The sequence below is a fragment of the Leopardus geoffroyi genome, chromosome C1, assembly GCF_018350155.1.
Source record: "Leopardus geoffroyi isolate Oge1 chromosome C1, O.geoffroyi_Oge1_pat1.0, whole genome shotgun sequence".
NCBI classification, from domain to species: Eukaryota; Metazoa; Chordata; class Mammalia; order Carnivora; family Felidae; genus Leopardus; species Leopardus geoffroyi.
Genome location: NC_059328.1, coordinates 94,867,799 through 94,995,817, shown reverse-complemented (window position 1 = coordinate 94,995,817; position 128,019 = coordinate 94,867,799). Strand labels below are relative to the sequence as shown.

At 42.1% G+C, this 128,019-nt stretch overlaps 3 protein-coding genes across 15 annotated transcripts; 2 read left to right on the top strand and 1 right to left on the bottom strand.

Moving 5' to 3' along the window:
- The first annotated feature begins 35,617 nt into the window (after positions 1 to 35,617).
- On the top strand, positions 35,618 to 54,932 carry DENND2D (DENN domain containing 2D). 6 transcript variants are annotated; one of them, XM_045478626.1, is made up of 12 exons: positions 35,618 to 35,929; positions 40,536 to 40,711; positions 41,546 to 41,658; positions 42,363 to 42,432; positions 43,154 to 43,231; positions 44,293 to 44,433; positions 45,446 to 45,594; positions 49,495 to 49,672; positions 52,937 to 52,978; positions 53,368 to 53,452; positions 53,758 to 53,997; positions 54,421 to 54,932. In XM_045478626.1, the coding sequence occupies exons 1-12, from the start codon at positions 35,872 to 35,874 to the stop codon at positions 54,495 to 54,497; spliced, it is 1,407 nt and encodes a 468-aa protein (XP_045334582.1). In that variant the 5' UTR covers positions 35,618 to 35,871; the 3' UTR covers positions 54,498 to 54,932. The 6 variants fall into 6 exon arrangements, with proteins under 6 accessions (XP_045334582.1, XP_045334581.1, XP_045334583.1 ...); XM_045478625.1 differs by having other exon boundaries at positions 35,620 to 35,929; positions 53,755 to 53,997; XM_045478623.1 differs by lacking the exon at positions 35,618 to 35,929 and adding an exon at positions 37,790 to 39,933.
- A 2,519-nt stretch (positions 54,933 to 57,451) lies between these two features.
- On the bottom strand, positions 57,452 to 94,387 carry CEPT1 (choline/ethanolamine phosphotransferase 1). Of its 3 annotated transcripts, none has more exons than XM_045478613.1 (9): positions 94,293 to 94,387; positions 87,324 to 87,733; positions 82,307 to 82,454; positions 80,185 to 80,326; positions 67,035 to 67,119; positions 60,131 to 60,262; positions 59,504 to 59,662; positions 58,826 to 58,951; positions 57,452 to 58,230 (listed from the first exon to the last, which is right to left on the bottom strand). In XM_045478613.1, exons 2-9 carry the CDS (start codon positions 87,660 to 87,662, stop codon positions 58,111 to 58,113), a joined length of 1,251 nt encoding a protein of 416 aa, XP_045334569.1. In that variant the 5' UTR covers positions 87,663 to 87,733; positions 94,293 to 94,387; the 3' UTR covers positions 57,452 to 58,110. The 3 variants fall into 3 exon arrangements, with proteins under 3 accessions (XP_045334569.1, XP_045334570.1, XP_045334568.1); XM_045478614.1 differs by lacking the exon at positions 67,035 to 67,119 and adding an exon at positions 73,932 to 74,016 and having other exon boundaries at positions 94,258 to 94,378; XM_045478612.1 differs by having other exon boundaries at positions 94,258 to 94,377.
- A 33-nt stretch (positions 94,388 to 94,420) lies between these two features.
- Positions 94,421 to 121,082, top strand: DRAM2 (DNA damage regulated autophagy modulator 2). Of its 6 annotated transcripts, XM_045478618.1 has the most exons (13): positions 94,421 to 94,534; positions 95,601 to 95,728; positions 96,873 to 96,940; positions 100,998 to 101,139; positions 104,924 to 104,991; positions 106,240 to 106,379; positions 113,458 to 113,635; positions 114,137 to 114,219; positions 115,922 to 116,014; positions 116,544 to 117,189; positions 117,696 to 118,260; positions 118,990 to 119,057; positions 119,982 to 121,082. In XM_045478618.1, the coding sequence occupies exons 4-10, from the start codon at positions 101,009 to 101,011 to the stop codon at positions 116,649 to 116,651; spliced, it is 801 nt and encodes a 266-aa protein (XP_045334574.1). In that variant the 5' UTR covers positions 94,421 to 94,534; positions 95,601 to 95,728; positions 96,873 to 96,940; positions 100,998 to 101,008; the 3' UTR covers positions 116,652 to 117,189; positions 117,696 to 118,260; positions 118,990 to 119,057; positions 119,982 to 121,082. The 6 variants fall into 6 exon arrangements, with proteins under 6 accessions (XP_045334574.1, XP_045334573.1, XP_045334576.1 ...); XM_045478617.1 differs by having other exon boundaries at positions 116,544 to 118,260; XM_045478620.1 differs by lacking the exons at positions 116,544 to 117,189; positions 117,696 to 118,260.
- The last annotated feature ends 6,937 nt before the right edge of the window (positions 121,083 to 128,019 follow it).

Genomic DNA, 128,019 nt, shown 5'->3' with positions numbered 1-128,019 from the left:
ATCTGCATGAGAACCTTGTGTATTGCAGCAAACCCATAATTAGCAGGCAATTCAGGAAGATAGCTCTTAGAGGTAGCTCTGTCCCTCCAAGAGAATTAATGAACCTTAAAAATCAGAGCCTTAAGCCGGAAATGAAAGCTTATAGCTAGTAAACTTTGATTTAAATGTATTCTAGCTTCTTCCACATCCTAAAAATAGCAATTTCTAATGCTTACTCAGCACCTGTTATATACCAAGTGCTACTCTGAGTAATTTACTTAAATTCACTCATTAATCCTCACCAAAACCCTATCAGGTAAGTCCTATTATTACTTCCATTTTATTCATTTGGAAACTGAAACACAGGATAGTGGTAGAAGTCTGTTTAGCAATTAAAGCTGTTGCCCTGAGTAATAATTTCACCTAGGGAGAAATGAACCATCCACTAGCAGTCAGGAGTTCTGGTTTCTAGTTTAGATTATGCCACGAACTCTCTGTATCTCTAGGACAAGTCATATGACTAATCTCTATCTTAGTTAACTGGTCTGTGAGACAGGGTATTAATGCCTTTCCTGTCCACTTCTCAGAAAAGAGTTGTTTCAAAGACTCAGTAAGATGACAGGCTTGAAAATGCTTCAACAGAGCCAAAGATACCATGTGCATCGCTTCACCATACTATTTTTTATCATTAACATTCATTTTTAAGGCCACTATCAGTTGGTTTCAGCTTTTGGATTCTCAGGTCAATGATCCCAGTCCTGAAAATGTGATTAGGTAATTTCAAACTCTCTAAAAAATGAATTGCTATTCTTTCTTTGAAGTAGAAAGACAAATGCTGAATATCCAAATTATGAAGACAAAAAGGAACAATATGGTGGCCCATCCCAAGGATGCATACCTATCTCAGCTGTAAGCACAAGAAGCAGATCTTAAAGAAACATAATAATGAACTAGAGGAAGAGCAGCCTTTGTAAACTAGTGCTTTACTTGTAGTAGGAAACTTTTCCTGTTTTACTCTGAGTCTTTTTAATACTGTCTGTAGTCTCCCAACCTACTGAGGCTGATAAAATCTCAAGGTTTCTCCTGGAAACTCACTCCCCTTTGCTTCTACTCACAAGACCATTAAGGTGCCGTAACCTTGAGACTTGTGAAGGGGAGTGGGGGGTGGGGAGGAGACAGCAGTGCAGTGGGAGGCCTATCACTTGGGAAGGGACTCTGTCCCTGTACTTTTGCCAAAGGCTATCATCTCACGCAATTTGTTTAAAGGTTTTTAAAGGGGTAAAAAAAACAAGAGGGAGAGAGTGGCTCATAGGCACAGAGCTGTGGTGGTTCTTGCCAGGGAGGAGGGTGAGGTTGGCCATCTTGCCTTAGTGGTAGAGACTACCTCATCTAACTTGCCTTTTAGACTCTCCTTCTCCTCTCCCAAGACTTAACAGATTCTTCTTTACTGTGATTGCCCCTAAAGTAAATGTTGATCTTGGTAGTGTTCACAAAGCTCAAACCCATTTAAGAACCCATTATTGGCTTGGAAACCACTACTATCTTGATTTTGCTTTATGAGAAAAGATTGGGCTCAAGCCCAGGAACCATACCAGTAAGCTCCATTATGGGGTGGCTTACATAATTCAAAATGGTTTATTTACAGTGGACTATAGTCTGTTTGGATAGTGAAGCAACTAATTGACTATTTCACACTTTCTTTGACAGGCAGAAGCATTGGCTAAATTTACATTCATTCATTGTTTGCAGTCATCCATTCATTCATTGTAAGAAAGGTCCCTCCTTAAGCAAAGGGATAGAGGGGAGTAGCTTACTCTGTCTTTTTGCCCCAAAATCTCCTTTCCTCCTATTTATTTGCCTGTTCCTGTTTTTTCCTACTTCATCCTAGACTTCTATTGCTGAAGCGGCCCTAGCTTGGTTCCTTTTTGCTCAGGCTCCATCCCACAGCCTTGGCTGCCCCCAGCATAACATACCTGGCCACCAGACCCTGAGTTTGAGAGGTGACCCTTCCCAGGTGGTTATTTTCCCCTAGGCCAACACTCTTCCTGTTGCCCACATTTTGTAAATGGTTCCAAATTTCTCCTGGTCACTGAAGCTCTCCCCATAGGAGTCTTTTTGACTTATCCTTTTCCTCTACTCTCCACAACCCATTGGTCACTGAGATATAGTGCTCTTCTCCTTGGTGCCAGAATGCCATCTTCTCAGGATGCTCTATTCCACTCTCTACCACCACTGCTCTTAGAGCTTATCATCTGTGGCAGTGTAGTGTGGACTCCCATTTCCTCATTTCCTTTTAAATCTAGTCTATATATGGCCCCAAGTCCCTAGAGGTGGTGGTGGTGGTGGTGGTAGGGACTTTAATGGCTCCCCATTGCCACATAGGGTGAGTCCTTTCTCCTTTATCAGACTCTCCACAATCTAGCCTCAATGTACCTTTCCTGCCTTGCCGCCTGCTATCTTTTCAGTATAAATCTTGCATATTAAATTATACCATTCTACATGACCCAAACCATTCTCGTCTCTATGCTCTTGCTGGAGCCATTCCCTCTGTCTAGAAAATAGCATATATTCCTTCTGTACCCAAGTCCCACCACCATCTCCCAAATGCTTTCCACCATGACACCTTTCCCAATCATCACCTCTGGAAGTGATTGTCTTCTTCATCTCTGAATCTCTGGCATTTTGTTTTACCACTCAGATAACTCACTGCTTATTCTAATGGACCATTTGTAGGGAAGAAGTGTGGAATGAGTGGAAGGGCCATACACGTTGAGGTTCAAAGCCTATTTACTACTTCTTGGGTGTGAGAAATTGGGGAAGTTTCTTAATCTCAGCTTCTTAATTTGTAAAAGGGGTATACAAATGTCTACTTTTCAAGGCAGTTCTTAAGCCTTGAACTAAATATATATAAAGAAATAAAGTACATAATAAGCAACCTAAAATGATAACTATAATTATAGAATAGTGCATATGTGCGTTATCTCCCCTCTGCTTATGAACACTAATCAAACCAATGTTGACTCTCCTATCATACCTAAGTTCTATTTCCTGTGCAAAATCGGCCCCCAAATAAACATTGAACATCAAATGAATTAATTTTAGTAGGAGTAACCATTGTGAGTATTTTATCTACAAGAGCAGGCTGGTACAAGGGCATCTTTTGGAGCAGGAATATTCTGCCCCAAGTCATACCTTGTAGAAAACTGTCTAGACGCGATCTTAGTGCAACCATTAGGAATTGCTGGATGAATTTCAGTTGAGTTTTGTAGTCTGAGAAAGGCTGCTATAAAACTTGTAGCCATAAAAGTGAGGCACTGATGGGGCACCTGGGTGGCTCAGTCAGTTAAGCGTCCGACTTCAGCTCAGGTCATGATCTCACGGTTTGTGAGTTCGAGCCCCGCATCGAGCTCTGTGCTGGCAGCTCAGAGCCTGGAGCCTGCTTTGGATTCTGTGTCTCCCTCTCTCTCTGGCCCTCCCCTGCTCATGCTCTGTCTCCCTCTGTCTCAAAAATAAATAAAAAACATTAAAAAAAAAAGTGAGGCACTGAGGCAGTGTGCACATCAGGTACACCCGGAGGAAAGGTAAGTGTGGTTTTTCTTACATTGTGCTCCAGCCCTCCCAGCTCCCCATTGTTCTGTCCTGTGTTTCTCTAGCTGTGTTTCAGAATGTTCCAAGTGTTCCTGTCCCTTACAAATAAAATGAGTGAGCTAGGGAGCACTAGCAGTATAGCATATGCAGAGCTCTGCTGGTGCCTGTGGATGTGGACTCAGCCCTACCTCTGATTTGTTTTTAGTTTCCAATCTGTCGAATGGCATTGAGGTCCTGACCCTCCCAGATCTTAGGGCTCTCAGAGGAGTTCAAGGAAATTCACAATCGTGAACTTTGTGATAGTTTAGTAGTGGAGCTGCTTTCTTTGAAAGTTTTCTCCTCCTGTGTGGGCTCCTGGAAAGCCCTAGGGGGCTATTAGTATTCCTTTGTTCTGGGCTGTCTTTCAATGGTAAAGGCAGAACCCAGCCTATAATTCCAGGGCAGTACTGTTCATACCCCTCAAAGGACTTTAAGAACCAAGATCACAGCAGTAGTAAGGGCAGGGCGAGGGAGGGGGGCAAGAGGCGGATATACCCTTTAACCCAAGTACAATGTTCAATGGATGAGAAAGTGTCCTCGACTTGGCAGTCAGGACATGTCTAGTGTGATCTCTGCCATTAACATGCTGAAGGCTTTAGGTAAAGTCACTTAATCTCTTTGGCCTCCTATCTCATGTATTTGTAACAAATGATTTCAATGGTACCTTCTAGAAACAGATTAACATACTCTCACTCTGTCTCTCTTTCCCATGTGCCGTTATATCAGATGCTAGAATACCTAAACCTTTTAAGGAGAATACAGGGGCGCCTGGGTGGTTCAGTCAGTTAGGCGTCCGACATCAGCTCAGGTCATGATCTCACGGTTCATGGGTTCGAGCCCCACATCGGGCTCTGTGATGACAGCTCAGGGCCTGGAGCCTGCTTCAGATTCTGTGTTTCCCCCTCTCTCTGCTCCTCCCCCATTCATGCTCTGTCTCTCAAATATAAATAAACGTTAAAAAAAATTAAAAAATAGAATACATGGGGAGATTCTAAAATTCCCTATGTATTCTTCACTAGAATTTATTTGCCTCCAAACTAGTTTGCAATCTGAAGATTTTCCTTCCTTGCTTTCCTTTTCACAGTTGCTATTCTTTCCAAAGAGGAGAAAAAACAGAATGTAAAATGTGGGTCAAAAAGGATTGTAGATTTAGTTCTTTCTCTTCAGTGAGGCAGTCAGTCAGCAGAGGTAGAGATGTAGATCTTTGTAAGACCCTGATGGGCAAGACCACACCCTTGAGGTTGAGGAGTGTCATCATCAGGAATGTCAAAGCCAAAATTCAAGACAGGGAAGGCTTCCCACTTAACCAGTGGCATCTGGTTTTTGTGAGTAAACAGTTGGAGAGTGGCCACACTCAGACTGCAACATCCAGAAAAAAATCCACCCTGAACTCAGTGTTTCTCCTGTCAAGTGGCATTATTGAACCTTCCCTCTACCAGCTTTCCCAGAAATACAACTTCAACAAGATGAAATGTCCCAAGTACTTTCCTTGCCTGTACCCCCACACTGTCAAATGTTACAAGCCACACCAACAACTTGTACCCACAAGGGTGACCTCCCGCACGAGCTCCATGGCCCTGGGGCCAAAAAAAAAAAAAAAGGGGGAGGGAGGATTGTAGATTTAAGCCTAAACATACCAGTAATTACAACGAATGTAAATAAACTAAATACGTATAAATCAAAGATTGATCATCTATTTTCTTATTTTAAAAATGCTTAAGTAATGCTGCTTTTAAGAAGCATACCACAAAGATATGGCAAGGTTAAAATAGAAGGATGGAAAAAATATACCATGCAAACATTAACCAAACAAAGTTGATATAGCATACTGCTGTCAGACAAAGCAGACTTTAAGATAAGAAGCATCCTAGAAATAAAGAAGGACATATCATAACAATAAGTTGATCCAACAAGAATATATAGAAATTTGTAACCTTTATGATATATAAATTGACAGAACTGAAAGTTGACTATGATAGTGGGAGATTTTAAAGAACCTCTCATAGTAATAGAACAAAGCAGAAAGTTAAGTGTCTAGATCTGAGCACATGATTAATTTTAATTGACATCCATAAAACACTGTATCCAAAGTTGCACAATCACATTCTTTTCAAGTGCACATGAGGGCATGAAGGGGATCAGAGAGAGCTCTCATCACAGAAAGCACATGCGAAGAAGAAATAGCCTAATGAAGAGACAGATTTTGGCAGGTGGGACACATAGGTGTGTGCAGACAGAATGCTGAGAGTGTTACCAAAGGAATTCACATATGGGGAACCATGTAAGAGGTATTAAAAAAAAAAAAGGCATTCTTCCAGTAAAGGTGAGTCACAAATTAGAAGGAAGAAATGAAGGAGGAGCAGTTCCCATCTTCTGTAACCTGGTGGTTACATACTCTACTCACAATAAATGCCATGGGAATACACCTGCATCAAACCTGTCATTCAATAATGTTCATTCACGTATTTAATAATGATTTAATGGTTGCTTACCTTGTATCAGGTACCATGTGGGTGCTGAGCTATATGAATAAACAAGACACAGGGCTCACTGTCATCAGTGCAGACAGAAACATAAGTGGAAAACTATGACCTGGTGAATTAAGTGCTAACAGACAAATTAGTCCAGAGTAACTATTAGAGCCAAATAAAAAGGAGTCCAGCTTGAGGAGTGGGAAGCTATGCATCTGGATATAAGGATCCCCCCCCCCACCTCAAAAATGATCGGAGGTAGGTGAAGAGTCAAGAAAACATTTTTAGAGAACACCGTTTTTAGAATATCCATCATTTGGTATAGAGATACAGTAAAGACAGGGAGAGACGGGGGCAAGGGAAGCCCAACAGAGGTGATAATGCAAAAATTCACCACTGGAAAGAATAAAGCAGCTTTGTGATGCTGATCAGATGGAGAGGTGTCTGGGAAAGAGGATGCTCCTTTACATATATAGCATGAGAGACAGATAATAATGGACTATTCTGGAAAATGGGACTATGGGCAAGTGTGGAGCATTGTAAAAATGGCCACAGTGCTTTTGAGCTCTTTGCACCAGGAAGTAGAGATGCTCACCCCACCCTTTGAATGGGAGCTGGCCTTGTTACTCGCTTCCATTAACCGAATGCGGCTGGAGTGACACTGGTGCATTCTGGGCCCAGTCCTGAACAGGCCATGAAACTTTGGCTCTCACAGTCTCAGAATGCCGAGACTGCTACGTGAGTGGGGCCTGCCTGAGGGAAGATGAGGAACATATGGCCAGTCATGCTAACGGCCCTAGCTGACAGCTGGGCAACTCCCGGAAGCCCATCTAGTTGACTGCCAGCCGACCACAGATGTGTGAGTGAGGCCAGCCAAGACCAGTAGAAAAAGTACGCAGCTCAACCTAGCCCAAACTGCTGACCCACAGAGTTGTGAACGAAATTAATGACTGCTGGCCTTTTAAAATTTAAGTTTTAGGGGCGCCTGGGTGGCGCAGTCGGTTAAGCGTCCGACTTCAGCCAGGTCACGATCTCGCCGTCTGTGAGTTCGAGCCCCGCGTCGGGCTCTGGGCTGATGGCTCAGAGCCTGGAGCCTGTTTCCGATTCTGTGTCTCCCTCTCTCTCTGCCCCTCCCCCGTTCATGCTCTGTCTCTCTCTGTCCCAAAAATAAAATAAATGTTGGAAAAAAAATAAATAAATAAAAAATAAAATTTAAGTTTTATTTTTTTTAAGTTGTGGTAGAAAACCTAAAATTTACCCTCTTAATCATTTTTAAGTGTTTGGTTCAGTAGCATTTACTATAATCACATTGTCATTTAACAGATCTCTAGAACTTTTTCATCTTGCCCAACTGAAACTCTATACTACCCACTGAACAATTTCCCATCCCCCCCTTCCCACAGCCCTTGGCAACCACCATTCCGCTCTCTGGTCCATGCTTTTGACCACTCTAGATATCTCATGTAAGTGGAATCATACAGTATTCATATTGCTGTAACCAGCTTATTTCACCCAGCATAATGTCCCCAAGGTTCACCCATGTTGTAGCATGTGAAATTGTGTCTGTCTTAAGGCACTATATTTTGGGGTGGTTAATGATGCAGCCAGAGTTAACCAATATAAAAAGGGTGGTCTCAAAGCTGAGTCATTAAGTCTGGGGTAAGGACTTTCAATCAGGTGAAAATATTGGTTTAGATATTATCTGGAATAGCAAGAGGAAAGACTTCAGAGCCAAACCACAAGCCATACAGGGAGGCTTAGGGGCCAGGGTAAAAGCCCATGAGCTCAATCCTCCTGGCCAGTGTTCCCTAAACTGCCTTTCAGAATGACATCAACAGGTGTTGTGTTCATGATAAAAAGGGTTCTTTGGTTGGTTATGTTGAAGAAATGCTACTTATGAGAAGCACTCTTAGAAAATCACTTATCATTAAGAGTCCTAAGAAACCCTCTATGCTTAATCTGGCATTGTCCAATCATGTCAATTCGTGGAATTTTTCTCCCAGGTTTGTTACATTACCATCCTACAGAACACACCAAGAAGGGGCTAACTATAGACAGTGTTTCCCAAGTCGTTAAACTTATGGCATCTTTTCATCATGTATATTTATTGATATCTTAGAGTACATAGTTTAATAAACATTGCATCTCTCTTCAGTAGAAATATACTGGGAGCCACATATGTAACACTGAATTTTTTTTAAAATTTTTTTGGGGGAGTGTTTATTTATTTTTGAGAGAAAGAGAGACAGAGACAGAGACAGAGCATGAGTGGGGAGGGGCAGAGAGAGGGGGAGACACAGAATCTGAAGCAGGCTCCAGGCTCTGAGCTGTCAGCACAGAGCCCGATGCGGGACTCGAACCCAGGAGCTGTAAGATCATGACCTGAGCCGAAGTCGGACGCTCAACTAACTGAGCCACCCAGGCGCCCCATAACTCTGAATTTTTTAATAGCCACCTTTAGAAAAGTAAAAAGAAACTGGTAAAATTAATTCAATATGTTTTACTGAATCTAATTTATCTGTAATATTATTTCATCATGGACTGCTCTACTCATTTACATAATTTATATCTAAGTTATTGAGATGTTTTACTTGTTTTTTTTTTCCCTTAGTTTTCAAAATCTGGGGTGTATTTCACACTTAAACACACATCTCAGTTTGGAGTAGCCATGTTTCAAGTGCTGGGACTAGCGGCTACCGTATTGGACAGCCCAGCTTTGAAGAGACCAGCAGAGAGCTCAGATCTGGTTTTTCCAGGCTTCCTGTAGGTTTGCTTGGATTGGTCGTAGTTTGGACTTAGGCCCGCCCTTTCTTCTGAGGGATGCTATAAAGAGCATCCATATATAAAAGAGGCCTGGTGTTTATTGTAAGGATGTTCATCGTAACATTATAAGGTGTTCTCTTTGTAAATATCCTGGGGGAAGTAGATTTCTTTTCTTGGAATCTAACATAGTGGTGTTTTTATTTTTAATCGTCTTGTTGGTTTTTTTTTCCTTTATGCTTTTCTGGACATTATAAATTGTGTAACTCATTTCCTATTTTTCATTGGCTACCATAAATACAGACTGGCCACATATAGCATTTCCCAAAATGTGTTTAATCTATTACTAGCTTGCAAAACGCTAGTGTTATTTAGAACACATTTTGCGAAATGCTTCAGCTGATGGAGGAGCCAACTGTCAGATCCAAATGATAACTGTTAGGGATGTAAAAAGAAAAACAGAGTGAAGGAGTGAGGAAATAGAGACAGCAGAACAAGAAGGGAGCAAGTGGCAGTGGGGTGGGCACCCTGTCCCACAGACTTGCCTGCCTCGCATCTGGGCACTTGGAACTTTTGGCCAGGAGATTTTAAAAACCCAGGGCCCCACTTGCCCTTTGTTGCTGGGGATGGTGGTAACTGCCCCTGGTTGCACCGTGGTGGCCCACATGGGCTGGCGGGAAGGGAACCCCAAGAGCTAGGCCAAGTGGCCTTGAGCGTCTTCAGACACCTGGACATCCGGCATCCCAAAGAGGGTATGGGCACTTCACTCGTTTTCCGAGCAGGACCTGACACTCCCTCCAGCCTGCTGGAGGTGCAGTATTTCCCTTGGATTCTGGCCAGCATTTGTCTTGCTTGACAGCTCAATCCACCTTAGGGTTGTTGGATACGCCTACAGAGGATTTGAGACACTCTTGACAACCTGTAGCAATAGATCACCCACCAGTGGGTGGATGAAGGGCGCAGGTAGCTGCGAGAATTGTGAAGTGCAAGAGGTGTTGGTCACGGACACCTCCAGAGCACCGAGTGTCACTTTACCTTTAATTTCCTCTTTCCGGGGACAGAGATGGGGATTTCATCACTGTGCCCTCCCCACACTGTCGCGCGTTCTGTCCCATTCCGCCTTGCCGGCAGGCCAGCTTCCTGCCGCCACTTCAGCTCTGTAAGCGGAGGTTTCGACGCCAAGGCCATCCCCTCAGCCCAGCGCTCCTCCACTCGGACATCCCTCGAGCGTGTGTGGGGTGGCGGGACCCCATCACCAGCGGGAGAAAAGGGATGGTGGGGGCCGGGCCGGGACGGGAGGGGGAGGGAGCGCAGGGTGCCAGCAAGTGCGCTCTCCCGGAGCGCCGCTAGGGGCGCTCTGGCTGGGCTCCAGTCCTGCGGGGGACAGAGGGTAGGGGTCGGGGAAGATCGCTGTCGCGGCCCCGCTCAGGGCGGAACATTCTGCGCAGGCGGGAAGGGTGCGGAGGGCTGGCTGCGCGCGGGATGGCACCGAGCGGAGTCGCCACTCGAGGGCGACTCTCGATTCTCCCCGCGCCGCCTGCGAGGTCCGTGCCACGCGGAAAGGGCGACCGGTCAGGAGCAGCATGATGGCTCCAGGTTCTGGGTGGGGTGTACTGAAGTCGGAGGAGGGGGTCCTAAATCACAGGGTGGTTCCACCAGACCTACTCCACTCGGCTTTCCCCTCAGTTCTAAGATCCAGAGACCGGAGCCTGGGCTGGGAATGAGGGGTGGTCTGGGGTATAGTCGGGCCAAAGGAAGGCACAGAGTGTGGGGCAAGGTCAGGCACTCCCTGGCCACCCTGCCAGCTTTAAAATGCCTTTTCCTGCTGAATGACTTTAGGCAAGGCTCTCGGCCTCTCTGCGCCACTTTCCTCTCTGTAAAACGCTGGTCATCACCGTAACTACTTCAGCGGGTCCTTACGAAGATTCAAGGAGTTGATGTTTATTGAGTGCTGTGAGCACAGGGCCTGCTTATAGGGTGCCGTGTACGTGTTGGTTAAATAAATAAAGCAGAAGGAAGGGACTTGGAGCTGAGGACTGGGGAATACCAGGGTGATTTCCTTCCTGGCCTAGCCAGGGCAATGAGATAAGGGGTGTGTGGACTCTCAAGATGAGGAGAGTAATCCAAACACATGGACAGATGGCTAAAGTGCAAGCCGCAGGGATCGCAGGGGAATCTGGGGAAACCCTGGGCCAGAGATGCTGGGCTGTGCAATATTTTCAAGTTTTCTTTTTATAACTCACTTACAAAATAGCTGGGTCAGCACTTGGTGCAAATCTGGGGTCTTCTATTTTGCCGACCTAAGAGAACATTCAGTGTATAATGGAATGTCTGGCCAACAATTCTGAATCCCTTCACATAATTCATCATCCACACCCAGACACATCCAAACCCGGACACTTCCAAATCCAGAAATATTTAGTTTTGATTGTTTTGCTATACGAATAAACTTATCAACTATTTCCATTAACACTATTTTCAAAAATACGTTTTTCTAAAAAATAATATGTATCTGCACAGTAAATCAAAATTTAAAGACCTGAGTAATTATTCTAGCTATATATTGCAGCCACTGTGGAAAACAGTATGGAGGTTCCTCAAAAAACTAAAAATAGAACTATCCTATGAGCCAGTAATCACACTACTGGGTATTTACCCCCAAAATACTAAAACACTAATTCAAAGGGATATATGCACCCCTATTTTATTGCAGCATTATTTGCAATAGCCAAATTATGGAAGGAACCCAAGTGTCCATCAATCAATAGATGATAAAGAAGATATGGTGTGTGTGTGTGTGTGTGTGTGTGTGTGTGTGTGTATTATTTGGAATGGAATCCATTATTGGATTATTGTATGAAATATTATTTGGCAATCAATAAGAATGAAATCTTGCCATTTGCAACAACGTGGATGGATCTAGAGTGTATTATACTAAGTGAAATAAGTCAGAGAAAGACAAATATCATATGCTTTCACACATATGTGCAATTTAAAAAACAAAACAAAATAGCAAAGGTAAAGAAAAGAGGGAGAGAGAGACAAACCAAGAAATAGACTGTTAACTATGGAGAACAAACTGATGGTTACCAGAGGGGAGGTTGATGGGGGGTTGGGTGAAATAGGGGATGGGAATTAAAGAGTACACCTATTGTGATGAAAATAAAATAAAATAAAATGATTAAAAAACAAACAACAGGGGTGCCTGGGTGGCTCAGTTGGTTGAGCGTCCAACTTCGGCTCAGGGCGTGATCTCGCAGTTTGTGAGTTCAAGCCCCGCGTTGGGCTCTGTGCTGACAGCTCAGAGCCTGGAGCCTGCTTCAGATTCTGTGTCTCTCCCCCTCCCTCTGTCCCTCCCCCACTCACACTCTGTCTCTCTCTCCAAAAATAAATAAACATTAAAAATTTTCTTTTTAATTAAAAAAAAAACAAAAACAAAAATCTGAGTAATTATTCTTGTGACATATTGACAAACTTCAATCAGTTTCTTATCCATAGTTTTAGTATGGCATCACAGGCATTTTTCTGAAGAATGGAGCTTTCAATATTGTGCTATTGTTTTTATTTTTTTTTTCATAATATTTCCTGAAATCTTTTTTGAAGTTGCTCTTCATAGTTAATTATTTTAAAATACTGATACCATTTGTGTTAGTTTGGTAGGGCTGCCATAACGATATACCACAGATATGGCTTAAACAACAGAATTTTATCGTCCACAGTTCTGGAGGCTAAAAGTCCAAGGTCAAGGTGACTGCCAGATTGGTTTCTTCTGAGGCCTCACCTTGGCTTGTAGACAGCTGCCTTTTCCCTGTGTCTTCACATGGTCTTCCCTGTTTGTGTGTCTCAGTCCTGATCTTCTCCTCTTATAAGGACACCAGTCATACTGGACTGGGGTGCACCCCAATCATCTCATGCTACCAGTCACCTCTTTAAAGGCCCCATCTCCAAATAGTCCCATCCTGAGGCACTTCAACATATGAATTTTAGAGGGACACAATTCAGCCCACAACACAGCTTCTACTGATTTTTGTTTGTAGGCCAGAAAATTTTTAATTGGGAACAACTCTCTCCAGATGTTCAGAGGAAAGTCTGCTCAATGGGGGGTATTTTCAATTGTAATTTTTTTTCTATTCAAGTGTTTAAATATTTCAACTCAAATATTTTCACAGATGCTATTTTCTTTTTACCTCCATCCAGGGAAACTTTTTTGAAACAAATATATATCGTTTCAAGTTTATTTATTTATTTTGAGAGAGAGAATGTATGCGCTTAGCCGAGGAGGGAGAGAGAGAGAGAGAGAGAGAAGCCCAAGCAGGCTCTGCATCATCAGTGCATCAGTACATTAGTACATAGCACATAGCCGGATGTGAGGTTCAAATGCAAGAACCACGAGATCGTGACATGAGCCAAAATCAAGAGTTCGACACTTTACAGACTAAGCCACCAGGTGCCTCTAAGCAAATAACTCTTAAGTTATCTCTATGACTCGTTTGAACAATTCCCCAAATTTAGATGCTGCAAGATGATAGGCCTTTTCATTCAGTTCCTTAATAATCTAATATAGTAATAAATGTATCTAATTAAAAATAGTGGCTAAAAAATAGTAGCTCCATCAAAAGATTGAAATATTTCAATTTTTAGAATTTCACAATTGTACGTTGTATAGCATTTGAGTATCTATTTGAGTTGTTCAATGCCTTTTTCAGGGGGGAAAATCTTTTTTTTCAAATCACCTTACTAAAACCTCAGAAGCTCAAGTGTTTTGGAACCTCACCCATTGAATACTCTGACAAAATATTTATAACTGATTTGGAATAAAACGCAACCAAAATTTAGAGGATTTGTGTTTTTTTTTTTTTTAAGTTCAGCATCACTGTGGAACACTTCAAAGTCACTGAGAAGTAATTCTTCAATGGTCCAAACATTTCTAAAATCCAAGAGACAAAAGGCAGCAAAGAGAGAAAGCAAGTATTGCCACCCTGATGGACATTTTCTTGTATTTCAACATCAGTGTTGTAAAAAAAAAAAAAAAAAAAAAAAAAAAAAAACAGCCGTAGATCAAATAAAAATGTTTGAAAATTTGACAACTTTTATTTTGCATGATAGGATATCATGGGTTTTTTTGGACACATCAATGAGTGATTTGTGGCCTACGCCCAATCCCCAGGGCCTTTCTGTTTTGTATGTTTTTTTTTTAATTTAGAAAGAATATTGTTTTTACATCATGTTGTGCTCCATTAATACTTGACTTTATTATTATCACAAAAAAAATTTAATTTTCTTTCTTTTTTTTTAACATTTATCTATGTTTGAGAGATAGAGTGTGAGCAGGGGAGGGGCAGAGAGAGAAGGAGACACAGAATTAGAAGCAGGCTCCAGGTTCTGAGCTGTCAGCACAGAGCCTGACACAGGGCTGGAACCCACGAACCATGAGATCATGACCTGAGCCGAAGTCAGATGCTCAATCAACTGAGCCACCCAGCTGCCCCAAAAAACATTCATTTTCAATGTTGAGCTTTTAAACTGAATTTACAATAGCCTTTACAATAATGTCAGATGATTTATCTTTGACAAAATGAACCCTCAAAAGCTTTACTTTTATTTCATGAACTGGGTGAAAAAAATTCAACCATTATTACAAGTAACTTACGTGATTTTTTATTTGAAGCATCTGATGACTTTGATATGAATTTGACATTATTTAATAACTTGTGGGTTTGTTCTGCAAATAGAACTCCTCTTTTACACATGTATAAACAAAAAACATGGAATAGAAAAAAAGAGAAATTAATTTGGCACATCTATCATTAGACCTACCTAAATGAAAATTTATGCTTTATGGGGTAATACAAAAAAACACCTTTGACAATTACCTTTATTAAGTCATGGTCTTGAGGTCAAATCCTCTTAAAGTAACCATCACTTTTGGGGGCTCCTGGGTGGCTGGTTGGTTAAGCGTCTAACTTTGGCTCAGGTCATGATCTCGCGATTCACGAGTTCGAGCAGGGCATCAGGCTCTGTGCTAACAGCTCAGAGCCTGGAGCCTGCTTCAGATTCTGTATCTCCCTCTCTGCTCCTCCCCCACTTGCGCTCACGCTCTTTCTTTTTCTCTCTCTCACTCTCTCTCTCAAAAAATAAACATTGAAAAAATTTTTTTTAAAAATTAGTACTTTTCAGGTAGATGCCGATCCTTGTTCAGCAGATTGGTGTCTTTTGGGTCTTATGCAATATCAAACAGCACCAGGGGGGAGAGCAAATGTCAGCTAACATCTTACGCAAGTTATACATTTGTCTGGACTTTCTTGGAAAATGGAAATCGAGTACTCAGTTTGTCCTTATATAGGCACTTTAAATTTATTTTTCTTAGCTCATTGCGGACAAAAGCATTTACTTACAAAATAAAAAAGTGTTATCCAATGATAAAATAACTAAGTGGCTGTGGATTTATGCCACACCATAACTGACAAAGCCCGTAGCAAGAGCTTTCAGACTACTTGACAAGCTCAGTGGTAAGACTGCTTGGCTTCTGTCTCCCTATTCATATCCCACACACTCTTAACCTACAATTTCCCACATTTGCCACTGATCCCTCCACTGGCGGGGCCACCGAGGACCGTGTACATCTCTCGGGCTGTGTATGGTTCAGGCCATGGCACAAGTGGCTGGTCACCAGGACTTCCACAACCAATCCTGGAGACCAGACAGCTGTCTCTAGCCACTTCCACCTAAGCAACTGCCAATTTACCAGCAAACATCCTGCCAGCGGTCATGGCAAGAGGCTATCATTAAGCTTTGTCAGAAAGGGCCAAGAAAGGAAAACTTGCTTATCGCTAGTGAGCATTTAGATGTAACCATGTGTTCAAGTGCCTGCAGTCTGTCCGGGTTTTGTCAAAAGAGCATAACAGCAGAACCCTCCACCCCATGTCCATGGGAGCTGGTTAGTGGGGAAGCACTTCCTCTCTAGTGAGCTGCATTCTTCCTCAGCTTCTTCAGCTTGGTAACCAGCTTGAGGACAGGTAGTGGCCATGCTGTCCCCAGGACGCTGGGAGCAAGACCTCGCACCCTTGCTGTAATGTGCCTTTTCTTTTAACTTTCTTGGTGCCTTCCCCAAGGGAACTGCAGGCTACATTTGGGTGTGGTGTGACAATAAAGACAGTAATGAGGTAATTTTTTTTTAAGTGAGCTAATTTTGGAATCAGTGCTGACGGTCTTTGTTCCCGTGGAGTGCTCAGACTATCCTGATATTGCACTCGGTCCTCAAATAACCAGTATGGCTCGTGTGGGGTTGTTGAGCCCTGGAATTGAGACATGAGTAAACTTGCTGATGGAAGAGTTCCTGAAGGAACCTCCTGGGGGGCTGTTCCACACCTTGGTGGTTCCTTCCAGGAAGGAGCAGAGCCGGGGGAGGCACAGGAGGAACAGTCCTGACTCAGATGTTCCCTGCTCTGCTTGGGCCACCTTTCCCTCGTCCCTCCCCTTTTTTTCTCCACACCCCACCAATCCTGCTGGAAGTAAGAGTTCATGGTTCCAGTTTCACCCCCAGCTCCCCTGCTTTACTCCAGTCTGGTTGCACAGTGAAGAGGTCACTGGCAGGACACTGTGATTTCATTTGACCTTTACGTGATATTCACAGAAGTTAAGTCATTTGTCTAAGATCACCTAGCTGGTAAGGTGAAAAAGCCAGGATTCAAACCAAACTTCTCTTTTCCATGATGTCTTCCAGCAGGCACCCAGGTCCTGAGAGCTTGACCTTAAAATCTGCCCACTGGATTCCCAACTGGACCAAAGGGTCAATTAACCCATCCAATAAGCTGATCAGGCATTCCTGGGTTCTGCCGCTTACTAGTCTGTGGGCTAGGGAAGGCATTTAGCTTCTCTCTGGTTCAGTTTCCTCCACTTTAAAATGTTTTTTTTTGTTTTTTGTTTTTTTTTTTAACTGCAGTGTTCTTAACTTCATAGTGTTTGTTGTGAGGGTTACATAAATAACAAGTGAAAAGCATCTGGCATAATGCTTGGCACACAGTTGTCACCCAGTAAATATGCTAAGCATTTAACTGGCACAAGATCCATTTTAGGTTAAATTGGTGGCTAGCTCATAGGATGGTGTGAGGCAAACTCCTGGGGACAGTGTCCACGATGAATCCCTCGTGGATGGCACCTCCCGGGACACGTAGAATACAGTGCTGAGGATCCGGTAAGAAAATGATGCAGCAAAAAATGACAGCAACTGCCTGTCCTGGGAAGAATGAGGCTAATAGCTCATCAGAATCAGCTGATAGCTGATAAATACTCTTATTATCCCCATTTTGCTGATGAGAACAGTGGGGCACAGAGAAGGTAGATAGCTTGCCCCAGGTTGCACAGCCAGGAAGTCAGTGGCAAAGCCAAGAGGTGAACCCAGGCCGTCTGATTCCAGATTGTGCTCTTCTGCTTCTTGAGAACGTGATGATGACCAGAAGAATGAAAACACTGAACCAGTTAGAAAATCAGAGAGGTGCCCCGGTAACGTCTACCTTGTGGCAAGAAAATCTGAGCACTGGGGCAGTGTTTAGGGGTGTCTGGGCACTAAGTTCCCCCACCCCAGCAATGCTTGTCACCCTGTTCCTCAGTATGCACATCTGGTGTTTTCTCAGTCATAAGGGAATATTCAAAGTCCCTTAGAAAGAAATCCCCTAGCATCCAGCTCTCACTCCCCTTTGGATCACATGGCCATCACCAAGCCTCTCCTCCACAGAAATTCTGCTGCTGCCACCACTTAGAAACATGACCTTAGGTTCCCTGTGTCCCCGTTAGCTCCTTCTGCAAATTAGGCCTGTGTGACCGCCTTCGGGCGCTGCGAGGATTAAATCGGTTTGTGAAAGTGTTGTTCAGAGTTTAGGTTAAAAATCATTTTCCTCAAAAACAAGAACAAAAGCAAATCATTTTTCTAGAAAGAAAGGATTAGAAGTGAGGGAATCAGGGGGAAATTTATGGTGAAATTAAGGTGTCTGAACCCAGAAGGAGCCTTAGACCCAAAGAGCCTTAGTCCCTGCTTTGGGCACCGTGCTTTAGAGGAAGAATTGCAAAGTTTTCTATAAAGGGCCAGATATTTTAGGCTTTGCAGGCCATACTCTCTGTCTGTGGTAACTTCCCAACCCCCAACTTCCCCACCACTAAGGAAGGAAAGCAGCCATAGGCAATATGTAAACAAATTGGGAGTAGCTGTGTTCCAAAAAAATTGTAATTACAAAAACAGGCAGTGGGCTGGATTTGACCTGGGGGGCCATAGCTGCCTACTCCTCTGCTTTTGGTGGGTCCACTCTGGTCCTCCAGCAGCTGTACCCCCACCATGAAACGAAGACTCCTCTAAGGGCAGGCACATCCACCTGGAATTCACATCTCTCCTCTTCTACACCGTGACCCAGATACTCAGGATTCGTGCCCAAATAGCCTGGTTCCCACTTTCAGGGTCTGAATAGGCCTTTTCCTTGGTCCCATCATCCTGAGTGTGGACTCCAAAGCTGGCATACACATGTCTGGCCCAGAGGATATCTTGTGTGTGTGTGTGTGTGTGTTGGGGGTGGGCGTGGGGTACAGACGAAGCATGGGTGCAAAGACTGAGGTGCCCCCAAGTGTGTGTGTGAAGCCTCTGCTCTGTGAGAGGCTGAAAGGGAGAAGTGGGGCATGGCCTGTGGGCTGAGAGCCGAGGACACATGCTGCCCCAAGCTGGTGCAGAATTCTCAGGAGCCTGAGAATCCTGAATTCAAGCCTGATCTTCTAGGTTGTTGTGAAATCCTGTTTGCTAATGTAGGAGTATAAATCAGATTTTTAACAGTTAGCACTTTTAAATATTTAAACACACGATACACAAGCCTCCATTTGTACCCCAGCTCTGGGCCCCACAAATAGTAGGGACAGGACAGCCTTACACCACAGGGTCAAGATTGCACAAATGAGGCCACACTTGCTGGAACAAAATGATTTTTTTCTTCCTCGTGCCTCAGGGAACGAGCCAGCAGCTACAGGAGAGCAAAGCCAGGCCCAGTCCAAGGTCTGAGAGGAAGTGAAGGGAAGGCCTAGAGAGGGAGATTTGGAGGGCCCCGTGTAGCCTCCAAGAATCCTACACAAGAATTCCTGGAGAAGGAGCATGTGGTAAGGTCACCCTGCCTACTGTGGTATAAGTTAAGTCTGGAAACAAAAAGATATTTCAAAGCCCAAGTTAGCAACGTAAGGCCTGAATGGAGTCACTAAACCGTAGATGCTCAGAGCTGGAAGGCAGCTGCCCAGCGGTCTAGTCTAGGAGATCTCAAACTACTCTGGGCTTCAGTCCTCTCCAGCCCTCTGCTTCTCTGCTCTGACCATCTCGGCTTGGCTGGCAGGTCAGCAACAGCTCCTACCTACACAAGAGGCCATAGGACCCCCGGAACCCAGGGGTGACAAGGGCATCCAAACCACCTGCCTCTAGGGCAATAGGTAGACTTGATATGCAGGAGCATATCAACAATGACCATGGGAACTCCCGAATGTCTGGACTAAAGTAAGATCAGCTGTGGTTGGAGGGACAGAGCATCAGTAATGATTGAGATTGCATTCCTCATCAGTCCAGCAAGTTAAGGGCATAGGATCAGATTTATTCTGATTCAGAAAATTAAAACAGACTGATGTATTTTTAAGGAAATATTGTGGTGGAGTCAGTGTTTGCTACACATGTAAAGAAAGCCCTTGACGGAGCGCCTGGGTGGCTCAGTCGGTTAAGCGGCCAACTTCGGCTCAGGTCATGATCTCACAGTCCGTGAGTTCGAGCCCCACGTCGGGCTCTGTGCTGACAGCCCAGAGCCTGGAGCTTGTTTCAGATTCTGTGTCTCCCTCTCTCTGAACCTCCCCTGTTCATGCTCTGTCTCTCCCTGTCTCAAAAACAAATAAAAAGAAAGCCCTTGACTCAGACTGTGCTCAACAAATGGTAATCAAAATGACTACAGTTATTATTTCAAAAGTCTGTGGGAAACCCATCAAGAGGACAGAACCAGCGTAATCGATAAGAAAACAAGGCAGCAGGTGGCAAAGGAACATAAGAATGGGAAAGTCCAAATATGTGAAGACAGTCAGTCTCCCTCAGTCTCTTGTGTCCTGCTCTTCCTAGCTCACTGCCCACTTCCAGCCCATCCTGGATTCTGTTACCTTCAGGGTCATGATAATTGTTTGCAGAACTTCTTCTTTTTTATTTTTTAAGTTATTTATCTTGAGAGAGAGGGAGAGCACAAGCAGGAGAGGGCAGAGAGAAAGAAAGAGAGAGAATCCCAAACAGGCTGTGTACCATCAACCGTAAGCCCAGTCCCATGAACCCTGAGATCATAACCTGAGCCGAAATCAAGAGTCAGATGCCCAACTGACAGAGCCACCCAGGCACTCCTGCAGACTTCCTTCTGAAACAAGTCTCATTCTCGTTCCGAGGTGTGGATTCTATCCCAAGGCAGGTCTTCTACTCCGTTGTTACATTGTCCATTCTGACTCAAACCCTGAATTGGAGACATTCCTTACTAGACTTTCGCTCTTTCCCAATCACACAGATATTAGTATGTTCTAAACTCAAAGCCCCACCAAGGAAGAGGAAGAGAATATGGTGGAGGGGTTGGGGTCTAGAAAGGAAGTGAGACTTTCAATGACTCAGTACCCAACAAGTACTGCAAACTTCATGGAAAATCTACACTTTGCAGCGAACTGCTAGGAGCTTATAAGGGATGCCTCTGATCTGCCTCGAGGAACTTGCACTCTACTTACGGAGGCAAATATATAAATACAACAAAATATAATACTATAGGGAATGAAAGGCTAAATAGAGCATCAACCTTTAAAATGTGTAAAAGAAACTCAATTCAAAATATATGAATGGAGTATTTATGCCAGCCACTTCATAAATATAAATATGATTTTGTTCCAGCTTTCTAATACCTTATGTCCTCAGACATACCTTACGTCCTTATGTCCTCAGAACAATAAACAAATTGTTCCTTTTTGCCCCATACTGGAAATAAGGAAAAAAAATATAATTGTAGCAAACGTGCATTGCCACCAAACCCTAAAGGATATGAAAGTATATAAAGCAAAAAATGAAAGTGACTACTCATTCTCTAAAGAAACCACTGTTAATGGTTTAGCATATAGCATTCCTAGTTTTCTTCCTTCTCTCTGCCTCTGTATACACATGCACACGCACACACACACACACACACACACACACAATTTAAGATAAACCATCGTACGTGTCATCAGTTTAGATATATCGGTTTATATGCCCTTTTAAGTGGCTACACTCTCCCACTGCTTTTAGTTGGCTCTACATTTCACAGTAACAGACAATAATGCCACGAGATGAGCTGGTATAAAAGAACAGACACAGTATATTTCTATACTACTCTTCAAAATGAGCTTCAGTTTTATATTCCCTCCCACAGTGTATGGAGTATGCCTGTTTCCCTCATTCTGACAAAAGTGGGTGTTATCAGTGTTTTATATCTTTTATATTAAACAACAGTGCCTTCTTATTTGAACTTCTATTAAAAGGGAAGGTTGAGCAATTATTTGTTCGTATATTTATTGACCAAAGTATTGCTTCTCCCAGTTCCCTGCCCATCCCTATGGGGTTGTCCTTCTCTCTGCATTACGTAAATTGATCTTTCCTCTCTCATATTTATTTTAAAATTTACTCATTTTTTCTTCATGTTTTGTTTATATTGTCTTTGTGCAATTACAAATGTTTTCATGGAGTTCAATCTGTCAATCTTTGTTTTGTGATTTTTTTTTTTTTTTTTTTTTTTTTTTTTTTTGGAGAGGGAGCAAGGGGGTGAGCAAGGGAGGAGCAGAGAGAGAGGGAGAGAGAGAATCTCAAGCAGGCTTCACGCTCAGCGTGGAGCCCAAAGCAGGGATTGATCCCACAGACCATGAGATCATGACCTGAGCCAAAATCGAGTCAGGCACTTAACCGACTGAGCCACCCAGGTACCCCTCTGTCAATCTTCATTTATGGCTTCCGATGTAACCCCAGGAAGGAGGACATGGGCAGGAGCTATGGAAGATGTAGGAGGAGGGAGCAAAGGATTGAATCCGAGCAGCACAGCAGTATTAATGGTGAATGGAATGGGGCGGGGTGGGGTTCTGGAAGGGATCAGGCCGGCTTCCTCTGGACAGTGAGTTTTGACAAGCGAAATATGTCAGTCAAAGACAGATACCACATGATTTCACTTATATGTGGAATTTAAGAAACAAAACAAAAGAGCAAGGGGAAAGAGAGAGAGAGAGAGAGAGAGAGAGGAAAACCAAAACACAGACTCTTAACTATGAGAAACAAACTGATGGTTACCAGAAGGGAGGGGGTGGGGGGGGGTGGGTTACTTACGAGGTGGGGATTAAGGAGGGCACTTGTGAGGAGCACAGGGTGATGCATGGAAGTGTTGAATCACTATATTGCACACCTGCAACCAATATTACACTGTTAACTAAGCGGAATTTAAATTAAAACTTTCAAAAAAGAGAGAAAGTGAGTTTTGAGATAGGCTTAGAAAGAGGGTCTGGGCATTGACAAGGTGCAGAAGGAAAGTCAGAAACGTACACTGTAGCCAGTCCTCAGTGAAGTTTCGGGGGCAGAAATGGTCACCCTGGGTACTCATGGGGAACAAGAGTGACTGATGGACCTTTAGGGGCATCATAGCAACTAAGAATCGCCACATGGGTGGAGATGTGAGGACACCCATTTTTGGTTAATAAGGGCGGATTTAAATGCCAGTCCTGGGTCACCTTGATTTACAGGGGACTGGGAAGGCAAGATCTAGCTCTGTTTTAAACCCAAGGGGAGACCTGAATCCCTAAAGGTGGGGAAAACTATACTTATTAACCCAAGATTTGGTCAGAAACCATATGCTTTAGTGATTTGTCTGAGGTCAAAATTCAGAAGACCATTCTGCTAAAGGAGGAAATAAAAATGAAATATGTAACGGAGGCACTGCCACTGTCCAGACAGTGGGTCGAGGCCTGTGCCGTGCCTCAGAAGTACCCCCTGCCTGGACTAGGGGAGAGCCTGCACCGCAGGAGGCCAGGGGGAGCAGCGCCCTCTGGTGGTGGTTGGCGGCAGGCTCAACACCTGGTGGACTCCTGGGAGGGTGCTGTCTTCCCCTTCCTCAGTCTTTTCTTGGGATAAGGATTGTCTCAGGAAAGTTGGGTGGATGGGTAGGGAGAGAGGAATGAATCTATGACCTAGCTCAGTGCGGAAATAGGTATGGACCCCAAAGCAGGAGAACACCAGGGAAAGTCAAATGGAAACAGGCAGAAAAAGGTGGAAGAAACACTCTAAGTATGGCCAGATAGATTTTCCTTGCTTGTCCCCACACGCATGCATTCCTAAGGCCTGGCACCTCCCCCGCTTGCTTTGTGGGACCCGGTTCAGGCCTTAACTTGGTTTAAGAGAAAGGGGCTCTTTGTTCACGTGCCTCTAGGCAGAGGAAGGGATGGGCTTTTTCAGCCTATGTCAGCCTGGGAACACATAGGAGGCCTGCGAAGAAAGGCCCATCTACAAGGGAAGAGAGGCCCATCTACAAGGAAAGAGAGGAGACAGCAGGTTCACAGAGACATATTTGCTCCTTGGTGGGAAGAGTACACCAGCAAGGCACCCAAAGAGCTTAAATGGAAAGACCCAGCCCAAAACGAACTAGGGAGGAACCAACAGAAAGAGATGCCCAGATGCACACCTCGTCCAAGAACCCCTTCTGCATGAGAAGTCACTCTCCAACCTGAACTAAAAGTCTCTTGTACATCCTTCTGGACTTTGTGTGTGAGACTGGACTCTTTAGTAAAGTAGTTGCAAAATGGACTCTAACCCTCCCCCCTTCCTTTGGAATGCAAGGTCTAGACTACTTCTGGCTCCCACCATGTCATCAGGACGTGTGCTTCAGACAAAATAGGATCTCAGTAAATGATTGTCAAGTAAGCAAGTGCATGAATAAATGAATAGGTGGTCCATCTGTGTTCTTCCAGCCAGCCCCTGTACCCAGTAGGTCCATCGCTGGTAGTTCATTGTTGATAAATGGATGAATGAATGAGTGACCTCTTGGAAGCCCAGATTTGGTGGTTACTAGACTGGTGGTAGGCTGCAAGATGTTGCATATAGGCTTGCCGGGGCTGAACCACCTGTGAGAAATTTGCTCAGATACAGGATGTGGGCTGAGAGTTCTTATGTTCCTACTTTCAAGGGTGGGTTTTGGGCACCGAAAGTGCCTCTGCTTTGCTAGTGGGGCCAGTGCAGGGGCTGCCAGAGCTGCAGAACTGAGAGCTGGGGGAGGAAGGAGGAAAGGGAGGATGTAAGCACCAGCCAGAGATGAGAAGGAAGCCACGGTCAGGGGCTCATGCCGTAGAAAATGGGGCCAGGACCCTGGAGAGAGCCTGAGATAGTCATTCATCACCTACCCATGGACCTGCCCCAACTCTTTGCAGACAGAGGCTAGAAAAGGTCTTTAAAGAGTGGGAATAATAGGGTTACCTTTCCTATGGGATCGTTTGTGGAGATTAAATGTGACTGTGTGTGTGAAGCATAGTGTCTGGCTCAGAATGTACGCTCGATAAATTTCCAGTATTATTTCCCAATACATTCTGGATGCTCACTTCAATTTTCTATCACACCGATAAAGAAGGGAGGTGGAAAGTTGTGAGGAGCCCAAACCTGTCATATCGGGGGTGACCATCCTATGGAATGAGCAACCACTGCCTAACTTTGAGGCCCTGGCTGCAGGGAACCTGGGCTGGATGGCCCCAGTGGTGGTTCCCTGAGTCACAGGTTGGCTTCGGAACAGAGGTGGAGCCAGAACGTGAGTGCAGATCATTCACCAGGAATCGTCACCTGCAAAAGCCCGGGGAGGAGGCAGGACCAGGCAGGGGGGAAGCAGAGTCCTGAGGCAACCCTGACAAAGCTTTGGCCAGCCTGGCCGGGAGCTCCAGAACAAGTGCTGTCTGCCAGAGCTGGCCTGCCTCATTCAGACTAAAATGCCTGGGCGTTTATACTCCCACCTCATTCAGTCACCTCGTAAGGGCATGACCTTGGGAAAAAGCACTATCTTCATGGGAACAGACCCTGGGAACCCCAGCAGCAGGAGCCTGTCTGCCAAGGCCCCCCTGCAAGTCCCTGGAATGAGTACTTGTGGAGCAAAGAGGCCTTTTGTGACCCTCAGCCCCTTGTCGCCTGACACACTCAGAAGCAGATGTTTTCTACCTCAGTTATTCTTGGATGAATCCCATTTGCCTAAGTGTTGCTGTTCACAACACAGTTTCGCCAGACGTGGTCTCATCCTGTTGCAGGCTGGCGAGAGGGGCCTTTGGGGGAAATCTGAAGCAGAAATCAAAGTGGGTGGTGGGGAGAACCAGAAAGCTCATCCCTCTGGCTTGTGATGGAGTGGGTCTCAGTCCTTCTAAATGGTCTGAACCACTGGGGCGTGAAAGACATTTCCCAGCTTGTCTGGGGGAGGGTATTAGAGAGGGTGCTGGCTGAAGAAGTCTGTATTCTAAGGAACTGAGGGGGAGGGAGTGTTCAGAGGCGCTAAGCTGGGGAAAGGTGATACAGCTTGAGCGTGAAGATCAGCCTAAGAGCCCCAAACTCCTGGGCATTATCCTAGCTCCAGCCACAGCTTTGTTTTAGGCAAGTTATTTCGCCACTCTGAGGTTCAATTCCTCGGCCACATGTCAATGGACTCACACTCAACTTGGTGTCCTGAGAACTGACACGGAGGCCGAAATGCACTACACATTGAAGAAGCGTTTACGGCCACTTCCAGGTACGACTGAGTAACCCTCATGCCATAAACTAGAAATCTAGCTTAAATATATGGAACCACGTTTTCAGGCAGTGGGCAACACAGAGTGCGGGACGGTGAACCTTGAGGGAAGGAAAACAAGTGAGGGGAGGCCCCCTGCTACCCCAGACTTCTGCCTCGGGGCAACTCCAGACCACAACGCGAAGCAGGGGAACCTGTAAAGAGGGTGGATCATCTCACTGAGCTGAGAAGGCGAAGACAGGAGTTGGAAGAGGCTGTTTGAAATTGTGCCAGAGAAGACCAGAGCTAAGGGAGCGATGCAGGAACAGAGCTTCGGAAACCTGTATGGGGTTCCCTTAGATCTTCCGCTGAATGCAAAGCTGTCCCTACACAGCGTGAAACTCCAGAAGAATAGACAAAGAGCAGTTACAAAAACAGACAGACAGACAAACAGGACCACCACCAGAGAGCTGGATACTGAACAAACACCAGAGCTCGCAAAGGGCTGGGAGGTACTTGATATAAGACTGGCCAGGGTGGAAAGTGTTTGTTGAGCAGCTAGGAAATTAAGTTGGGATCTCAGAAGGTTCACTGCTCAGTAAAGGGCACATTGGGCCTCAAAGACATCTCTAGACCTTCCCGGACAAAGCTTAAACACAAACTCCAAAATGCTCAAGTCAATGTGTAAGTAAATGCCCTGCCCACAAAATCTAGACATTCAACAACATAACAGTTACAATGTTCCGTGTCCAGTGATAATTATTAGATATGCCCCAAAACAAGCAGAAAATGTGACACAGGAGGGGCGGGGGTGGGGGTGGGGGGAATCTGTCAATGGAAACAGACCAGAAAATGACAGAGATTAACAAACAAGGGCCTTGGGGCAGCTATTGTAACTATGCTCAAGGATGTAAAGGGAAACATGAATACAATGAAGAGAGAAACCAAGAACAAAAGGAAACTCAAGAGCCACAAAGTGAAATGTTCAAAATGAAAAAGGCACTGGGTGGGCATAAAAGTAGATTCGATTTTGAGGAGGAAAGTATCAATAAACTTCAAAGCAGAGTGATGGAAACCATACAAAATAACAACAAAGCGGGAGCTGAGTCACGCAGGCACCCTGTAGGTCACTTTAAGGATTTTGGCTTCTACTCTGGGTACCTTAGACACCACTGGAGAGTTTTGATGGCAGAGGGATACCATCTGGTGTACCTGTCAGTGGAAGCTCTCTGGTCGCTGTATTGAGAATAAGCCACAGAGGGGAAAGCCTAGACACAGGTGGTCTGTTCAGTGAATGCTGCTATATTCTGAGTGAGAGATGATGGTGCTTAATCCAGGTTAATATCAGGACAATGAGAAATGGTTGAAATCTGAGATATCTATATCTATATGTAGATATATATATAGGTATATAGATACATAGATATAGATATATAGATATATATTTTTTAATGTAAGCTTTAAGCCCCATATGGAGCTTGAGCTCATGACCCCAAGATTAAGTATCGCCTGCTTTCCCAACTGAGCCAGTCAGATACCCCTGAGATATATTTTGATCGTAGAGCAGATATGGTTTTTTCATGCACTAGATTTAGAATGAAGAGTGATATCAAGTTGTATACACTGAGCCATTACCCATTTCTTGAGAGCAAGAACTATGTATCAGTTAGGATTGCATTTAGGTATGTGTAACCAAAGGCCCAACGACCTAAACAAATGGAGGCTTATTTGTTTCACATGACTGGTGGGACCAAGGTTGGTCAGCTACTTGAGGTTACCATCAGTATCCCAGGCTCTTGCTATCTTTCTGTTAAGCCGTACTTTAACAGATTTTATCTTTGCCCTCTTCTTCTGCCTCATGGTCCCAAGGTGGCTGCTGTACTTCCAGGCATATTATCAGTATTCCAGGAAAGAAAAAATAACAAAGGTACAAAAAAGACCCTGCCAGCTGAGTTTGTCCTTTTTTAACCCAAGAAAGCAAAAGCTTTCCTGGAAGCCACATCCAGGAAACTTCCCCTAATATTTCATTGGGTCACATCGCCAACCTTAGGAGAATGAGATTACTATGTATGGTCTAGGCAAATTGCAGTTCATTCTTTATGGCCAGAGGAGGAGGCCTTCTCTCCCTACAGTCAAAAGATTTCTGCTATTAGCTGAACAAATGAGGTTCTATTAGCAGAGTGGATGGGGCATACTTCAGGAAGAATGTTAGAAGAGTGATGGCCGATTTCTACCATTGATTGATTGGTTTTTGTAATTTTGTTTAAAAAAACAACCCTCCCCCAACCCCGTGTTTGGCAGGTATATGTAATAAACATTCCCTGCTACCATGTTGGCATGATGGCATAGTGGTTTTGAAAGACTTCATAAATAAGCTCCTGAAAGAAAGACTGGAGAGACGTGGAGGGGGAAAGGGTGGGCATGATCGGTCTTAGATTGTTTAAAAAATGGCCTGTGAGGGGAGCAGTGCACTGGAGATTCACGAAGTCTGCGAAGCAGGTAGGCCAGTCCGGCTGTGGGTTTGGCCATCTCATTCATTGTAGGTTGTGTTGAAATAAAATGGAAGTGCAGAGGGAAGAACCAGTGGAGCCATGAAGGGAAAGAAATGCATGTTATATTAAAGCTGGGGGCAGAATTCCTTTTAGAGGACTTTTGTTGTTATTGTCAGCAAAAACACTCGCCTGGCACTCAATTCTGAAAAGCTGGGTCCCAGGATCTGGTTCAGAGAGCAAACCATGACACAAAGAAAGCAAAATTCCTTTTTGAGTTTGGGCTGGTTGCACAAGAGGAGGGGTAAAGGGATCCCGGGGATCTGAAAGGAAAGGGGAAAATTAAGATGGATGGGACAGAAAGTTCCATAACCGTCAGCCAGTGGACATTATACCCTGTCCTTGTTTTACAGGGAAGGAGTCCCATAGCTTTCAAATGAAAGAGCCAGGATTTAAACACAGAAATTCAAAAGCCTGAAAAAAAGAAAACAACAAAAAAAAAACCCAGAACCAAACAAAAGCCTGGTGCTCCCTCTCTCCACCTGCAGCCCCACCCCAGGCAGCATGGAGGCAGTTAGTTGGTCATTCACAAACCCTCTGATCTCCATCTATGGAAAGACTTTGCGGTGAAGGCCACCTCAGTTGTGAACTCAGATGCCGGGTGCTCTGGCAGGAAGCTCTACTAACTATGACCTTGGGGAACAGGCAGTTTCCTCTGGTTAGTGCTGTGGGTGATGGTTCCACCTCCTTCCCCAAGCAAGCTGGTAAACAGCCTTAGCCCCACCTTCCACCCCCAGGTCCCCAGCAGCCCGGCTTCTGTTACTCGGGCAACTGATAAGCAGGGGGCTGGTGTCTGGGCCCCTATAGAATAAGTACCAATCTGAATATGGTTTCCTTTGGGTTTTGTTCTTCCTTGAATGTTACCAAAAGAAAAAATAATGAGGAAAGCGAAAGCAAAACAAAGCGGTTTTTAATTTCACGGCCCCATTCGCCCTGGGAACCTGATGCTCATGATTTCCCACGTATTCACACCTTGGTTGCTGCTCAGACCTCCCACCTCTCATGTGGTCTATCGGGTGCTGAGTATTATACCTTCGGCTTCCTCTCAGCAGCAAGCACACTAGGGAGTTCTGTTGCGTGCACCACTGTATATGTGATGTAATATTAGTTCACACACTCCACTTATTCAGAGCATTTTCACAACTGGTCTCCCCTGGTCTTCGCAAGAAGCCTCCAGGTTACGTTGGGTGTGGAAAGTCCTCTGAGAGCTGAGATGGCGCCTCCTTCGATCGGAGTTCAGGTTTGCATGGCTTAACCTGCAGCACCCAGCAACATGTCTGGGACTCAGGAGACGCTCAGCAAAGGACAGCTGCAGAAGAGGGGTTAGAGTGACAGGTAAAGCAAGCTGAGAAGAGAAGAAGTAATGAAGTAGGCTGTGGCCCTTCTCAGCTCTTCATCAGGTCCGGAGAGGGCACCCGCTGAGGCTGAGGCTAACCCTTACCCTTGAGACGGTATCTGATTTCAAGGGTGCAGGCTCCCTCAGGGCACCCACTTTGAATGGCTCTGTTCGGTAGAGTCCGGTTTTGGAACAGGTGTCAATTTGTTACATATAGTTAAACAGACCCATGAGCTCCTGTATGAGTGTTTGTGTGCGTCCATACACACATCTATGTACATCATCTCTTTAAGTATGATCAAGACTTAAGATGGAATGATTTTCTCTGCAGGAGCCAAAAGGAAGAGAAGAGAGCCATCTCTGAGACCCAGATGGGAGCCCGTGGTTGTGAGGGTAATGCTAGTCCTGCCCCCAGGCTCTCTACCCAATCACCTTTCTCTCTTCCTTCCAGGTCCCTTCCCACTGTGACCTTCCCCCACTCTTCCTCCCTTTCTTCACATGCTTGTCTTTCAAAGCCTTTCATCATTTCCTCACGATGGCCATGACCACAGTTGTTCAACTCCTTCCTGGGCTGGGCAGGGACAGCGGGGGTTGAAACACGGGGTCACGGAAGCCATACCTTGCTGGGCTTTGTTATTTGGGTGAATGTGGTCAGGACAGCTGGGTGTTGGTGTCATTAATCAGTCAGTGAACAAATATTTATCATTTCCATGTTCTAGGGCTGTGCTGAGTACTCACTGTTCTCTGTTGTCTCTGCTCATTAAGTGAATAAAGGGGAAACAATAGAAGATGGTTCTTCATCAGATCCCTTCATCGGGCTGAAGACAGGGGTTTGGACAGAGCCATCTAGGGCTCTGATCCTGAGCCACTAACTAGTTGTGACAAGACTTCACCACCACCCCGACACACCCCTACACCCCACCCCTGCCCCTGCCAGGGAGGCCAGGGACTGGAAGGCTCTCATTCTCAAGGTGGGGATTTTCCACTGTGCCAGCAAAGGTGCCAGAGCCTGACAGGGACAGCCTGGGGCATAGGAATGCCTCGGATACAGTCTTTTCCAACTTGACCTTCTATAATTCTAAGTTATTTCTGTCAATAAGTGGCCAGAATATGGTGGTTAATAAGACAAATGGAATTCAAGCAGGCAATAAAAATATTTCACTGCAATTCAGGCAAGGAGAAGAGAGTTTTGATTCAAATTAGTCAATTAAAATTCATGTGGGAGAGGCTTGGCTGGCTCAGTTGGTGGAACATCTGATTCTTGATCTTGGGGTTGTGAGTTCAAGCCCCACGCTGGGTGTAGAGATTACTGACAAATAAAAAAATCTAAAAAAAATAAAATTCATGTGGACGGTACCTTGGTAAAAGATAGAGGTTACCATTCAAAAAATCAAAACAGTGATAGAAGATGCACAATATTCTGAGAAAGGTATAGGACTAAGAAGACCGATTGAGCCACCCATCAACCGATCAATCAACCGATTGAGCCACCCAGGTGCCCCTAGAAAGGTTTTGTAAAAAGTAAGTAGACATTGTTAAGTGAAAGAAGTCAATCTTAAAAGTCTACCTACTGCATGATTTCCATTCTATGGAATTCTGGAAAAGGCAAAACTATGAACACAATAAAAGGATCAGGGGTTTCCAGGGGTTTCACGGGAGGGAAGGAGGGATGAGTAAGTAGGTGGAGCATAGGCTTGGGAGTGGGGTTTAGGGCAGTGAAACCAGTGCATATGACACTGTAATGATGAGTACGTGTTACTGTACATTTGCCCAAACCCACAGAAAGTATGGGACAAAGAGTGAACACTGATATAAGCCATAGACCTCACTTAAAAATAGTGTATCAATATTGCCTTATCAATTCTAACAAATGTACCACACAAATACAAGATGTTAATAATAGGGAAAACTGTGAGGGTGAAAGTGAGGGAATATTCTCTGCACTGTACTTTCCTTTCGATTTTCGTATACCTGACATTGCTCTAAAACTTAGTGTATTATATTTTTTTTTTAATAATTTTTTTTCCAACGTTTATTTATTTTTGGGACAGAGAGAGACAGAGCATGAACAGGGGAGGGGCAGAGAGAGAGAGGGAGACACAGAATCGGAAACAGGCTCCAGACTCTGAGCCATCAGCCCAGAGCCTGACGCGGGGCTCGAACTCACGGACCGCGAGATCGTGACCTGGCTGAAGTCGGACGCTTAACCGACTGCGCCACCCAGGCGCCCCTAGTGTATTATATTTTTTAAGCAAATAGAATTTTCCAAATTCATTTTATCTCCCAGTCCTAGTTCCTGGAGATTATGAGACTTTATTTTACCAGCCAAAATGCAAGTTTCTCCTTCATGTTTCTAGACTGCTATGTGTTTCTATTCATCCCAGTACCTCTGCATTATATTTTCCCCAGAGGAATGTAAACTCTGTGAGGGCAGGGACCATGCCTAAGTCAGCTTTGGGAGATCCTGTCAGTTTTCTGCTCAGACCTCCCAATGGCTCCCCATTCCAACTGCTTTACATATATTAACTCATTTAATCCTTAGAACAACAATCCTTAGGAAGTAGGTGCCCTTCTTACCCACCAGATAATAAGAAAACAGAATCAGGGAGGCTAAGAAGCTTGGGCAATTGAACAAAGCTGGTAACTGGCAGATCTGGGATACCAACCCAAGGTAGTCGGACTTCAGAGTTTGCAGAAAAAGTACCAGAAAACTCCCAATTTTTTTATGCTGTAGGTCACACACATTTTTGGGTTTGTGTAATGATTTTAGGGTGCCTCAATTATGTCTTTTTAAAAATGTTTACTTTTTTGAGAGAGAGAGAGAGAGAGAGAGCACAAGGAGGGGAGGGGCAGAGAGAGAGGGGGACAGAGGATCTGAAGTGGGCTTTGCCCTGACAGAAGAGAGCCCGATGTGGGGCTCAAGCCCACACACCATGATATCATGATCTGAGCTGAAGTCGGACGCTTAACTGAGTCACCCAGGCGCCCCTCAGTTATGTCTTTTTAAAAATGCAGCAATAGAATGGAAGAAAAAAGGAGAACTATCTTGCAAAGAGTAGGAGTGGTATTGTCCTGTGAAACTTCTGTAGTTTTTGTATATTACATGCATGTGTATTTGTGTTGGAAGCCATGTAAAATGTATTTAGAAAGCTCACTGCCTTAATCTGTCAAGAGAGCCATTACCTCAGGTAGCAAGAGGTGCTCCCGGCTCCTGCCAGCCACACCGGGCTCCTGCCTCCTTACTCTGAGAGCACGTTGGCTTTGTTCTGTGCATGTGCTGGCTTTGCCTCCGCAGCTCTTGCCCTCCTCAAACCCAGTGATGACCAGAGACAGAAAAACACCATCCCTTCTAGGGAAACCCATACCAGACATCCCCAGCAGATCACTCCTCGACTAGAACAGATAATGTCCTTACCAGCCAGAGCTGGGTCACATGCCCACTGTAAACGAGGCTCAAGAAAGGAGACTGGGGCTACGATGCTCAGATTCCACCCATGTGATACAACTCTGGCCAAAGGCTGCCAGCAAAGTAAAAGGCAGAATGGATGTTAAGCAACCTCAGTAGAACCCAGGGGAACAAAACGTTTCAAGTGATTTTCTGTCTCCGTAGAGATGGAAGTTTAGGGCAGACTACCCTTCGACTCATTCATTCATTTATTCACTCAAGTATTTCCTGATTACCTCGTGTGTGCCTACACTGTTACCAGGCCCTGGGGACACAGAGTTAGGCAAAAGAGACACAGCTGATGCCTCTTGGGGAAAACTCTAGAAAAGGAAAGTGTAGTTGAGTAGTCTCAAGGTTATCCAAATATAGAGCACAAACTCCTGTCTAAAAGGGAGAGATTTGAGACCTTCGGCTCCAGGAGCTCTTTGTTGTAATATAAAAGGTCATCTTTGTTTCCATTATTCAGATGTTTAACCCACTGCTTCAAACCCATATGTCCCTCTATGCCACAATTAACTTTCCTACAGTTATCTGTACCTTCTCATTCTCAACTGGCTTATACCTCCATTTATGTCACCCTACGGTCCTGATGAGTATTTTTTAAAGTCTCTTAAAATTAAACTCCGAGCACATGGGTGGCTCAGTCATTGAGCATCTGACTTCAGCTCAGGTCATGATCTCAGAGTTCGTGAGTTCGAGCCCCACGTCGGGTGAGCTTGAGCCCCGAATCAGGTGAACACGAGCCCCCTTTCAGGTAAAAACACAAGTCCCACTTCGGGTGAGCCCCAAATTCTATCTATCTCTTTCTGCCCTTCACTCACTTGTGCCCTCTCTCTCTCTCTCTAAGAAAAATGAAACATATAGAAACATATAGAAAAATGCATAAAACTGGACAATACAAAGAATGATCACACACTGAACACATTTATGTATCTGCCGCTATGTTAAGAATGAGGACATTCCAGCACCCAGAAACCCTATGGTATCCTTCTGGTCATTATTTCCTCCTTCCTCCATAAATCTGCCATCATCCTGGCTTTTCATACTATATATATTAGTTTTGCTTGTTTTTAACTTTATATATTGATGGAACCTTACATTATGTGCTCTTTCATGTCTGGTTCTTTGGCCCAACGTCACATTTGTGTGACTAGCCATGTTGTGTGCCACAGTGGTTTATTGATGTCTTTCACTGCTGCATAGTACTCCATTGTAAGAATATGCCACAGTCCATCCATTTCACTGTTTATGGACACTTGAGATTATTTCCAGTGCGAGGCTATTTCAGGTAGGCTTTCCATGAATATTTGTGTATGCCTTTTTAGTTGTACACGTGCACATATTTCTTTGCCTGTTTTTAAAGGGAGGAAGTGATTTGGTCTGGACCGCCATAAAATAGGTTGAGAAAATTAAGGCACGACAATATTCAACCGACTGGACACGTTGATCATGAACAACTGTTGTACTTACACAGAGATGCATAAGACACCAGCCAAGAGGAGATACTTGGGGAGGAGGTGTCCTTGCGTGTGGGAACACACAGAGAATAGGGAACAGAAACAGACTGTGTAATTAAGTACAAAATTGCATATGCCCAGAGTAGAGGCCAACTTTTAGAACCTCCTGGCAAAGACTAGACAGTTTAATACCAGGGCTGGATTCTCCACTCCTGCTCACCCACCCTGTCTGTGACAGGAGAGGTACCTGGAGGCCATGCGTGGGTGACAGAAAGGAGGTGTAGGTCTGAGGGTCCTTTCTATAGAGCCCAGACATATTTCTGCCAGTGTCTTCTGCCTTGTGCCTCTCACAAGTGAAACTGAGGCTAAAACCTCTGTGAATGCAGAAACTTCAGATAGACTCTGCACACGCCCCACCCTTCCCAGCCTACAGGTGCAGGTCTGGGAGGAAGAGGAGAGCCAGGCAGGTGGCCCAGAAGCAAGTGGGGCTTATCAGATGCAAATTTTCATGTCTGACAACTAAAGCTTGAAGTCTCTGCGTGTTCATTCGGATTTCAATGAGTAGGAGAAGGGCGGAGGAGGAGCTGAAAGGCTCTATGGGGATTTCGGATTAGACCAGGAGTGTGGATAGCTGCAGCTGACATCACCATCACCACCATCATCATCACCATCACCATCACCATCCCTTACATTTGTATCACATGATAGTCTACAAAGAGCTTTCTGTTCCTTAGCGTTCACATGTCTGTGGGCTGGCGGGGCAGGGTTTACTCCCACTTTGCTGAGCTACCCAAGCACACTCTGGACGCAAGTCAGGGTCAGATCCCTAAGGGTTCCTCCAGTCCCTCCTCGGGAGCCCGAAGGGCTGTCGTTGGCTCGTTGGTTCTTAGGGAAGTGAAATAGGGAAAAGAGCGAGGGACACGTGCCCTATGGGGGCAAGGACACAGAAAGCATAGGACACAGAAGGAAATAGCCAGAGGCTACAGCAGTTGCGGGGTGGGGAGAGATGGAAGGGTGGAAGGTGTGCCGACTCTGAGATAAGTGGAGCCACCTGGAAAGGGCCCCGGTGCCCACAGGGCACTCCCAGCCGGTGCTGAGAAGGTAGGGCGTGACCGCGTCGCACCCGCGCGTTTGGGGACTGCGGGCTCGGGCAAGTCGAGCTTCCCGGGGCGCCCCACGGAGGGTGGGAGCGTGGTGGCACCGCCCCCTCCCGGACGCGCGTCGAGCGCCCTCTGTCACCCCACGCCGCTCCGCCGGGGGCGCGGGGGGGGGGGGTGCCCAGGGCAGAGGCGGCCCGCCCAGGTGCGCCGGGGTTTGGCCCGCCGTCCGGAAGGTGCGCCGCCCGGTCCCGGGCCTGTGCCTTTGGCCTCCCCCCCCAACCCCCCCGCGTAAAAGCGAAAGTGCCGGGTCCGCGAAGGGCGAGCTCCGGGGGCGGGGCCGGCGCGGACCCGGGACGGGCGCCGGGCACTCGCCGGGCCATGGATGGGCTCGGCCACCGCCTCCGAGCCAGCCTGAGACTGAAGCGCCGCCGCGGGGGTTAGTGCGGGGCCGGGGCGCGGGGGCGGGGAAGCCGGGGGCCGGGCCTCGAGGCTGGCGGGGCGGGGGCCGGGGGAGAGGGTGGGGGGGGGAGGCTGAAGGGGGGGGCGACTGAGGGCCACTAGGAGCGCAGGCCCGGCGCCAGGTGAGCCGGAGAGGGGGCGCAGGTGGAGGGGACGTGGCGAGGTGGCGCCGGGGTCGCAGATCGGAGGGGCGCCCAGGCCCGCGGGGGCGAGGGGGAGGCGGCGGGCCGAAGGAAGCCGTTGTGGGGCCCCGGGGCCACGTGTCCTCCCAGCCAGGAAGCTTGTGGTGCAACCGCAGTGTGCTTGAGGCGCCCTCCTGGAACCCCAGCCCCGCCCCGCCCCGCCCGCTCTGCGTTCCTCGGAAACTCAGCTCCCCCGACGTGACCGCCCCCACCTGCGGGCGGCGGGGCCCCGGAGAGTGTGGCCCCCGGCAGACCTGGGAGAGCGCCTGCTCTGCGGGGCCTTAGAGCCTGCGAACCAGACAGGGCACGCCTGCCCTGGCCGCTGACACCCCCACCCCCAGGTGAGGGAGAAAGAATTCCTCCCGTCCAGGGTTGTGGGGACTCCAGTAGAAGTCACTTCCTTTCTTCCTAGCAGGGGCGCTGGGCTTTGCAAGAACACAATTGGGAATTCATTCATGTTTTCATTCATTCAACAAACATTTATTTCGGCTTGCCGGTAGCCAGTCCTGAAGTGTCCTTTAGATACTTTGCCCAGAGGTCGCACCTTCTGAGCAGAAAGGAGTCCGTTGGAAGGTAAATCGGGTCACTCCCAGACAGCCTTCTAACATTGGCAGTTGAAAAGTCCCCTTCCTACGCCAGGCCCCCGAATTGGGCAGATCTGGGGTGAGACACAGGTGCTCCTTCTGCCCTCCCTCCTGCCACCCCCCCCACCCCCCTCACTCCCAGACTATTTCAGAGACAGGAATGGGGGCAGGGCTCTGGACAGCAAGGGTTGGCACGGAGTTCGGCCATTCTGACCTCGCTGGTGTCCTCCTTTCTCTGGAGAGTACTGGCCTGGGCTTTCCTGGACTCCCTCAACCCTCAGAAGGCTGTGTGAATGGCAGAGTTCTGCTTTTGGCAGCCCAGAGGAGACATTCCAATTGTTCCCACCCCAGCCCCCAAAGTGGGCTGATCATGGTGTCTGGGCATCGAGGAGGAGCTGTGAGGTGAGCAGCCGGTGTTCGCTGTCCTGAGCTTGGCCACCTGTCAGGCCAGGAGAGTGTGCTCTCTTCGTCTTCCATACCATCCTTCACCTTTCTGGGCAGTTCCCGCATCTTCTTTTCCCTTTTGCCCTCAGGGCAGCTGTGTGGTAAGAGGTGTGTGTGTGCGTGTGTTTATGTGTGTGCACGTACACGCATGTGTAAATCATCCTGGTGGGAAGAAGTGGCAGTGGTAGTGGTCCTGAGTGGAGAGCAGCTGAGCTAGAAAAGGAAGAGCCAGCCTTCTACATCAAAGTGCTAAAAAGTCCCCTTACCTATAGTCTAGCTGGTTTTGTGACTTTAGTCAGGTGGCCGTGGGAGGGGCTTCCTGGTGGAGGAACAAGTGTAACCAGACTCTCGACTTCCCTAGAAGGGGTGGCTCCCTCCTCAACTAAAAAACTCAGGACTGTGATTGCACTCCAGGGCACCAGGGATTAAATGAGATGACCTATATTAATAGGATGAATGTTTTCTTTCTTTTTTTTTTTTTAATTTTTTTACATTTATTTATTTATTTTTGAGAGACAGAGAGAGACAGGGTGTAAGCAGGGGAGGGGCAGAGAGAGAGGGAGACACAGAATCCGAAGCAGGCTCCAGGCTCTGAGCTGTCAGCACAGAGCCCGACGCAGGGCTCAAACTCACAGACCTCGAGATCATGACCCGAGCCGAAGTCGGACACTCAACCAACTGAGCCACCCAGCCGCCCCTAGGATGAATGTTTTCTGTTCAGCTTTTCTCTTCTGTTGATAAACCTCTTTGAAAGGGAGAAGAAAGCAATCCTTTTCTGGATTTCTTGGGCTTCAGCCCAAAAGTCTGGTAATCTCTTTTGTTTGATTTTGTGAGTTTTGCTGTTCTCCTGGCTCTGCTGATAAAGCAGGAGGAAATGGGCTGAAAATGCAACCCAAAGGGTTCAGGGAAAGGCATAATTTCCTGAGGTTCTGGAATGGTCAGTGAAAAGATTTGGGTTCTCAAAGACCTTTGCAAACAGGAGGCAGCCCACATTTGTGGAATGGTTGGTGAGTACTATATCTAAAAGGCAGGAGCATAGACATGGGACTCTCATAATTCCTACCCACCCCCCCCCCATTCTGTTAATAGTCCCTGAATAGCCCCTGACTTGTTCTGTGACTCAGTTTCCCCATCTGTATGAGGAAGATGCTTGTTCCTCAGGTGGTGAGGGCTGTGCAACAAGTCTGTGCAGGTTGTAAGGCGTGGTGACAGTTCTGAGTATTCTGGGTCATTGTCCTCACCATGACAGAATCTGTCACATCCTTCCTTGTGGGTTCTCCCCACGAGTCGTGTCTGGGGCCCCTGAGTCTTGGCTTTTACTAGTCCCACGAAAGCCAATCTGGAGCTCTTAAGAAGAAGGCAGCCATCTCCCCCTTTCAAGCAACCCACTTTCCTCCAGTGGGCTGCTAATTCTTTGCTGGAGTGGCAAACACTGTTACCAAACCCTTTTGCTTCCTGGCCCCTTTTAGAGTCAGCTTTCTGACAAAGTCCTCTCTGACCCCGGGCATTTACTCATTCCTAGGTGACTTATTGTTATTTTTCTCTCTTCCCCAGCCTCCTGGCTCTAGATACCACTAGAGCCCAAGGGGCCACCTGCTCTGCTTTTAGCTTGGGCAGAACTATTGACCTGGCTCAACGGGGAAAAAAGCCTGAGCAGGAGTGGGGGTAGGGCAGAGATCACCCAGTTGCTTTCTATTGTCACCGAATGCCCCTCAAGCTGCTGAGGCTACTGGTCCGTCCCCTACTGTAGGCCAGGGAGACTGTCCTGAGTCAGTGCTTCCTATTTGGGAAGTGGGATCCTTTGCTGGAGCCCTGGAACGGTTCCCGTGAGAGAAGTCAGACTTTGGATATATTGCAGGGGTGAAGGGGGGGGGGGGGAGTGCGGTAAGAGATGCATCGCTGTAGATCATCCTGAAGTATCAGGAACTCTCCAGCTCAGAGATGGATTTGTTGTCTATTTTACCTCCAGGAGAGGAGGCTTTTACGTTCGTATCAATTTCCAGAACTCTCTCATGCTAGAACGGTTTTTTTCCATTTAGAGAATTAATGGACTGGGTCTATTTATCTTAATCAAGGGAGGCAGTGGTATGCTGGCTGTGGGGAATATTTGGTCCTATCCTCTTGCTTGCAGTCCTGAAGTCCTGGAAACTCCTGAATGCAGCATGGGGCCTTGCAGGGGTTTGGGGCGGTAGTGGACCAAGTTGAGATGTGAAAGGTCAGGAGTCAAAGTTACGGGGATATAAGATCCCTGTCATGGGGCTGGTGAAGTTCCAGTGCCCACAGTCTGATGCTCTTAGGCATTCTTCACTGTCCCGAAGTTGTAAATAAACCCGTTGCACAATCCGCAACCCAGAATTCACAGCCCTTAGCCCAGAAAGCAGCTGGGCCTTGGAGGTGTTTGCTCACGACCTTTTCTCTCGCCACACCCTGGGGCTCTTGGGAGGAGCTGAGGTCTGAGCTGCAGTGCCAGGATGCTGCCTCTGTTGGTGCGGGCCTTCTGCTGCCTTCTTGGGTCCCGTCACATCCTTCTTGCTCAGCCATTGGGTGCTCAGCATGGAAACTGCCGTCCCCTGTTTGGAAGGCAGCACATGGCTTGGCTTCACGGAGTTGTGGTTGGAGACTGAAGCGGCCCCTCTCTCAGACTCTCTGTAGCCGGTCTGTAGGAGGAAAGGGAAGGACTCCAATGCCCTGCAGGTTCGAGAAGATGGAAGGACAAGTGGTAGGCACGATGCTCAGGCTGTTCCGCAACCGGCTGCCCCGACTCCGAGCAGGTCTGGACTGGATTACCCACTTCCTGTTTTCTAGGGTGACCCTCTTGGATGGGGCTGTTTCTTCCTTGAAATGCTTCTTCCTTTTCTTACATGTAGAATCTTTATAGTTTGACCTCCATCTGGTCCCCCGTGTGCCTAGACCAGAATACTTCCCCTACTGGATTTTAGAGCAGGTCATGCCCCACCATGGGGGGGTTTGTGTGGTCACAGGCACGTGGCTCTGGGACCTGTTCTGCTTTGGATACATGTCGGCTCAGGGCTTACTCTTTCAGGTACTGCCCTGGGCACCTGTGGGTGGGCACAGTCTCTGCCTCTGGGGCATAGGGCCTCCCAAGCGGCTCCCCAGTCCCTTTCCTTGGCGTCCAAATCAGTGGCTTCTGTCCCCCTCTTGGCTCCCTGGGTTTTCAAATCTCCCAGGGCAGGCACGGAAACTGCCCAGTTGGTTCTGACCCTGTTGCAGGCCCTGAGGAGCGGGGAAGGCTCCGGGGACCTTCGCGTTGGCCTGGCGGCCCCGAGGTGCACAACTTGCCGGGAGCCACACAGGCTCCACCTGGGGCATGGGCTGCGGAGATACCAAGTGGGGTCTGGTGTCTTGGTTTCAGGAAGTCGCCAGGACAACCTGAGGGAAGCTGCGAAGGAACCAGAAAGGGCCCCGGAGCACTGTCTGTCCACCTTTGCTGGAGGGCAGCACTTCTTTGAATACCTCTTCGTGGTTTCCCTCAAAAAAAAGAGTTCAGGGCATGACTATGAGCCCACCATCACCTACCAGTTTCCCAAGGTAAGGACTGAAGGAGGGGGCAGGGGGAGCCCGGGTTTGGGTGTTTGAGAGGGGGGCGGTGCCAGGGCTCAGGTCTAGAGCCGCCTTGCGCTCCTCCGCTCCTGTTTCCTTCAGGCCCAGCCCTGTTTCCTGTTATCACCCACAGAATCTAGGTCTGGCTTCTTTGTGAGGACCTGACCTGGGCTCCCTGGCCGGGAGACCAGGCTGGTTCTTCTGCCCCTTTTGGGGCCTCCTAGTTCTTCCAAATTCCATCCTTAGTCATCCTTCTCTGTAGAGAAGCTTACCTTCTGCCAGACCTCCTTGCAGGCATCCCCTCCCTGGGGTGGGTGGGAAGGAGAGGGTGGGGCGGGCACACAGCTGGTGGGCAGGCTCAGCCTGTGGCCACAGCCCAAACACCAGGCTCCTTCATGTCTGCTCCCGCACTGCGGTCAGGGGCGGGCGTAGGGCATCCTCATTGACCCTGCCGGCCCGGCAGCTGAGCTGGCCACCTGTCCTCTCTAATGTGGTGGCTCTCTCACGTGGCCCCTCCAGGAGGCCAGGCAGCCTCTGGGCCTTTCTATACCAAGTGAGGCCCTGGCCCCCTTCCTGCCTATGTGGGTCCTTAGGATACTGATGTCTAACTCAGGCTCGTGTAGACTCAGCCGTGGGGCTGGTCGGACCCTGAATGAAGTCCCTGTGCAGAGTGACAGGCAGAGGCACGTTGAGCCCCCATGCCAGCAGGAAAGCTTATTCTCAAACTGCTTTAGAGCCTCAAGAGCAGCCTGCCAGCCCTCAAGCCCTCTCCTCCTGCCCCTGCCCCCACAATTCACTGGGCTTTTCCCCTGTTTCCTATAGCGAGAGAACCTGCTTCGGGGCCAGCAGGAGGAGGAGGAACGGCTGCTCAGTGCCATCCCCTTGTTCTGCTTCCCAGATGGGAATGAGTGGGCACCACTCACTGAGTACCCCAGGTAATTGCCCGGGCCTGGGACAGAGGAACCTGGGACTGGGGGAGAAGGGACAAGTGTGAGCCGTGTGGGTCCTGTGGCTCCCTCACTTGGTGTGGATGCCAGTTCTCACCAGCTTCTCTCCTGATGGGGAGGGGCTGTAGTCAATCCATTTATAAACGTCTCTCCTGGAGTCCCCCAAGGCCAGGGATCTTAGCCAACTCGGTCAACCGGCCTGTCACCTCTGTCCAGAGAAGGGCGAGGTTCTCTCACCTGTCCTGGGAATGACAGTCGCCATGTTTTGGCTGCTTCTGGAAGAAGCTGGACTCAGCAGAAGGCCTTTGGCTTCAATGAAGGCAATGTGGCAAAGTCCCTTTCAGCATCAGCCCTGGTTTTTGGCTGCCCGAGTTCGCATTTTGGCTTTACCACTTTTGAGTCGAATGACCTTGGATAAGAACCACCTTTGCGGCCTCAGTTCCTTTGTCTTTCAAGTGGGGATCGTAATTGAACCTACCTCAAAGGGTTGTTTCGACAATGAAACGAGGTGGTGCGTTTAGAGCTGGGAGCCAATAAGCACGTAATAAATTACTGGTGTTATTATTACTCTCAGGATTAACCAGCAGCTCCCCTCTGCCCCCCTGACCCTGCTCAGCATCTCTCTGAGGCTGCCGCCTTCCTGTTTTAGGGTCTAGTGGGCAAATGCAAACCATGTGTGTGCTCTTCTTCAGGGAGACCTTTTCCTTCGTTCTGACCAACGTGGATGGGAGCAGGAAGATTGGATACTGCAGGCGCCTCTTGGTCTGTGCTGCTCAGAACCGCCCCCTCCTCTCTGCAGCCCACTTGGCTCCACAGCTGGGCTTGCTCAAGCTTCAGCTGCAAAAGCCAAGGCTCCTTGGCAGTGGTGGTTGCGGGGAGCGCACGGCCCAGCACCTGCTGCCATGTTAGTGCCCTCTGCAACCCTGCAGGAATGGGGACACTTGCCTCTCCTTGCCCACCCAGGGGACCTTTGCTGGCCATGCTTTGGTCTCTTCTCTCACCAAGCTTCTGACATCTCCCTGTGTGGGAGGCTCCTGCCTAATCCCCTCTCCACCTTCTGTACCCAGGCCTGGCCGCCTTGGCCCCCAGAGCCTCCCAGAGCATAGACTGGGGCTGGACAATGATTCTTGGGTCTCAAGAGGATTCTCCAAGTCACTTTTACAGTGCCGTCCTCCCTCGCCATTCCCTCATCTCTACAACACACTTGCTCCCTTTCTCTGCGGGCCCCACCTGGTGCTGGTGCTGACGGTGGCAGGGCTTGGTCCCCTCAAGGCCATCTTCTTTTGACTGTGGTGGCTGTTCTGGCCTCCCTGCTGCCTGCGCCACGAACAGAAGCTCTGCACAGCCAGGGGCTTCTCCGTCTGGCCTGCCTTTCCCCATGAGTCCCCTAGTCCCAGCCACCAGCCCTGTGCCCCGTCAGCCCCAGTTGGGAGAAGCCCTGGGGAGGCTGCGGCACTGAAGGAGCCTGTCTGTCCCTCCCCAGCCCGCCGGCCGTGGCCCTCGCCTTCCCAAGGTTTACTGCATCATCAGCTGCATCGGCTGCTTTGGCCTGTTCTCCAAGGTAGAGGTGGAGCGGGATTCCTTGGGGCCTGTTTGGCCTGTTCAGCCTCCAGGTCGGCCTGGCCGCCTGACCTGTCTGTGCTCCCTGGGCCCTCAGTGGACTTCTTTTCTCACAGCCGGGGTCGATCCTAGGCACACTTGGGGAAATTGAGGCAGAGAGGAGCTTGGGCTCGAGAAAACTGGGACTTTCTCCCTCGCAGAGAGCCCACGCTCCCCCTCTGGTCAGGTAAGAAAGCAGCTGGAGCACGACAGCAGGGAAAATCCCAGGTTAGGGGGCGGGAGTTTCCCGTTTCCTCATCCGTCAAGGGCGTGCAGTGATGGCTCACCTCCCTGGCTTAGGGCCTGGCACGAGGCTCGAATGAAGCGACATGAGAAATGCAGAACACTGAACAAGTGTGAAGACGGCTGCTCTACAGGGGGGCCCCGAGACTCCCCGTGAGCCCTCTGAGGGGGGAGGTCCCTAGGACTTCTGGAGCTAACTGCAGGGCCTGTGCACCCGAGTCAGGCCTCAGAATGGACAGGCATGTCTTGGTGGCCACGAAAGAGCTTCAATGTGCTCTGCCCCCAGCAGGATCTTCAGAGGGTGAGGGCAGGACGCTGTGAGCCTTTGCTTGGTGGAGTGTTCATCTGGGCTGGGTTCTCGGGGATGCAGTCTGGCCCTGGCCCTGGCGAGTCTCCGGTGGAAGTCGGAGGGCAGAGTAACACCCAAGAGGCCCAGGGTTCTAGGCTCCCACTGCACCCAGCATCCCAGCGTGATGAGACATGGTACCACTGTGTGCGGTGGTTGGCTCTGGGATGACTGCGGGGGGGGGGGGGGGGCGGGGGGGGAAGGCGGTCACGTGGTGCCAGGAAAAGGGAGGAACGGACTGGTAGGGAGAGGGTGAAAGGAAGAAGGCTACAGGCCTCCTGCAGGAGAGAAACAGCAGACTGGGCTCTGCCGGGGAAGAGAGGGAAGCCTAGAAGGTCCACGGGGATTGGCTGGATCAGTGCAGGGCGGGAAGACGCACGCACGGGGGTCTCTGCCACTTCCCGGTGGCATCCCTCTGAGCCGTTTCCTTGCAGATCCTGGATGAGGTGGAGAAGAGGCACCAGATCTCCGTGGCCGTCATTTACCCGTTCATGCAGGGCCTCCGAGAGGCGGCCTTCCCTGCCCCCGGGAAGACTGTCACCCTCAAGAGCTTCATCCCCGACTCGGGCACTGAGGTGGGTTACGGAGTGCATGAGCCCCAGCTTCGGTGGTACCGCTGTCACAGTCATGCCATCCCCCCTCCCTGGTTAACACACCCAGACTGAGCCAGGCCGGGACCGGGGCCTGACTAGAAGGATTGACAGAGCTGAAAATCAAACCCACGTTTTCTGACCCTCCCAACCTGATGCTCCCAGGGACCTACTTACTGTTCGGGCCACCAAGACTTGTATTTATAATAAATAAAACATGTAAGCTAAGGTTCCTGGTGCTGGAATGGACTGTGCCCCCAGCCCCAAACGGCCATTTCTCCCCATTACCACCCTTATCTTCCCATGTGTGTGTCCAGTATCACTCCCTCATGGCCTCCCATCTGTCTACTTGTTATCATCCCTCCCCACCCCTGTGTCCGCACCCATGCCACACGGGGATGCTGTCACTGCAGGCACAAGGCTGTCTCTTCCAGTCCTGCCCCCTGGGACTGTGGAAGGTCGGCCTGCCTCTCTGAACCTTGGCTTCCCTATGTAAAAATGAGGGGAGGAGCTAGGCCTCCATAGAATGCTTGCCCTACACCAGGCCATGCAATTTTCTGGATACAACTCGGTGGATACAATGAATAGGATTCCTGACCTCCTGGAGATTAAAATCTAGTGGAGGAGACAGACACTAAGTAAGGAAAGACACAAATAAGTATGTAAAGTGACGAAAGGGGAGAAACCAGATGCTCCATGAGAAAATGATGGAAACACACGTCCAATTAGGCGGGCCTCTGAGCCGGAGGGAGGAGGAGACAAGCAGAAGGGTGACCTGACCTGTGAGGACCCTCAGGCAGGAAGAGCAGACTGGAAAGGGGGACGGGGTCGGCATGACCCTCAGAGCTAAGGGAAACCACCGAAGTGCTTCCATCAGGGGAGAGGCCGGATCAGATGTAGCCAGGAGAGTGGAGGGGAGGCAGGTGGAGACCCAGCGTTCCAGGGTCTGCGAGTTTTCAATGTGGTGACACCTTCTCTCTCCTTGGTTCCCCTGCAGTTCATCTCCCTGACACGGCCCCTGGACTCCCACCTAGAACACGTGGATTTTAGATCTCTGTTGCGCTGTCTCCGTTTTGAGCAGATCCTTCATATATTTGCCTCTGCAGTGCTGGAGAGAAGAATCATCTTCCTGGCAGAAGATCTCAGGTGGGTCCAGCCGCTGGGCCGCTTCCCCGGGCCGTCTGGCTCCCCTGGGTTGAGGGGACGGACCGGAGGGTTCTCTAAGGGAATCAGGCTGTAGGACCTTGACACCCACCCTCCTGCCTCCAGGTCTGATTTTGCACTAAGCCTCCTAGAGAAACAGCTGTTGCAATTCCCCTGCTTCTGCCTCCAAACTTGATTGCTGCCTAAGGGTGAAGAAAGATCCAGATTTGGCTCCAGGCAGAGACCAGTCAGGGTGGGTGCAGATGTGATTCTGCTCCTGATGGCTTAGGGAGGGAAAGAAGGCGTATATAGGTTTGGAGGTCAGAAGCCCATCATCCCCCCCCCCTTTTTTTTTTTTAAAGTTTATTTATTTATTAGAGAGAGAGAGAGAGAGAGGGAGCGTGCAAGCAGGGGAGGGGCAGAGAGACGGAGAGAGAGAATCCCAAGCAGGCCCCATGCTGTCAGTGCTTAGCCCAACGCGACGCTCAATCCCACAAACTGAGATCATGACGTGAGCCAAAATCAAGAGTCGGACACTCAACCGACTGAGCCACCCAGGCGCCCCAAGCCCATCATCCTTAATGGCAGACACATCTCATCTATCCGTTTTTTCACTCATTCAACAAACATTTATTGTGTGTCAGCTGTCTGCCAGATGCCAAACGTCAGGAAGATACAGACAAACAAGACATGGTCTTTGACCCGAGGGGATGTAGGAATCTGTAGTGGTTGAATGCACAGGTGTTGAAATCAGCAGGGCAAGGTTCAAGTCCAAACCATTCTTCTACCTTTAACTGTGTGCTTTCCCTTAGGGTAGTTTCTTGACTTCCTGAAGTCATAGTCTCCTTATCTGTAAAATCACAATAAGGATCGTGCCTACCTCATAAGCTTCTGCCGAGGATCAAATGACACAGTGCACCACCTCCCTGCCGGGCATACACGTAGCCCGGAGTGTTATATTAATTTCAGGTGTACAACATACTGATTCGACAGTTCTATACGTTCCTCGGTGCTCCCCAAGATAGGTGTAGTCACGGCCAGTCACCCTGCAACATTATTACAATGTCGTGGACTCTCTTCCCTACGCTGTACTTTTCATCTCCGTGACTTGCTTATTTTTATAACCAGAAGTTTGTACCTCTTAACCCCCTTCACTTATTTTGCCCATCCTCCCTCCCACCTCCTCTCTGGCAACCACCAGTTTGTTCCCTGTATTTATGGGTCTGTGTCTGCTTCTGTTTGTTGTATTGTTTTTTAGGTTCACGTAGAAGTGAACTCATGCGGTATTCGTCTTTCTCTGTCTGACTTCTGAAATTTTTTTTAATGTTTATTTATTTCTGAGACAGAGAGAGACAGAGCATGAGTGGGGGAGGGGCAGAGAGAGAGGGAGACACAGAATCCGAAGCAGGCTCCAGGCTCTGAGCTGTCAGCACAGAGCCTGACGCGGGGCTCGAACTCACAAACCGTGAGATCATGACCTGAGCCGAAGTCGGTCGCTCAACCGACTGAGCCATCCAGGCACCCCTGTCTGACTTCTTTCATTTAGCATAGTACATGGTCTAGGTCCATCCATGTTGGTGTGAAATTGCAAGATTTCATTGTTTTCGTATGGCCAATCTTCCTTTGTGTATGTGTATATATCAACTCTTTTTTATCCATTCACCGATCGGTGGACGCTTAGGTTGTTTTCGTATCTTGGCTCTTGTAAAAGAGTGCTGCAGTAAACCTAAGGGTGCATACAGCTTTTCAAATTAGTGTTTTTGTTTTCTTTGGATATACACACAGCAGAATTATTGGGTTCTGTGGTATTTTGGTTTTTAACTTTTGGAGGGACCTCCATGCTGTTTTCCACAGTAGCTGCATCACTTTCCATTCCCACCAACAGTGAATGAGGGTTCCCTTTTCTCCACATCCTCTCCACCACTTGCTATCCCTTGTGTTCTTGATATAAGCCATTCTGATGGGTGTGAGGTTATATCTCATTGTGGTTTCCATTTGCATTTCCCTGACGATTAGTGGTGCTGAGGATCTTCTCTGTGTGTCTTCTTTAGAAAAATGGCTATTCAGGTCATCTGCCCATTTTTTAATCACATGACTGTGATGATTTTTGGTGTTGACTTGTGTGAGTTCATTATATATTTTAGATATTAACCTTTTATTGGTTATGTCATCCTCAAATCTTCTCCCATTCAGTAGGCTGCCTTTTCATTTCGTTGAAGGTTTCCTTTGCTGTGCCAAAGCCAGCTGTTATCCTTCATGATAAGTTCACAGCTGCATATATCCCTGTACATAGTCAAAGAAGGGGACTGTCGTTTCTTGGTCTCTGCCTCTTACGGGCCTCAAGTCTGAGAAAGACATGGGGAGACATATGATAGAAGAAGAGGAAAATATCATAAAACAGTAGGAGGCTGACCTTTTATTCATGTCTGGGGAGGGAGAAAGCCAAGGATATTGGACTGACAACCCTGGTTCTATCTTTTAGGGAAGAAGAAAACGAGGTTAGGTTAGGGGCTCAAATGTTAGGCCAGAGGGTCAGGGGAATGTCATGGGTATTAGGGGAAAGGAAGCGTGTAGGGCTTGAGGTCTCTGGGCTGAACATTCTATAAAAATCAGTGACCGCCAAAAAGGCACTCGTTGTAGGCTAAATCCTTGAGGGAAGTGGTGGCATCTTCTGCTCTGGAAATAGTGTTCCCACTTTCAACCCTGTAGAAAAATACGAAGTTTCTCTTGTGGCTGGAGCTGGGCTTCCTCCTTTTCCCCTGAGATCAGTGTTTGGGAAGTGAAGGTGATTCCAGGTGCCTGCTGGCCTGGGCACAGGCCAGGGCAGGCAGGACTCGCCTCTCAGGTGCTCACTTTCTCCAGGGAGGTTGCCCCCCTCCACCCACCCCCCCCCCACTTCCTTCCCACACTGAGCTTGTCAGACCCCTGAAGCACAGGCAGGGAGGAGACTTCCAGTCAGCCTAAGCCCGGCTAGACCCTCAGGGACTCAATCTTTGTGACTCAGGAAGTGCAAGCTCCATTCTAAGAACTGAAACACGGTTTCTGTATCTGTGTTTTGATTGGCCTCGGGTTAGGTGTTGTTTGGAGAAATGGGGAGCCACGGAGAAGCCGTGGAGAGGAGCGGAGAGGACAGAGAACAGGCCGTGTGTGTGTGTGTGTGTGTGTGTGTGTGTGTGTTGGGGGGTGTGGTGAGGAGTCTGCCTGAGCTGTGACCGAGGCAGGAATCATCCAGGGGAATGCTTCATTGGAAGGGTGGAGGGGCCACCTCTGTGGGACTTTCCGGGTAGGAATTGCCGGGCAAAGGTTCCTGGAATCTAGGAATTTCCCCAAGCTCGCTCTGGCACCAACCTGTTAACTTTAAATAACCTCCGGTGGCCAGAGGGAGCCGTGAGAGGTAAAGACTACGTATGGGTGAGGGTGGATAGCCACAAGGAGGAAACACGGCTTCGCCTCTCTGCTGTGTCTCACTGTTTACGTTTGTCTCCTTAACTACACTGTGAGTTTGTTCAGTGGGGTCAGCGCCTTGTACTTCCTGGTGTCCACATCCTTAGCGCAGTGGTGAGCGTGTAGAAGGGCTCAGTCAGTAAGCTGCTGGAGTGAAGGCATTTCCTCTTCCCCCCTCTCTGGAGCCACTAGTGTTTTTGTGCAGTGGGGAGAGGGGGCACCAACTGGGCGGGAAAAGAAGGGTCAGACAGAGGCCCCATCCTGGATGAGAGGAGCCTCGAGGCCGCTCCTGGCTTCTGTCCCCCACGCTCCCTCCCCGCAGCCATCGGTAGTCCCAAGCTCTGCGACCGGCACAGCTCTAGACTTGCTCCTGCCGTCGGCGGGGGGCCGTGGGGGGTGTGTCGTGGCGGAGGCACAGGGAGGCCCCTCTGACTCGTGTTCTCTGTGCCCTGTCCCCAGCACCCTGTCTCAGTGCATCCACGCTGCCGCCGCGCTGCTCTACCCCTTCAGCTGGGCGCACACCTACATCCCCGTTGTCCCCGAGAGCCTTTTGGACACTGTCTGCTGCCCCACTCCCTTCATGGTCGGAGTACAAATGCGCTTTCAGCAGCAGGTTATGGATAGCCCCATGGAAGAGGTATGATGCAGCAGGAAGAGGGCGTCGCTTGGGGTCGGGCACACCTGGCTTTGCACCTGGGCTCCGCCACTAACAGCCGTGTGACTCGGAGCAAGTTGCTTACCCTCTTTCAGCCTGAGCTTCTTCCCTGCAAAACGGGGACGGCAGTGTTCAAGTGCTAGGGGTTCTGGGGGAAAGAGCCTGCAGGAAAGCTCATAGCCTGGTGCCTCACGCATGGTTGATGCTCAGCACGTGGCTACTTCCTCCTCCCGGAAGATTTCCTTCTGGGCTTAAGGGGCAGCTTATTCAGGGGTCGTCCAGCCGTCCTATGTCGGTTGGCTCCGAAGGGCAGGCCCTGGGGTGTCCCATCACTCATCTGAATGGACAAGCACAGCTGGTCTATACCCCACCACACCCCACTAGAATTCATTTGCGTTCCCTGCAAGGGAGCTAATGTAGCCCTCCTGCAAACGATGAGCCTTGATAAATGCAGATTTTTGCGGCGAGAGTTACCTTCTTTTTTTTTTTAAGGTTTGTTTACTTATTTATTTATTTATTTAGACAGAGCGAGTGCATGTGTACATGAGCAGGGGCAGGGAAGGGAGAGCGGATCCCAAGCACCCTCCACACTGTCAGTGCAGAGCCTGACGCGGGGCTTGAACTCAAACTGCAAGATCATGACCAGAACCGAAATCAAGAGGCCGACACTTGACCCACTGAGCCACCCAGAGGCCCCACAAGAGTTCTCTCTCTGATTACCTCAGAGCTCACTTGGCTAATGAGGATATAGGTCCAGATCCCCCTTGGTTTTGTCAGCTTCTGGTTTCTTGGCGGTGGCCCAGACACGCCCAGAGGGCTGCGTGGTGAAAACGGGCATTGGTAGCATAAAGCCAACTCCAGTGTTGGAAGAACAACTCAAAACATGCACTCTGCTTGTTCCCAAGATCGCCCGTTGCTATAATCTCAGTTATGAGAGTTACTTAGGGATGTCTACACTGGCTAACCATTGACTTCTGTGCAAAGGGCTGACCAAGGGAAGAGGTGAGGTCTAGTGGGAAGCTACTGAAGAGGCAGGAACCAGCCTGAGGGGGAAGATTTCCCCCATTTGCGTAAGAAACCATGGAGGTCCCAAGAACTGAGTTGACTTATTCGAGGCCACACAGGCAATGATGGAACCTAGCACAGATAGAACCAAAGCCCCTCTTATACAACGTGTTGCTGGGAAGTAAAGAAGTCAGCTACTTCCCTTCCTAACTTCCCTGGCCTTCCCAGCCCTCCTCGTAAGTGCTGAGTAGACAGGACTTTTGAAGGAGCCTTTGCCATGTGACTAACTGGGTCAGAGTATTAGCCCCACGTTTAGCAAGGACTTAAAATATCCCAACCCTAGGAGTTATGAAACTTGCTGACACCGCAGTTCCGACTCCTCCCCGACAGCCAGGCAGGACGACACCCCAAGGCCTGCTGTGCAAGAGCCTTGGCCTGTTTTCGTCCTCAGCAGCTGCTCTGCGAAATGGGCAGGGGCCGAGGAAGGGGGAAGGCCAGGGGCCGCTGGGGCTGTGGGGGGATTCTTTGGCGGCCCACATAAGCTCTCTGGAAGGGATTACTCAACAGACCATAATATAGCGATTACTAGAAAGATTCTGGGGAACAACTTCACAAAAAAAATTCTTCATTCGTACTCTTAGCTCCCTGAAATGAACTGCCTTCCCTGAATGAAGGCATGTGAGCCTATGTAGTCAAGTGATTTCAGGCCTGGACTAGTTCAACGTTTTCTCCCCTGATAATGGATATTTACAGTGCCTACTCTGTCTTTTGGCACACTTTCCGGTCCCTCTTTCCTTTTATTTGGAAGAACGGAGCATAGAAGGGATCATTCACCATATTGGCAAGACCAAGAGTCCACAAACTGCAAAGGGGGGCCCAGCAGGCTTTTAAATGACCAAGCCAGGCTTGTGGATCATGGCAAACTGTTGAGCACGTGCCCTACCTAAAGGGGGCAGCTGCACTCAGTTCCATCTGAACATGGTCCTTTAGAAACATGGACCAACCAGGGGTGCCTGGGTGGCTCTGTCGGTTAAGCGTCTGACTCCAGCTCAGGTCATGATCTCATGATCTGTGAGTTCAAGCCCCGTGTCAGGCTCTGTGCTGACAGCTCAAGCCTGGACGCTGCTTTGGATTCTGTATCTCCTTCTCTCTGCCCCTTCCCTGCTCATGCCTCTGTCTCTCTCTCTCTCTAAAGTAAATAAACGTAAAACAAGTTTTAAAAAAATAAGGACATGTGGACCAACCAGTGTTAGAGTTCCTGACTTTTCAGGAGTCCTAAAACCAAGTTTAAGTGAATTTTCCCATTTTGAATATTGGAAAACAACTCAATTGTTTAAACATACTCTGAGGATCAAAGAAACAGATCAGCAGGTTGGAATCCCACCAGCAGGATGCCAATTTGTAATCTCTAGTCTGGACTGAGGACCCCTTGGACAGTGAGGGAGCCGGTAGCAGGACTCAAGTGCCAGCCCTGTGCGTGCCTTCCCTGCAGCCTGCAGACACACACATGGTTTCCTCACCACCTCTCCTTCCCTATTCCTGTTGCCCTGGGCTCATTTCCTTCTCTTCCCATTTCCCGTGGGAAGGTCCAGAGCTCCCAGAGAGTTTTTAAACTAGGACGCCAGGAGTTCATACAGAAAGTTGTTGCAAGCATCAAAAGATCAAAAGCCATCCACTGCTGTCCTAAATCTGACCAGAGGGCAGGGAGTTGAAGGAGGGTGGTGGAGAAAGGGATGCAGAACGTAGGACCCATCTAGGCTTGGAAATGGGCTCTACCAGTTGTAAGACCTTGGACAACTTTCTTGTTCGTTCCCTCACCTGCAAAATGGGGATAGTGCCTGCCTCTCCAGGACCGTGGGGAGAATTAACTGAGAGAAAATGTGCAAAGCCCGATCGTGTGTGCTGTGTGCTAAATGTTCCAGATCTAGAAGCCATTACTGTGATCCATTTTTCATTAAGAGTGACTGGCTGTGATTTCTCCCATGTTGTATTCCTTCCTACCTTAGCGCTCCTCCTCACCCCCTTCCTACACCCTCATTCCTTTTCCCCAGGAAGGGAACTGGGGTTTCCAAGGAGGGGAAGGGTGAGAAAGGATGGTGTCACGCAGGAAAGGAGAATTGCAGTTGCCGATCTTGTTGCCATTTGGGCTGACAGGTACGGCCACAGGCAGAAATGCAGGTGGTAAGTGCCCCTGTGGTCTCTGATGGGAAGAGGGAAAACCATTCGCTCTATTTATTTCAGGTCCTATTGGTGAATCTTTGTGAAGGAACCTTCTTAATGTCAGTAAGTATCTGGGCTCCGACGCCCCTGCAGGCCCACCACCTGGTCTATCACACTCGTCTCGCCCGTGCTCCACCTCCTTCCACGTAGTTGAAGTGCTTTTGCTGGGGGAGAACCCACGCTAAGACCATTCTATGAGGCGATCGGTGTTGATGCTTCTAAAGCAGGGATGTAAACCCAGTACCCCAGGGATATAGAGAAGACTTGCTAATGTTTACACTCAGACTCAAGACCCAGAGGCAGTGTCTGTTGTTTCTCTCTTACATGGCCAATTATTTGGGGGTAGAGTTGGGGTGTAGAATTCACACCCTCCTCACGCTATCTGCCGATACACCTCCTGTGAAGACACCGCCTCCCTGACAGCTTGACGTCTGAGCTCTGTTCTGTCCTAGGTTGGTGATGAAAAAGATATCCTACCACCCAAGCTTCAGGATGACATCTTAGAGTCTCTTGGCCAGGGGATCAATGAGTTCGAGAGTAAGTCCTTGGTCCTCCTTATTTGGGTTTCTCCACAGAGCCTGAGGGCAGGATTCCCGACCACCCCTGCCCAGACTAAAATGGACTCACTCAGCAGTCCTGGGCCAGTCCCAGGTGCCTAGATTCTAGGGCCAGTCTGAGTGCAAGATGTCATTCTTCCTAAGCAGGGGTGCAGAACCCGTACCCAATCTCCTATTTTGATCGGGAATTATGAGGCCTACCCTGGCCGCTTCCCTGCCGTGAAAGACACCTGGAGGCAAGAGTGGGTGGTTCTTCTGAGACGGCCTCTTGTATATCTCCAGCAGCTTCCGAACAGCTCAACGAGCATGTTTCGGGCCCATTTGTGCAGTTCTTTGTCAAGACTGTGGGCCACTATGCTTCCTACATCAAGCGGGAGGCAAACGGGCAAGGCCGCTTCCAAGAACGGGCCTTCTATAAGGCTCTGACCTCCAAGACCAACCGCCGATTTGTGAAGAAGTTTGTGAAGACACAGCTCTTCTCCCTTTTCATCCAGGAAGCTGAGAAGAGCAAGCACCCTCCTGCAGGTATGCGGTGACGGCCCCTATCATTCCAAGCCCAGAGAGGGTCTCTGCCTCCAAGTCAGGTGTGGCCCGAGGATGAACAGCATGGTGTCTAGAGGCCCACGAAATAAGATGTAGTCTTGTCAGTGGGGTTGGAACAAAGTAACTTGAAGCCTCAGAAAATGCCTCTGGGCTGCCATTTGGTAGAATTTGCTCTTTGTTTTAACCTGGAGTTAATTTCTACTGACTATTCTATGTGTAGCCCCAGATTGGGGCCAAATTGAATACCTGGATCTCCAGAGGCCTGTGACAACATGGGAGTCCTGGCGGGAATGTGGGTGTGGTGGCGGAGGAGACAGAGAGGGTATATCTGATCCCCGTTCCTGACCTCATCGTCGTCCACTTGGCCGGATTATATGCCTCTAACACCGGCTTCTGAACCCACAGGCTACTTCCAACAGAAGATACTTGAATACGAGGAACAGAAGAAACAGAAGAAATCAAGGGAAAAGACTGTGAAATAAGAGCTGTGGTCAAAAGCGGGGGACTGGACTCACGGGTCAGTTTTGGACTTTGGCCCCTGCCAGCACGGTGGGATTGGCAAAGCTTGCAGCCCCCAGAACCCACGGCCTTCTTCCGAGTCCTGGTAACCAGGTCTGGCGTCAAGCTGGTGTCTTGGGTTTGGGATCCCTGGAATCAGCTTTCCCAGGACCGTGGAAGGCTCGGACCTCCGTGCTCACGGAGCTGGGCTCAAAGCTACATTTTCTGCGCAGGTGACACAGCACAGTAGCACAGGTGCTGTGGAGCCTTAGAAGTTGCTGTGAATGCCCTCTTCCAGGAACCACTATGATGAAGTCCTCAACAGGGAAAGTACTTGTGGCCCAAAGGCTCAGTCTCTCCACGTAAAAAAGAGGTCTGTGGACATAGGAAGATAAGAATAAAGATGAAAGTCTTGTTTACGTGTTATCTTTGGCCTCCACACTGGGGGGAGAAACCAGGAGCACAAGGCAAAAAGATAGGAGAATAAACTGCATGGGGAGTGGGAGACCTGGCCACTGTGGCCCAGAACTTTGGGGCTGTGTTTGGACTGGGGGTCGGCTGCTCTGTTTCTAACAGGAAGGGTGGGGTTACCGGGAGAAGCGGCATCAGCACTGGGACAGGGCGGCAGTTCTTGGGTCTAGTCGGGTGTGCCTTCCAGAATCCGGGAGGAAAGGCTGCTAGCCACGGAAGTATCTGCATTCCAGGGAAACTTGAGGTAGGAAATTTCAGTTCCCAGAAGCCAGTGAAGAGCTCTACATTGCTTCCATAGGCAGGTCTGTCTGCCCATCACAACTGAACCTTCAGTTGTAGACATCCAACTTCCTACTTGGTTATTTTGAGAAACCAAGTTCAACTCTTTTAAAAATTAAAAAAAAAAAATTTTTTTTTAAACATTTATCTTTGAGAGAGAGACAGAGTATGAGCTGGGGAGGGGAAGAGAGAGGAGACACAAAATCTGAAGCAGCTTCCAGGCTCTGAGCACAGAGCCTGACGTGGGGCTCGAACCCACGAACTGTGAAATCGTGAGCTGGGCTGAAGTCGGATGCTTAAATAACTGAGCCACCCGGGCATCCCTAAACTTTTTTTCTGAGTTTATTTTTTGAGAGAGAAAGCAGGGGAGGGACAGAGAGAATCCCCAGCAGGCTCCATACTGTCAGTGCAGAGCATGATGCAGGGCTCAAACCCATGAACCACGAGATCATGAGCTGAGACGAAATCAAGAGTTGGACGCGTCACTGACTGAGCCCCCCAGGTGCCCCCTTAGACACCAATTTCAACTCTTTAGCTAACGGTGGAGGGATTGCTGCATTGCCGTTTCCCTCTTTCAGAAAAGAGTATTATAATCTTAAGAGTCCAAAGGAGTTGAGTGGTCACCTGGTCCACCTTCCCTCTGTACTTCCAATGACAGCTTCTGTTTCAACACTGAAAGGGATGGGAAACTTTTAGAAGCCTCTTACCTTTCAAAACTCTCATCTTTTGAATGTGCGTGTGTGAGCGTGGCCCTCGGAGGCCCCTGAATTCTATATGAAGAACACAAATGTTTTCGGGGGTGCAGCACAGACACACGCTGCGGGCGGCAGATGTTCCACTGTCCACCCACCGCCTGTAGAGATGCTGCTACTCTTCACGGGTTCTAAGAGCCAGTGCCATTCCTAAACCTCGCTGTACCTCAGAAGGTTTTAGAACATGCACTGGGGTCCTGGGAAGCTTGAAAATACTTTCTGAGGCCTCATCCCAAACTGACTAAAGCATGTGTAGAGATAGGACCTGGGAACCTGTAATTTCTAAAGCTCCTTCAGGTGATTCCGACACCCAACTAGGTATAGGATCAAAGAGGAGGCGGGCCAGCTGAGGTTGACTATAAGTGTACCCTTGATCTGATGACGATGTACCTGGAGCTAAGAAAGCACACACGGAGGATCTGAGCATTTTTCAGATTCCCTTTATGGCTGAAAAGGATTTGAGCATCTGGGTTTATAGCTTTAGCCCACAAAAACGTACTATGGTGTGAGGAGAGAACACTGGACCAGGATTCAGAAGATACGGAGTCTAGTCCCTATTTGGAAAAGGAACGACTGTGTGACACTGATGCACCACTTAGCCTCTCGGCAGACCTCAATTTCCACTGCAGGTAATTACCATCTGCTGTGTCTATTGTATTATTCAAGGAGGGCAGTAGGTGCAACTGTTCCAAATAAGTAGAATTATCCTTCTTCGTCCTAACCTTCAAAACTACCCCAGATGCTGGAGGAGTTGCTAGCCAGCAAAAACAATGAGAGATTTCTCTCTACTGCTACAGTCTAGCAAGGAACTTGAAGGTTTCACTGTCGCTCCTACTCAAGATTACAGGGGATTAACGGAAGCATTAGAAGTGCAAGAGAGCAGAGTTCCGACTCCCAGCTGAGGCAGAACGGCTATCGTTTACCCATGATTACAAAAACAGGGTATAAATACAAATCAACAGGAATCTATACAAATCAATAAAAAGATACCACTAGTTTCTTTTCTGCTGTCCCCCTCCATTCAAGCATCTGGACTATACATACTGCGGAAACAGATCCGGCTTATAGTCACTGAAGACAGCTGCTTCTCATTTCAAACTGTAGCATACCGAGGAGGCAGAACAGGAGCACAACTTTTCGGTAACTGCCTAGGGAGGCCGAAGCCTCTCTCATTGAAAATTCTGGGGAAGGGTTTGAGATTCCTAAAAGATTTATAATCTGAAGGGTGACAAATGCAACGAAAAAAACCTATCAAGAAGGAAAACGAACACAGTTCCATATTTTAAGTTAAACAGAACAGATCGCAGGACACATAATGACAAAGCAGATGACCGAATTTCCTCATTTATTAAAGAACAGAAATAAATTTTGCTTAAAAAAAAAAATGACATTAAAACTTAGTCTATCTTTCCACTGAATAAAATTGAGAAAAAGGCTGGCTTTCAGGTCATATATTTATTTAAAAAAATAAAATGGATCAACAAAGTTACCACATTATTCTGCATGCTAACAGGAAATCCCAAGCCCATGAGAGATACTATTTCTTGAGCAATAAAAAAAATTACCTCCTCAACAATGTAAAGATAGGAAACCTTTCAATTCAAATTCAAGGTCTTTATCACTAATTCCATTGCACAAGCTAGTAGGATATATCTGTGCCACAAGCTGAGCTCCTTAGTAAAGAAAGCTTGAGAAGAGACTAAACAAGGATGTCACTAAAAGATGATGATTTGTTAAAATTATAAAGCAACCATCTTTTGGCCTGCAAATATTCTACATGAGAAATCTCCACCACTGGGAATCTGCTCCCCAGGACAATTTTATTCTGAATCCAAGATAATTACAAACACATGGCAATTTTTCCTGCATGCTTCCTTGGGCCAAACCCTGTATGACAACATGTACAATTACAGGATGGGATTGAAATTCCCATTCTCACACAGGATAGTTAAGGAGTGTTACCAATAACAAAGAAAAGTTATACAACATTGATTATTATAAATTATATTTGTTCTTATCCACCCCATTCTCCTTAATATGTTCTGATTCTTTCCTGCAGAAAACGTGAGTTTCCTATATGACACCAAGTATGTCATTAGTGATGATTAGAATGAGCTGTCGAGACCTTGATTCTGAAGACATGTATGTGCAGGTGAGATGCAATCTGATTGCAAACACTGACACAGTAGCGGATCAAATCAAAGAAGGAGAAGACCTAGAAAGAAAAGAGAGTGTCAGATTCTCAGGACCTGCTTAGGTGATTCCTAAGCTTCCTAAATAAGGAGTGGCTTCCTTCTTCCCTTCTTTCCAGACATGTCTTCAATTCCATACAATCTAATACTTCAATTTCCTCATGGATTTTTCCTTTACGCTAAGGATCAACAAACTCTTTCTCAGAGACACAGTAAATATTTTAGGCTTTGTGGACCATACTGTCTTTATCTTAGCTGCTCAACTTTTGCCATTATAGCATGAAAGCAGTCACAGACAATACCTTCATGAACGGCCACGGCTGTGTTCCAATAGAACTTTATAAAAACAGGCCTTTGGCCCACAGGATGTAATTTATCAGTTCCTGCTTTACAGTCAGAAATCTGGAATTTTTGAGCCCAGATGTAGGACTAATAAGAATAATGCAAAAAATGGCTCAAAGATGAAGCCACAAAGAACTCTTTACAAAGTCCCATAAATATGGTTTTCTGACATTCCAAATCATTACAGTTATAGTATCTATCTTCCAGGACTGACCCACAGGAACAAGAAAACAAGTGGCTTCCAAATCATGAAACAGGACACAGAACGATACTTACCAGGGCAATCCAAAGTACAATATATTCATCGATAAAGCTGTTAAAATATTGGTCCAGAAACAAAAGTGCTGGGCCTATGAATGCTGTGTCATGCAAATGCATTTCACTCTTAGTCATGTGTGCCACCTGAAAACAAAAGAGAACCCGTGATGCAGGCACTCTCATACTAGAGCAACCGTGAGTCACAGTAAATCATTTTTGTGCTCAAGTTTCAAGTTGTGTTCACAAGTTTCGAGAATTATTTGGCGATACTGAATAAAAAGCTAAACTTCCAAAAAAAAAACCCCAGAAAACTGACAAGAATTATGTGTGAGAGCTATACACCACAGGGACAGACCATGTCAACCAAGCCCCCCCGCCCCCCCGCCCCAGAAGATGCTTTTCATAAACACCCTTAATTCGAGTGTACAGATGGAGACTGAAGAAGGCAGATAAACTAAAGCACCAAATGAAACTGTAGCAGAAAGAAGGGCTGTGGAGGTCCAAGAAGCTTCTGGTAACCTCCAGTTGTAGCTTCACAGAAGAGTGAGAACAGTTCCCATGTTGATGTCCAGGGATCTTGACTGGAGGAGAGCAAACTCTAGAGCTGCTCAGGAAGCTGTGGGATGAAAGCTATGGCCATAAACCCAAAATAAGAGGAATTTTAAACACAAAACAAAGAAAAACTTTAGTGCTTACCACAAGCTTATTAGTGATTTTAGCAGATACAAAACCAAACGTCAGTATATAAAGACAGGGATGCTTTTCAAAAAGCTGAACTGCCGATTTCTTATAGATCATTGCAGCTAATGTAATCACTGATCCAATATGGAGAAAAGGAGAAAGGACACTTGTTCCCTGTGCAGAAAAAAGAGAAGAGAGGTACGAACTGTCAGATACAACATGGATCTGTTGTAAGGCAGATCAACTCACACTTTTAAGAACCTCACGGTGCCTGACAGCGAGCAGTTTCTGTAACCAAATACTGAACAGCTAGTGAAGAAAGCAGCAGTATGGGTTGGTCAGGCACAATCTGAGGATTTTACTTACGCTGTCAGGCTTATTTTACAAAGCGGATCATACTTTTAAAAATACATTTGTGTATAAAGGCATGCATGTGTGTCTGTGTGTACATGCACAAAAAAAATGCACGTAAGCATGTACATGTATGCATGTGTAGAGAAAAGTGAGTTTGGGATATTACTTTTGTTTAAGACTGAGCAGAAAGTCTAAATTAGCAAATGTTTTATACAATTCAAATGGAAAGGCAACTACAAAACCAAGTCCTAGTATAAACAATTGTGGGGAATCTTAAGATGTACTCACTGCTATCGTTGATCCATTTTTTCCAACACCACCTGTGAAGATTACACGGAAGTAATTTGTACAGGAAAATATGGTCCCTGCTACAGTACAAAGTGCAGGAAAAATTTTCATTTGGATATTCAGCACTGGAATCTTTAATGGGTGGAGAGAAAGAGAACAATTAAAATATATACAAATTGAAATAAGAAAATACAACACATGTTTGGTTCATATTCCCATATATCCTCCATATTCCCTCCAGTTTAGCAAATACTTAAATTCATGAACATTTCCCTCTTTCTATTAGAAGCAATATAACAAAGAGACGAGGCTATGTAGAAATTAATCTCATTTCTCACGCCAACCTTTAAAAAAATTACTGATTCAACTTTATTGAATTGTGTCACAAGCTAAGTAAAGTTCACCTAATGTATCCCAGAAGTCTGGCAACAGTGGAACAGGCTGTCTTCTGGACATTTTATAAATGAAGTGTACTTTGCTTGTTTCTTTGTACATTTTTGGACCTCTGCCTTTAAATCTGTACTTTGTTACTAATTGTTATGAGAGACAAAGTGTGGAGCATAAAAGACTAGAAATATCTGCAGCTAGATTAAAAAAGCATGCAAACTAGAGAATGGAAGACAAAAGCTGTACTCAGAGGAGTTCTCAACTCCAAACTGTTAGGATACAAGCAACTAGAAAAAGCAGAGGGCAGCCAAGAAGACATTCATGTGCAGGGCAAAAAGACATCAAGCACCATCCAAGCAGGTACAATTGTGTATCCAAAATTTTAACATGTTAAATTTTCAGAAGAAGCAAATAATATATTTTTATAGCATACTGAAAATACAAAAGCATATTGAAAATGCAGATTAATTTACCTAAAGTGGGGCGGGGGAGAGCGGCTGAGTGCACTGGGATCAAGTATTCAATCTTGCAAGTACAATATCCATCATTTAAAATGAAATACACTTGTGCTAACTTTTTAAAATCATTTAAGATTTTCTTTCTGTTTGCACCTCTCATTTAGCTTTTCTGAAGGCTCATATTTTGTCCAATAGGGGTTGAAAATAAAGCAACATAAAATGATATATTCTATTAACAGAAACAAATGAGTATAAGTACAAAATTCCAGAAGCCCACAGGGTTTAATAGGCAATGAGTTCTTATAATGAAAACATTTTAACTAGGGCTATTTATACTTTTTAGGGCTACCATTTAAAAACCAAATAGGACATGTCACATTTCCTAATTTTCTTTTTTTTTGTATACATAAAACCCAAGTAAAATTGGTAGAGACAACAATCCTAATGTTTAGATACTGTATTTCTTCAAAACTCTGAAGAATTCAGTTTGTTTATACAATTCTATGACCTCTTGCAAAACTGCAGCTCTGAAAAAAAATTGTAATCAACTGTTCAAATTTCAAGTTGTACTGTGGCAGTGTTTAGTTTTCTAAAATGAAATAGGTCAACTTAAAAGTTAAGCCCAGAACTTTACAGAGCATCCTAAATGGTCTTCTTCCTTCCCTAATTCATTTCTAAACCCTACAGCCCAAATTCAACACTTGTTTACAGTGAAGGAGAAAATCCACACCATGGTTGCTTTGAGCTCTAAGATTTTCCTGCTCTGGTTCAGAAAACTAGGGATATTACAATCTTAATCTGATGCACCTGAATTAAATTTAATACCCTGGCTAGTTTTCTTTTTTCCTCCAGAGACAAAGGCCCTGTATGGCAATGGGGGAAATACTATACTCCCTCAGATTTCAAAGGAGACAGGGCATTCATCCATTACAGCGGCATGCCTGTATTAGGGCCAGGGTATCGAGTAAGTGCCAACTCTGGCATAGCAGTCATCTGTGCCACAACTGAACTGAGTATTACCACAACTATAATTAAAATTTGGGGGCGCCTGGGTGGCGCAGTCGGTTAAGCGTCTGACTTCAGCCAGGTCACGATCTCGCGGTCCGTGAGTTCGAGCCCCGCGTTGGGCTCTGGGCTGATGGCTCAGAGCCTGGAGCCTGTTTCCGATTCTGTGTCTCCCTCTCTCTCTGCCCCTCCCCCGTTCATGCTCTGTCTCTCTCTGTCCCAAAAATAAATAAACGTTGAAAAAAAAAAATTAAAAAAAAAAAATTTGGTGAAAATGCGGTAGGTTCATGGAAACTGTTGGCTATTGAAAGAAGAAAGAATAAACTGAAATATTAAAGAAGCCAGGCAATTTAGTAAATGCCTTGAACCACAAAATAAGTAAGCAAGCTACAGACTTAGGAGCAAAGTATCATAAACATTCCTAAGACCCTCTCGGCTTCCATCATATAGGATAGCTATATACACCAAACCCTAAGTTTCTGAGTATAGGATTTTGTTTGCATTGATTTTTTATATTCTCTCTGGAGCCATGCATATTGTAAGTGCTCTATATACACTTGTTGAAGATTAAGATCTTCTCCCTTTCTCTTACCCTCTATGTAGAATTACTGTTATGGGAGAATAAGAAGACATATCTTGCTCCCACATTAAGAAGGAAAAAGAATGTTAGCTACAAGAAAATCTGAGGCAAAGTGAAGGGAGCTGGAAGGAAAGGAATCATAAGCCTTATCAGGCAATCCCTTAAAAATCAGCACCAAATGAACCACTTATAAAAAGCACCAAAAGCGTTGCCATTTTCACCTCCCACCCAAGATCAAGGAAGGTGGACACATTCTGTCTTTTCCCAATCTTTCCCTTTATAGCCTTCTCATCTTGGAACTCGCCCAAGGTAGCTAACATGCATTCACTCTACAAAAATACAAGAAAGCTATACTGAAAACATACCTTTATCAGAGCTCTGGGTCATGGTGTCTGCTCTATAGCCAGGGGCAAACCCTCTGGATTTATGCTATCAAATTATGCATCTAAATAATATCAATCAAATGTAATTCATTTTATTTTAGGTTAGAGATGGAAAAGCAGGTATTAAATCTCAGATTTACAAGATTACAATGGACATGTTCTGATTCAACAGTTTGGATTAATATAGAATATCAGTTACTAAACTGTTAAGACTAGTTTTCTTAGGGGCATAATAAAATGTTCTTATGGGCTTTGTAAATTTCAGCTGAAACACAAAGTGTCATTTTGAGGTTAGATACTACTAACCTTCTTCCAAACAATGTGGCAATGCCTATTTAGAAGTACTTTGAAAAGAAGTGATTTCCATCAAACTTTAATATAACAATAATTACAGCATCTACCAAGTATTTAAAGAAAATCACCATGTCTAAATTATTTAAATCTAAGTACACTTCTTCAGTCTAAGGAATGAGACACAAATAAATTACACTGCATAGTAAGTCTTTATTTAGTTCCGCCAAAGGAATTCTGAAACTTCACCTGTGGTCTCACCACTTGACTTAAATGGATTCCAGAAAGTATCTATCTCATGGTTTCCTACACATTTAATCAACTATTACATTTAAAAGAATCAAACATCAGGGGGTGCCTGGGTGGCTCAGTCTGTTAAACTCTCGATCTTGGCTCAGGTCATGATCTCACGGTTCCTGAGTTCGAGCCTGCATGGGGCTCTGCACTGACAGCGTGGAGCCTGCTTGGAATTCTCTCTCCCTCTCTCTCTGCCCATACCCCACTCGTGCTCTCTCTCTTTTCTCTCTCAAAATACATAAAAACAAACTTAAAAAAGAAAAAAAAAGAATGAAACAGCAGTGAAAGTAACCATGAGGGGACTGCATGTGGGTCCCTTTCAAGTGAGGATAATTCTCCTTAAAACAAAAACAAACAAAGAAAAAAACAGTGATAGGATAAAAGATAGTTTCAAGACATTCCAAAAGAATATATTCTTCTGGGAAAAGCAATACAGAAAAATTAACAATATGGATTTTTGTTTTGTTCCTTGCAATGTGTAAACCCATGCACAGACTTTTGTGCATGAAAACAATTTTTCCTTAAAAAAAAAGAAAAGAAAAAAACCACAAACAACCCAAACCAACAGAACTAATTACAAACTTTGGTAAAAACCCACCTCTCCGAAGAAAAAAAAAAAAAGCAAAAAACCAGCAAGAAATGGGTAATCCATAAGCTGCAGATATAAATCACTTATCTTTGCAAAACAGCTGATATTCTGAAATCAGCTTTATAAAAGCAATTGTATATATTTTTTTAAAGCCATAGATTTGCTTCCTAACTATCAATGAAAGCCTTTTAATGAGGATTTGGAAAGCAGCGTCCATTTCGTGCCTTCAACTTCAAGAGAGATGAAAATTTGACGCTCCAAACGGGTACATTTTCTCCATTTTGGCACACAAATTATTACATGTAATCTTTCCTAAACTAACATAATGCAATTTGAAACAGTATATTCAGCATTGAACCCATAGGTCCAAATAAAAAGAAAAAAAGAAATATAGTGGTCTGAGGTCAATTATGGGACTCTCTACTGGGAATTGCTCAAAGAACACAGAATATTTCTTTTAGCCTCCAAATATCACCAGAGAGGTCAGGCCCTTCCCTTTTACTTTAATGACGGTAACAGCAGGGCCACTAACAAAGGCCTGGGATCTGCATCTCTCCCACAACCTGGCTCACTCCTACTGGAGTTAGATTGTTGGGCCTGGGGATTTTACTTCAGTCTTGGATCTGAGAGTTCCTACAGTTACTTTTTAAAACATATAATAAAAGAGGATGATTATATTATCTTAATTATCTATAAAGATAGGGCAAACTATTCGATCCTTTTAAAAGAAAAAAAAAAAAAAACAAACCAACAGCCATCACTTCTGTTAAGTTCATGTATATAAATCCTAGTGAAAAAGGTAACAAGGATACCTGAAGCAAATTCACCACCAGGCACCACTTAAAAAATATACGCATACAGCCTATAACTTCATTTGCAATAATGCCTTATGTATTTCCATACTGATAAGGATAATATGGTTTATATACCTGACGCTGACTTGTTTTGCAACGATCAAGCCAGAAATCACAATTTTTGGTAACTGGTATGATGAAACTGTATAGGTAATTTATATACATTTAAGATATTCAAAATAATTTTGGAGAAGGGGAGACTTTGGTATAAAACACAAAGTCTAAGAACATAACATAGTCAAGAGACACAAAAAATTTAAGTCAACATACAATTGACCCTTGAACACCACGAGGGTTAGGAGTGCCTACCCACCCAGCCCCGTGCAGTTGAAACTCTGCATATAATTTCTGATTCCCTCAAAACTGAGCTATTGTTGACCAGAAGGCTTACTGATAAGACAGTTGATTATCACAGATTTTGTATATGTATTATATACTATACACTTACAGGAAAGGATGCTAGACAAAAGAAAATGATATTAAGAAAATCATAAGGAACAGAAAACACATTTATGGCACTGCACTGTATTTATAAAAAAAAGTGTATAGTTAAGGGACCCTTGCTTTAACAAACCTGTGTAGTCCAGGGGTCAACTGTATATGTAACATATATTTATTTTATTTATTATATTTATTTATATATTTTATTATATTTATTTATATATTTTATATATATTTATATATGCTTAACTTGCTGGAAAACAAAAATAATAAAATTCTCTCCCTATATCTATGTATCTCTCTGTATACCTATATCTGAATCTATGAAGCTCAGATTTCACTAAAATATATCTTAGATTTCACTAAAGACCCTATCAGCTTTTGAGACTTGTGTGTAGGAAAGATGTGAATTTGAATGATATTACATACATGACTAGATAGCTTCAGAATTTTCCTGGCAGACTATGGATTATTTTTATTCCTTTATCTCCTCCCTCCTCACAACCCTATCCTCCTGACAAAAGGTATTGAACAATTTCTGGTAATGAATACTCAGGGAAGTATGTCAATTACACCTCCTCAAATATCTGATTGACCCTCATAAAGTGAATTAGGTATGCGAAAGATCTCGTTCCATAAATTTCCCATATACCTTAAAATTAATCTGATTTTTAAGAATTATGTTTGTTTAGGAGTAGTAAATCCTTTGGTGAAATCACACCAAATGAATGGCAAATTCTGAAAGCGTGGTGGTAGTGATCAGCAGTAAACTGGACCAGGCAGCACAAACAACTGTGACTCAGATCTGGAAGAAGATCTGGCAATTGTAAGAGCAGCTTTCACTGAGGGCTTATTACTTGATACACACGGTTCTAAGTGCTTTATACGTACTACTCATTTAACAAAAAAGAATAACCCTATGAAATAGGTATTATTACTGTTCTCATTTTACAGAGGAGGCAATTAAGCCACCGAGAGCTGAGTAACAGATGACGTTCACACAATACGCAGAGGAGCCCGACTGAACTCAGGCAGTCTGGTTCCTAAGCCTGTGCTCTTGGCTTGCATATTATACCTTTCATGTACCCTGTTTTGACGTTTTGTGAAAAAAAAGAAGGTGTGTTTATAGTTCAGGTTGAAAATCAAGGTCCTGGCTTGTTAAAACCATTCTATGGCACCGATTTCAATAAGCATTTATTCTGTTTTAGGGCTAGTTTATTTGCTACCCCAAATTTGTTATTCAGCTTTAAGCATATGATAGAAAAACTAGTAGACTCCTATAGCTCAGAAAGAAAAAAAGTCTGATTTGATCTAGTCATTGGTTAACCGGCTATAGTATCCGCTGTCTCCTCAGATGTAAAATGAGATGACGAATAATAATTCAGATGGCCTTCCAAAACAATAGTCCTGGAATGGACCTCAAGTTCCACCTGACTCCAAGCAGTAAAATTCACCACGACCCAAAGAGAAGTTTGTGTCCTACCATTGCTGTGGCTTTTCATTTTCAGAAAGAGTAAAATAGTTTTACATATCACTCTTTAACTGGATTATCCTATATTAGAAAACACAAGCAAAAGACAACATGCATTACATGGGATACACAATGTGAACAAAGTTACCATAGATTGCCAAAAAGGTGGTCCTCCAATCACTGCCAGCAAATGCATGATTATTATGAAGATTTGCACTTCAGTCACATCAATTCTGATTAGGTACAAAAAGCCAAAAAAGCAGAATTACTCAAAACAATTTCAAGTTAATTACTTGCGAGCTTAGCAGCATTCCTCTATCATGCACAATAGAAAAAAATCTCAAATATTGAGGAAAGGGGAGAAGGAGGTGTCAAAAATTTGTTATGAGCAAAATCAAATAAAATCCAGAGGCTTTTAATTTAATTTGATGAATTTCACAGAGCAATAAAAACCCCTCCTTTCCATAGGAAATTTCTGACTCACTGAAGTTGGGCTGAAACTACAGCTTAACCTTTCCCACCAAAAAAAGGAAAAAAAGAAAAAAGGAGCAGGGGCAGGGCATGTGTGTATTAAATTTCGAGTGTCAAGCAGAGGGGACTGCATTACACTGCTATAGAATATGAAATCTTGAAACCAGGGCTTTGTAGTACCAAATAGAGGAAATGGTGAGTTTTTACTAAAGTAACGTAAATCACTCAGATCTTATAAAACTTACTGCCCTTTAGTTATATTCACTTAATGCCTTCCATAGTAGGGGTGTGAAAAAAAAATTTCACCCAGCTCTCAAATTCTTACACTTATTAGGTGAACTACCCTAAGATTTCTGGAAAGAAGAACTGAAAAGCAGCCAAGAATTAGTTTGAGGTTGCTGAAAATGATCTTACAGTCAAGAAAAGACAAACCTGGTACAAAAACAGGGCAGTAGAAATTAGAAGTCTGAAAGTCTGAAAAAAAGAATATGGACAAAAAGATTGAGGAGCAAAGCACAAACTGACATTCTTTTCCTTCTACAGACCAGCACTTTACATAATCTTGAGATTATCATTCCAGATTATTGGATCCAAAATTAAAATTCTCACAATTTATCCTACAGATATACTTGCACAAAGTGTTTGTACAAGATTATTTATTACAGCATTCTTTATAACAGCAAAGCCCTCAATGAGGGAACAGTTATAGAAATTCGAGTACTTCCATACAATGGAGTATCTGGTAGCTTTGAAAAAAGAGTGGGTTGCTCCCTACAAAGTGATATGGAAAAATATCAAAGATATATTAGGTGAAAAGAAATGTTGCAGAATGTATAAGTGCTATTGTGTGTGTGTGTGTGTGTGTGTGTGTGTGTGTAAAAAAGAAGAAAAATAATATTCTCTATTTTTGTCAGTAATTACATAACAAATTTCTGGAAGGATACATTGTAAACTAAGAACAGTGGTACCTACTAGAGAGGACAGTGTGGGGATGGACCGCTGGGAGAGGAGGATGGGAAGGAGACCATACACTGCATACGTTTTTTTATAATGTTAGTTTTAAACAAAGTGAATAACTTATATTAAGGTAAATTTTTAAAAAAATTAGTCTAAGAAAAACAGATACCAACAACAGCAAGGGGATTCAATTCCCAGAGCAGAATGGAGTCCCCATTTCTGAAACTGACACTTAAAACATATAATGTGAGCTAGATATGCAAGTTTCCATGCCCAACATAAATAACTAAGTTGATACCAGTCTCTCACAACTAAAAAAAATGAGCTTTGTTTGCTCCAGATTTTTTTTTTGAACAGAAGCTTATTAAGTTGTAAACATATAGTGATGTAGTCATCTTTACATACACATTTATTGGGGAAAAAATGGACCGAATTAGGCTAAAAAGAATCTGTAGAGCTGACCTGATGAATGGTGTTGCCAATAAGGGGAATTACACTCAGTAGCAGATTCAGGAGACTAAGCAGGTGTCAAAGATGATCGAGTCTGTCTTGGGTGGAGGAGGGTAGACATCTTACAACATTTTGCTGGATATATGAAGTAGCCTTTTGGGAGGGGAAGGGCCAGAAGTATAGAATTACAAAATAAAAATGGAGGGAACCTCATGCAATTAATCTTTGTACCCTGGATGAATGTAAAAGAGAATGGGGAACATGAAAGATCTTTATAAAGCTCAGACTGGGATTCCTAGGGAAAGTTTCATGGATTTGCCTGTTTAAAAATTTTAGAAGACAGAATTTCCTAAACCATGCAGATACTGTCATTGTATTTAGATCCACGATGCCTTAATGTTAGGAGGGAAAGCCAGGGAAAACTTACCAGTTATAGGTAGTTAAGAGTTTTTTTTCCTGTTTGCTTATTTGATTTAGAGGAATACTCAGTACTCCCGGATGAGACCCTCCTGCACTGAATCATGGCCTATCCCCACTCCTGGAGGTGTGGCTCTAAGCTTGACTGTCAATGAAGAAGGGTGCAGTAAGAGGCCATCCCTAGAGATAAGAACTAAGGGAACTAAGAGGGACAGGTGGCAGAAGTGATTAACAATGAACAAAACAGTCAATGAATCTACTTAGACAAGAGTTGCTTATATGGCAGTCCATTTTCCTACCTTTCCACTAAGAAGTCTCCTAGTGGATGAATTTATGGTAATATAAATTCATCATTTACTACTTTTGGCTGAGGAGGAAAGACAGTTATCCAGAAAGGAGAATGTTATGGAAAGGCAGGAATGTGGCATTTCTGAAGTCACTTTCTTATTATTCATTTCAAAATAATAATATGGGTGGGAAATTCCCAAATGTTGGGACTACTACTCAAAAACCAAAAAAGCATCCTCCAAAACTACACTAAAAATAAGCCCTTCAAGATACAAAGAATATGTGGTAAAGGAGCATCCAAAACACCAGAGTGATTTTTTTTTTTTTTTTTAAGACATATGGGAAAACAAATCTCTTATCTACAGCATTAGATTTCCACAGCCTAAAAGTTTCAGAGGGGGGAAATTAGATGAGAATGCACTTAATTTTCTGTAACCATGAAGGTATTTAAATATTCTGACTTGTTTGGCTTTAAATAATTTCCTGTTTCTATTTTAGTATAGGTTGTCAAAGTACAGAAAGAACTTACCCAATTGCTATGTATAATCTCTTCAAATGACAACAAGCCAGCCATAAACAACATTCTAATGGCTGTCACGGAAGAAAAATGCAAAGAAGCAAACCAGCTGTGGAGACTAAGCTCCCCCATTCTTTTGATGGGGAGGCTGTAAGTGTGGCAGTCAAAATAACTGAATATTTGAAATAAATCCCCTGGGCCCATCACTCCTAGCAACATCTTAATGGTCTACTGACTAAGAGGTAAAGAGATCATGGTATCTTAAATGAATAGGAGTAATTTTAACTTCTAAACAGGGAACAGAAAATCTCTCTAGCTGGGAGTGAGGAACTCCGAGGGTCTCTATCACAACAGAAAGGCAGCCTAGGTCAGTTATTACATCAGAATTAGAGGTTTAAAAAGTGATTAAGGGGTGTAACAACCTCAAACTTCCTAAGTTAACTGACTATGAATAAAATTCCTATTTTAAGTTTCATTTTCATTGTTCAGTTTTGAGAGAGATACTTAACAAATGCATCTGATTTGAATTCCAACAAGACTCAGGAGTAATGGGAATGTGAAGGGATTTAAATGACATTCTGTGAAAGCTGGTAAGCATGTTAATCATCTTTTCCCTAAAATTTTTATGTCTTTCCACTCACTCTAATACGAGTTAATCTATTTTTCTTATATGTGTCACATATGCATTCAAAGATATATTTGCAGTTAATGTATAAAAGCAATGTTGTTGTTGTTAAACTCTACACAGCAAATGTAATTGTATTATAATTTGGGTTGGCTGTTGGCTTGGTTAAGAGAATATGCACTAGGGCTAAATTCAAGTGTCAAAGAAACCCAGATTTGTACAATTTGACTTGTGAGCTATTTATTATTTAAAAAGAAGAATTTTGTTTAAAAAGACATCCACTGAGGGTGTCTGGAATCCTATTCAAAGATTAGATTGTTATTAATTACAGATTTGCACTCACTTGTCAATGGATCTGAAGTTGTAGGGAACTTCTGCATGACCAGAACATTTATTATACCAGAAAAATCATAGGTGGGGTGAAGTCTTGGTAGACTGCAACCAAGACTGGCCTAGAAACTGACCATACTGCCTTCCAATATTACTTTCTACCCTTGATAATGGACAATCTGGGCATGGCAAGCTTAATGTTAGGTAATATTAACCAGACAGCTGAATGGTAACTATGATATTTTAAAACCAAGTGGTACAGGGCACCTGGGTGTTTCAGTCAGTTAAGCATCTGACTCTTAATTTCAGCTCAGGTGATAATCTCACAGTCGTGGGATTGATCCCTGATTTGGGCTCTGTGCGGACAGCATGGAGCCTGCTTGGGATTCTCTCTCTCCCCTCTTCCTTTGCCCCTTCCTGTTGGCACATACACACACACTCTCAAAAAGTGTTACATACAGAGAAAGTCTAAGCATCTATTTTTGAGATAAGCTGAATTATGTAAAACCATATTTATTATCTACCACATGAAGGACTAAATGGATCTTTAGATTATCTGAGAAGACTAAAAAACACCACCTGCAACAACAACCCATCCAGTGATTTTCGAGTAAGAAGAAAAATAGCCAAAGGCTAGAATATAAGTCCTCTAAAAGGAGCTAAAGCTTAGGTCTCACAATTCAGGGGACAGCCTACCCTTATCACCCTTGGAAACAGAAGAATTAGGAGAGTCCTCTCACCTCATTTAGTAATAATCGTGATGAAGTTAAATGAAGGGATCATGGACCTATTCTTCCTCTCAAACTAGCACAATCAATTCTGGAAGAAATCTAGCAACTTCTGGGAGTTACTAACACAGGTCTTAAAATCAATAAAAATAATAGTGGTAACAAACACTTATATGCCAGTCACTAAAGCTAGCACATTACATTTTGATACTCAATCTTCACAACTATCTAGGAGGTAGGAACTATTGCCACCATTTTATAGATGAGGAAAGTCAGATAGGTTAATGGACTTTTCCAAGGTTACCGAGATAATAGATGGCAGTGCCTTGAAAGAAAATGGAAGTGTTGTACCTACGTGGTGCTAAAACTCTGATTTTTAGTTTACTAATCAACTGGAGTAAACATCTGTGCTAAGTTTTTACCTTGTTATCACTAAGGTGTCCATGTATGATGTTTCTTGTATTCTAACACAACTTTCTGTAAAATGGTAATAGCATTCCAAGTTTAGATGCTAATAAATTAAATTAATTGGAAACAAATTATAATGAACTCTTTCTTAAGCTTATTTTCCCCCTGAACTCTGAAAAAATGGAAAAAGAAAAACCCACAAACATCTGACAGTCTCATTGCAATGATCAAACCAGTTAAAGCAACAAATATTAAAAGTAAAAAAAGTCTCTGCAAGTTAGCAACTGGTAAAAGAACAGATTTGCATTAGTTTCTAGAAACATTTTAATAGGAAAGGTTCTATAAATACAGGTACTTTTTTTATCAGGCACAAACAAGGTGAAAGTAATATAGTCAATATCCTGACTATTAATTTCACTAAGAACACTGGGAGAAAAGACCTTTGGTGAGTACAATTAAAAATAGTAAATGAGCTATCAAAAATTGTCTACCTAGACAACTGCAGTGAGCATAAAGTTTTAGGTCTTTGGAAAAAGAACCAGAAGATGGGTTATGGGTAGAGGGGGACTAAAAATGACACATTCTGAACTATGCACATTATTCTACCCCAGGAAAATAGACCCCACAAATAATTCTGCAAGTATATTGTAAATTCAAATGAAAAAATGGCTTTTGTTTTGATTCTAAATCATGTCTATAGTACTTTTCAGTATTCTCCAAAGTCTAAGCTTCTTTTGAAAAAAAGATGTAAACTATCCCTCACTATTAATCTGTCCCCAAAGATGTCTCTACTGCCACTGAATAAATGGATTTACAATGCTGCAAGATACCTTTCACAAAGAACTCTGCTACCAGACTTACTCTATCACATTATTGAAACATTTTGGAGCATGAGGATTCAATATAGGAAACCTAATGCAGCCCCATATTGCTAGAACAATATGTTAGGTGTCCATATGAACAGTCCCCAAACACTCCATGAACTGCAAAATAAATGGAATTTAAGCTCTACTTTGCTTGTGAATAAACCTTTCACACTAAAGTGTGAAAGTTTCTGGACTATTCTACTGGGAAACTCTTTCCTAATAAATATTTTTGAACTTTTAAAAGTCATAAAGTCTAAATTATAATTTTAACATGAGAGAAAAAAAGATGTATTATTTACTCAGCATTAAGGAAATATGTATTTACTAAAAACAAACCAAACCTGAAAAAGGATGTTATTCAACAGATGGCTATAGTAACATGAAAAGCAAAGGATACTTAGTTTTAAAAGCACAATAAGAGAAGAAAACAGTAAACAATACAAATAGGAATAGCTTCTAGCATTAATTTTTTTAAAAACTAAGATCGTTGAAAACAGAAACAGAAGAATCGGTATTAGATTGCTTAAAGAATATTCTAAAGGAGTTAAGGGAATAAACAGAATCTTTCCTACATTACTATTAAGCATCTTCTCAACTTGCTTATCTAAAGGGAAACTCTGCTTGCTTTATTCTGTTTTCAAAATATAAATTAAAAAAAAAATCTAGTTAATGGTGGAAAGGTATTTGTTTTAAAAATATTACAAAGAGCAAAAATGATATTAGGTACAGTAGGGTAAGTGAGAGAGATAATTGTTTCTAGCATCAAATCACCAGGAATATTATTTTCAAAAAATTTTAATAGGGTGGATTTTTATTGCCCTATATATATTAAAATTATTTGTTTTCTAATAACCTGTTTGTCTGTGAAATACCACCAGAAGACTTTTTATTTTTTTTGTATTTTAATTACTCTGTGCATGACAAAGGTGCTGTCTTTATTGAGTTCACGCCACTGTTCATTGGACAGCATGAATATTCTAGCAGTTACCGTGAAGTTCCAGAACCAAGGTCCCAGGGTTCCTGTGAGAAGCTGGCATATTATAATTATGATCTGGGACTCTGTAACATCGAATCTATGCATAAGGAAACAAACATTTCAAAATAACTTTACTCAGAGCTTTTGCCAAAGAGCCCTACAGGTAGCAAAAACATTTAAAAAGTAGCATTACCCTTATAAAGACATCTAAAGATTCAATAACAATTTATACAATACTATTACTAACCTTATGCAAACATGTATATTTCTTACCCAAACCAAAATAGTAGAAAAGTGTAAAGATTCAAACTATAACATACTGAATACATGACTTGTAAATAGGCAGCTGGAAACACTAGAACTAAAAATGCAGTTAATTCTTAGTTACCCAAGTAGTGAACACTACTTGCCAAATAATCACATTAGCTGTGACATAGGTCCTTTCTCTGCGAGAACCTATCCAGACTTCTCTGTCGAGAGGAGTGCTTCCAGAAGCCCCAGTGTACAGTTATCTAAGTGTTTGAAAAACCACTAATCATCTCATACCCCTTCACTGCCCCACATCTCATCATGCTCCTGCTTCTGCTATTCAGTAAAAAAATGCACACGTATGTGAAAAGGGCAAGGGGGAAACTATGACTTCTTTGGATATGGTCAGAACAAAATAAAACTGGTCAGCTCCTTGTCCCATTTCCTGATAATTTCTAGTCTAAAATCTTATCCTTCTTCCTCTTTCTCTTCCCTTAATTCCATACCAGCATTATAACTCTCTACTATATTGGATTAGTTTATTAGTGGTAAAAATAAGTAACATGTCTAATGTGATCACTAAAGGATGTTGGCAAAAGGAGTGGCAGTGTAGAACAGACTTCAAATCAAAGCCATGTAATCAAAATTAAGAACCTAGGAATGCTAAATGTGATGGAAACAGGTCTACGATTTTACCCGATGATCTTAAAGTCCAAACTGCAATCTAGGCTTTACATTAATATAAACAGTTGTTTTAAGATCTTATCTCTAACAATTTGATAAAATTAAAATAGGCACAGTCCAAATGAATGACTTACTAACAAAAATACACAGGGAAACTAGAAACTGAAAGGAAAATCTTTGACAGTTATTAGTTCAGATGGTAAGTCTTAAACTTCTAAAGGTATGAATATCCTATATGGGCATTTAACAGGGAGCTTCCTAATTCTTAATCCACAAAAAGTGGATTATACATTAGCAGTTTATAACATTAACAGTTTTTAATTACTATGATATCTGCAAATACTTATACTTTAGAGATTTCTTGGGTAAGAATTGAACTGGATTTGCCAGACTACCAGAATACATAGCCTATTAACTTTTTTCATTTAACTAGAAAAGAAAAAGTCAGAAGTTATGTATTTACATAGTTTTAGCTAATGTAAGTATGGAAAAATGAATTGAAAAGTGTACTAAATACTCTACGTGCTATAATTATAAATAGTAAGTACACTGAAAATAGCATCTGTAAAATTAATAGGCTCATAGAAGGAACCTTAGATACCATCAAATCCAAAACTCTGACTTACAAATTAGGAAATGAAAGTTCTGGGCCTTGCTCAAGCTGATACACAGACAATAGTCTGGAGGTAACACTTGAGGCAAGATATACTGATCTAGTTCAATTTATTATAATTTCTTTCTTTTTTTGACTTGTGAAAAGTTTTGTTATTGTTTTTTTTTTTTTTTTTTTGCTGAAATGATAATTTAAGAGTTCTACCTTTCACAGTGTGGAGGATTTCTTTAAGGCCAGTATTTTGCATAAATAGTTTTATTAGAGATTGTCCAGAATTTCTAAGCATTTGATTTATAAAAAATGATTCTAGGGGCGCCTGGGTGGCGCAGTCGGTTAAGCGTCCGACTTCAGCCAGGTCACGATCTCGCAGTCCGTCAGTTCGAGCCCCGCGTCGGGCTCTGGGCGGATGGCTCAGAGCCTGGAGCCTGTTTCCAATTCTGTGTCTCCCTCTCTCTCTGCCCCTCCCCCGTTCATGCTCTCTCTCTGTCCCAAAAATAAATAAACGTTGGAAAAAAAAATTAAAAAAAAAAAAAATGATTCTACATATACATCTACAAATTATATATTTTAAAATATCTAGATATACACGGTTTAAGCCTTAAGAGAGGAAATGTGAACTCTTCCATTTAGTATAACCCATAAACATTTTAAAGTATATTTTACAAATGTTTACAAATGAACTTCGATTCATAATTCTTATCTTCTTCGGCCGACCCAATTCTTCTGTGAAGTTCTAGCCTCTGAGTCCACTTCCCTCCCCAGTTTTTCAAATCCAAGTTAGTAAAAATCCTAACAGGCTAAGTTGGGTCTAGAAGGGTCCCAGTGAGCAGTACTCATCTCTATCAGACCTCTACTTGCTTGGTCCAGAAACACTGTCAAAACAGGGGTCTGTCTAGATGTGACAGGTACTAATATTCTCTGTACAAGGCAGCTTTCAGTTGTGATCAGAGCAAAATGCTGGAAGATTTAGTCATACTATCAGAGATGATGTATCCAAAACACATTGACTTTCTCATAATATCTGACTTTGAATGGAAATTACTTAGTTAAAAATGAATTAACTATGGTGCCTATTTTTGGTCAAGATATGAGCAAATTTAATAATAACTAAAATTAGTGACACTAGGCGATTAAGAAAAACAAATCAATATCTCTTATTTGACAAATATGCTATATGGTTATTAAACACACAACAACCTAAATTGATTATATATAAAAAAGAAATCCTCATGATTTTTTTTCATTTGTGCGTAACCACCAAAATAAAACAATTAAAATAAAAATATTTTAAAACAAAATTCCTAAGGTGCCTAAGGGCCGCTTTCATGTTTCTCCAAAAAGGAGTAAGAAAAGTAAGGGATTTAAAAAAATTTCTTTAGTCAGGGATGCCTGGGTGACTCAGTAGGCTAAGCGTCGACTTTGGCTCAGGTCATGATCTCATGGTTCCTAAGTTCAGGCCCTGCATCAGGCTCTGTGCTGACAGCTCAGAGCCTGGAGCTTACTTTAGAATCTGTGTCTCCCTCTCTATCTGCCCCTCTCTCTCCCCTCAAGCTCTGTCGGTCTCTCTCTCAAAAAAATAAATAGTAAAAAAAAGTATTTTTAGTCAAATTACACTTGAAAGGTTATCTTATTCTTTTCTAATTAAACAAAATTTAGACTTTCTCCTCCACACATATAAACTTTACTTCAATATTCAACCTATTATACATCAGCCTATTCTACCTGCTCTTGAAAAGAATGTGAAATCTTAAATGGCATTTTTAAAACTTCTTTAGGGATATCTCTATTATTCCATATGTTCCCATTACATTGGAAAAATATCTCCTTAAATGTGAGTACTCGCAGCACATTTCTTTGACTATTGAGATCTGCTTTTACTTAAAAAAAAAAAAAAAAAAAAAATAGCGTTGCCTTAATATGAATGCAGGATTTCAGAAAATTGTATTTTCCAAATCAAAACCAATCCCTTGTAATACTAATATGTAATTTAAATTGAGATATTAAATTTAAATTGGCTCCAATATTTGTGTATCTAGTTTCACACCATTACAAAGAAGCACTATAGTCTCAGTGGGACAGTGTCTTCCCACCTAGTTCCTCTGCCTGTTACCCTAAACATTGTTCCTGCATTTTCATCAGTCTAGCTCCGTAGATCCATCTCTCTCTTTTCTCCCCCAAGTATCTTCAATCTCTTCTCTAGCCAATTTCTTCTGTGTAAATTCAAAACCCTCCTTCCCTTGCACCTATGTTCTTTCTTCTAACAGATGCCTTGCTTCTTCCCATCGCAGCCACACATTCTGTACATCACCTGTACCACATGCTTATTTAGTCCCTTCACTTCCCATCCCCTACAATCTGGCTTCTACCCTTCCACTACAGAAAACTACTCCGGATGGCCTCAGATCGCCAAATTTAGTGTACAATTTTCTGTCCTCATTTTGAGTCTTGGCAGCATTCAGCGTTGTTCTCTTTTGAAATCTCTGGCTTTTCATTCTGGTATGCCTCCTTCTCTGGCTGTTCAATAATTTTCATAGGCTTCTTTCTAAGCTTGCTTTCTAAGTTTTCTAAGCTATTTTCATTCTATCTGGATGCCTAAAATCCCTCACATACATGTGCTGATAGAACTCGCCCTTTCACCTAGGTTCTTCTGCAGATAGAGATTAGGTCCTACAGTTTCTACCTCTTCAGCCTCTCTCCAGACTATGACTTTCTCTCTGATAGCACTGTCATCACACTAGTTCAGGTGTGAGCATTCCTCATGTTAATTATGTTGATGACTCCGACAGGACCTCCTTACCTCTGTACTAGCCCATGCCAATTCACCCTCCGAATGCTGCCAGACTGCTCTTTCCAATTGTCCTTTTGTCATTTTCCTGGTTTCGGTTTTGCAAAGGCTCCCCACAGATTCAGGAAAAAAGCTCATATTTCTTGGCAGGACATAGAAATCCCCTGATTTTCTGGATCTTCTCCAGCCTTATCTCCTGCCACTCCCCTACAGGCATCTTTGGTCTAACAATATGGAACTGCTCACAGTTCTCTAAGTGCATATTTTATCAAAGGAATACACCACAAGGGACATTCTAAGACTGGCAAATTGAGAGCTGTGCTAACAAATCGCTCCTAAAAACACTGTTTACTCTTCCCCTACTTCCATGGTTCACTCCCTCTCCTTCCTTCAGTTCCCATACTACATGGTTGGTGCTGCTTTACTTGAAAGGGAAAGAGAATTTATTAGGGCTGATGATAAATAAACTTTCAAAATAAGGGCTTGCAAGTTAACTATGAGATAATAACCACTGAAACAAACTATGTCAAATCCAGATATTACAAGTTCTGCTATTTTTGAAAACAGTCACATCACTAAAAATTAAAACTGAATTAGGGCAAACCAAGTGATCTTGGAAGTCCATTATATTTTGTGGTTTTACCAATGCAGAGTAATACTATGAAAACTTGAGATATAGGCTATAAAAACAATTTGAAAAAAACATCTGCACACAGTATTTTCAATTACTGTTTTTTTTTTTTTTGTATCAGAAATCTACAATATTTCCTGAGCACTGATCATCTTTAAACTGATGAACGCACAAGCATACGAGTTTTAATTGGACATGCATGTCTACTATTGTCACCTTAAGATGGGCCTTAACCATGTCTTCTAACCCCTTTATTATAAAATTCTTCCAGGACATGTCTTTTAGTTAACATCCAAAATAATAATTATTGTTACTGTCATAAGTTAAGAACATCTTAAGTTCTGTTTAAATAAGTTTAGCAAAAACAATTTGAACTGAATTTGTAAGGAACAGCTGGATTTCTGTGCATTTGGCTCTTACAAGAGCTAGAAAACTAAGTTCATTAGGGATCTAAAATTTAAATATCCATTAATGATTCATCTGAAAGAGACTAGGTTAAGATGTTCTCCTATCATTTGCAATCAGAGATTTTATTTGGATATTTCATGAAGTATTCAAAGTCTTTTCTCAAGTTCTTTCTCTTTTACTTCGACACCATGAAAAAAATAAGACTAACTCGAGCCGTGTAAATCGGATCTGTGGCAATTAAACACCAGTTGGTGAATTTCACCCTTTACCTTGTTCCAAGATGAGTTTACTCATTAATATTTATGAAAAAGTACTGATCAACAGGTAGGAACTATACGTTTTGGAGTCTGAAAGGAGTTTGTATTTCATTTTTTAAATTCTTGGGCATTTGTTGGTGGTAGTAACCTATATGGTGTGTTTATGTCAACTGAATTATTAAGAGCTTAGATTTTTATAGACTCACAAATAATATGGAAAGAATAAAATCTAATTAAGCTATGATATTGAGAGATGAGAGTTGCTCTCTGCTCTCATAAACTATCTAATCTTTCCTGAAAATGCATTTTCGTATGTCAAAATAAAACATGGAGTTAAGGTAAATACAGGAAAAATACAGTGAATTTATCTGAGGAAAAGACAAGTGGGTATGAGTGAGGAGGGGCCACTGCTTTTCATTATTATTTTAAAAATATTGGTTGGGAGGTCCTAATATTTCCTTCTAAACAGTGTGATGGACGGACAGAGACCATTAGGCAGCTACAAAAATGAGAGTTTTAAACTTCTATTTGCTAAACTAATTTAGTGCTTTGATCAATTCCTAATACTGAGATATGTAAAAGCAACATTCTCCATATCTGAAAGAGAAAACAAAAAATCACTGTTAAGTGTTACTTACATTCCAAATCGCAATGTTCCAGAAACATATGTTTGCCAGTGTGCACAATAGAACATGAATGTTCCAGCAAAACAACAAAAAAACATCCAATCAGGGTTTGTCCCCAGCTGCACTGCAATACAAGTTCCAAGAACCACAAAAACTGCAAAAGAAAGATCACGATAATAACTGAACAATCTCAATAACCAACATTAACTGAGCTGGAAATGCTTTTAGATGAAGCAAAAAAAAAGCAAAAAAAAAAAAAAAAAGACGTGCTATGAATGTACAATCTTGTCTCAGGTACCTATGGTTCCAGGAAAGCAGGATATAATCTTTTACATTATCTTTCACCCCATAATTTCACTTCCATTTTTCACTATACCACTCAGTGGAACCAAAGGTCTTGAAAGCAACTAAAATACTTGAGCATTTTTTGGAGTATCCTCCCAGTTTAGTGATAGTGATGAACAGTAAAAAATTACAGGACAGAGTAAAAAGAAAGACTTCCCCTGTGCCTCAGTTACCTCATTTGTAACATGATAATAAAAACCAGACAAAATAAATCAATATTGTAAAGGATTTCAAACAGTGCCTGAAACATATTAGACATTGCATTAAGTGATTATTGGCGGAGGAAGAAACACTAAAGACCTACATAATTCACAAAAGGACTGATTGTTTTTTACATCCATAGCTATCTTTTCATATGTAGCAGATATAATTATGGGTGACTTATACAGAAAAACATGTCCTATAAAAGTTTGGAACTCAAAGTACACCACAAAAAAGATTACCACTTAAAAGAAAAAATAGGGGGGTGCCTGGGTGGCTCAATTTGTTGAGTGTCCTACTCTCATTTTCGGCTCAGGTCATGATCTCTCAGTTATGAGATTGAGCCCCACATGGGGCTTCATGCTGAGTGTAGAGCCTGCTTGTGATTCTCTTTCCCTCTCTCTCTGCCCCTTCCCCTTTGGTACACACGCATGCAAGCTCTCCCTCAAAATAAATAAACAGTTAAAAAAAAAAAAATAGGATACACTTGATTAAATTAGGTGCCCGTTAAGCCTTTGTATTCAGTAGAAGTCTTGAGTGTTTCTTGAGTCCTTTGAATTATGAGTGCTTAGCTATTCATTCTCCTCTACTTAGGAAGCTGTTGTCAGGACACGCTGAAACAATGATTTTCACAGGAGCCTACATCTGCATATCTGAGTTCTGGAGGTAAAGCTACCATGGGTTTTTGTTTCTTTAAAAATATTTTAAATGCTATGCCAAATGACAAGAAACCAACAGAAAAAAACTAAGTAAAAATAAGTGTTGTGAGGGCATGGGTGTTCCTACCAGGAAGACTAGTTAGAAACTGTCATTTAGTTTCTAAATCTCTTTTTTCCCTCCAAATACTAAAATAGTATTCTTAAAACAGTACAAGATGTATTGCCTATAACCTAATATATAACTCATCTATTGCCAGCACTTTAGTATATATATTTCTTTCCAGTCTTTAAAAAAATTTTTTTAAATATTTGAGAGAGAGCAAGTCTATTATGAGTGAGGGAGGAACAGAGAGAGGGGGAGAGAGAGAGAGAGAGAATCCCAAGTGCTGACAGAGTGGAGCCTGATACCGGGCTCGATCCCATGAACCACACGGTCATGATCTGAGCTGAAATCAAGAGTCAGATGCTTAACCGACTGAGCCACCCAGGCACCACTCTTTCCAATCTTTTTATCCAAGCCCATTCATTGCCAGTTATACTGCAAGTCTACAACATAATTTTAAATGTTTACAGAATATCCACATAAATATAAAGACCACAGATTTCCTGGTCTCCCACTATTGCACTCTTGTCTACAATTTATGAGATTTTTGATGATAATTATGTCCTAAGATTTTAAATATCACAGGTGCCAAAAGAATAATATTTAGGCTAAAAGTAATTTAAGTAGAAATTAACTTAATTTCTAAATCTCCCAATACAGCCAATAATGAACAAATATTAATCATATTTATAGTCTTTTGAAAACATTTAAATTTGATATAAATCACTTATTCTGATGCCATAACACCATAAACCTTTTATTCTAACATTGTTTATCATATTAATTTTATCACTATTAATCATTAACACTAAAAAATCAACAATACCTGTTGATAGTGAATCACAACCATGATCAAAAAGTTCTCCCAAAGGAGAACTACTATTGGTTCTTCTTGCCTGTTTCCCATCTATAGCGTCCAAAGACTGGTAAATGAAAAGGCCACATGCACACGCAATATATGCCCACAGAGGTGCCTGTGAAACAAAAGACACAAGAATTACTAAGACATATTCGTTACTATGTTTCACTGATAACGGTTTACTTGCAGATAGTTTGTCTTCATTCTCCAGAGAAGTACAACTAGTTGGAAGCTAAGGGAGACAATGCAAGGGTTACATAATGAAAAACTTTTTGAAACAATCAGAATTGTAAAACCATCACATTCTTTGCTTTGGAGGGCTGCTCACCGTAGATGCTGGGTAACTGCTTTGTAAGGTTATCTAAGAGGTTACACTAGGTAACGTCCATAAGATTCCTCCTAACATTTAGTTAGAATAACTAACATTTAGATGCTGAGTCAATTAATGAATAATCTAGTACAGTTTCTCCCAAATTGGATTTCGAGGATGTTTATAGGTATTGCATGAAGAAAATGAATTCCATGCTTAACACATGTGGGAAACACTGGGTTAAACAATGTTAAACATTTCTTTACTGCAGGACTCCTTCCAGCCCTTAATGTTGCTAATGCACACTGTGAATATTCGAGAAGGGAGACACAACATACTGCCATTTTCTAAACTCATTTGAGCATGTAACCTATTTTTCAACACACCTCATCAGTGTTCAATGGAACAACAGTAGGGAAATGATGATCTAGCACACGGAGTGCTTAGAACATTATTTTTCAAATATTTATGGTCACATTTTCAAGGAATAATTTCTCTTTTCCCAGGCAGAAACTGAACCCCTAATACTGAATTTAAATGCTATGTGTTAAAAAAGGAGAGCTTCTATTCGGTGTGTTCTCTTTAAGAAAGTAGAAGAGTGTTTTATATCACTTTTCACTATTTTCCCATGCCATGAAAAAATTTCTATGATCACAAGGTATTTTCTCAGATATTGGTTATCAAGTTAAACTGAGTATTAAGTGCTCAGAGCAGCAAATTAAAACTATGCAGAGCTGCAAATAATATTCATATTCTTCACTGCAAAGAGGCTGCTCTCAGACATCTACTTAGTTACCAATATTAAAGGTAAGGATCTTTTCTTAAACATTTTCTTAGAGTCTCATATTTTAGAACACTGAAGCTATCAAAAGGACCAGAGTGTAAGCCTCCCCTAGGACAGAGTTACAAACCCTGAAAGCAATCACTGTGGTTACATAACCATACTTGATGCGCAAGTTCACTGAGAGATTGGTTAACCTTGTGTGACTAAGAAGCCCTACCTTCTAGACTCTGAAGCTACTGCTTTTTGCCCCTACAGGAATCCAGTAACTCTAGAGCTGCACTGTCCTACATAGTAGCCATTAGCCATGTGTGGCTATTTTAGTTTAGATTCATTACAATTAAATAAAACTAAAAACTCAGTTCCTCAGCTACACTAGGCACATTTCAAGTGCTCAACAGCCAGACGTGGCTATGGTTACCATCCTGGACCACGCATTTAGTAAGTCAGATCAAAAGAATTTCATTTAGCAATATAAAACAAAAACAAATGAATATTAAAACTAAAAACTCTTATGGTCATATTTCAAAAAGTTTTAATTAAACCTGATAGAGCTCTTATTGGTAACAACATACAGCTCAGTTCGTTCTAGTTTTCCTGTGTATGAAATAGCTAATACCAATTTCCTTTATCTGTCTTAGGCTGCAAGGGTAACTCAAGCATATGTAACATATATCAAGCTGCAAGATAAATTCCAAATTATGATAGTAAAATCAAAGCTACTAGCTAAGGAGATTTAAGTACATAGTATCAGAAATAAATCACAAGTATATTTTGGTATACATACAAAAAGGGATGGGGCACCTGGGGGTCTCAGTCGGTTAAACATCTGGCTCTTGATTTCGGCTCGGGTCATGGTCTTGGGGTTGCTGGGTTTGAATGCGGTGTCGGACTCCACACTGACAGCTTGGAGCCTGCTTGGGATTCTCTCTCTTTCTCTCTCTCTGCTTCTTGTGTGCACGCATTTGCAAGCTCTCTAAATAAATAGATGAGCTTTTTTCTTTTTTTTTTTTTTAAAGGGTTAAGCCTATAGTTCTACCTTAGTAATTTGAAAAATAAGGACTGATTTTCCTTTCCCATCTACTGGAAAGTTTTTTTTCTAACAAAAAGGCAAACTCTGCTGAAACCATTACAATAGTGACATTCTTTTCTATTAGAAAGACTAGTATCTGAAACTCTAATGTATTAAAAGAAATCAGTAACATAAATATATGGAAAGTTCACAATATCTGGAGACATGAAATTTAATGCTCACCCACTGGAATAAGGCCCAAAGGAATTAGAATCATAATGAATGAGAATGTCCCTGGGTAATAAGTTTATGGAACTCTCTGACTCCAAAACAGTGATAAAGAAAAAAATATCCATGCTTTCATATATAAGTATTTTATTAGAAGAAATGAGGAATGGGAGGAAAATTGTGGGGAAGAACATATTACATAATCTTTTTGACCAATGAAATAATAATTACTTATGGAGCATTATGTGTTATGTACTATAAATGGATAATCTTACTTCTTTCAGTACCACAAAATAAAATTTCAAAGAATAAACTGTGACTTAGAGAATTTATGTCATTTACTGAAGATCACAGAGATAATAAGAGCATATCATGGAAGACAGCCATGACCTATTTTAATGCACTGTGATCTAAAGCTTAACAAGGATTTCTACTGTGCAGCTATAAATGTATCCATGCCTAGCCTTTGTGGGACACTACCTTCCCTTGCAGAGCACCAAACAAACAGCAGCTCAGTCATGTTCTACCTTCATTCCTCCTAGTAGCCATTCTGAAAAGTTCTATTTGATTCAACTAGTTCTCATTCTGGAAGTTTCCTCAAAGATTTAAACTAATTCTAAGATTATTCCAATAATTCCAAATCACTTAAGCACAGAGGCTGAGGAAAAGTATTATAGGGAACCTGGTACCTGGTACACTCTGGGGTGTTCAATAAATATTAGTAGCTGAGCTCTACCTTTAAACTTGCTCTCATTCCCTGACCCCTATTGTGGAACTAGCTTAGGATTGTTGGAGGGCTTCCATTAGAATTAACACACACCCCTGTTGTTCTGCTGTAACTCTAAGGATGTGTGAGACCTGAACCAAGTTCCTCTGGAAGTGGCTATCAGGTCCTCAAATAAGTCACAGGTAAAATAGTTCAAAGGACATGTGATAAAGAATCCCAGGACACATTTAAACAATCATACTGGTTTTTAAGTTTCCTGATTGATATGAAGCAAGATAGTTAAGGAAATGATAGAAAATCAGAAATATATTCATACAATCTGTTTGGAACTGTATTTGTACAGGAGAAGAGGAATTAAAAGTATTCAAGGGTGATTAAGAAATGAACTGGAAGAAGGAAAAAAATGTGTTTTGTAAGTAACTGTGACATTCAGTAGCCATTTACTTTAAGAGAGGTATGTAGGGGCACCTGGGTGGCTCAGTCGGTTAAGCATCTAACTTTGGCTCAGGTCATGATCTCACAGTTCATGAGTTTGAGCCCTGTGTTGGGCTCTGTGCTGACAGCTCAGAGCCTGGAGCTTGCTTCGGATTCTGGTTCTCCCTCTCTCTCTGCCCCTCCCCTGCTCACACTCTGTCTCTCTCTCTGAAAAATAGGTAAATATTAAAAAAAGAGAGAGAGCGAGAAACAAATGAATTGATAAAAACAGAAAGGGACAAGGGGTTGGATGGTGATAATTTTATCACGAAGAACGAATAATCTGAAAAGACTACTTAAAAATGATTACTTCAAGCTTAAAAGAAGACAAGGAATCCTTGTGACCACTATGATTTCATATGGTTCAGAGTCACGTTTGACACCTTTCGTTGAGAATCACCTTGTATCTTCTTGGTGTGACTGATCATTCGGAGGGGCACAACAAATGTTGTGCCATCTACCTAACTACTTTAGTTCCCTTTTTATCAAGGAAGTTTCAAAACCAAAGAGATAAACATCAATTTACCTATTCTGATGAAGAGCTCTAGTTTCAGTTTTGGTTTTAAGTAACGGGTACAGAGGGTAAAAAGCGGGACCAGCAGTAGAGAGACTTGTACTGAAGGGCCCAGGCAGACAGTCCTTGTCAGCAATAACTGCTTCTCTTCTTCAAGGCAGCCATTGCAGGGTACAGAACAGAAATTTTTTCGCCTTGTTAGAATAATAGAGATATATCTGAGGTCTATCTGTCACATGTATTTATAGGAAGAGAAAAGGGATATTCAAACAATTCTCACTGGAATGGAGACGAAACCACTTTTTAATTTTTTTTAATGTTTATTTATTTTTGAGAGAGAGAGGAAGAGAGAGAGAGAGAAACAGAGTTGTGAGTGGAGGAGGGGCAGAGAGAGAGAGAGAGAGACACAGAATCCAAAGCAGGTTCCAGGCTTTGAGCTGTCAGCATAGAGCCCGATGTAGGGCTCAAACTCATGAACCATGAGATCATGACCCAAGCAGAAGTCGGACGCTTAACAGACTGAGCCCCCCATCTCACTACCAGAGCCTTTTTTCTCTGATCATTTTCAACTTTGCTAGGATTTCACTCAGCAATTAAATTAAAAAAAAAAAAAAAAAAAAAAAATCCAGCCATTAAAAAAACTTTTTTGTATTGAGATTTACTGATTTTAAAAGGATTACCTTACATGTTAATCTCTGATGACATTAATATACCTACCAGAATCAGACTCCACCCTTTGCTTCTGGTTTTCATAAGCGGAGTATACAAAATAGACTGTAGTTATAAGCTTTATTAATAGTATGTGTGATACGATCTTTTAGAACAGTTGATAAATAATTGTCAAATCATCTTATCTTTAACAAAAATGACCTAAAATCCCAATTACATTGTTTTGGGTATATAACAAATGCTCAAATCTGTTAAGAAATTCACCTTACCTGCTCTGTGGCTGTGGGACAGTAGAAGACTAATAAAACAGTTGTACAGATGTTTATTGACAATCCGATGATGGTGATGAGATTTGGGGCAATCCAGGAGGGAACTCTTCCAACTAGCCATTCCCAATAGCCCTGCATCAAGGGCTCAAGCAGGGACCGTCCAGCACTCTGATATCTGTGTTCCTCTAGCCGCTTTAGTTGATGTCTTGACAATGGTGGCGTAGGTAACTGAAACAATTTATTTAATACACACCCTGGAGTACTCATATGCCCGAAGCCCATAGGGGACTCCGGGTGAGAATCTCCACATCGTTTCCTTGCTGATCGATGCCCACTCATGGATCTTGGCTGCCTTTTATTTGAAGAGAATAATTTCTTTTGTTTCACAGCTTTTTGTGGCTGGTCTTTACCTGAAAAAAGAGAACAAGATGTATCTATCAGCCACTATTTATGTCAATGTCAGTAAAGTTTAAACTGGTAACAGACTAATGCATATCAAACAGGGATCAGAACACCAGGCACCTGTTTTTAGTTCTAATTCTTACTAAATGTGTGAGCCAAAAGAAGTCATATAACTTCACTCTCAGGTGAAAAATATTAAGGGAATTAATAGTAATATAGTTCCTGAAACCTTATAGTTTGTCTGACTGAATTCAAAGCTCTCACTTTTTTTTTTTCTATCTCACTCTGATTTCAGTAATATAATGGAATAAACCTTAGAAATGATCTAGTCATTTCACATGTATGGACACTGAGGTCCAAAGGCATACCCAAAGATAGCTAGCAAATTAGTATTAATACCAGAGGAATGACTTGAATAAAATGGGCTTTAAATCAGATTATTTATTTAATGCTAATAGCTAACACTGAGCACTTGCTGTGTACTAATGCTTCAAGCACATTTCACATATTAACTCATTTAATCCTCACAATAACTCTAGGTCAGGATTATTAATTATCCCCATTTTTACAGAAAATGAAACTAAGGCACAGGGGCTAATTAACTTGTCCAAGCTCATAGAGCCGGTAAGTGGGGTTCACACAAACACAGGGTTTCTGTCTAAACTAAACTGAAAGATAAAAAAACTTATTAGTGGAATGGGATATTGAGAGTATTTTAGGCAGGGGTGAAGAGCAGTCACAAACCTAACTTTAAGAGGACAGAATACATGTATTAGCAGAGTGACCTGATGAACTGAGGTAGTTAAGAAAAAAAGTATAAGTGTATTAAGTGATGACTGTTCATAAAGGACCTTAAGTTTAATCCCAAAAGTACTTGCACTTGACTTAGAAAAGATTAAAGATAACATAATTATTGTAAATCACTAAGCAACATAAGAAAATAATGGCAAGAATATATTCAAGACTAAAGGGGAGTCATGTATATATGTATGTATATGCGTATGTATGGGTATATACATACATATGTGCATATATATATATACACGTATATTTATCAGAACACAGAAAGTGAGAACACTCAACAGTTAGTATGGTGACCTCAAACATTTGACGAGGGTAGTAAAAATGGAAGTGTGAAAGTCAAATCTGTATGTAACTTCTATTTAGAAGGAAGAATCCTGGGAAGGCACTTAGGAATTAGATATGAAGGCTGGAGGAACAGAAGAAAACATGAATCAACAGTCAGAGACTAGTGGTACTACTGTCAAAAAGGGAAGTGAGGAAAGTAAACCAGTTATTGTGGTTTGAAGGGTGATGGAAGGGGATTTAGGGATGGAGGTAAAAAACACACAGAAGTAACTTTTAAGCAGACATGTTTCAGACAAGATCAAATACCTGGAGTTTGAGCAAGAGATGAAAATTTCAAGTTATCAACTTAAAAGTTAAAGTCTAGTTCTTTTAGAAAGTAGAAAATTTCTCGAATGGATTACGTGTGAAGAAAAAAGGAAAAGAGTAAGGAACTTTGCAGGAAATTCATGGTTACAAAGCAGAAGAGAGGAGGGGCGCCTGGGTGGCGCAGTCGGTTAAGCGTCCAACTTCGGCCAGGTCACGATCTCGCGGTCCGTGAGTTCGAGCCCCGCGTCGGGCTCTGGGCTGATGGCTCAGAGCCTGGAGCCTGTTTCCGATTCTGTGTCTCCCTCTCTCTCTGCCCCTCCCCCGTTCATGCTCTGTCTCTCTCTGTCCCAAAAAAAAAAATAAATAAACGTTGAAAAAAAAAAAAAAAAAGCAGAAGAGAGGAAAGCCATAAGAGGATTAAGGGGGGGAAAAGAAAGGAACAATTTCAATAGAACTAAAAGGGTAGTGGCAATGAACCAAGAGAGGTATACTTCAATCTTCTGGTAGAAAGCTATCCAAAATGCAATATGAAATTCCCAGAAATGTTGCACTATGGGAATAAAGAATGTGATACAGGGACTAGGACATCTCAGCAATGGACCCGGTATTAAACATGTGCAAGACTTCTTCCTCCTATTCCCATACATATCAAATTCTAAAGTTTCAATGTCACTAATGATCTATAGCGACATCCAAAATCTCAATCATGTATCTCAATAACTGGTTCAGAAAAGTTACTGTAATCATCAACTACTTTAAATAAATTTTCAAAAATCTTAAAAAGAATTGCCAGTGCTAACTAAAGTGCTCTGAAGTATAAAAATACTGAAATAATTTTTTAAACTAAGGCAAACCAAAGATAATATCTTATTATTTCAAAGAATTCTTCCATACACCCAACTGTGTCAAAAAGCAATTGATTAATGCCAAACAACTGGTTTGTAATCATTTTAGAGAAAGTGACAGGCCACCAAATATTTAGCCTTATAGTAGTCATATTTTCTGTGGTCAAATGATTCATCTTCACATTTGGAAGCTATAATAAATCAGTTCTTATAGAATTCAACTTAAAATGGGAAGAAAAAGTCTAGTCAACTCAATTTACATTATTGTGGTGTTCCATTTTCCTATTGTAAAAAAACACACACACACAAACCAAAACCAAACAAACAAACAAAAAACAGGTGACATGCTGAAGGCACTAAACAACTACAAGTAACTGATCCTAATGGTTTTAAGTTTGAGCATTTGGCAGGATTGTATGATACACTGATACCTCCCTTCTGAGTGTTTTCCCTCTGTGACCTACATTTTTTTTTTTTTACCTTTTATTTCTCTCTTTAAAAAAATCTACACTTTGACAAACCTTTCTAGATTTTTACATAGATCTAGCCTTTGCATAACTCATACAAGAAAAAAGGCCAAGGAGTTTTTAAACACTGAGATTTGGCAACATTGTCTCTCTGTGAAGCTATCAGCAACAAGATTGCAAATATAAATTCGGATACATGTAGCCCCTGACATACAGACACCTACTTTCACTACATTCAGATAGACACAGAGGTTGTCGTAGCTGACACAAGCCCATCTCTACTCTCCCTTCATCCCATAACATCTGGGACCTAGACGCTATTGCAATTCAAACCATCTCAAGAAAAAAACAGGAGCTTTTGCATTTCAGCTCATGAAAAGCAAGCATATCTCAAGGGAGTGCAACAGGGTAGGTGACTGTAATAGGAAGATCGAACTTTATGGAGAGAAAGGGAAATAGGATGTGGGAATATGGAAAAGAGAAACAAATACTAAATTATTCTAGCCACTTGAAATTTTTACATAGAGTCAGGCCTATGCCACACTAAAGGAACTAAAACAATTAATGTAAGGAGTTAAAATCACTGCTGGCTAGCCTACCAACCACCAGTCATAAGTTTTTATGAGAAAGTGAACTCCAAGTTCCAAATGCATTCAGCCAATATTGGTGCAGTAAACAGGACAGACAACGGGAGTCCCGGTTCCCATGTCCAAATGGGAAATAACTAAAAACAGGTAAATGAGCAAACAGCATTACATACTATGATGAGGGCTATGAGGAAAAGAGTGTGCAGCCAGAAAATAGGGGTGCACATTTTAGATAAGGTAATTGAAATCTATGAAGAGGTAGCATTTGTATCAAATTCAGAGGAAGAAAAGGAGGTAGCCATTCCAAAAGCAGGAGAAAGAACTGTCCAAGGGAATAAGCCCCGAGTCAAGTCTTGTTCAGGTACCTTTGGGATCACTGTGGCTGGACAGCAGTAAATCAGATGGAAGAGTGACATACAATAAAGTCTGAAAAGCCAGACAATGCAGAGGTTTGAAGGAAGGAATTGAGGAAGGTTTATAGATAAGGAACTGAGAATTTGTTCTGATGTTTTGAAAGGCCATCAATGAGCTTATAAATTTGTAATTTTGTAGCACAGCTTATTAACTGAGAATATGTTTCACAAATCATAATAGTAAAAGTGAATATTTTAAACTGAAAAATTTCCCATTATCTGGAATCCAGTTTACTATAAATATTGATCACAGGCCTACAGCTATTGTAACCTTTCTACTTGTAATCAGCAAATTCCCCTTCCTGGCCCCAGTGCAATATTCCTTTCATAGCACTTACCACATTTTGAATTTTTTTGTTTGTTGTACTGTTTTTGGTCTTTTCCCCACACTGGTCTATAAGCTCCACGAATGCAGAGACCACACCTGTCACAACATTCTTTTCCAAGAATCTCATACCACACCTAATACTAAGTGGGTAATTAGGACTTATTTATGGAACAAGGAACAAAAATGATTTATGTAGTATTTAATGAGCACCTAGTTATTCTTGACCCTGAGGAAACAGAAAAACTGAAGTGTGCCATCCATTCCCCCAAGAAGCTCAGGGCGTGTGTGTGTGTGTGTGTGTGTGTGTGTGTGTGTCTTATAAACAGCTAGGTTACAATGTGCTCTGAATAAACTGTTGTGGGAGTCCAGAGGAGGGGGCACGTATGGTCTAACAAAAGATTTTCTCTGTGCAGACATGAATATTTATATGAAAAGCCCAATGAAGGTACAAAAATATAATCAGAGATGTTTAACGAATACCTTTACTAAAATTACACACATTTTGTGGACATACATCTACGGCATAGAACATCTGTGCTTATAGCAGCTGAGGATAATGGCATGCTGCCTACATTATTCCTGGGTTCAGCTTTGGGGAACATCTGACAAGCATCCCACTAAAAAAGGAATCTCCAACTGCTCTGCAGAGCATAAGGTAAGCTTACACAATATCCAACCTGAAGTGTGAAATTCCAGATTTCCCACCCCCCACATCACAGGGTGCCAAGTTTTGAGCTGCACTGATTCAGCAGTATGTTTATAGTCTTTTCACAGAAATTGGTGACAACACAGCTCTTTCCGACCTTTATGGCACTACTAAAGGAAAACTGTAATGGCCAACACTATTTGGGTGGCAGAGCAAATCATAAAAGGTTAAAAAAAAAATAAAAGGAAAACTAATAGGATCACAGGATTACATTCAGCATTATTTAACAAGTGATAACATAGAACAAGTTAGCAAAAACAAAAGCCTTTTCAGCAGACTTGGAAGCAAAAACAGTACTGTGTAACACAATTTAGATCTACTGTTTTGCTGAAGTGAAATCTTGCATTCCTTAAAAAAAGGAAATGACTTCCTCCAGGAAAAAAAAAAGCAAAGCAAAAGCGTGGCATTTTATAGATTATTTTCATATTCCATCAAAAAAGACAGCACAGCATGACCCTCAAAAGAACATCACCAAGCACTTTTAGCCAGCTTAAAGAACATGTCTGTCTACTGCCTCCTAGAAAACAGACTATGCAATAAAATGTAATTTGGGTTATAACAAAGTTTAGAGTTACACATCTCAAACGAATAAATGTTGATAATGTAAATTTCAGGAGAGACTGGGTGTGGGAAAGAGAATAAATTTATGAAACCACAGGGGTAAATATTCGGTAATAATCTATAAACTGGACAAGAAATAAAGGTGCCTTTGTCGGAACAGGTTAATACAAAAGGCAGATTCATCGAACTCATTTCTCAATTGGAAGCATCGTAGGGACAAGTTGTACAAGGGGCTTTGACTGGTTTTTCCCAGCACAGAATAAGCGGCAAAATAAATGCTTTTAGAACTTGGATAGCTGGAACTTTATGTGAACGCCAATGGTTCTAAAGTAGTAATGCTAAATGACTTACGACAGTCTAACTTGTGTTGTGAGTCAATTAAACACAAGCATTGAACACATTCCTACTAGCTCGAGAGTCGAAACGGAATCTTTACTCTCTGGCTACATACAAGACACTAAATTTGACTACCATAATATGGATTCATTAATGAACTAAGAGACTTCAAGAAAAATTATATATCCGATACCAAGGATGCAAAACAGCAAAACGACACAGAAACGCCAAGCACCGAATTGGAGAAAACAGATTAAACGCGGCTAACTGTAATCCCATTCATCCCAGTGATCCTGGGAACACCGGCAAACACTACCAACCCTCCCGTCCTTCCTCCTTCCAAGAACGCTGCTGAAATAAACCCTAGCTGGCGATCTCGGAGCTTGTCAATATACGCTGAAATTTCTAGAAAAGTTGCTGATGAAGAAGCGTGGCCCAGCCCGCATTCCAAAAAGAAGGCCACCCCGGCACCGGATGCAACACGCTGGTGGACTTGGCAGCACCTGGGCAGGAGGGTGTGGACCTGACTAGGCAAGGTCGGTTCCACTCGGGCAGCGCCTCCACCCCTCGGCCCGCCCAGCCCCGGCCCGCCGAGGTTCTCCGCATCCCGACTCCCCCTCAGCAGCCCCCGGGCTCCCGCGCTGGCACTTGGCCACTCAATCTCTCCACCTGCGGCCAGAAGAGCAGGCGCCCCTCGCCTTCCCCACAACCCCGCGCGCGAGGGCAGCCGGCGCGAGGAAGCACTGCGTTCGCCTCGCTCGGGTCCCTACACACCAATATTTCAACGCCCCACCCCAGAGCATGCAGCTCTCTCTCCACCCCGCTCGAGAGTCGTGCCCCCAACACGTCCGTCACACCCGGCCACCTTCCCCAGGCCGAGCCCGGCAGCCTTACCCCGACCCCCGAAAGCACACGGCTAGAAATAAGACCTCCTACTCCAGGCGACTGAGTGACTCTGATCCGCGGCGGCCCGTTCGCGACACTTTCGCGATTGCCGTAAAGGGAGACAGGGTTGGAACGAGCGGCGGCGCGGGCGCGCTCCTCGGGGCGGTAAGCGCGCCCCAGGCCTGGCCTGGCTGCTCGGGAGCGCGCCCCGGAGGCCCGCCCTGTCTTCGTCCGGCGGGACCGCTCCCGACGCGGCGGCCAGCACTAGCCGGCCCATGCAAGCAAGGTAAGCCGAAAAGGGGATGAGGGACGGCCCCAGACCGCTGTCGGAGGGTGTGTCAAAGGATGGGATAGGGCGGGTCGGAGAAGTGGAAGCCGCGCGGAGCCCGCCCGCCACCCCCCTCCCCCCCCACCAAGGTGGCCCGCACACGAGTCGCGTGCCAGCTGGCCCTACGCTGTGCGAAGCGCGGGAGAGGGACCTGGTGGTGGTCGGGGCGCGGGCGGGCTCCGGGGGACCGGGGCGGGTGTGTGCACTGGGCTTAGGTTTCCGCGCTTCACCTTTGCGCCCCCATCCTTGGGCGGTCCCCCTCCCACTTCCCTCTCCCTTGCCCCCTATCCGCGAGCCGGGCCAGGCTCCGCCTCCCGCATTTTTCCTGGCCCCGGGTGCTAGTCCGAGGGCTTTGCACCTCTGAAGGAGGCAACGGTGTAAATAGTGCCTTGGTTTTGTTTTAAGCGGCTACTGAGAAGCTTCGCCCCAGTCCCACAAAAACTGCAGTTTTCACTCCCAGGCTCAGAGTTCTTGGTAGGGTGCTTGGGGGCAGGTTTGAAATTGAGATCTATGTTGACCTTGTGTTTACCCGAAGCTTGTCCACCACGCGCAGTTCTGTCGCGGGGCAGAGTGAAGGGTGTGTGAGCCCAATACGGAAAGGTAAATGGCTGGTCCTTTGTATCCTCACACCGTGCTTTCTTTGCATTAGGATACATTTGAAAAACAGAAAACACACCAGGGAAATTTTTCCAGTTCTCCCAAATTTTAATTTATAAATCAGTACCCAAATGCCCTTCTGTAATTCTTGTGGCATCATCAGATTCTCCCCCATTTCTCTCCCTATAACATTTGACCCAACGTATAACAAAGTTACTTAATCTTTTAGACTCTATAGGATTTAGCAATTACAAGAATATCACATTTGCTAGAAGGCCAAGTTAGAGTTTAGACAAATAACCGTTTTCTGTTTTGCTTTGGGCCTGATGGTTCCATAGCATTTTTTTTTTTAAGCTTTCTCTCTTTTTTAGGCTTTCTCTCTTCAGTTGGAGTATCTAGAATTTAATTTCTTGTTGTTTCTTAGCAGTCACCACTTAGAGGACTCAGCAGATGAATAAGGAATTCATCTTATTACCAGCGGCATTCAAACATTTGTGAAATTTAAGAATTGTATCTGCAGTTCTGATTCGTGGATCTTCAAAGAAAGTAGAGAAGGTAGGTGAGAGACGCAACAACATTTTGTTAATCACTCTTACTACTCTATGAAGATTATTCCTGCTTATTTTCAAAGGTTTCCTTAAATCATTAACCATTAAAATTTTAACTTTATTTGCTTGGCACTTAGCCAGCCATACTTCCAGCTTTCCACTGTGAAAATACATGAGCAAAAGTAGTCTTCTTTACCAAGTCAGTGCACTTAAAGTTTTCAGTTGTCATTAGCAAATTGGTAAATCATTTCAAGCCCTGCTTCTCATCTAAATTGTCAGTTTAAACAATGAGAACCCTCAAAGCCTAAGGAGATACAACTCCAAGATGATTCATACATGCAAAGAATTGAGTGTTGTTCCCCATCCCTGTGGCTAGTTGTACAGAATTGATAAATCAACTCTCATTGTTAAATTGTGTGCTTACTCTGTTCTACTCTAAGGAACAACCCTTTGATACAGCTGCTTTCCAAATCAGAATACTGTAACTCAGAGAAGCTTAGTAACTTTCCTAAATCACACAGCTGGGACTTGATAAAGCTAGGATTTGCACTTGGCTAAATGTCACAACTGATTTCACAACTGTGTTCTTTCCATTGCATGACACAGATTAGTGATTTTTTTTTCCTCCTCTCACAACTGTGTGTGTTCTTTCCATTGCATCACACAGGCTAATGTTTTATTTTGCTTAATAATAAACTATTGTTCTTTCCTCATTTTTGTCTTTCCTTTTGTAGGAGGAAACTCAGTGTTTTTCCTTTCATTTTATCTTTTTAGAGGTCAGTGAAAGTTGTCTAATGGGAGAAAGGATAGGAAAATTGACATCCTGGATTTAAAATATTACTTAATTTCTGATGGTACAACATCATTATAAAACACACTAGTACACTTATCTTGAGCACTGAGTAATGTATAGAATGGTTGAATCAGTGTATCGTATGCCTGAAACTAATATAACACAGTATGTTAACTATACTAGATTTAAAATTAAAAAAATTAAACACACAATTATTAACTCTTTAAAGAAAAATAATTTATTAATAATTCTATAACATAGTGTTCTACTCATGAACAAATATTGATGCATTGACTTGAAATTGTACATGTTTAAAAGAATGCAGTTTGAAATACCCCTTTACTCTCTTTGTATGTAGATTTCAAGATTTACAAAGGTGCAGGTTTGTGCAGATTTGAAGACGTATCTTATGAACTTGTAAAACAGGTAATTCATCTTTTGCATTCTACAAGAGAAACAACCATTTATGGACCATCTATGAAAGTATTTCACTTGTATTCATTCATTTAGTTCTTGACTAAACCTCTGTGAAGTGGGCATTATTTTAAACAGTTAATTGTAAAAGCTAGCCCTTATTATGTACCAGTAATGTGTTAGTTTCTTGTGCTATGTCAGTGCAATCCCTGTGATAGCTATGTAGCATAGTACAATAGAACTCTCCTATGATAATGGAAAATGTTCTATGTGTTCACCATCTTCCATGGTAGCCACTAGACACATGTGGCTTTTGAGCACTTGAAATGTGGCTAGTGTGACTGAAAGATTGAATTTTAAGTTTTATTTTAGTCATTTGTAATTTTAATTTAAATAGCCACATTTGGCTGGAGGATTCTGTATTGGAACATAGGGTTACTCTGAGGTTTTAGAATCTGGATAACCTAGAAAAATGGTAATACTGTTTGCTGAAGTAGAAAAGTCGTGAATCCTTTTGGGGTTTAAGATAATTTGGATTTGGCTGTTTGTTCATTCAGAAAATATTTAGTGAGGGGTGCCTGGGTGGCTCAGTCATGAAACTCTTGATTTTGGCTCAGGTCATGATCTCATGGTCCGTGAGATCGAGCCCTGGATTGGGCTCTGTGCTGACAGCTCAGAGTCTGCTTGGGATTCTCTGCCTGTCTCTTTCAAATAAATAAATAAACTTTAAAAAAAAAAAAAAAGAAAGAAAATAGTGAGTGAGTGATTACTATGGGCAAGGCCCTCTGCTATGCTTAGGTAGCAGAGTCTCTTATCAAGGATTTTATCCACTTAAAAACACTCTCCTTATCTGTTCTACTGCAGAAGATAATAGCCATGAGAGATGTGCAAATCTAGCGTTCTCTGAAGAAGGAGTGCTTATTTCCAGATGCAAAGAGATAAGGGAAGGTTGTGTGTGGAAGATGGTATTTGAGCTCCATTGTAAAGAATAGGAAGGATGTGGGCGTTCAAAAATGATTAAAAGGAGAGGAGGTTATGCTTCTAGAAATGAGATGGACATGATGTTGTGAAAATTACTTTTGCTAAAACACCTAAATGTTGGATAAATTATATTAGCCTTTAAATGCATAGCAGGCGTGTAGAACAGAAAGGAAAATGCCTAGGGCTACAGGTCAAAGAGAGAGAGCAGAAACCAGAGTAGTAAACTAGCAATGTGTCTTTTGCGGGGAGAGGGCATTTGGCTGATAGCAGAAATGAAGCACAATTAGAGTCAGCTCATAGGCTCCTCTTCTCCCCACCACCCCCCCACTCCCCCCAAGGTAGAGAGGTATAATTCATACCCCTTTAATTTCTCAGGTATACAAATCCAAGAGGCACCATTCACAGGGTAGTTTGTGTAAATGTGTTTCAGGGGATGACCTTTCTCATAAAAAATAAAACGTAAAGATTTCTACTTGCAACTGTACAACTCACGGCCTTGGAGAATCACCTTCCCCCTCATTCAGCCAGGATCCTCAAAAATCCACACTCAATGAAAGGTGGGCTAGGAAATGTATCTCCTTTCTGGCAAAGGAAGATCACAAAGAAATTTTCACCCAGGTCCAGGTGAGGGAGTAAAGCTCCCCCTTGAGAACCTGAAGCTACAGGGTCTACCATCACTCAGATTCAGGGCTCAATTTACATATCTACATGGTCTGAAAAACCTGGAAGTCAAGAAATTAAAGTTGGCCTAGGTTGGTAATATGCCAGAGTGTCTGGCAAAAATAGTTATAGACCCTCCCTGGAATGATTCACCCTTTTTTTCTTTTCTTTTTTTAATGTTTGTTTATTTTTGAGAGAGAAAGAGACACACAGCATGAGCGGAGGAGGGTCAGCCACAGAGAGGGAAACACAGAATCTGAAACAGGCTCTAGGCCCTGAGCTGCCAGCACAGAGCCTGACACAGGGCTTGAACTTGGGAATGGCAAGATCATGAGCTGAGCTGAAGTCGGACGCTCAACCGACTGAGCTGAGCCACCCAGGCGCTTCTGGAATGATTTACCCTTAACCTAAGCCTTTTAGAATTCTCCCAATTAAAATCATCCAAATACAAGTTCATGGTCAAAAACTATAAAACAGGTACAAGGGGTGGTGGAACCAACAAAATGAAATTAGATTCCTCTAAGGATGTTGCATTAGAATTACCCAAAACAAATTAAAATAATGTTCAAAGAGAAGAAAGGAGAAGACTTAAAGACTTTAGAAGCAGTTCAAACTTTCTAGAAATTGAGAATCATTATCCCAGAAACTTATGCTGGGGAAGGCACTATAGGAATGTGGCAAGGAATTGTCATGTTTAAATTGATGAAAAGCATTGATAGAATGTTAAAGACTCAGAAGGGAAAAAAAGAACAGAAAGAAGGAGATTATGATAATTCAGGCAGGAAATTACTCAAACCATGTCTATAATGGTGACTTTGGGGATAAAGGAAAAGAAACTTATTTAGCAAGATTTAAATGTACATATTTAGCAACAAGTCAGATGATCAGAGTAAATGACAAGTGAAAAATGGCTGAGATTTCATTGTTTGGAACCTCAGTCTGAGATGCGGACGCTGAGTGTACTGGAGGGTTGTGTGGATAGGAGTTGTTCTTACATTGTTCATGGGAAATACTCAATTTCTGTCCCTCAAACTATGAGAAGATACCCCTCCAAACATGAAATTATTTTCACATACAGAGGAGTAACTTCTTAGAATTTGAAAGTATTTCTGTATTTATTTTTGAAAAGTAAATGCATTCGGATACATTAATGTCTTAAAATTCATTATGATTACTTAACATTCTCCGTCTGGAGTTGAAGAAAGAAAGTGGTGATGTGTGTTAGGTGTGTATTTAGGTGCTCTTTTTCTTCCCCCTGCCCTTATGCATGTAATGGTGAACAAAACAGTTGGTTTCTTCTGTCTCAGAATCTAAGGTTTAGTGAAGATAAAACCAAGCAAACTAGGAACAGTTAAGTGAGATAAATGCCCTGGTTGGAGAAGTAAAGGGTACTATTGGAAACAAACTAGGGCCACTCAGCTGAAGCTGGAAGATCTGGGACTTGAATATGTATAGGAGTTAACAGGTGGTCGTAGGGCTGGGGGGATGATAGCACTGCGGCCTGCCATCCAGACAGAACAGTGTACGTGAAGGTCTATGAGTGTGCAAGAGAGCATGACCCATTTGAACATCTGAAAGAAGTTCGCTATAGCAGTAGAGCATAGTGATTGGTGTTAGAATGGAAGGCCTGTGTTTGAATTCTGTCTCTACTGAGTTCCAGCTCTGTGACCTTGCACAGTTTTCTTTGTCTCTGTAATTCTGTTCTGAGAAGTAAATGAGATCATGTAATTAAGATGCTTAGTAACTTGGTGACACAGAGTAGACACTGTGTTTACTTTTGTAATGATGAAGATGATGATAACTAGAACAAGGAACTAGGAACAAATAAGTAATCAGAGATGAATTATGGAAAGGTAAGTAGAGATCAGACAATACAAAGACCTTGTAGATCGTGTTAAGGAGGAAAGACAATTTATAAGGGCACAGGGAGGCACCGAAAGATTCTTGTAGGAGAATTTGGTGGTCAGATTGGTATTTCATAATTAGAAGGATCACTCTGGTTATAGGGTGGAGTCTAGATTGATCATGGTCCACACTAGAGAAGGGCCATTTAGGAGATTATAACAATAATCTGGTCAAGAAATGATGGTATTTTGGGTAGAGTAGTGGCAGGGAAGATGGAGAGAAAGGGTAGATTTGAAGGATATTTGAGAGATTGAATAAACATTACTTAGTACTTGATTATGTGTGGAAAGATGGGGGAGAAAGGATGTTTCTGAATATGGCAAGTGGGTGAAACTCGGTTCCATTTACCGAGAAATTGAAAGCAAACAGGTGTTAGGAGATGGTATGGGGGATGATTTCAGAAGTGGGACAGCTCATGGCGATAAGTACAAGATTGTGGGAGTGGATAGCTAAAGTAGAAGAGATGAAATACTTGTGAATAATCTTTTCTAATTTGTTTTTGTTTTTTTTTCTACTTCGGAAGACGTGTTTGAGATGTGGTGGTTTCAGCAAGGTCTCAGTTTCCTTCCTTCTGCCCTAGTAATTTGGACAGCTGCTGCTTTCATGTTTTCGTACATTATTGCTATAACACTCCACCATGTTGACCCTGCTTTGCCTTATATCAGGTCAGTGAAATATATCCTTTTATAGGAGACTGTTTCATTCACATTTTAACATCGAAGCCATTTGCAATTGCACCAAAAACCATAAGATACTTAGGAATAAACCTGACCACAGAAGTCAAAGATCTGTACTCTGCTTCATAGAACACTGATGAAAAATTGAATAGGACACAAAGAAATGGAAAAACATTTTATGCTCATGGATTGGAAGAACAAATATTGATAAAATGTCTATAGTAGCCAAAGCCACATTTAATGCTAACATTTAAAATTCAGATTTCATGTTTGACATTACAACAACCAAAGGGATATAAAAAGATAGAAAATGTGATAGAAAAATGTGGAGATGGAATTAGATTCACTTAGTGAACTAGTTAGTGAATTACGACGTTCAAGTGTCTTGTTTTCCAAACAAGTACTTGAGGTTGTCTCAGAAGAGAGATGTGGAATTATTCTCCCCTTAAAATTCAAAAATGCTGCAAACAACAGTAATAGTATTAAAATGTAATGGTAATGGCAACTATTTCTTGACCCACTGTGTACAAGGTAATGTTTCAAGCATTCTTCAGGTCTTAAATAATTGAATAGTTACAATTACCCTTTGAAGTAAGAATTATTACCCCCATTTGAGAGAGGAGGAAATGAGGTCCGAGGTTAAGTTATTTGTTCAAGGGCACATGATTCAGTAAGTGATGGAACCAAGGTTCAGTTTGACTGGATAATTTGATTCTACAGGCTCTGCTCATAATCTTTATGACATGTCGTCTAGATCTTTCTAACACATTTAAGTATCAAAATTTATCAGTAATATTTTTGAAATTTCAAAACTAATAACGACGTTAGTATGGGTACTCAGTTGCATGTGCTATGTCAGTAACTCTCTTTTTTTCCCAATTATAAAGGCAATATATACTTATTCTAACAAATTTTAAGCAATACTAGACTGATTATAAAAGTAAAAAATGAAAGTCTGTTTCAGCCCTCTCCAGTTCCTGCCTGTCCAGAGGTAATATAATGGTTTTGTTGATTTCCTTCCATTGTTTGTTTTGTTGCTGTAGTTGTTTCACTTGTTTATCTTCTGAAAAGTAATCTTTCCAACATAGAAAATAGTGAACTTTTAAAGGATGATAAACCAAAAGCCTAAATTTACCTTTTAAAAATATCAAGAAGAGATCAGAATGTTACCATCTACATCTGTTCTCACAGTAGCATGCTGTGGAGTAAAGGATATCAACAAATTGGGTACACTTTGGGAAGATGTACAAAAATCAAAGATACTTTAGAATTTAAGGTTCCAAGTCTAGGAATAATCTGATGAAGAATCACCACTGTTCACCACTCTGCTAGCAGAATATGTAGCTTAAGGAGCCCGTTCATTCTTTAGTAACTCTTTAGTGAGCATATATCTATGATTCCTGAGCATCATCAGCATTTTTACTTCCCCTTCGAGAACTTGTCTGCTTTCACTTTAAAGAGCTTTTAATCATTTAAGAGGCCACTGGGTTCTTCAGAGTTTCAGTTCTGTGATGATACTGCATGTGACTTTCTGATAGATAGTACCCTAGACACTTCCTTTTCCATCCCTGTCGTTCTGCCTTTTTATTCTCCTGCTAATGACCTTAGTAATATTACCCTGGGATCTTTCTCCAACATTCTAATATATCTAAACTCAGTAGTACTTAATTTTACTTCTCAGGTTCGTTTCCTTCATCTGAAAAATGATTGAGTTAGACTAGATGCTCTGCAAACTTCCTTTCAGCTCACACACCCTATCTGAAAGGTTTAGTTGTTAATAGTCCCAAAAGACATAACCAAGTGTAAATTTCACTCCAAAGACAATTCCACTGCACATGTGCTTCAGCGGTTCCACTGCACATGTGCTCTTAGCGGTTCAAGTAGTGGACGCTCAGGTAGAATGCACAAGACTAGTACGGGGGCACGAGGAGAAATTATTAGAACTTCTGTGTGTATTTTGTTTAAATCTCAATGTTTAAATTTATATAATACATACATTTTGAAGTTACATGATCAGATTTCTTTTTTTTTGATAGTGTATGATCAAAATAATTTGATGACCACCGGGTTGGGGCATCATGCTGATGAGGTGATGGACTTGGCTCTTTTCACTTGTGGGCCAGTTTATGTCATTCTGATGCAGAGCCAAAGAAGGAGCACACTTAGCCAGTCATCTTGGAAATGCATGCTTTTGTTTACTTATGGGATAGTTCAAAATTGTAGCATCACTTGAAATACAACTATTATGGATTATTATGGATTTTTTTTCTGATTATAAGAATATATATACATTATTTTTGAAATTTTGAAAGGTGGAAGAAACAAACAAAACCACAATCTCCACCTCCTGAAGGTGATCAGAGTAACAAAATCTTTTGTTTCTGAAGATACATTTTAGAGTCAGAAGAAACAATACTTAGAATTGATATTTGATACTTTACTTTTCCCAACTTAACTCACCAAACCTTATTGATTCCTTACCAGACACGAGTTTCCATTACGTTTTTAATCCCATTACATTGTGTTAGTTGAGATCCTTCTTATTTTCAAAAGAGACTTTGAAAAAGCCTGTCTTTTTCATCTTTACTGTAGTTTGAAGGAAGGGAAAGGAAGTAACGTTTAATATGCATCTCCCCTGCGTCTGCTACTCTGCTAGATCTTCACATGTATGACCACAGTTTCATTTCCTCTTGTTGGTCTGACGAGGCTGGGAGGGAATTAATAGCCCCATTTTGCAGATACGGAGCAGTCAGAAGGACTGAAAAGAGCATACCCAAGGTGTTGCAGTAAATGGTGGGTGGACTGTTGATCTGGATCTGTGTACTCCACACTGCCCTGAAACACAGGCATGTAAACCGATGCATTGCAATACATTGTACTAAGTGATTTCGATAGAAGTCTGGACACAATGCTTTGTGAGTCTGCACTCTGCTAGAGGAGTTGGCTAAGGCTATGGAGGGGAGGGGACTCAAAACTGGTCTCGCGTGGAAGCTCCAGGAGGGCAAGGGCTTTGTCTCTTTTACTAACCACTGTATTCCTGTCCCTAAAATACTGTCTGGCACTTAGGATGTGCTTGATAAATGTTTTTTCAATTAACAGGAAATGATTAAGTATTAATTGAATTATAGGCAGCATCAACAACAGATGCCAAAAGACAGAGTTGTGAAAGAACCTGCGGTGTTTAGGGAACGAATATTCCGGTGAGACAGATGAACACACCTGCCCAGGATGGAAGTCAGGAACACAGCCCTAACATACCCAGCATGTGCTTTTGTCTGTGTGTTTTTCGAATCATTTTCTGTTGATTTCTGTTATGTGGAAAAGAAACAAGCTAAAGCGATACGAGAAAAAGTGAACCAGGTAGGACATTGTGAGCTCAAACTGTCATGGTCTCATAAAATTATATAAGAGCTGAACTTACAAGTGTATAAAAAGACAAAGGATTTGAAGTAATCCCTGCTGTTTTTTATTCTTTAGAAAAAATGCACATGTAGGGGCGCCTGGGTGGCGCAGTCGGTTAAGCGTCCGACTTCAGCCAGGTCACGATCTCGCGGTCCGTGAGTTCGAGCCCCGTGTCAGGCTCTGGGCTGATGGCTCGGAGCCTGGAGCCTGTTTCCGATTCTGTGTCTCCCTCTCTCTCTGCCTCTCCCCCGTTCATGCTCTGTCTCTCTCTGTCCCAAAAATAAATAAACGTTGAAAAAAAAAAAAAAAGAAAAAATGCACATGTGTACCTAGTGTGAGAAATCCACATACCTTCTTTTTTTTCTTTCAGTGACACCGGTACACTGCCTCCAGAAAAATGCTTGTTTGGGGCAATGTTAAATATCGCCGCAGTTTTATGTAAGTGATGGGAATTATTTTAAAAATTGAAATTAATAGCTAAATTAATTTCCTTCTTTAAACACTACTCTGTTCGTTGTTTTACTTTCTGTTTACTGGAGGACTGTTATCACTAAATTACTGATCGCAGATATGTTTCTTTTAAAAGAAGAGCAATTTCTAAAAATGCTAAATTACAGAAATCATAAAACATATCTATGAGGCTATTTAACTTCTCATCCAAATAGAAGTTGTAAAGTACAACCAAATATTTCTTGAGGCCTTAAGTGGATTTCTTAAGGAACCAGTAGAGGACAGAAAGCTGTAAACACACTGCTCACAACTAACACCAACTAAATTCATTTGGGATAAACAGCTTAGAAGTTTGAGAGCAGCAGTGGAACCACGTTTTGATTTTTGAATGATGTTCTAATGCCAAAAGAATGGAGTTCTACTGGATTTTACATTCCTGTTTATTTTTTTGAACCAAACTTCATTAATGATTTACTAAAATATTTTTTCTCTCAGTTTTGATTGTTTTAAATATTTGCATTCTTCCATATGATATTTATTACTTGCTTCAAAAATTGAAGTCAAGGAAATGATTCAGTGCATAGAAATTCTTCTTCTGACTAAAGTTTTCAAAAACTTGTCTACAAAAGCGTATCTCTGTTTCCTTTTCTACACTTCTGAGATCTTTGATAATATTTTTGCCATGGAAAATTTGATTTGATTTGACTCTTTCTGGACTAACAAGGATAGTAAAATGGGTTGTTGTGTGATTTTTTTCCCCCTGTGTAATTGACTGCTATATCTCATTGAGCCAAATTGTAATAATTTGATGAGAGTGAGGCAAATCATCTTTTAGTGTTTTGTTTTGTTTGCCTAGCCTCATTTTATCCATATTTTAGCACTAATTACTTTAGACTTTAATGCTAATCATATAGAATAGTTTGTGTTTTATATAACACTTATCATTAGACATTTTCAGAAAACATCAAACTTCTCTCTTAAGTTTTATCCTGAATATTTGTAAATGTGAGGCCCACAGGAGGCCAGTGCCTTTGAGTCACACAGAGATATTACTAGTTCCATAATGCAACCTTAAAAGTTCTTTGAAATCGACAGCTGATTCTGCTTTTTGTTTTTTCTCTTCTCTCAAATAAAATGTAAAAGGAAAATCTATGATATATGACCTTTGTTAACTGTTGGCAACTTTATTCCCTGGTTATTTATTACTTTGTTGTCATTCGGATTATCTCTTCCCAGGCATTGCTACAATTTATGTTCGTTATAAGCAAGTTCATGCTCTGAATCCTGAAGAGAATCGTATCATCAGAATAAACAAGGCTGGCCTTGTACTTGGATTACTGAGTTGTTTTGGACTTTCTATCGTGGCAAACTTCCAGGTTTGTGCTTTAGCCCAGCATAGGTATTTTCCTGAAGTACCTAAATTAATACATGTTAAAAAGGAAACCTGAAACATTCAGTTACACACTGTTATTGTTTCTTTGCCTTGACAAAGTAGAATCCCCTACCATTAAATTATTTGGCCTTCTTAGAGATCACTACATATACAATTAGAAAAATTCATTCTCAGTAAACTGCTGAACACCTATAAATTATTCTGACCTTTTAAGGATTCACAGAACTCTTTATTTATAAATTATCCCTTTAAGGGTCCACAGGACTCTTTATTTATTAGACTCTTTGTTACTACTTAGTTGGTGATTACTCCAAGACCAGAGAGAATTGATATAAATTATAAGTGACCAAATTATAGACTTAAACTTAAAAAAAATATGCCTGACACCTATTTTGTATTTATATTCTTGTTAAGATGTTCTCATTGATCACCTCTCTTTCTAGGTGTTCAGCCCCTTATATGAGTAAGTAAAGGGAGGATATGGAGCTCTTCCAGCTTTTTCTCAGGGAATTCTCAAAGTGGCAGTCAACCTTCATAAACATTTGCCAACTCTTCACATTCCTTTCTATTGACATTCTTTCAGCCACATCCTGGGCACATTGTGTCTTTTGATTAATCTCTCTACAGTCTTTATAAAGTTTCAGTTTAGACGTTTGATGCCCTATTTATACACACTCATCATACAAATATACTTATAGAGGCATATTCATGCATCTAGTGTAGTTATTTTTGGTTGATGGATGGCTTTCCTCCCACAATGATTGAAGGCCTTGACACTATCCTTCTTTGAGCTCTGCTGTTCCCTAAGTCCTTAATGTCTTCTGCAACCAGCTGGCTGAAACAGTCAAAGAGAACATGCAAAAACCACACCTGCCTCTTTACATCTTTAACCTTAACTAGAATGAGTCACACCATTCTAGTAACATGTATTTGCTAGACACAGGGGTGCTAGGAAATGAAGTCTTGCTGAGCATCAGTTCCTGGGGCAACTCTAAACCATGGAAAGGACATACAATTTTTGGTGGACAGCTACCTAGTTGTCTTTGCCACAAATAGGGTCCTGCCTTCCCTGATCAGTTTCTTTCTTTCTTTTTTTAATTTATTTTTATTTTTTAAAATGTTTATTTATTTTTAAGAAAGAGAGACAGAGTGCAAACAAGGGAGGGGCAGAGAGAGAGGGAGACACAGATTCCAAAGTAGGCTCTGGGCTCTGAACTGTCAGCACAGAGCCCACTGCAGGGCTTGAACCCACGAACTGCAAGATCATGACCTGAGCCGAAGTTGGATGTTTAACCGCCCAAACCGTTCAGCAACCCCCCCCCCCCCCGGTCCATCAGTTTTTAAAGCTCAGTGTTTAAAAATATGTTTTGGAAATTTTTAGTGTATGGATGGTGATTCTTTGCTCTGCTTGTCCCTTGATCAATTTAACAATATTTGTCACCCCCATGTGGGAAAATGAATCCCAACCTGACTTCCACACTTAATATGTTACTTCTATTAGTAACTAAAATTTGTTTATGCAATCCAGTAAATTCCAGTGACAGTTCCTGATTGTACTCACACACACTGCCTTTCTACCTTTATCTCATTCACCTACAAAAACAGTTGATATACTTTTTTGTTGTTGTTTTCAGCTTTCATTCTAATTCACTTCATCACCTGAGCCTTATAATTTTGAATCAAATTCCTTTTTCTCTCTTGGTCACATCTCTTTTCATGCAGCTTTGGACCTATTGAATTTCTTCTACATCCTTCCTTGATGGCTTCATTGCTGGGCCCTGTTTATAAGCAGACTCTGTAATAGTACCCAGATATCCTTCCTTCCTTTCTCACATAAACTGTTACTGCTTATTTTAAGTGGTGAGTGCATTGCCCCCTCTTCCCACTTCTCTCTTGCAAAAACAAACTCTAGCTGATTGATACAGGAAAAAAAGGTCCACAAACCAGATGTTTACAGTTCTAGAGCTTGACTTGGAAGAGACTCTAGCACTGTGTTTTAAAGTAGGGACTTATTGGTCTTACCTCTTAAACATGTCTTGAAAGCATCTGCTTCTGTCCATTTTCATCTCCACTTCTCTCCCTACCATCTCCTTCTCAGCCAGTTCAGATTTCATTCTCTCTCATCTGGACTACTGCCATAGTTGCCTGAATACTTCCTCTGCACTCACTCTTGCAAGCCTTTCATTTAATATTGCTCCGGTATAATCTTTTGGAGTTATATATACATCCTACTCTGTTTCTCTGTACCCCTGCTTAGAGCTTTACAGCTCCAAAGTTTCATGCAAAGACATAGAATCAAGAGAGAAAAAGGAGTTTGGCAAACTGCCTGCCAAGCTGCTTAATTAAGTCAAAGGTCTTACATGATCTGGGTGCTGTCTACCTCTTCAACCTCGTTCTGCATCATTCCCCTTCTTCTTTTTTTTTTTTTTTTAATTTTTTAATGTTTTATTTAGTTTTGAGACAGACAGAGATAGAGCATGAGCAGGGGAGGGGCAGAGAGAGAGGGAGACACAAAATCTGAAATAGGTTCCAGGCTCTGAGCTGTCAGCACAGAATCTGACACGGGGCTCAGATTCACAAACCGCGAGATCATGACCTGAGCTGAAGTCGGACGCTCAACTGACTGAGCCACCCAGGCGCCCCTGCATCATTCCCCTTCTTGATGTCTTCCCTTGTACATAATACTGGGCTTTCTTTGTTCTTTAAATAAGATAAGTTATTTCACTCCATTTCATGTTTCCTTTGTTGGACATTTCACAACCCCAAGCCTAAACAGATCGAGGTGTCTTAAAGATCTCAGTGCACGCTGTAGTTCCTCAGGGAAATCTGTGAATAGACTTGCTTCCGTGTAGTTTGAGTTTTCTTTATTTGTATTCTTTGTGTTCTCTAAGCTCTGGAAACAAATTTCTCACAGTACTTCTTATAGTCTAATTTTATATCTATGGTTTTTAAAAATTTTTAGTTGATCTAGTTCTCCATTAATTGTGAGCACCATGGGTTTGTTCACCGTTGTATATATTGCATATTTAGCACCTAACATAGTACTTACCACCAACATGTTCTCATTGTTTAGTAACTTCGTGAAGAGGCTAAGGGACTAAGCAGGATGGCTAAAAATTCTCTTGTGATTATTGTGGCCGTCTATATATTTTTATTATTTTATTTTAATGTTTATTTATTTTTGAGAGAGAGACAGAGTGCAAGCGGGAGGGACAGAGAGAGAGGGAGACACAGAATCTGAAGGAGGCTCCAGGCTCTGAGCTGTCAGCACAGAGCCTGATGTGGGGCTTGAACCCACAAACCGTGAGATCATGACCTGAGTCAAAGTCAGACGACCAACCAACTGAGTCACCCAGGAGCCCCTTTTGTGGCCGTCCATATAATTTATTATCAAATTGGTTTCCATACAACACCCAGTGCTCATCCCAAAAGATGCCCTCTTCAATACCCATCACCTACCCTCCCCTCCCTCCAACCCCCCATCAACCCTCAGTTTGTTCTCAGTTTTTAAGAGTCTCTTATGCTTTGGCTCTCTCCCACTCTAACCTCTTTTTTTTCTTTTTTTCTTTTTTTCTTCCCCTCCCCCATGGGTTTTTGTTAAGTTTCTCAGGATCCACATAAGAGTGAAAACATATGGTATCTGTCTTTCTCTGTATGGCTTATTTCACTTAGCATCACACTCTCCAGTTCCATCCACGTTGCTACAAAGGGCCATATTTCATTCTTTCTCATTGCCACGTAGTACTCCATTGTATATATAAACCACAATTTCTTTATCCATTCATCAGTTGATGGACATTTAGGCTCTTTCCATAATTTGGCTATTGTTTAGAGTGCTGCTATAAACATTGGGGTACAAGTGCCCCTATGCGTCAGCACTCCTGTATCCCTTAGGTAAATTCCTAGCAGTGCTACTGCTGGGTCATAGGGTAGGTCTATTTTTAATTTTCTGAGGAACCTCCACACTGTTTTCCAGAGTGGCTGCACCAGTTTGCATTCCCACCAACAGTGCAAGAGGGTTCCTGTTTCTCCACATCCTCTCCAGCATCTATAGTCTCCTGATTTCTTCATTTTGGCCACTCTGGCTGGTGTGAGGTGATATCTGAGTGTGGGTGGCCGTCCATATTTAAAGAGATTTAATGAGATTTGAAAACTCTGACTAAAAAGATACAAATTTAATTTCTTTTAAAACAACTGTGTATGATAATCAGCAAAACAAACACATGTGTCCTCAATGCCTACTTAGAGGAATTTTTCCCCTCCTAGGAAATTTACCCTCAAGGAAACTTGGAAGGGTCAAGTAAGCAGAAATCTATGTTAATTTCATAAGGCTGCCATAATAAAATACCATACATCAAGTGGCTTAAGATAACAGGAATTTATTCTCTCAAAGTTTAAGAAGCCAGAAGTCTGAAACCAAGATGTTAGTAGGGATGGTTCCCTTTTGGACACAGGCTATTCCATGCCTCTTTCTTAGTTTCTGGTGGAAACCAGTAACCCTTGGTATGCGTGGCTCATGGCATAACTCTATAATATATGCCTCTGTTGTCACATGGCATTCTCTCTTCCTGTAAAATTTATCCTCAAGGATACCTGGGAGAGAGGATAAGGATAAGTAAGCAGAATATTAGTTCCTAAGTTTCATTAACTGCTTTTAGGTAAAGTTTACAGATATAATCAATATGTAATTTATAACTTCTTTATCAGACATTGGCTCCTGACCACACATAATCTCTGTAATTTTTCTTGTCTTTGTCAAAAGATAAGTTTTTGTCTTTGATAAAGGATATATTTTTAAAGAGGATAAATGTGTCAAAGACTTTATTTAACTTATTCATGAGAGAAATACTAGGAATTACAAATCAGCTCAAAAGAGAAGTCAAAGTACCACACATTTATTGTCAGATAAGGAATGTAAAATAAATTTATGATGCAAAACTGGCCATTATTCACAGGGTAATAATTAATAGCATTCAAAAGGACACAGTTTGCATTTATGCAGATGTGGATTATTTGTATTACTATCAGTGTTCTATAAATTAACTTCTGTCTCTGTACATAACTTTTTTTTCCAGGTACAGAACACTTTAATCTAGCTTATGCAAGAAATAGGTCTATCATTGCCCTTTCTAGTAAAATGAGTATAAAAGGTATAAATACCCTCTTTTCCATAAGTGTAAGTGAGTTTCTGTGACTTTCAATCAAGTTTCAATGCATTTGTGCAAAAGCATTACCTAAAATATGCCCAAAGAACAATGGTTATAATAAATATGAATAGAATTCTCTTCTGTTCTCTTCCTTTACTCTTCTTCCCTGTGAACAAATATAGAACTATCTACACCTCAAAGGATGGTTTATTTCATTTTCAAAAGTCGTATGCAAAATATTTACCTATGAATTCTAAGCTACACATAGCTTTATCATTACAGAAGTTTTCTGTGAAAAGTAGCCTAATCCAAGGCAAAACTGACATTTGTGTAGAACCAGTCCCAGAGGCTCTAGCATTCCATAGGAAGAATGCTGTCTGACCTATTTCAAGATCTTTTGCTGTTTCTCTGGTCTCAAAAATATGACAAAATTTAATGTACAAGCTGAAGCATTGCCAGTTAAAATCAGTTTTATATGCCTTTATTATAACTATAAAAATATAGTAATGTTCTCCATTTTTTATTTTTACTTTTTAAGTCACAAGGTTTTATTGATGGGACTGTGTACTCGTCCCAGATGGTCATCAATCAGGTTCTATCTCTAGCTTCATCACGATATGAGAATATTTTTAATGGGAAAAGTTCACTCATATTCCTTCTCATAGCCCCAAAATAGTTAATTTCATTTTTGTCTATATTTTTCCAGCCTTTATCCATACGTACAGATAAATTCCCATATGAAGATAAGAAGATAGTACAATTTTGTTTTATTTTTTATTATTTTTTGTATTGTTTTACAGGTGCTGAAGGGTTTTTTTTCTGTTACCCAAAGTGGAAATGACAATGCATTTTTTTCCCTTCTCAGTACTCATAACTCATTGCCAGTTATAACACCGCAAACTGGATCAAAGTAGCCTTTTCTCTCCAAAAGAAAACCAATGGCGTTGCCAAAAACGTTATCTTTTACTTCTTTATACTGGAAACTTCCTGTAGCTTCAACTGAGAAAGTTGGGTTCTGTATTTGTGAATTAGCACAGTTGACTGAAAGGAGGGGCCCAAGCCCTACCTCTCCCCTCTCGCTACCCCATGATGCCCTCCGTGCCAGATGCTGTGCATTGCCTTCCCAACCACATGAAATACAGACGGTGCCAGCTTCGAGAATTATAGGGGCTCAACTGAAGATGTTTGTAGGATTTTTGGAGAGCCACTCTTGTCACTTTTAAGCAGAGGGTATATGTAGTACAAAGTAAAATGTAAATGGATACCGGTAAGAGTGAGGTAAAGGGGGAAAAATTATAATTTATGATAATCCCTTGTATACTTTATCAAAACCAATCAACTAGAGCCAAAGTGGGGTGTTTAAATTTTTTGAGACTTTAAATTGCTTTTGGATTTAAATTGGGTTTAAGTTGAAACTCCCTCCCTCCAGCTTTCCAACCTGCTAATCTCCCTTTGTCGTGCATTACTCTTTTTCTATAATCCTTATCACCATCTAACATACTATGAATTTTACTTGCTTCTAAAGTTTATTATTTATTGTTTTTGCTTCTTCACTTGAATATAAACTCTGAGGGCCAGATGCTTGCCTGTTTTGTTCACTGATATATCTGAGTACTTAGAACAGTGCTTGACACACAAGAGGCACTCACAGAAACATGGTATTCAATGAGTAAATGAACAACTACTGTCATATTTTCAGTAGTGGCATATGAATAATTTGGTTTACCATAGTCCTCTGGCTTATGCTGAGTAGTCTAAGAGAGAATTACTTCAAGAAGTAATTTTGTAGAATTCGCAGTATTTTTGCACTCAGTGAATGTTCTATTGAAATCGCTGGCTTGTGCTTTTAAATATTGTGTTGGTAATGTGTTTTGAGTTTACCTTATTTACTTATTTCTTCTTTCTACCTCTTAGAAAACAGACTTTTTTCCTGTACACATATGTGGAGCTGTGCTCACCTTTGGTATGGGCTCGTTATATATGTTGGTTCAGACCATCCTTTCCTACCAAATGCAGCCCAAAATTCATGGCAAACAAGTCTTCTGGATTAGACTATTGCTGGTTATCTGGTGTGGAGTAAGTGCATTTAGCAGTATCCTTTGCTGTAAAATGTGGCTCCACTTGGAAGGGAATTGAATAACAGAATTTAAGTGAACACTGTTGGCATATTGTAAGCAGGTCTTTTGTGGGTGAGATTCTTGGGTTAGTAAACTAAAAGACTTGAAATGTGAAATTCAAATTTTACATAGGGCCTCAGTAATTGAACTAGGAACAAAGCTGATGTTTAGCCTGATCATACTCATTTCAGACATCTGAAGGATGAGTTTATGTCCTTGAGAACAATTATGGAGGATAGTACTGATTTACTGAGCAAAGGGGAGTTGACTCTGCAGACCATTTCATAGTGATCCTCCAGGCACGTTTTAATTTTCACTACTGCTGTGTGACATCTAGTCTTTAAGAAAATGGGTTTGGACCTTGGAAACAAATGTATGAGTAATCCTTTGGGACCTTTAAAGTTATTTTTATTTTGAATCTAATTTAAATGCACAGGTCTTGTCCGAGATTCTCCTTGACTTACTTTTTTTTATAGTGCTGACTTCCTCATCATTGTTGCGCAGTGGCAATTATGGCAAAGATGTAGACCAGAAACTCCATTGGAACCCTGAGGACAAAGTAAGAGCCTGGAATCTACAAAACTTAGTTTTATATTAAATATGACTATTTTGGTTGGTTTTGATGTATTCTTTTGTGTCATCACCAAAAATGAAACTTTTTCAGTAGAATAGTCAATTCTGTTAAATTAGGATTATTTACTATGTATGATTGAGTTTGTGTAGAATTACCTGTGTTATTCTCTCACGTCTGACCAGTGAACATTTTCAAGACATGAAGAGAATCATGATGGCAAAGAGTTTTCTCAGAAATTGTCTCTCCTAAATATGGATGTAGTGTACAACATACCCAACTGAGATCTTTTATTATTAGAATTCGTGTTTTCTGAATTATTATCTGGAAGTTTATTATTATGGACTCTACATTTGGGTTCCAGTATACTGGATATCTGAATGGAGATAGCATCTTTGATCCTGAGAAAAAAAGTGGAGGGACATATACTAAATAGATGATAAAATAGGTTTATCTGTTTTCACAAACCTCTCAGTGGCATTTCATTTTAAGTTATTTTTAAAGAATTAGCCCTGGATAGGACATGTTTATAAGAATGAAAGAATGGAGTAATTTATTAGATTCTTTCAGTTATTTTTTAAAAATATTTTTTAATGTTTATTTACTTTTGAGAGAGAGAGAGAGACAGAGCATAAGTGGGAGAGGAGCAGAGAAAGAGGGAGACACAGAATCCAACTAGGCTCCAGGCTCCAAGCTGCCAGCGCAGAGCTCAACGTGGGGCTCGAACTCACGGACCGTGAGATCATGACCTGAGCTAAAGCTGGATGCTTAACTGATTGAGCCACCCAGGTGCCCCATTCTCAGTTATTTTTTTTATTGTATATATTTTTTTATTTTAGAGAGAGATATATGAGCAGAGGAGAGGGACAGAAGGAGGGAGAAAGAGAATCTCAAGCAGTCTCAATGCTCAGTGCAGACCCTGACCTAGGGCTTGATCTCATGACCCTAGGATCATGACTTAAGCCAAACTCAAGAGTTGGATCCTCAACCAGTTGAGCCACCTAGGAGCCCCTGGATTCTCTTAGCTATAATCCATATATTATTTAATGCTCTAAAAATGACACCACGTTTACCATGAGCATTTTTTACCTAAACGTTTTTAGTGACATTTAATGAATCTTATGGTTGTGGGAAAGGCAGTAACTTCCTGATCATAGAGTAGAAGTTCTCCTGTCTTAGTTCTCAGATGGAAATTTTATTTGCTCTGGATGAAATTTACAGTAGGTAAATCATTTAGGAGGAACTTTCTAATATCTGTCTTTAATTCTCGAGCTAGGTTCAATAAATTAAGGATTGGGGTTTTTTTCCACAGAAAGTTCAGATATGGAACTATTTATAAAATATAAATGGAATTAAGTTTTTAAACAAATCCGAATTTAGATAGTTTATATTTACAGAAGAATTGTGAAAATAGTACAGAGGGTTCTGTGTTATCAATGTATTCTATACCTTCCCCTTTTATTAACATCTTTAATTAACATAGCATGTTTGTTATAGTTAAACTCAAATGGACACATTTTTAACAAAAGTCTATAGTGTATTAAAATGTCCTTAGTATTTACCTGATGCCCTTTAATTTTCATAAGGCAGATTGGATTATAAATTTTATGGGTTTTTTATTTGAGAGAAATTATAGATTATTTGAATGAAATTTCACAGAACTGTTCTTTTTTTTCCATTGTCACTCAAGGGTTATGTGCTTCACATGATCACCACTGCAGCAGAATGGTCTTTGTCATTCTCCTTCTTTGGTTTTTTCTTGACTTACATCCGTGATTTTCAGGTAAGAAAACACAGCGTTAGATTTATGCAAACTTCCTGCAGGTGGAATAAGAGAAGTTTCTATAGGCAAGTCTCCAGCCTTTTTGAAAATTAACTTCATAAGCAGCAATGCCAGAAGAGGAGCGACTCAGGGAACTTGTTTCTGTGTTTGGAGAAGTAGTGTATTGTTAGTAAGGTATTCAACCTTGAAAATAGGGCTGTAGAACAAGTAAATTTGCAGAAACTTTTTCACAGAATTTTCATCAACTCTGCCTACGTTTCCTGATTCCTCCGCCTACTGATTCCTTTTAGAAACCAAAGAAAAATGAAGAACTTCTGAGTAGAGAAGCTTGGTTTTCCCAACTCTGTTGGTACTACAGTTGATACCTTTGTCAGTATAGCATCTGTCTCACTCTTGTTACTCATTAGAATTGATTTACATCCTCAAACCCATAAATGTTCCTCAGAACATATTGAAGATGTGATGTTGAAGACATTGAAGATGTCTTTAAGGAACAAATGTCTATATATAATTTTCTTTTCTGTTACAGAAAATTTCTTTACAAGTGGAAGCCAATTTACATGGATTAACCCTCTATGACACTGCTCCTTGCCCTGTTAACAATGAACGAACACGGCTACTTTCCAGAGATTTATGATGAAGGGATAAAACATTTCTGTGATGATTATGATTCTCAGGGATTGGGGAAAATGTTCATGAAAGTTACTGACTCTGCTCTGAAATTTTCAACCAGTTAATCAAGGCTGACAGTGACTTTGATGAACACTGATAAACAAGAGACATAAAGCCGTTTGATAAGTTATTTTAAAGGATATCATCAAGAAGAGCATGGGAAAACATTTATGCCTATACTTTTTTTTAATCCCAGAAAATAAAACCAAAGGACTACAACATTGTAGATTTTTTTCCTACTTATGAGAAACAACCAGAAGTGTACCAAGCAGTCTACAAAATCCAGCATTTCATATTTTCTAAATCATCGTAAAGCGTGTTTTGTTTGGAGCACTTTTATAAGAGACATTTTCCAGGACCCCAGATACTCAGCATTGCTCAGCAGCTCCTTTAGAATTGGGTTTTGAAGTAATAGTTTTACCGTATCACTACATTTCTTACAGTCTTTATAAAATTTTTTTCTTCTGGAATCCACTTATTAAGGAGAGCAGACCTGAATTCATGTAAGCACTTTCATTGCTTAGGCTTTGCACAAGTGATTCTGTAGGTGTTGATTTAATTCCTGCCATAAGGCCAAATACTATGCCAACTAGTCTGTCACACATCCTTGCAAGAGGTTCATGAAGCTTAGTCTCTGAAATGGGATTTTAATCACTTCATGCATGAGAGAAGTAGCTATAGGTAAGTTTACTTCAGTTGTGATCTACACAAAACAAGGGCTAGTGTTCACACATAAGGCTGAAAAGTTGTGAGTAATAGCAGATATGATTAATAGAAGTTACCACAAACTGCTGTCAAGAGCTTCTTAGATTTTCATTTATATAGAAATTATAATTATTTGTAAAAGTAGTCTTGAATGAGCAAATACTAACCCTTTTAAACAAGGTGTGATCTTTGTAGGAAGGACAAAATCAATCCAAAGGGGGGAGAGGGGGAGAAAACTAGGTACAAAATAGTTGTGATACTTGTATCCACAAAAACAACTTTCTCTCTCTTTCTGTCATGCAAGTGATTGGATAGCTTCTACTTGGATCCATATCTGTGCAGATAAAGAATGGTTTACAGATCCCAGAGAAATTCAAAAGAAGAAAATGATCATCCAAGGTTCCCAGTGACTGGTTCTCAAAAGAATCTTTGAAGAAGATTAGCAGGGTTTATCATTTTAGAAGAAATGATCCCATGGCCAAAATAAAAGATGGTGACAAGTTTAACGTATAAGAGGGAGCACTTTAAAAGAAAATGGTTATCTGGTGGAATTAGAAATCTCAATTAGGAATAAGTTTCTAGATATAAGACTGTGTAAATAATACTGCTGAAGACTTCTGGGCTAATAAGACAGAAAGTGGAATAAAATACTATTTACATAGGTCACACAGTAGTGACCATGGGAGATACTTCAATAAATATCGATGCATTGAAACTGACATCACTAGAAAAATATTTGGATACAAACCATGAAAAATTTCTTTCATGCCTCTGAAAATCATAGTGCAACCACACCTGAGAAACACTGGTGGGTCCTGACTCCTGTACATCAAGGAAGCTGAAATTCAAGTTGTGAAGGACCACATATGGTGAGAGGGGGATTGATAGAATCAAAGTTTATAAATTACATGTGGGGAGGATGACACAGGAAGAACTTGGACTTACAGGTCTGTACTAGAATATTAGGTTTAGAAATATGCACTAACAGGGGCGCCTGGGTGGCTCAGTCAGTTGAGCGTCTGACTTCGGCTCAGGTCATGATCTCGCAGTCCGTGGGTTCGAGCCCCATGTCGGGCTCTGTGCTGACAGCTCAGAGCCTGGAGCCTGTTTCAGATCCTGCGTCTCCCTCTTTCTCTGACCCTCCCCTGTTCATGCTCTCTCTCTCTCTCTCTCTCTCTGTCTCAAAAATAAATGTTAAAAAAATTAAAAAAAAAAAAAAAAAAGAAATATGCACTAACACATTAAATTCTTATAAAACAAAAAGTTACTTCAATAGTATTTTAATCCCATTATGTAACTTTTAAACATAACGGAGGGTGAAAATGTTAATTCAAAAAGGGATTATAAATAGATTTTTGAATGTGTGTTTATCCCTCACTTACACTGAAGTAATGGAAGAGAACCACGCCCTCCCTTAAAATATGACTTGCCTCCAATGTCAGTACAGAAGCTTGTATAAACAGATAAGGTATTCCTCTTCAATTCAATCAACGTTCCTGTATTGAATATTTAGCTTTAAGGGTAGAAGGTTTTTAAGCTGACAAAATTAACAGATTCTATGAACTGAATATATTTCTTTTTTTGTTCTGGATACACAGCAAAACTGCATTTCCCAGCCTCCCTTACAATTAAGAATTGCATGAGACTGAATATTAGCCACTGAAATGTAAGTGAAATGGATGTATTTGTTGTTTTCATATTAAGATTCTGAAAAAGGGGAATGCCCGTCCCCTTTTTTTTCCTCTTTCCATTCAATGGATATTATTGATGATAAGATTTTAGGAGATGGCAGAATCACATGGTAAAAGGAACCTGAACTAGTCCACTTCTAATTTTAGATTTTAGAAAATCAAACAAGATCTTCTATAATTTAGGAGCTCCATTTTTATCCATCCCAGTTACTGAGATTATATTTTGCTGGAATAGTGTCATATGTTGTAAGTGCTCAGTGGATTTATGAAAGAGAAAGAGCTTCTCTTATCTCTTCTGCCTTGTCCTGTATAGACTCACTGTGAAATGAAGTTCAGTAAACATTGGCTTATCTTTATAAATCCGTGATTTATGTTTTGCTTCTTTTCAATCAGCCAGATTGCTAGTTTTAGAAAGAATGTACTCACTTACTAGGAAGATAAGAACATAGAACAGCACTAAAACAGGAAAAATCTTTCTGAGGCATTGTGAGTGTAAGCAACTGTATCCTCCAAAAGGCATGGTAATTTGAGAGAGAGTTCACCTTCTCAGGAAGCCTGAGTAGAATACAAAGAGAAAACCTCAAATTCTAACTTATGCCTTCGGAATGTAGTGCAAAGAGAAACTCCACATGTTTGGAAAGCTGGCGATTTAGCTGAAAAACACAAAGGTTCTACTAAGTTCTCACCAATTCTCAGATCCCAATTCCTGCTGAAAGGAAATCTTCATTTAAAATATTTGAACCAAGTGGTAAAACTAAACTAAATCAGCACAGCTCATCTCCACATCAACCACAGATTAGATTGATGCAGCTTCCCAGTCTAAGAGCCTGACAAGGAATAGGCACACCCTTTTGTGGAGGTAATTATCATTTATTTTCATACCTACTGTTCTTTTATAGAAAATATCCAGCATGCAGCAAGAAATTATAAGACCTTCAAGGAGCAGAGACATTTGATTTGATTCAGAGAGAAGTCAATAGAAGTGAACTCAGAGATTGCCCAGATATTGTAGTTATCAGAAGTAGATTAACTATGATAAATTGCTGAAGGAGGTAGTAAAAAGGGTGGAAAACATGCATGAAAAGATGGGGAATTTCAGCAAATACATGTAAACTATGGGAAACAAAAAGAAAATTCTAGAATTGAATATGATATGACTACATAGGAAATGATTTGATAAACTTGGAAGACAGGACAATTGAAAATAAAAAACTGAAAATCAAAGAGAAAAAGGAGTGAAAATAAAAAGGACAGAGTATTTGAGTTTTGAAGGCAAAATCAAATGGCCTTGCATCTTGTAATTGAGTTTCACAAGGTGAAGAAAAAGAGAATGGCACAGAAGAAATGTTTGAAGAGATATTGACAGAGAACATATCCACAATTGATGGAAATTAACACAGAAAATCAACAAAAAAGTGAGACTTTGGAAATGATTGAAATTGATAAACACCTAGCAGGATTAATATGCTGAGCTGAATAGTATTCTCTCAAAAGCCATGTCCATCCAGAACTTTAGAATGTGACCTTATTTGGAAGTAGGGTTATTGTAGATATACTTAGTTATGACATCATACTATATCGTATTAAATCCAATGATTTAGTGTCCTTATAAGAAGACCATAAAGAGACACAGAAACAGAAGGCCAAGTGAAGATAAGGCAGGGATTGGACTAATGCATCCTCAAGCCAAAGATTGCTAGCCACCAGAAACTAGTAAAAGGTGAGGAGCAATCCTCTCCTACAGCCTTTAAAAGGCTCCTCGATTTTCAAAGGAAAATGTGACAGAGTACATTTCTATTATTTTCAAGCCACTCAGTTTATGGTTATTTGTTATAATAGCTTAGGAAACAAAAAAACTGATCAAGTAAAAGAGAAAACAGATTAGTAATATCAAGAATGAAAAGTGAGCCATCAATACAGAACATGTTGACATTAAAGATAATAAGAGCATGTAATGGACAACTTTATACCAATAAATTCAACAACTAAGATGAAATGGACATATGCCTTTTACTTTTTTTTGTTGATTTTTATTTTTTATTTAAATTCAAGTTAGTTAACATACAGTGTAGTCTTGGCTTCAGGAATAGAATCCAGTGACTTACATATGACACCCAGTGCTCATCCCAAAAAGTGACTTCTTAATGTTCATCACCCATTTAACCCATCCCTCCACCCACCCCCCTCCAGCAACTATGTTTATTCTCTGTATTTAAGAGTCTCTTGTGGCTTGCCTTCCTCTCTGTTTTTATATTATTTTTCTTTCCTTTTACCTGTTCATCTGTAGAGTTTCTCAAATTCCACATATGAGTGAAGTCATATGATATCTGTGTTTCTCTGACTGACTTATTTAGCATAATACCCTCTAGTTCCATCCACATTGTTGCAAATGGCAAGATTTCATTATTTTCCATTGTCAAGTAGTATTCCATTGTATCTGTATATATACCACATCTCCTTATCCATTCATCAACCGATGGACATTTGGGCTCTTTCCATAATTTGGCTGTTGTTGATAGCATTGCTGTAAACATTGGGGTGCGTGTGCCCCTTTGAATCAGCATTTTGTTTTTTTATCCTTTGGATAAATTCCTAGTAGTGCCATTGCTAGGTCAGAGAGTAGTTCTATTTTTAATTGTTTGAGGAACCTTCATAGTGTTTTCCAAAGTGGCTGTACCAGTTTGCATTCCCACCAGCAGTGCAAAAGGATTCCCCTTTCTCTGCATCCTCACCAACATCTGTTGTTTCCTGAGTTGATAATTTGAGCCATTCTGAAAGGTGTGAAGTGGTATCTCATTGTGGTTTTGATTTGTATTTTCCTGATGATGAAAGGTCTTTTCATGTGTCTGTTTGCCATCTGAATGTCTTTGGAAAAGTGTCTATTCATGTCTTCTGCCAATTTCTTCCCTGGATTATTTGTTATTGGGGTGTTAAGTTTGGTAAGTTCTTTATAGATTTTGGATGTTAACCACTTTATCCAATATATCATTTGTGAATATTTCCTCTCATTTTGTCAGTTGCCTTTTAGTTTTGTTGATTGTTTCCTTTGCTATGCAGAAGCTTTTTATCATGATGAGGTCCCAATAGTTTGTTGTTGCTTCTATTTCCCTTGCCTCTGGAGACGTGTCAAGTAAGAAGTTGCTACGGCCTAAGTCAAAGAGGTTGTTGCCTGTTTTCTCCTCAAGGATTTTGGTGGTTTCCTGTCTCTTAGGTCTTTCATCCATTTTGAGTTTATTTTTGTGTATGGTGTAAGAAAGTGGTTCAGGTTCATTTTTCTGCATGTCGCTGTCCAGTTTTCCCAGCATGACTTGCTGAAGACACTGTCTTTATTCCATTGGATAGTCTTTCCTGCTTTGTCAAAGATTAGTTGGCCATATACTTGTGGGTCCATTTCCGGGTTCTCTATTCTGTTCCATTGATCTGAGTGTCTGTTTTTGTGCCAGTATCATACTGTCTTGAGGATTCCAGCTTTGTAATACAGCTTGAAGTCTGGGATTGTGATACCTCCGGCTTTGGTTTTGTTTTTCAAGATGCTTTTGGCTATTCTTTTCTGGTTCCATACAGATTTTAGGATTGTTTGTTCTAGTTCTGTGAAGAATGATGGTGTTATTTTGATAGGGATTGCATTGAATATGTAGATTGCTTTGAGTAGTATTGACATTTTAGTAATATTTGTTCTTCCTACCCAGGAGCATGGAATATTTTTCCTTTTTTGTGTGTCTTCAGTTTTTTTCATAAACTTTCTGTAGTTTTCAGTGTATAGATTTTTCACCTCTTTGGTTAGATTTATTCCTAGGTATTTTATGGTTTTTGGTGCAATTGTAAATGGGATCGATTCCTTGATTTCTCTTTCTATTGTGTCATTATTGATGTATAGGAATGCAGCCGATTTCTGTGCATTGATTTTATATCCTACAACTTTGCTGAATTCATGGATCAGTTATAGCAGTTTTTTGGTAGAATCTTTTGGGTTTTCCATATAGAGTATCATGTCATCTGTGAAGAGTGAAAGTTTGAACTCCTCCTGGCTGATTTGATGTATTTTATTTCTTTGTGTTGTCTGATTGCTGAGGATAAGACTTCCAATACTATGTTGAATACCAGTTGTGAGAGTGGACATCCCTATCTTGTTCCTGACCTTAGGTAGAAATCTCTCAGTTTTTCCCCATTGAACATGATTTTAGTGTTGGGTCTTTCATATATGGCTTTTATGATCTTTCTATCCCTACTTTCTTAAGGGCTTTTTATCAAGAAAGGATGCTGTATTTTGTCAAATGCTTTCTCTGCATGTAATGGGAGGATCATGTGGTTCTTGTCCTTTCTTTTATTGATGTGATGTATCACATTGATTGTTTTCTGGGTATTGAACCAACCCTGCATCCCAGGTATAAATCCCACTTGGTCATGGTGAATAATTTTTTTAAAGTATTGTTGCATTTGGTTGGCTAATATCTTGTTGAGGATTCTTGCATCCATGTTCATCAGGGAAATTGGTCTATAGTTCTCCTTTTTCATGGGGTCTTTGTCTGGTTTTGGAATCAAGGTAATGCTGGCTTCATAGAAAGAGTTTGGAAGTTTTCCTTCCATTTCTATTTTTTGGAACAACTTCAAGAGAATAGGTATTAACTCTTCCTTAAATGTTTGATAGAATTCCCCTGGAAAGCCATCTAGCCTTGGACTCTTGTTTTTTGTGAGATTTTTGATTACTAATTTGATTTCTTTACTTGTTATGGGTCTGTTCATTATTTCTATTTCTTCCTGTTTCAGGTTTGGTAGTTTCTATGTTTCTAGGAATTTGTCCATTTCTTACAGATTGCCCATTTTATTGGTGTGTAATGCTCATAATATTCTCTTATTATTATTTGTATCTGCTGTGTTGTGCTCTCACCTCTTTAATTCTTGATTTTATTTATTTCGGTCCTTTCCTTTTTCTTTTTGATCAAACTGGCAAGGGTTTATCGATTTTGTTAATTCTTTCAGGGAAGCAGCTTCTGGTTTCATTGATCTGTTCTACTGTTTTTGTTTGTTTGGTTGGTTGATTTTGATAGCATTGATTTCTGCTCTAATCTTTATTATTTCCTGTCTTTTGCTGGTTTTTGGTTTATTTGCTGTTCTTTTCCAGCTCCTTAAGGTGTAAGGTTAGGTTGTGTATCTGAGACCTTTCTTCCTTCTTTAGGAAGACCTGGATTGCTATATACTTCCCTCTCTGCTGAGTCCCAGAGGTTTGGGGCTGTGGTTTTATCGTTTTCATTGGCTTCCAGGTGCTTTCGAATTTCCTCTTTAACTTCTTGGTTATCCCATTAATTCTTTAGTAGGATGGTCTTTAGTCTCAAAGTATTTGTTATCTTTCCACATTTTTTCTTGTGGTTGATTTTGAGTTTCATAGAGTTGTGGTCTGAAAATATGCGCGGTATGATCTCAGTCTTTTTGTACTTGTTTAGGGCTGATTTGTGTCCCAGTATGTGATCTATTCTGGACAATGTTCCATGTGCACTAGAGAAGAAGGTGTATTCCTTCTGCTTTAGGATGCAACTGCTTTAGGATGCAATTTTCTGAATATATCTGTTAAGTCCATCTGGTCCAGTGTGTCATTCAAAGCTATTGTTTCCTTGTTGATTTTCTGTTTAGGTGGCCTGTCCTTTGCTCTAAGTGGGGTGTTGAAGTCCCTACAACTGTGGTATTATTATCAATGAGTTTCTTTATGTTTGTGATTAATTGACTTATATATTTGGGTGCTGCCACATTTGGAGCGTGTTTACAATTGTTAGGTCTTCTTGGTGGATAGACCCCTTAAGTATGATATAATGCCCTTCTTCATTTCTTGTTACAGTCCTTATTTTAAAGTCTAGATTGTCTGATATAAGTATGGCTACTCCAGCTTTCTTTTGTTGACCATTAGCATGATAGATTGTTCTCCATCCTCTTACTTTCAATCTGAAGGTGTCTTTAGGTCTAAAGTGGGTCTCTTGTAAACAGCATATAGATGGATCTTGTTTTCTTATCCATTCTGTTACCTTATGTCTATTTATTGGAGCATTTAGTCCATTGACATTTATAGTGGATACTGAAAGATATGACCTTTTTTCCACTGTGTTGCCTGTAGAGTTGGAGTTTCTGGTAGTGTTCCCTAGTCCTTTCTAGTCTTTGTGCTTTTGGTCTTTTTTGTTTTGTTTTGTCTTTTCTCCCTTCAGAGAGTCCCCCTTAAAATTTCTTGCAGGGCTGGTTTAGTGGTCACGAACTCCTTTAAGTTTTGTCTGTCTGGGAAACTTTTTCTCTCTCCTCCTATTTTGAATGACAGCCTTGCTGGAGAAAGAATTCTTCACTGCATATTTTTTCTGATTCAGCACACTGAATATATCCTGCCACTCCTTTCTGGCCTGCCAAGTTTCTGTGGATAGGTTTCTGCAAACCTGATCTGTGTTCCCTTGTAGGTTAAGGACTTTTTTTCCCTTGCTACTTTCATGATTCTCTCCTTGCCTGACTATTTTGTGAATTTGAGTATGATATGCCTTGTTGATGGTGAGTTTTGTTGAATCTAATGGGAGTCCTCTGTGTTTTCTGGATTTTGAGGTCTGTGTCTTTCCCCAGGTTAGGAAAGTTTTCTGCTATGATTTACTTACATAACCCTTCTACCCCTTTTTCTCTCTCTTCATCTTTTTGGGACCCATATGATTTTGATGTTACTTTTTAATGAGTCACTGATTTTTCTAATTCTTAAATCATGCTCTTTTGCCTTAGTCTCCCTCTTTTTTTCTGCTTCATTATTCTCCACAAGCTTGTCCTCCATATTGTTGATTTACTGCTCTGCCTCATCCATCTTTGCTGCCGTGGCCTCCATTCATGATTGCAGCTCAGTTATAGCATTTTTTTTATTTCTTCCCTGACTAGCTTTTTCTTCTTTTATATCCTCAGAAAGAGATTCTAATCTATTTTTGACCCCAGCTATTATTCTTATTATCATGAGTCTAAATTCTGGTTCAGACCTCTTGCTAGTATCTGTGTTGATAAGTCCTTGGCTGTTGTTTCTTCCTGCTCTTTCTTTGGCATGAATTCCTTCATTTCATCATTTTGAAGGAAGAAAGAGAATTAATAAGGGAAAAAATTTAAAATTAAAAAAATTAAAAACAACACAGACACAGAAACAAAAATCAAATAAATGATGCTAGGTCATATGTCTTTTGGTCTGGTTGTCGAAAAGAGCTTGATGGATTAGAGAAGAAAGGAGAAAAATAGAGACAAAGGAAAAAAATGGAAAATGTTTGCAAATTTAAAAAATAAATACAAAGAAATAGAACAAAATGAAATTATGGAGGTAAAATAGAATTTGAAATATTTTCAAAAAAGTGGAAATATAGTAGAATAAAATTAAAGAAAAATATTTTTAATAAAAATAAATTTTTCTTTTTCTGTATTCAAGCAAAAGAAAAGAAAAAGAAAACAAATTGAATAGCTGGACCAGTGAAAAGTGAAATTACATGTTTCCTCTAGAAGTCAAACTATGAAGCACTTTATAAAAGTCCTTAAACTAAGCAGGCAGAGGGGTGTTCCTGAAGAGCCAGGTTGTCCCTGTTGGGCGGGGCTTAGTGTAACAGCTCCATTCTCCACTAGATGGTGCTGCTTAGCTTACTGGGTTGGATTGTTGTAGTTCTTGTAGGTGTGTATGCACATGCGTGGGGGGGATGAAAATGGCATCACCCAGCTACCCAGTCTCTAGTATCCAAACTTTGTTTCCCCAATCAGCAATAGCACACCTGTCCTTTGTCTTTGGCTTCCATCCACTCTCTGCTTTTACACTATGACCAAGCTGTCATGTTGCCAGGCGGCACCTCCCTCCTGAGTTTTATCTCAGATGCAGCTGTGTTCTCGCTTCTGAGGGACTGCGGATTTGACCTGTTATGACCCTCTACGGGATGGTCTCACCCAGCAATGGCCAGGTGCCAGCCTCCCCAGGGATGTTCATGGGACCATGCTGTTGCGGATGTCCAGAGACTGCAGCTGGGTCCAGCCCGCCCCAGAAAAAGTTCATGCAATCATGTAGCAGCAGCATTTCAGGGATTATGGAAAATCACAACACACATCTGGCACCAGGCTTCACCCTTAACGACCTTGTTCCAGCACCAGCAAATGTAATTGCTCTCCAGACTCCATTACGACCTTTGCCTGTGGGGTGGCCTCACAGCCTGTACCAGATGTCCTCCCAGAAGGGGAACTACCTCTCTCCGTGTCAGGAGGACCCCCTGGACCTCACTCTGCTCCTGGAGATTTGCCTTTCCCACCAGAGTACCACCAGGTATCTAGCTGTGGAGTTCAGACTGCACTCCCCCTGTTTATAGAGTCTTAATGGAATTTAAACCCTCTCCTTTCTCCTTTCTCCCTTTTTAGTTCATTCCCTGTGGCTGTTTCCACTTTTCCACTTTCTCTCCACCTCTTTTGTGTGTGTGGGTGCTTTTCCCATACTCTCCCCCTGACTGCATCCTCTCTCTGCAAGCAGAAACACTCCCTGCCCTCCATGGCTTCTCTCCCCCAGTTCACCTTTTTGTGCTGCATACCTGCTGGGTTCTGTGATTCAGGTTGTGCAGATTGTTGTGTTACTCCTCAAATCAGTTTTCTAGGTGCGCAGGATGGTATAGTGTTTATCTGGCTGCATTTCATGGACACGAGATGCCAAAAACATTCCATGCTGTTCCACTATCTTGGCTCCTCCCCTGCCCATTTCTTTCCTGGATTATTTACTCTTTGGGTGTTGAATTTGCCAAGTTCTTTATAGATATTAGATACTAGCCCTTTATCAGATATGTCCTTTGCAAATATCATCTCCCATTCTATAGGCTGCCTTTTAGTTTTGCTGATAGTTTCCTGTGCTGTAAGGAAGTTTTTTTTATCTTGATGAAGTTGCAATAGTTCATGTTTGATTTTGTTTCCCTTGCCTCTGGAGAC

Coding starts and splice junctions, on each gene's coding strand:
- CEPT1 (XM_045478613.1), bottom strand. CDS start 87,662: ATGAGTGGGCATCGATCAGCAAGGAAACGATGTGGAGATTCTCACCCG. Junction 80,327..82,306: donor TTGTGATTCACTATCAACAG/GTATTGTTGATT, acceptor TTTCTTTTGCAG/TTTTTGTGGTTCTTGGAACT. Junction 60,263..67,034: donor CACCTTTTTGGCAATCTATG/GTAACTTTGTTC, acceptor CACCCATTAAAG/ATTCCAGTGCTGAATATCCA.
- DENND2D (XM_045478622.1), top strand. CDS start 39,450: ATGCTCTTAGGCATTCTTCACTGTCCCGAAGTTGTAAATAAACCCGTT. Junction 52,979..53,367: donor AAGGAACCTTCTTAATGTCA/GTAAGTATCTGG, acceptor GTTCTGTCCTAG/GTTGGTGATGAAAAAGATAT. Junction 53,453..53,754: donor GGGGATCAATGAGTTCGAGA/GTAAGTCCTTGG, acceptor GTATATCTCCAG/CAGCTTCCGAACAGCTCAAC.
- DRAM2 (XM_045478618.1), top strand. CDS start 101,009: ATGTGGTGGTTTCAGCAAGGTCTCAGTTTCCTTCCTTCTGCCCTAGTA. Junction 104,992..106,239: donor AAATATCGCCGCAGTTTTAT/GTAAGTGATGGG, acceptor ATCTCTTCCCAG/GCATTGCTACAATTTATGTT. Junction 116,015..116,543: donor CTTACATCCGTGATTTTCAG/GTAAGAAAACAC, acceptor TTTCTGTTACAG/AAAATTTCTTTACAAGTGGA.